The sequence below is a fragment of the Acanthochromis polyacanthus genome, chromosome 22 (genome assembly GCF_021347895.1).
Source record: "Acanthochromis polyacanthus isolate Apoly-LR-REF ecotype Palm Island chromosome 22, KAUST_Apoly_ChrSc, whole genome shotgun sequence".
In the NCBI taxonomy this organism is placed as follows: Eukaryota; Metazoa; Chordata; class Actinopteri; family Pomacentridae; genus Acanthochromis; species Acanthochromis polyacanthus.
Genome location: NC_067134.1, coordinates 18,821,037 through 18,962,552, shown reverse-complemented (window position 1 = coordinate 18,962,552; position 141,516 = coordinate 18,821,037). Strand labels below are relative to the sequence as shown.

Below are 141,516 nucleotides of genomic sequence, written 5' to 3'. Positions count from 1 at the left end.
CACACAGAAACCCACAAATTCAGAGTTTTGGCATTTAGTTCTTCCAACTTCTCAGACCATCACCTGCTCATCTGAACTCCATTCTGAGAAGCACAGGATCATCAATTCAGTGTTCGCCTCCATCTTTCTCTGCCTCCATCCAACCCTCTTCAGCACAGACCTACATTTTCTGTCTCCACAGCGTCCCATACCTCTTCCTCCTGCCCGCTGACCCTCCTGTCTTGGCCCCCAGCCCCCCTCTGAAGCTGCACCTGCCTCATTTATGGTGTTGGTGAGCTCTCCTCCACCACCCCACACCTCCATCTTCCTCACACCTAGCACCCCAGGCCCTCTGACCCCCTCTTTCTCGCTCTCCCTCCGGCCCCCCAGCCTCCCTCCAGTGGCCCCTGTCCCTCCATCTAGGGCCTCCAGCTGGCTGATGAGTTCATTAGGCCCAGAGCTCTGCCAAGGAGCATGGCGGTGTTTGGGCCAAAGCGGGAGGGCATCAGGGGGCCCCTGGTGGCCGTTGGGCACAGGCCATGGTCATTGGAGTTGGGACAGAAAAGTCCCACAATGTCCCACATGTCGATATGCAGACTCTGTCCATTCTTGGAAGCCGGAGACTGTTATTTTGTACATTAGCAATCTGGTTTGGGGCTTGTTTCTCCCTGAAACTTCAGCGGGAAGAGCGCGAGGCGTTGTGGTTTGAAGGGGTCCACATAAACAATGAGGCAAACAGATTTCTAATAATCCCCACAGGTCGCAGTGACATCTGGCCCCACACTTGAGCGTTGGCTCAATTAATTCGGAAAACACAAAACAAAAAGCGCCAGGGGCAAAGATCTGGGGGACTTAACAGAACGCTTTGTATGTGTGTATCAGTGTGTGTGTGTGTATTGATTGTGGCATTTGATCAAGTCAGCTGTGGGGTGTGTGTGTGCGTGTGTGTGTGTGTGTGTGAATTTGGCTCAAATTAGTGGAGGTATACAGCTGCTTTACAGACACGGATGTAATCTGGGTTTTGTCCTTATGAAAAAACAACAAAAAGGCTAGTTGCTAGTGTTTAAGTATGAACTTTTCCCTGCTTAATCTCTCAGATGCACGACTACAGCGCTTTACCTGCAACACTGTGTCGTTCTCTCCACTCTCACCTTTTTCCTCCTCCATCCTCTGCTTCCTTCCTATCGGCGGTGGGTCACCTGGGGTCGGGGCCTCCGTGGCTGGGCTCAGGTGTAGCCTCAGCTGGGCAGGAGGGGGGAGGATGGAGAGGAGAAGAGAGGAACTGGAGAGGAGTGCAGAGGAGAAGAGAGGCGAGGCGAGGACAAGGATTCTGTCCCACAGGCGAACCGAGAGGGAGACGGTCAAAAAATAGGAAACAAACACGTGTGTTCACGCAAGTTAAAAAAAAAAAAGACAACAGCTTTGTCCCTCACCCCTCTTTTCTACACCTCCCCCATCATCTTCTCTCTTCCCCTCTTTCTCTCTCACTCTTTCTCTCCTGGGAGAGGCCTGGCCGGGCTTGGCCTGAACGCCATCTGCTGCATAATGTAACGGGATGGAACTCCAAATCCTTCATTTCCACTCACTGCCTGTCATCTGTGTGTGTGTGTGTGTGTGTGTGTGTGTGTGTGTGTGTGTGTGTGTGTGTGTCCACTCATACAGTTGCACACGCACGCTGAAGGGGTGTGAATGTTTGGGTGCGTGTGAGATCTCATTTTACGGATGTTGTGACATTAGCTCGTCCAGCGATGATGTTGAGTGACGGGTTTGATGAAATAAAAGGTGATGCCAAATGTTTGTGTGTGTTATTTTTAAAAGGATTATTCCGCTATTTTGAATATTGCAAGCCTGGTAGGTTTCAGTGCACCCACGGAGGAAACGGAGACAACCAACTCCTCCTCACTGGCAGCATCACTGCGTCGCTCCCGATCCATTTTCAGACGGAACCGAACCTCTAAATGAAAAAGTCTTTAAACACGAACTCCTGGGAAATCGAGCTGAGAGTGGCACCTTGCCAGAGATGTCACAAATTTGCTTTTTGTTTACAAGTTAACACACAAAAGTGCACACACACAGAGTTGTGTTTAAGCACCCCACCCCTCTCTGCAGCGCTGGTAACCTGGAGGTGCAAAGAGTTGTCCCTCCAGGTCCCTGTGGGGCCACTATGAATTGGGGGGCCATCTGTTTTCTGGTAATAAGCTTTCTCTTCATTCTCTCTCGCCGCTCCTTCTTCCTCTCCGCGTTTGTTTGATTCTAGTTTTGTTTTGGAAGGTTTTCTCCTGCATCTCCCCCTCCGCGCTCGCACACAAAGACATAAAAAGACAGACAGGGAGAGACGGTACGAGAGGCTTCGTAGCTTCTGGACATAAACTCGAATGTTGTGAGTTTCGGGTAACGGAGACATGGTGAAATATCACAGTGTGAACCCTGAACCCTGACCAGCTATCCATGGCTGTTGACATAAAGTAAACGTGACACATCCCTCTTCACATAAACCCAAACAGCCACCGACCCCCCCCCTTCCAGCTGCTGGGCAGGCGCTAAAGTCTGCATTAGATTTTGTTTTCTTTGTTACATTGGTGTTGTATCGAAGAACTGAAGCAAAAATTTTAAAAAACCCAATGAATAAATCATCCGTGTATCTATCTGCAGAGCTCTAGCACATGATGATAATAATAATAATAACAATAATAATATGGGTTCACTGGACTGCATTATTTCCATGCTAACAGCCTCAGAAAGCTCTCCACACTCCCATCATCCTCCTCTGCTGGAGCCATCACCTTGCCGGCAAGCCGCCGACGTCCGCCTGATTGTTTAACTTTTTGGTTTGGAGAAACATTTGGTATTAGATGGCACTGGATCGATCAGAATAGTTGCCATGGCTACGGTGTGGTGTGATGGGGAGAGGCTGAAAGCAAAAGGGGAGCAGAGGAAAGTGGACTTGAGTTCACATCGGCGACACGCACAGGCAGCCATACATTAACACAGCAGAGAGCGGCCCTTGAGCATGAATGGAGAAACGTCCAAGGTCCTGCTTTAAAACATCCTCCGCTTTCAGAACTTCCTCTGCAAAAGTGCATGGAGCAGGACAAAAAAAAAATACATATTTGCAGCTGTGTGTGCGTGTGTGCTCCTGCATGCAATTCAAACCTAACGTCGCACAATACACATTTATGTTTCATTACAGGCCGTGCATGACAACATCGATATGTCATCTGATATTGTTCATTATCCCGGCTGTAGCATTATCCGATTTATGCCTTTCTATGGCAGGTTTCAATACAGGGGAGTGTTATATCATGATTATGAGCGGTCTGGGCGCTGGGATGCTGTCTGCATCTCATTGAGGCAGAATGAAGTGGATCAATATACCAGAGGGGCTGAATCTGGGGGCTCTGCATGTATGAGAGACTGTTTGTGTGTGTGTGTGTGTGTGTGAGAGTGTGTGTGAGAGTGTGTGTGTGCAGACAGCCTTGGGAGATCAGAGTGCACAACTGCTTGCGGCCTCAAACAGTGTCTCTCTTTCTGCCTCTCACGCACACAGCTGTTTTTTTTTCCCCTCCTTTCTTTTTTGTTTTGTTCTGCAGCAACAAACGCAGACTGTTTTAGCCGTAGCAACACTTAGACGTAGCGCCAATATAATCACACAGTATATCAGCCTTCAGACCGCTTTTGTTGCAAACTTCACGAGGCTATATCTCTTCAGTGACGCAGCAGGCAGGCAGGCAGGCAGACAGGCAGGAGTCGGGCTCTCGCTTGCTCTCATTTAAGTGCAGATTTACAAGCCGTTTGCGACAGGAGCTTAGGTGCCTTTTCAGGGATGCGTTGTGCCTAGTTGGGAGGAAGCCGCCATGTGAATACATCTGTTGTGTCATCCAAAGTGCAGCAAACAAGCTGTCAGGCATTCTGTGTTATGAAATTGAAAAATCTGAGCCCTCTAATAGCTCAGGTGCTTTGTTGGTTTGTTCTGAGGAAAGGATTTGTTCTTGTTGGAGGAATATTTTTACTACCTTGATGCACACAAACACACACACACACACGCAGCATTGTTGCCTCACAATTACACTAATTTAATGCCCCATTCCCCTCTATTAATCCAGAATTCTGCGCACATTTTTATTCTCGCTTTAAATGAAGGGGCTGCCACATGCTTCGCTCCAGACAAAAGGGAGGTTAGATTTATTCTTCATTTGGGGCAGTGTGGGTGGTGGTGGTGGTGGAGGGGGGCGCTGGGGTTCATGCATGGGCATAACCCGGCCCCTAAAGGAAGGCCCCCGCTGCCAGCTGCCAGCCATAATTAAGCAGCCCTGCCGTGTCTATCACTGATTATGTTTGACCTGGCTAATAAGGCGAGCGTGTGCCACCTACGTGTGGCAGGAGAGCACGGCGGCCTGCGTCACTGCGCCCATTGTCCTCTTTTAGATGAGGTTATTAGTTTGATGTATTACTCGTGACAAAAACGGGTGTGTTGCTCAAACATCAGTTGCTCTGATACCGCAGCGCTCAGTGTGATGTATGGCTCCACATTGGGAGTAGAAAACAGCTTCTCTCATTTCCAAAATGTCAAATTTTCAAGAGGAAAGCTGAGTTCTAACTATACACAACTACTGGATACAACCACAGCCAGCGTTAGCCTCACAACAAAATGCTAAACATACATGGGTTATTTCATCTCAAATGATCAGGGGTCTTCTGCTTCAAACTTTATCATGAAATACAGATATTTAAAATGAGATCTGTGAAATTTTATCTCGGTATATTAAACACTTTCTGACATATTACAATGTTTTTGTGGTTGTCCGTCAACTCACAGCATTTCATGAACTATTTAGAACACTTACTGTTATTTCTCACTATATTCTTGATTCTATACTAGTGATACCAGTGATTTTGTGTTTTTTATGTATTTGCATGTCACAGGAACACAAACCAATAACTTATATTGCAAAAGCTTTTTATGACGGCTTTGATTGTTTTCATATTTCAACATAATTACCAATTAGTTTTTACTTTTTAGTTGTCAAATATTGCAGATGCATTAAAAAATAAAGCGCTGAAAATGGATCGACAAGCTATTTTTTTTATATCTTTATCTTTAATCGGAAAGTATTTGATGCGTTAAGCTGAAAATTCCCAAATATCTTTAGAAATAATAATATATTATATTCCATAAATAATATGGAATGAGCCAATTATCTTCACAATAATGGTGAAATGCTGCACAGACATGCACAAATATGGAGGAGAAATTTGAGTTTGCAATCTGACTGCCATCATCCTAACGTTTTGAAATCAAATGTGAAAAGCAAGCACCAGATCTCAGACCTATTGGACGGTATGCATGCTGATGTGTTAGCAACCTGTCAATCATAAGGTAGCCCCACCCTTTAATAGACCCTCCTTTATTATTTATTTCACTCCAAACGGGACCATCATTTATAAAATGAGCATCACAGCGCATTAAAGGAGACTTGAAACTAGCGACTGACACCACAAACTTGTTCAAAAAATGTTGACCAAGGAAAGAGATCCAGTGAGAAGTTGTTTTTTTTCTTCATCAACTTCTATGCAGTTTGATTAGCTGTTGCAGCCAGCCCCCTGCTGGTTGTTAGAAAGAATGCAGGCATTTTATGTTCATTTTCATCTACAAAACAAGAGCTTTTGTTAGTGTTATTCACGGCTGTAATTGCAAGCTTCACTGTAGACCTAGCAACATTAACAGACACATAAAATTAGTCTGGATTATTTCAGCTTAGAAATAATCATGTTTTGTCCAAGATTTTAGCACAGCAGAACTATAATACCCATGAGCCTTGGGTGCCTTGGTTTAGAGGGCAGTTAGAGGTTGGAAATCTTTGGAATCATGGTGCTGTTTTTGCTTTCTCTCATGAACCTGAAGCTCTACTTGGAGTCACACCTTGACTTTTTGATTTGAGTTTTCAGTCTTCTGTACTGATCATGCAGCTCAAAGAATTTCACGCTGATCCAAGTTGAACAGTTCCTCCAGTTTAGACATATCTAACAATAAACCATTTTCATGAATTTCTAGAAGCACTCCAGAAGGCAGAAGAAAAGCAACACAGACTTTGATCTTATGCTCTTAATTTTAGAACAACAATAATGTTAATACCAATTTAAAACCATCATTCTCAGCCATGCTAACACTGACTCCCATAAGAAATAAAATCACACTGTCTCTTCACTAGTGTTTCATCCATTCGAGCAAACCTAAAACACACCAGGTTTAGTGCCACAAAATTTCCATCTGATGCAATAATTGCTCCACAACTGTTTTATTTCCAACGTGGAAACACCCACTCTCTCAGCGGAGGCCTCAGTCGGAGCTCAGCTCTGCTGCTGATCGGCTAATTAAGTAAGAGTCTTGCTGAATTACAGATAATATTCTGCCACAATACCATTTTTTTTTTGTGGACTCAAGCTAAGAATGTGCTTCATTTTTTTTTTAAATCACAAATTGCATTACTTTAAAGCTCCAAACTAAACAAGACATATCATGATTGTACCTTGGCTTTTTTAGAACACAGTTTTGTAGTCCAAACAGGAAATCCGTTGACCATCAAAACACTGGTTACACTTCATTCTTTAGAATTGTCTGTCATCAAATAAAAGATCTTGTATTCTACCGCTAATCTAGAAGTCGCCGTTGCAGTTTCAGAACAGTGCAAGTCATGTCAGTAGGAGATGTTTATTCCTACTTGTGCAAAGATCACTGTCTTCCCAAATGGCAACCCCAGGGAGGGGTATCCTTTAGTAACTGCCTCCGCCTGCATGTACGCCAACATTGCAGCAATCAGTATAAATTAATAATAAGTGAATCAAAGTGCTTAATTTAATGGAGGCTATGAAAGATTAATACCTGACATTATCCAAGCTGCTGTGCTGTAAGGGGAACCACCCATGCCTGAGGTAAACCAATCACATTTCTATGAATATGACATTAGACACGTTGATGTGATGTGTTACATCAATGTCAGCCAGTCTTCACTACAGCAAGTCTGGATAGAAAGTCCACTGACTGTGACTGGTCTATTTCTGTCTCTTCTCCTCCCTCCCTCCCTCTCTGGGTCTAGAGGCGAGAGATCAGTTCAGGGTGGAGGAGAGCTGGTGTTTGGCCTGAGGGGCCCTTGGACACAGATTCTGTCATTGTTCCACAGCTGCCACTCCGTCCCTCCTCCCCCCCCGCCTCCCACTTCACTCTGTGGCCGTCCTCACCTTTAGGGCGTCCCCTGCTACCCCGCCTCCCTAATGAAGAGTGACATGCGTCCGGAGGATCTGATCTAGTCTGAAACCGGGCCCTTGCCTCCTCTGTTTTGTCTCGTATTATTGACTGCCGTGGCTCACACTGAGTTGCGGTGATGAGAGCGCGATATACCCAAGAGGCATTGCTCCCAAATCAGAGGGGGAGCTCAAAGGGCAGATGCAACTGTATGAAATCGTGAGGACCTAATTGTCTTTATTCATGAGCTGTGTGATTGATATTAGGGGAAAATGAGACACTCTAATTGTCCTCTTATATGACGAATTTCTTATAGGCCCACACTCTGTGTTTGTGTGTGTGTGTGTGTGTGTGTGTGTGTGTGTGTGTGTGTGTGTGTGTGTGTGTGCACTACTGGGTGAGATATCAAAGTGACAACTCCTAAAGGGCATCTATGCAGTGGTCTCCCGACATATCACTTGAAATGATTCACGTTGCCTTGTTGTCCTTTCTGACAGTTTCTTGCCTTTATGACGTCCACTGGATCCAGAAACAACATTACAAGGGAGAAATGGATACACAACCTCTTAAAAGAAATGGCAGGCAACTTTTATGTGTTCCTGAAGGCCTGTGTGTTCACCGGGTAGTCAGGCATGCCATGGAAAAGGTCTTTATTACTGTGATTTCCCCTTTAGCTGCTTCAATGCAGCTTTCTGTTTTAGAAGAAACATTTTGTTCCCTGTTGTTTCAAAAGTCTATCAAATGGAAACATTCTAAATGGAAACTGTATTGTGTCTTTTCGATCACCAGACTCTTAAACGAGTTGGGTTTGTGTGAATTCTTTTAATTTTCCTGGTTATTATTATTTGACCTCGGTGACGAGAAGGTAGTATGATTGATTAGACTCCCTTGAAAACAACACAGGTGAGTAGCTGTTAAAACTATAACACTATTTCCTAGTCTGCTTGGAGTCTAAGTTCTCACATGTCCAGTAAATTGGTGTGTGTGTATTCTGCACATTGACATTACTGCCTTTGTAGCTAAGTGGCTGCATGGACACAAACTTTGGGCTCTGTGTGGACTCAGGAGGATGATTAAATTTAATATTACTTGGGCCCATGCAGACCCTCAACAACAGTTGTGCATCTGTGGCGTCTGCAGCCGCAGATCATGTCCTGGTGAGATTCTACACTTTTGCTCTCATCTACAAAGCCCATGAAAAAGACCAAACCAACAATGACAAATGTTTTGTTTGCAAACAATCCCACGTACAACTTCCTGACACTTCCAAAATGTGGATTCATTTGCTGCAGGAAATAGTCCTCAACAAAATGCAACACCACTTCCTGCTTGTGGAAGCTGTTTATTTCTGTGTCTATCAAATATAATGGAGCATTTCCTCAAAAAAATAACCCTTTAAAGCGGCACCACTCCCATTTTACGAGCGCTCTTTAACCCTGTCGTCCTGCAGGTCAAATTGTCCCGTTTTAAAGTTTGAATGTTCGGATACCAAAATTAATATCCGGATACTGCGTAGTAGGGCTGGGCGATATGGCCAAAAAATAAAATCTCAATTTTTTTTAGTCATCTTGGACGAATACGATTTTAATCGATTTTTGTTGTTTCTTTGTGGTCTGTTTGCTATAGCTAGTGCTAGCCATGCCGCACTCCCGTAGCTGCGGTCACTCTTCCCATTCTGTAGGATGCCTCTGCCGGACGTGCTGAAAGAGGTTCGTTGTGCTGCTACTCTTCGTTTTCACAGTACTTTTGCAAACCTTGCACATGACTGTAGTTTGCTCTGTGTCAGTCTTGTCAAAGCCGAACCACTTCCATATAATCGATGTAACATGAGGCCCTTTTCTCGCGACCAACTCTTCGTCTGCTGTTTTGTCCACCATGACGGGGGTGTGAGTGTTTTGGCGGAAGGAGATGAGAGGCGGAAGCAAACGCCCGTGCACAAGTTGTGAAAGGCAGAAGAAGAATTTGTATTGTTATAAATTTAAGCTCTACTCGATTTTACGATTTGGCAAATTTTCAAATCGTCAGGTTTTAAAAAGGCGAATTAATTGAATTAATTCGATTTATCGCCCAGCCCTACGCCGTAGCAAACGAATATTTGGGTCCAGCCCTATAGGCAACTACATGGAGCTGTATGAACCTTAAATAACAGTTTTCTTCTTTTCTGTGTCCATTCTCTCTATCTCTAATGATTGTCTGTTAGTAATCAAACGTTCTGTTGCTGTCTCAGCCCGTTCCCCGCTACATCTGAGCTTTCAGCAGAATTTAATTGGTGAAATAAACTTGACGTACATCAAGTATACTTGAATGCAGCTGCAGAAAGCTCTTCCTTCAGTGCTACAGTAATGGGTCCAGAGTGAGTCCATCCATCTACAAACCGACCGACCCTCTGCACACGAGGCATCCCACTGAACCATAATCTAAATCCACGTGGGAAAACACCTTGACTGGCTCAGGTAGGCATAAATTATTTTTGATTCTACGCGTTTGCGTGCGCGTTTATGTGGGCCAACATGCACGCATTCACACACTCAACATAAAAGCAGAGTGTGTATGCATGCATGCATTAGTACAAGTGTGTGTGTGTGAATGTGTGTGTGCACCCACCAGTGTAATGTGATAAGCTCCAGCAAAGCACATACCTGATGCCATTAAATGCAATTTCCCCTGTGTGTCAGCCGAGCCATTTGTCAGCTGCTAACACTGCACGCTTTATTAAAAACCTCATCCGCTTCAATTAACTGCGCCCGCAAAGCAGTTTAACTCCACTCTAATCCTGTCAAGATGTTTAAACAGGCCTTACGTACAGTAGGTACATCATTTCAAAACCTGTCACTGAGGTTTTTTTTACGTTTTCTTTTTTTGCCCCTTTACTTGTCGCTTAAAGTGAAAGTCCGCTTAGTGTCTTGTTTTTTCAAGGTGTCTATGATTTGGGCCCTGCAGTGACAGAAGTCTGCTGACCAACATGTTCACACTTCCACTCTCCTTTCGCTTCATCCTCTCTGCTTATATGCCAAATTTGACAACAGTTTTTGTGTGGCTACACAGTAAATTTAAGCCTGTAACTGTAAAATCAAGCTTTAATTCCTGTGCAGTAACCAGCAGCTGTGTCCCTGTATGGTTTGTCTCTTTGCTTAACTGTGTTGTGACTGACAGAAGGCACAGTCGTGACCAAAGTACTCCATTTTGGGAAAATTGGAATCAACTGAACAGAAAGCAGAGTGTTAGGATCTGTCTGAGCTGGTTAAAACCCTAAACATCTACAAGCACAACAAGGTGTTTTCCCTACACGTGGGATAGGATGAATCTGACAATCTGTGATCACTTTGCTGCTAATCTCAACTTCTGCTGGTTCTTCACATAGCCTCATCTGACACCAGTGACAGGAGACGTTTCTCTGATAGCGCTGTTAGCATCTACAATCTGTCACTCAGGTTTACTGGGTTGATATATAATTGTGGGACTTTTTGTAACATGGCTGATATTTTTGCTGTTTTCAGGCCTAAAATCAACATGGCCGCCTATAACCAAACATCACGTGGCATTTTGAGACAAAGATTCTTTTAAATATAATTTATACAACTGAGTAAAATTGAAATTCATTTATAAAGATATTGTAGTAAACCTGTTTACATGCAATAAATCCACACTTGACTCTCACCCTCCTTTATATTAAATAACTCAGAAAGCCTTGGGCTGTGTCCGAAATCGCATATTAACGTACTACTCATACTAAGTGTGACGTCAAAATAAGTATGTAGTGCGTTCACATTAGATAGTATGAAAAGACTGAGTACGCGAGAAATACCCGGATGTATACTATATCCAGAAAATTTTTAAGTATGCGCAGTGACCACACTAGTCATACTCAACCGCCCCATAATGCTTTGCGAGCTATCCACCGAAATGCAAGCCTCCGCGGGATATGTGGCCGGACCGGGGCGATTTTTATTTTATTTTATGTGGTTAAGTAGTCATCCTAATCACCCCACAGATTTGAGAAATAGGTATTTTCTGACCAACGTTTTAAATTTGTCAGACGCCTCACAACGTGCTACTGAATGCTAGCAGCTAGTTGCATACAGAACAAGTAGCAGCTACCTCCAGTAGCCTGCAGCTACAATTGAAACGATTCGCATAATCTGGCTAATAACTGCATCAGGAGTGCCGGCTTGAAATTGCCACATTAATTATGCGACTGTTTGTTAGCGTAAAATCAACCTGAAGCCGGCATTCAGCCGAGATATTTGATAGCCGTACTTCCGGTTTTTGTCGTCGAAGGTTTGAAATGCATTATGGGAAACGTAGTAGTATACTACAGTGTGAACGGACAGCATTCTAATCATACTAATAGTACATAGTATACAGTATATACTCATTGAGAATGTAGTATGTAGTACGTTAGTATGCGATTTCGGACACAGCCTTGGAGTCTTTTCTTCAGGAGGAAATGACATCATGTGGAGCAGGTCATGTGATCTGGAATTAAAACACTTCCTTCAGAGGTGTTTTTTTTTAATGGGGAACTTAGTTGAAAGCGATTTTTCGGACACATATACAATTTGTTAATTTCCACATAAAATTTGATTTGTTGCCTAAAAAGAAATATCTGTCATGATCATCTCAACTTAATAAAAAGAGCACAATCAAAACAATTACTGAAAAAGTTTGCTTTTGAGTTGCATCAGGAAATAAATTAAATTCTAAAAGCAGACAGTAAATTTAAATGCCTAATTTGGGAAAAAAATTAAAAAACAGAATCACCATAAAATTTCAACTTTTTAAGAAAAAAAATAAAGATTTTAACAGGAAAATACATTCATATTTGAGATATTTTAAAAGATGAAAATATGAAATTCAAATTCAATATCGCAACTTTATTTTGACAATTAGACATAATCAATGACAAATGACAAAAAAAAAAGTTGGTTCTCCAATTTCACATAAATTTAATTGCTAAATGAGAGATCTCTCACATATTTACAGATGTTTTCACAACTTTTCATGACGATTCTATATATTGTAAGTAATGTGCACATGTAAATATCATTCATTTAGTAGACAAAAAAATACAATTTGGATGTCATGTCAAATTAAAGCAAGAAAATGTATTTTAATGCGATTGTTAATTTCCATTATGTCTGACTAAACAGCTTTTATTTTAACCAGTTCGTAAAAACTACAAAATTCAATAAAATGGATTATTACCGCATGGGAGCTTGACCTATTTTGAGACATCGTGATATAAAGACACACAGAAAGTGGCAAGTTGAGCAAAACTGCGAGTTGAGAAGTGGAAAATCCCCTCAGAAGAGCATCATGGCCTCGCCTGATGTAAAATGTTATGTACAGAACATGGACAGTGGGAGCAGGAAAAAAATCTGTCCAAAGCGCAGAGCAAAGTCTGTTGCTGTGAAGTCAGGTCAACAGGAATGAGAGGCTGGTGTGTGGGCAGGTGAGGACAAGGTGACTTGTGATTGGCTGGAAACCGTGAGGGCCAAGACTGGAAGTAAAGGTTTAAAATGACAGAACGGGTTAGCGGCAGGCAAACAGGCATAATGAAACCGATTCCAAGGCCTCGTAGCAAACATTTCAACCTGCAGACCCTGCAAACCAAATGTTAACTTTCTTCATTTTAACCTTCAAGTCAACTCCTTTTTTTCTGCACTTGTGCTCTGAAGAAAAAATGAAAATCCCCTCACAAAAATGTACCCAGTCTGAAGGATTAAATCTGCTTCCCCCCCAAGGATACCACACATGCTCTTCTGCTTTCTGTACAGCACACACACACACACAAACAACCGTTTTCTCTAACACACACACACACACACATGGCCATGCCAGCAGGGAGGTGATGGTTAGCATGGTGCTGTCACCAGGGGATCCTGGGTGGGGTTTGCAGGAAAGGGAGAGGTGTAAATTGGGTGAGCGCTGGGTGCAAAGCCTTCTGAGTGAAGGCTTGGTGCTCTTCCTCTTGATGCTTTGTCACTCACACACACCCCAAGAGATACAGGTGGTGGGTGAGGTGAGGAGGAGGAGGAGGAGGGGAGGGAGAAGCAGTTTGGCTCAGCTGTCCGCTCCGTATTGTGTTTGGATTGTGTCTTTCACGGCTGCTCTTTCTTTAACCTCTTTGCCTACTTTTCTTGTCGTCCAACTACGAAACACTTGATTAGATTTCCAACACAGGAGCAGAAAAGCAGGGCAGGAGGAGGGAAAAAGATGCGATTGTGACGGTGTTGACCACGAGCAAACAGGTTTATCCCATAATTTCATATCTATCCACTTGACGTTGATGAAATTTGAAAGTGTAATCAGCGAAACGAAAGCTAAAGGCGAGCAGGTGTGACTTGCCTTTGATCATAACGGAGACCAATTGCAATTAGACCCAAAATGGCTTGACGGCGGTATCAGGGGGCCGCTTGCAGATTATGTATTTTTAATCAAAGTTGTTAGCATCTGTGATGGATGCCCATTTTACTCACACCAGCCTCTGAAGGCATACATCGCATTAGCCATAGCTGTGAAATATCACCGTGTGTTCACTGTCCATTAACTGCATGAAGAGGTGCACATTCCCCCGCCATGTGACCTACTGCCTCACACAACCGGTGCATGAGAACACGTTTGTGAGGATGCAAGCTGGAAAACACCAAGGACTTCAGCACACTGCTGGTTTGCAGCATTTGCCAGAAAATGTGCACGCCGTCAAATGGAAATACTGGGAACAGATTTCACATAGGACAAAGTACCATCAATAAAACAAACAAGAAAAGCACTGAGAGAGTCAGTACTCCACCAAGGCTGCTCTGTCTTTTTATCATTTCCGACAGATGAAAGATCTTTAAAAAAAAAAAACTTGAGCTGAGTACAGGTGTGTTATGCATGTGTAGGTTATGTACGGACACCGAATTGCGTGACCGAAATGTGCAGCGGGCAGTGGGAATTGATGGGACTCAGAAACACCCCCACAATTTAATCAATTCTTGAAACTTCACACATAAAGACTACTTTGATTGATGTGTTCTGCTAGTAGCCTTTATTAAATCACAATAAATTAACATTATGGTTGCAAAGCTGCTGTTTTTTTGTGCTGTCATGTTTGGATTGGCCTATAACTGCATGTGCGCTGCTGCATGTAACATTTGTGAGCTTCAACCACCTCCAGGGACTGTGGGGGTTGTGAGTCTCTGGCACTGTTAGTTTCAGGGTAAAGAGCTGAAAAGTTTTCGAACGGATTTTTCTTTGAAATCAGCTTCCTATCGGATCTGATGAGAACATTAAGAGTCAACTAAAACATTAAAGTTGCAGGATGTAAAATGATGACAAGGAGCTAAAAGGCTGTGAAAAGCAGAGCTGAGGGAAACTGAAGATTTGTTGATTTTTCTTGTACAATCGCTTATTTGATCCATTGTTGATCTAAAAATGTGTAACATAGCGGCTTTAAAAAGAGAAAATCACAATGGCGGCTGCATTGTTTGCTCAACAGCTTCTTACCTTTTAAATATCACCAGTACATTTTTCATTTTTCTTATCAGAGGGCAACTTTTTAGAGTTTACGGAGCATAAATATTCTATATTGACAAAGACTATTGCACCTGACAACCATGCAGATGAAAACGGTGAGAGGCAATGAAAATATTAAAGTTGCAGGATGTAAAACCATAACAACAATAAAGCTGAGAAGAGCTTTATAGAACCGAGAACATCATAGTTGCTGATATTTTTGTGATCAGAGGCTTGTGTTTAATAAACAAAGATGTCATTTTATCCATTTTAATATTAAAAATATGCATTATTGCAGCTTTAAAATTAAAAAGTCACAATGGCGGCTGTATTATCTGCTCAACTGCCTTTTGAAAATCCTCATTAATGAATGCTTAATTTCTCTTATTAAAGGACAACTTCTTAGAGTTTACGCGGCATAAATATTCCATATTTACAAAGACTGTATTTGTCAGCTTGTGTGTGTGTGTGTTTGTGTGTGTGGCCCCTAACTCGACCATGTGCTAACCCCACACAGCTGCAGAGCCCCCTTGAGGGTTTGTCGCACAGGCAACAGAGGAAGGGCGGCGGAGGGGGAGGCGGGAGGGGGGCAGAACTGAACACTCATTTTCATGCCGCACTGTTCTGGCAAAGACATTGTACACCGCTGTGGTTGTGCGTCTCCAGCGCTATAGCTCAATCTTTTTAGGCCTGTCAGTTAGGGTTTTCATCAGACAAGTCTCTGGGCGCTGAGGTTGGAAAGCTGATTGTGTACTTGAGTGTGGCAAACGTGCGCCGTGTGTGTGTTAATGCATGTATACAGGAGATAGAGAAGGAGACAAGGGGACTCCTCAGAGGGAATTAAGAGGAACAAAATCTGATTGTTTTCTCTGCGCTGCAAGTTAAATGTGGATGCGGAGAATACAAATTAATTCTTTTCATATGCCTCGGCTGAATGAAAAGGACGCTTAGGAGCAGATTTGTCGGTCTGTCGTTTCGTAAAACCGCACAAATCTGCTTTCTGCACACTTCTTGCAGACGGGAGACGGCTCAGAGTCCAGCCTCAAAACAGTAATGGAGAAACCAAGGAGTCTCAGGTTCCTCAAATATCCCTGTCAATCAAACGCCGTTTCCTCTGAGTGCGTTTTCTATCTGTCAAGGGTCATAGAGAGTGAGGATGAGACCCATCCCCTCCCCGCCTCCCCCGACTCCTCCATCTCCTCCACCTCCATCCCTCCCTCCTCTCCCGCTCCTTAGAGGTGTATCTCTACCTTGTGCATCACGTCTGGGCATGACCTGTTGCTAGGTAACCCTGGGTCACAGCTGCACACTATGGCAGACCCTTTTTTTATTTATCAGTGAGTTATGTGGGAGACGGGGGCTGTAATTTATTAGTTTGATATTGGGCAGGCAGCGCAAGTTTGGGATTGTAAAAGGAAGAGACGGCCTATAGCTCATCAAAATGCTCATTCTGATCCCGGGCCTCGGTTGGCTGAAGAGATTCACAACAGAAGGGATCACAACATTATAAATTCATCTGCTTTTTACTAAGAAAATCAAGCATCTCCAACAACAAAGCCAATGGTAATGCACTTTCCATGCTGGTAATTGAACAGATGTGGTCAGAGCTTAGAGGACCGAGGAAGAGGAATTCATCTCGGTACAGTATGTGACTGATTCATGTCCAAGGATGAAGTGGGCGCAGACAAATAGCGTTATTTGGCTTTGTAGTCAGGACAGAGTGTACGGCCCTGTATAAATTTATGCTAAAGTTGAATCAGACTGATTAAGTTAACACATATGCTGAAAGGAAAGATCTTCACAGGAATAAAAAATAAATAAATTAGCAGCAAAATATGCTAAAGGTTTGATGTGAGGATCACAGTTTATTCAGCTTTTAATGGAATTTGGTTTTGCATTTTAGAAAATGTTTCAGTCAGTGATTGTTTAGCGTTAGATGGGAAAGCTAGCAACAGTCAGGTACATAAAGGAGTCCAGCAGCTGGTTAGCTTTAGCTTAGCATAAAAACTGAGAGAAATGGCTAGCTTAGCTATCCCTAAAGTACCAAAAGGTCATTAACAAACATATTGCAGAAACACCAGGAGGTCTCTGCTCTTGGCTAAGACACAGTCAGACACATAAACAGTCATAAATCACGACTATAACTGGTTCTTTTTACAAACAGCGATGCTTGAGATGTACTGGTAGGGATGTTGTAGCTGTTTTCAGTCCCTGTACTAAGCTAAGCTAACCAGCTGCACAGCCTTCGTAAAATATATATGATAGATATCAATCAAAAGATGCATTTCTAGGTTTAAATGTGAATCTACAACTCTTTGGTATTCACTTAATAATAATGTACTGTGTGACCATTCAATGATGACCATCAGTCTGGTAGCAGCGGTACCGTGAGAACGCTAACATGGTGACTTTAACGTTTAGAACACGGCTATAGACTCTTGTTTCACGTTTTCTGCATGACTGACGTAGACGTTGAAAGTGGACAGCAGATGTATGTAAGGTTCTTTTCATACTATACTCTTGTAATCGATCATATCAAACACAAACAAACCCATGGAGCTACCATGAATGTGTCAGAAAAGCTATGATTTTGCCCTTTCATCAGAACATAACAGCTGATATAAGGGCTGATTACAGACTGGGTTGTAGGTCTGTGTCAGTGTGATTATTCCTGAGGTGTGTCCAGCTAAGCGGGTGGATAGAACACACGGTTTCTGGAGAAATTAGAGCTTCCTACTTGAGCTGTGTATGTACAAATCAAAGCACCTCCCAAGTCCTGCAGCAACTACTTCAAATGCAACCGTTTTACCGAGGAATTATAAAGATGTGTACAGTGCCTCCTCATATACATTTGTTTTCCTTACATTTTCCATGATCCTTGCAGACATGTAGATGCAGAAAGCATGATTTAGCCTTTAGGCTTGGTTGCAGCAACAAAAATAAATTCAAGACGAATTTTAATCCAAGGTTTAAAATGAGCAAATTCAGATTTAAATTAATCAGAGCTCCGCTGCGCATAAAAAACTCATCTTGGTAAACTAAAACCAAGTTTACTGAAGGAAACCTACATGTGACAGAGGTTCAGCAATGAGGCAATGCTGGCTTTCAAAAATAAAAAATGCATTTGTGTGCTCTCAAGACTTTACCGAGTAAATTAAAAAAAAAATGGGTAAACTGTTGGTTTGGAAAAGCCCAGGAGTGTAAAATGTGAGGGCCACCAGGAGTTGCAGTGTTGGTCACAAAGCTGTAATTCTTTCACTTAACTTCATTATTTTTCTCAATTCATGTCAAAGAGGCAGCCTTTTTAAAAGCAACACCTCCTTTAAGTATAAGTTTGAAGTTAATACTGGACTGGAGTTTAAAGTTCTAATGCAAGAGCATTAAATTGAATCTAGATTTAGGGGGGAAAAAAATAAATCTTGATTCATTTTGCACAAATTTTAAAGTTTGGTGCCACGTAATTTACAATTTAGCCATAATTTGGCAAAAATGTATTCTTTTTGGTGCAACCCAGCATTTGTTTTGTTCTGTTGAATATACGTCTTAGGTAAAAGGAACGTTAATTTTAAAAATACACAGCAGCTTCATTCCAAATTTTTCCAATTTTAGATGAATTCTTTATTATTTAAGAGGTTTTTCAGAAGCCTGGAGCAATAGTGTAAAAACGGTTGATTTTTAGTTTTTCAGAGGAATTTCCAGGAAACTGGAAAAAATGTTTTTGGAAAGATTATTGGAATATGTGCTATTCTAAAAACAGTATTTGTTTTTCTTTTTTCTGAGGAAGCATAACTACATATTCTAGTGTCATCACTTACCCTTTCAAATTATCAACATAGGAATTCATACATCTTAAATTAATCAGTGCTCACAATTAGTCAAAACTGAAAAAAAGCGCATCTAAAAATAATAATCAGTTTTGAGATTTATTTTAATATCTAGACTGGCAGTTGTTCCAAAGTTTTCTCACATTATCTACAGCGCTGCTTCATCACTAAAGCCTAAGTGTCCAGGACAGACTGCTACCATCTGAAAGTTTGACAGTTTTTGCAACACTTGGATGCGATATTAATTTGCGGTGCATCTGCTGCTGTTGACTCAGCCGCTCATCTCCCTCTTTGGCCTGATGAAAGCTCACCATTGCATCCCAGGTCTCACCCACAACGCTTTTGTTAAATTCCTCTCCCTAATGTGCGTGTGATGAATATTTTTCAGATGCTTCCTCCAGGCCATAGCTGATCAAAACAAATGCACCTGCACTTTTTTTTCCCTCCTCCTTGCAACTGCAACTCCCCCAGGACGGGTAAAAATTGACTCCCTGGCTTCCTCCACCAGGCAATTACGTGCCATCTGTTCCCATCTTGGTTGTTCCAGCTCGTTTTGTTTCTGCGATTGTTCGTCTAATATCATAGGCCTGAAAGTGTTAGAGAGGATGGGGGTGCTAGGGTAAGAACGGAGAGGAGGGGGACACAAAAATGAGGAGTGGCATGAAGAGGAATTAATCGAATCTAACAGCCGAACCAGATCTTCCCCTCTGAAAGGAGATAGTCCCACTAGAATGAGGACCATTACCATATTCATCACCTAATATTGCCTGCTGTATGCAAAGTGGAAGAGAAGAGCGCAATATGACTTTCTTGACCGCCTTTCTAATTCCATCTGTGAGAGCTCGCAGACTTCTTTTTTTAATTGTTTGCTTGCAACAAGTCCGTGCTGTAGCTGCTTTGCTGCGACGCTGGTAATAACAAGCCATTAACTTCTCTGTCATACATAAAAATATATACGTATGTGGTTGTTATGCTGCCATCCCGAATCACATTATTGATTTGTTAAAGTAACTATTGGCCCCATTACTCTCTGCCACACATGCAGGCGGCGAGCGGCGTGCAGATTTAATTGCGGCGACGTTGCAGGCGAGGCGAGCAGCTGGATTGGAGAGTTTTAACAGTGGTATCAATAACGGAGCGCCACCTTAGGCCCATATAATTTTCCGTCTCTCCTGACAGAGCGGAAGATAGAAATAATCAGTCACAACACCAGCCAGGCAGCCTGTAGGACCTCGTGTGACATCCAGTAACACTGATGGCTCAGGACCCATCTGTGACCAGGGGGCAACGCTGTGTGTGTGTGTGTGTGTGTGTGTGTGTGTGTGTGTGTGTGTGTGTGTGTGTGTGTGTGTGTGTGTGTGTGTGTGTGTGTGTGTGTGTTTGTGTGTGTGTGTGAAGATAATTGGTGAGAAGATGTTGGATCCTATAAGAAGAGGGAATCTGTTACACTGCTCAAAGGCTTATACAGTAGACACCCAATCGGGGCTATCAGGCCTTTATGTGGACCTGTGCCATCTGAAAAGTATGTTCTCAGGCTGCTTTAGCAAACCCGCATTTCTCCGATATTAAACAAACTCGACTAACCGGTTTTCTTAACATATAAACTTCTGCTGAGAGAAAACGACAAGATGATTTCTTTCACAGTGCCAGAAACAAAATGCACTTTGGTTTCTGGGGACAAATGGCAACAGGATAGATTTAAACTGTGCCTCTTGAACATTTTTTTTCTGATTAAATGATTGCTACCAAAGAGATGGTTTGGTTTTAATGCTGGCAATTAGACAAACTAAGTCCCATAGTGCAGCTGAAAATCTAACAGCAGATGCTGAACATGAAGGGCAGCAAAAGTGGAGCAACAGCAGCAACCAAATCCATAGATTTGCACTGATTTAAAAAGAAATCCTGCTTGAATTGAGTTTTTTTCTCCTCCAAATCTGCCACCCTGCGCAGAGTTTGCGGTTGGAACCGGAGCACAGGCAAACATAGTAAATAAGTGTGATTCTTTAATTGGCACCAAAGCTGTTAAAAATCTGTTCTGAGTATCCTGTGCAGACCTGCAGCAGACTTCTGCTCAACTACAGCGATAGATAACACCACCCACAGACAAGTTAGCCATCTGCAAAATGTTATGCAACGGGAAAATGACTAACTTCAGTACTCTGATGTCACATTACTTACATTTAAAAAGCCATCTCACTTGTTATTTGACGTTAAAACATGTCGATATAATGTTGACTCGACACTTATGAATGCACCTTCACATCCTGCATGAAACTGAAAAATCTACATAGAAGATAAACCGCTTGGAGACATGATTTTGCTTTTATTGCAGAATTCAGATCTCTACATAAAGGAGAGATCAACAAAATAAACTTGGCCTCTTAGCTCGTCTTAGTGCATATGACAGACCTGCATAAAGGCTTTTCTCTACAGACTGAATTATGTTGCATTATTAGATCTGTTTGACAGTATATGGCAATATGTGTCATGTTCTCTTATTTAAAACATCTCATCTAAAACATTAACTGTACAGATTGCCCACCCTCTGATGCTTTGTATTTGCTGACATCTAGTGGTTGAATTGTGAAATGTAAATTTGGAGAACGTGTCTACATTACAGGTGTAATCGGTAAATTACATTTGATTCAGCATACTGAAAGCAGTAATTTGGTGACAATATGCGTTTATTATATGTCTATATGTAAATTAGTGTTGGGGTCACACAGACAATTTCACACTTTTATTCATGTGCTAACATAACTGCACAAGGGTTTTCAAATCACCAATGAGCCTTCCAACACCATTAGCTAACACAATGTGTTGCTAGTGATGGTTGCTGGAAATGTTCCTCTGCACCCCTATGGAGGTATTCCATTAAAAATTTCCAGCTAAAATAATCATTTACCACATTAATAATATCAAGACTGTATTTCTGATCCATTTATCTAACCCTACAGAAAAAAATAATGAAGACCCTGGTAAAGAGGTCTGTAGGAAGCCTCCTTTATTGAACATTAACCTCTTCTGACTGAGATGGTTCTGTAATTCAGTTAAGAACTAAACCATTTTAGCACTGTATCCTATGTACTAACTTCACACTTCAGGTGATTTAGAATAATAAAATGGTCACGTATTAAACACAGCAGTGAGATCATACGGAACTAAAACGGCATGAGAAGCAGAAACCTTCAGCAGAGAAAACTGAACCATGAAGAGCTCAAAAAACACAATTAAATTTGTCAAGGACATCGAAAGTATTCAGCTAGGAGGAGGAAGATTTTTGGATGAAAAATCAAAGTCCCACAATAATCAGTCTCAGGGTGCTTTCAGATCTTCATCCTCGCCTGCATCAGATCAGCAGCTACTACTAAGACAAAATCTATGTATCATCGCAACCCTAGCAGCACGGACAAAACAAAAATGATCACACACACATTACAGTTGTTTAAGAACTGACTCTTCCTGCATCCTTTTACTCCTCTGAATGTGGCCTTTTAGTTTGGAGGATGCAGTTTCTGTCTCAGTCTGCTGACCAGAGAGTGTGAGGGAAATCAGAATGAGACAATATCCCAAATTAAGTCTCAGGGTATGAACTCTTAGCTCCTATTCACATATTTAATGCTATAATCTTTAGTTTTTGCAATATTTCTCACATTTATTTATTTATTTGGGGTTGCAATTTGCCACAGAGGGAGCAAAATGTGTGCAGTACTTGACTCCAAGACAAAAAAACCCAACGTCAATTGTCAATTTTTCAACTTTATGAGAGAATTGCAGCATAGTAAATATCACTCCCAAATCTGATTTACATGTGATGCTTTTAACATGAGACGACAACATCTACACATCACATCCCAAAGTATGTTTACACCGATAACTTTTTGGTGAAGCAAAATCTGCCTCTATATTCAGCCAATATGCACATTATGTACTGTAATCCAACAATGTGACCTGCGAAGAACACAAAGACAGAAAGAGGGAGGGATGAGGGGTGAGATGGGGGAGTGACGGTGACGGGAGGAGGGAAGAAGAACTGGAGGCTGCAGTACAGAGCACAGAGAGCAGCAGAGGAAGTAGGACACACCTGGAATTCAGGTAGGACGAACTTCCCTTTGCTACTACTTAAAAAGGAATAGATTATTCTGCTTATGTGCCTGTATAATCTCAGATTTGACTTCTGAATGCTGTGATCCAAACTCTCCTGCTGCACAAATATACTTCAGAGAAAACTTAAAAACACCAATAAAATCTTCTATGGGACAATTAGCGGCATGCAAAGCAGACAGATTCCTTTTTTTAAACTGATTTAAGTGCATTTGAGTGAACTTTTCAAAGAGGTTTGTACCTGTGCTGGGCTTTATGCTCTGTTACTTGCGGTGAATAGCTCCATTGTTTAGCTTTGATACGCTGGAATGCTCCTGAACATCTTGTATAATCTTCTCAATTATGAATGGTATCATTTATTCTATAGTCTCAGCACCTCAGCCACTGACGTCTGGTAACTTAGCAACTAGTGCCCCTCATTCAACATTAAAGTGGGGTAAGATGAGAAGCCCCACAGACCTCACTTCAGAAGACTGACAGGGATTTGCTGCCAATGCGTAACCTTTTTTCCCCTCATCCTGACCAACATACTGATCCTCTTTATATACACCTATCAACCCGTGTAGATTTGACTGACCTTCAGTTTGTGTTTTCTATCATCGCTTGCTCATAGTGTCACCTTTAAATTCCTTTCGAAGTGAGATTCTGACTGTCCTAAACGACATACAACAAATGTCTCCACTAGATAGCATCTTTGACATCTTTTTAAAACATGGAAAACAGATTTTATCCATTGACACTTAGATTTCCCGTGTTTCCAGGGGGACCTTATTGTGAACACGCACAAGTAAACTGACACCTGCCCCTTTTAACCTCGCAGAAGCCTTGTTTTTTTTCGCTCTGGGGGGTAAAAGCCTCTCTACCCTCACCTACACTGTAAACATATACACGCTCCTACCCACAATTGCCAAATCAGAATATGATCCATTTACACCTGGTCATAAAAAGCGTACACTTGCTGAAAGCGCTGACCTCTCTTCTGGCAGCGTCTCACATACCTTGTGTTGCTTATGAAAGACAGAGTTCGGTTTCAATGCCCTGAGCAGATAAGCGCTGCTGTTTCTACCCAAAGTGACAATGGGAGTCTGTGCTGCATTCGGAAGCAACTATTCGAGACTGCTGAGATTTGGTGATGAGTGACACTAGTGCCTTGGCAAGGTAAAACTAATGAACTCATCTGCCTAAACTTGGAGTAGAATGAGCATTCAACAGATATTTGAGGTCAGAAATAGCTACACATATGGAAAAAATAAACCATTCAAGATGTTTTTTTCAAAAATGCCTGCAAAGAGACCGACTCTGGTAATTACTAGCATTAGATATGCTAAACCACACAGCTCATTAGCATCCAATTGAGGACATGTATTGTTGTAGTGATCAGTGGCTGCCAGCAGAGTTGAAGCTTGAATGCAGTTCTGACCTCAGGGAAACAGAACATTGGTTACCTGAGAGCACTTGAGAGTCTCGTGAGAAACTGAATATTGTGTTCGATAGATAGTGTCGCAACGAAAGGGAACCAGTGTCCCAGTTTTAAAACAGCACCAGAGACGTACACAAGTACTCAAAGGGTTTATGTGATACACCTCAGTCAACAGGTAGGTCAGGTCGCTTTCCTGGAGGACGGCAGAGTTAATTTACAAAACAGCACAGGGTGACTATTCTGAGCCAAGACACCCTTATCACATAAAGCCTTTTTTGTACAAATTTTCTCAGTCTTGTACAAGTCATGCTTTCAAATGAGGCTCTTCAGTTATAGTCTTTAAAAAGCACCTCTTAAAATCTGCAATGCCTTTAAAAAGTTTGAGTCTATGGTTCTCTGATGTGTATGTCTAATCTTTGACTGTGTTTATAATGCACTGCTAACAAGGTTACGATGGCATCACATTTTTGTTTTGCGTCTCTCTTTGTTTCTACAGACAGAACAAAGGAGTGAAAAGTGAAACCCCATTTGACAAGAGGACTCTACCACTGACTATGTTAATGAGGTCTCATTCGGAAAGGAGAGCCCTCCCTGGGTTCTCAGCCCTGTTGACACACAGCATACCAAAACACACAGATGTGACCTCCTCACCTCCTCCGTCCTTCACCCCAAGAGAGTCCATCTTCACATCTCTTACTTCACCACCTCCATGGGTGACTCAGGCTCTTTCCAACCTGGAGCAAGGAGAACAAGAGTTGCAGATCCTCAGGGAGCGACAGCAGGCCGAAGTGGAGGAGGTGAACCGCGAACTGGACAATGCTGCGATTGAAGCTCAGCGAGAGGAGCGTCGCCTTCTTGAAAAGGTCGAGCAGGACCACAGAGAAGCCCAGCGACACCTCAGCCAAGTGAAGAGGGAGAATGCTGCAGCAGCGAGAGTTGTGCAGTCGCTTGTTGACCAGCAACTTCGAAAAATTGGACAACTGAAGGAACAGATACAAAGATGGGGCAGTACCGCTGGTGGAGCCAACAAAAATCAGCTACAAAGAGGGGTGGCAGAGGTGACCCAACCATGGGAAATCTCTTTAACAATGAAAAGGGTCAGTTTCTTACCAAGCCCACAGTCGAAGAGCTTTATCTTAGGGGAAGTTGATGTCCGTGAGCAAGGTATGACCTACCCCATTGGTGTCTGTGGTGTCCAGGGACAGAAGTGTGCCTTGCATTCAGGAGATACAGCATTTTCAAACATTACCCCTCTTGAAATTAGAAAGGAACCTCAACCAAACAAAGGCGGGAAAAGACACAGTCCAGAAGAGCTCAACAAAACAAATAGTGGGAACATGCGTGTTGTTCGGAAACTACGTCTGTCAAGCTCTACAGAGAATGAGGAAGAGCTCAATTCACCTAAGTCTCCCATATCAAGACGTCGTGGTGTATCGGAGTCCTCCCAAGATGAGGAAGCAGAGTCTGTGTGTTCAGAAACCCAGGGGCAAGACCTTTTCCTTGCCATCCCACCTGTCTCCAGTCAAGGAGAATCTGAAGGTGATGACTCTGACAGCAGACAAACTGGAACAAAGAGGCGCAGCTCAGTAAAAGGTAAAAGAAAGCAAAAGGCCCTTGTCTTGGTCTCATGTGAAGAACCTTCCTGCCCACCTGAAGAACTTGATGACAGAAGCAGTGAAGTGGGAACATCTCCAAAGACAAGATGTAAAGGTTCACTCCCCAGGCGCAGTGTTGTAGATCTTTCCACAAAACATCATGCGCTTTCTAAACAAAGCCTTTCCAAGAAAAAGACCTCAAACCAGTCATCAATGGACAGTGGAAGCCCTCCATCCCCAGTGGACAGTGAGGACTCCTGCTATACATACACTGTCAATACTCCTGTAAATGGATCTGTCAAGCAAGAGCACTGCCGCTCAATGTCCACAGCTGACCTCTCTAGTCTCAAGACTGACCGCAAAAGAATCAGAAAGGTCAACAGAATGCGTCTTGCTTCCGAACCTTCAACTTTTGAGCAAGGCCAAGGAAACGGCACAGAATCTGACAGGAACACCATAAGCTCTGATGAAAGACAGTCAAGGTCTCAGACTCGTGTTACACAGGAACTGAATTTAAACCGTGTGAGCAGATCCCTTTCCATGTCAGCCATCGAAGGTGATAAAATACATCAAGTCAATGAACCAGAACAATACAACAAGGACAAGAAAGTTGTGTCAGCTTTGGAGGAACTAGAGGAAGAGGGTGGTTCAACTGCGCTTGATTCAGCTTACCTGGTTAAACAGTTTGGAAAACAAGGAGCTGGCCGCACTGATTTCAACCTGCCAAGCGGCGTCTATGCAACTGTAAGGGGGCAGCTCTTTGTGGTGGATTGTGGTAACGCCCGAATTCAAGTGACAGATCTCCAAAAGAATGTAGTTCAGCAGGTGTCTCCTTCAGGATCAGAGAGGTCTTCCCGTATCTGCAACTACTTTGATGTGGCGGTGAACTCAAAGGGCCTCATTGCCCTGACCTGTGCTGCTGAACGAGCTGTGTTAGTGTTCAGTCGTCATGGACGTCTACTGCAGACATTTGGAGGCACATTGATAGGTTCCACTAATGAAGAGCTGGATGCTCCCAGAGGGGTCACTGTTACCCGTCAAGATGAGTTCCTGGTGGCTGACATCAAACGTGGAAGCTTAACTTCCCTAAAACTGGACCCGAAAACTGGGGTCAGGTTAGAGCGCACAGTGGTGACGGGGTACCACAGGCCCTACTTGGTGGCCGCTTGTCTCACCACTGGACTCATGGCAGTAACAGAAAGAGGCAATGAAACTGGGCGAGTCCCATGCATCCGTGTCCTGGAGCCTGGCTGGAACACAATCCGAATCCTGGGAGTGTGCTCCGGGTTGGGGCCCGTCCTGACCTGCCCTTGGGGCCTCTGTATCGACAGCGATGGGGACGTTCTGGTGGCAGACTGGGGGAAGCAGCGGCACCATGTTCTTATCTACCCATCCAAAGGCGTTGGCTGGCCTCTCGTGACCGACAACCTGAGTAGCCCGAGGGGTCTGGCCCTTCTGCCTGATGGCCACGTCGTGGTGTCAGACAGCATGAATCACTGCATCAAGATCTACCATTACAAGTGAACTCCAGAAGATGGTGAAGAAAGATATGGATAGAGTTCTGACTAATTGCTCCGATGATTTGAGAAGGTTCTATTTGTATTAGCAAGCACTATCCACGAAAAATTATATTGTGAGCTTTGTGAGTGTAATTTACAGCCTCTACCTCTTACACATAATTTGTTATGATCATGTTTAAATGAGATTAAACTTTATGGTAATCAGTAGTGAAGCTAATCAGTATTTTTTTCTTACGTTACTGCATTTAGTTCAAAAGATGTAATAATAAGTACAAGTACATGCTTAGAAAATGAAATGACCTTGAATGTTTCTCATTTTCTCCCTCTATGCAATCTACAGTGTAGCAGAGTGGTCCTTAATCCTGCATGCCTTAATAATATTTAGAATTTTTGTATAGTATGCCCGTATTGCAAAACATTTCAATAATTAATAGAAAAATTTATAAATCTAAAACTCTTTTAATTTTTCTGGGTAATGAGTAGCTCAAACTGTTCAGTTGGCTTAAGCTTTGGAGGGGTTTAATGACTTTTGTACTGTTAGTTTATCTGAGTAAATATCAATAAACTTTGATTCAAATCAAACTTTGCACAATGGTGCTGTTTCTGGGCCCGTTTCTAACCACATATTATCACCAAACTTCAAAGCAGGGCATTTCTATAGTATGCTATAGTATATATTTTTTCCAAAATGTCAGTATTCCTGAAACGTCTTTCAGCAAAGACATCAAATTAATAAACTATTTGATTCATTCACAATAATTAAACACAAAGTGAAATAAGCAAACAGATCAATAATGGGAAAGCTTCTGGGTTTTTTTGTTTTTTTTTTGGTAAATGATCACATCAAAGCCACATTTCGCAACAGCAAAATGTCCAACATAAGCTATGCAAACAAATTCATGCGCACACGGTTTCCTAACCTGTCCAACCATGCACATATTCCAGAATAAAAGTGCAGGTTCAGCTCCCGCATAGCTGCACTTCACAGCTTTGCTCCAGTGTCAGATTCTACATCAGAGGACTTTCATCTGGACTACAATGAAGCTGCTCACCAGAACTCTGACTCTGTGCTTGGCGCTCGCCCTCACTAATGCAGCACCTTCGTGAGTATAAATGAATTCCACTTATTTGAACGGATTTTGAAGGTTTAGCCCCACTATCTTGTTCCCAAAGACCTGAACTGGTGACATCCTGGGCATTGTCTTTTAGTTTTTGCTCTTAACAGTCCAAACTCTCTGTGTTCATATTGTTTAGTGAAGCTAAAAATGCAAAACATTAGACCTGTGCATAACATGGTCTCATTCTGTTTCAGCTCTTCTGTCAGATTTCAATTAAGCTGCCTGTTCTGCAATACAAAAATAAAAGAACATATTAGAGCTGCAGGAAAAACTCAGTCACTGATATAGTTTTAAAAAAAAGTCAATCTGCAATTATTTCTATATTTAAATAATGATTTTTAACACAACAGTGCCATTTGCAGAGTTCAAAACATGAAGATTTTAAACTTTTCTTTTTAATACGATATAGTGTTTTTTGCTAAACTATAACCTTTTTTTTTTGCCATTTATTGATATGATATAGACTTGACATTCTCTCACATTATTTTGTCCAGCCCTTGTAGCTACTTCTGGCCATTCCCACTTTTTAGAATTTTCTCTTATTAGGTAGCGCAGTGGAAAAGTTCAAGTACCTGTTGGCTCCTTTCGTAACTATATTTGCTAGTTGACAAAGTTCACAAGTTGGATCAATTGAGCAAATTCCAGACTGTTGAGTGCTTCTAACATATATATATATATTTTATCATCTACAGGCTGCTACCAGAGGTTGCAGCAGAGGGTGGGTCCTTCATAATTATAGTTGTACAATATTCATCTGCTACACAGCAGCTACACATCAGTGAAAGAGAAATGCTGTAATGCGTCGAGTGATACGTATTTTGATTTTACAATTCAGTCTCTATTGATGTTAACAAGTGTTTTTTCTTGGAAATAAAGTTGCTGCTTTGCCGGACCGATGTGCCGGCATTGAATTTGATGCCATCACTCTTGATGAGCAAGGAAAATTTCTCTTCTTCAAAGGTGTGCAGCATTTTATTCATTTATACATCTATTTTACAAACAGTCTCTGTTTACATTAAGCTTGCCAAGACCTTCACTGTAACAAATTCACTCAAGTCACTTTAATAAGGTCAGCCTCTGGGTAAAATGACCAAGATTCCTTAAGAATGGCTGTCTATATTTGCAGATTATTCAATGAGAATAATGCTTTCCTCATTTAAAATGGCTCATTTGTAACTCTACACAGTTGTCGTCTTGTTCTGATCTATGAAACCTGCACCCCTCTCCTCTCAATCATCCTTACTCTGACACATTAAGCTTTGACTTGAGGCGGTCTTCTTTCTTTGTATTTTTCCAAACTGACAGTAAATGCTCCTCTGCTGTTGCTCTTCAGATAACCACCTGTGGAAAGGTTTCCATGGTCCTGCTCAGCCTTCCAACGAATCATTCAAGGAACTACATGGGCTGGGCCATGTTGATGCTGCTTTTCGCATGCACAGTGCAGAGAACCCAGATGACCACGATCACATTTATTTCTTGGTGGTATGATCCACGAGTGGTGATCCGGGTCAGATAAGAAAATGCATAAATATAATTTACCGATGGTGATCTCAGTTTGTCTGTACTGTTGTTGATATAACCTCTAGGATGAGAAAGTGGTCCGCTTCTATAACCAATCTCTGGAGGACGGGTATCCGAAAGAAATGACGGAAGAGTTCCCAGGAGTCCCCACTCACCTGGATGCTGCGGTGGAGTGTCCCAAAGGAGAGTGCATGACCGACTCAGTGCTGTTTTTTAAAGGTATGTTGGCCTTCATGGCTAAAACCGTCTTGTCAACATTCAGCAACAAATGAGATAGTAAATTATGATAAGGATAATGCTGCCCCCTACTGGAGGAAATTGATGATGATGAATTGATGACTCCTTCCATCCATCCATCCATCCATTCTCTGTACACCGCTTTATCCTCACTAGGGTCGCGGGGGGTGCTGGAGTCTATCCCAGCTGACTCGGGCCAAGGCAGGGGACACCCTGGACAGGTCGCCAGTCTGTCACAGGGCTACATATACAGACAAACAATCACACTCACACTCACACCTACGGGCAATTTAGAGCAGTCAATTAACCTCAGCGTATTTTTGTACTGTGGGAGGAAGCCGGAGTACCCGGAGAAAACCCACGCATGCACAGGGAGAACATGCAAACTCAATGCAGAAAGATCCCGGGCCCACTCCGAGATTTGAACCGGGGATGTTCTTGCTGCAAGGCAAAAGTGGTAACCACTACACCACTGAGCATCCCATGACTCCTTCCTCTAAATCTATTCATTTCCCCCACAGGACACGATGTGCATGTTTATGATATCGCCACTAAGACGGTGAAAACCAAGACGTGGTCCCATCTGCCTCAGTGTACGTCTGTTCTCCACTGGGCAGAGCACTACTACTGCTTCCACGGACACAACTTCACCCGCTTCCACCCGGTGTCAGGAGAGGTGTCCGGCAACTACCCAAAGGACGCCCGCAACTACTTCATGAAGTGCCCCAACTTTGGTTCGTTCATCAACAAAAGAAATCGAACGACGTCATCGTTTGGTACAAGACGCAAAACCAGAGTGATTTTGAATTATTTTTGTTAAACGTGTGCAATTTTGTTCTAACTGCAGGTCATGGAAGCGATTACAAGGTCCCGAAATGCAGCGAGGTCAAACTTGATGCCATCACAACGGACGATACGGGCAAAACTTATTTCTTTGCAGGTAAAGTTAAGACACAGAACACAGCAAAGAAACCGTTTCTGTAAAATATGGTATGTGGTATCTTAATGTAAAGCCAGGAGATTTAGCTTGGCTTACAGCAGCCTGACTTTTACCACAGTTAGAAATGCAACTGCAGTACAAAGCATGAGGTAAACCAGGCAAAAAAAAAAAAGTGTCAATTTACAGATTAAATGCATAAAACAGGCCACAAACTGTACATGCTGTTCACATTAAAAATCGGTACTTTTACAAATAGATTTCACTTACATTGCAATAACATACAATTACATCACTTTTTCCTGTATTTAAATCAGGAAAAAATACAATTTTATGAAATAATTGCCATTTTTTGAAATAAAATTATGTATATTAAGGACTGAAAAATTGCATTCTTTTAACCCTCCTGTTGTCTTTATATATGGGCACCAAAAAATATTGTTTCCTTGTCTGAAAAAAATCTAAAAATTCAGCAAAAAAATTCCCCAAATTTCTGAAAATTTGCAAAACCTTCAGGAAGAAAATCCCAATAATTCCTTAAACGCTTCTCTTAAAACATGTATTTTATAAAAATCCCCGTAAATGTGGCAAGAAAATTCTTGTCAATATTTTAAAAATAAATGGGTAAAAAATCTTCCAAAAAACCCCTAAAATATCTACAGTGATTACATATATATCAGTAAAACTTTCAATATTTTAAGAACATTCACAAAAAAAAATCAACCAAACTTCTCTGGATTTTGGTTGATTTTTTTTTGAGAATGTTGTTAAAGAAACGTTTTTAAAGGGTTTTTCTTCCAACAAAAAATGTAAAATATTTCCTAAAAATGTTGAAAATGTGGACATCGGAAGTTTCACTGTGAAAATATATATTTTCCACATTTTCAAACTTTAAAATAAGTCAATTTTGACCCACAAGACGACACAAGGGTTACATGTCATTCTACAGATTTTCCCCGATTTATTAAACTACAGATAATAACTGGTGGAATCACTGATCAGAGGTGTTAACTTACATGTCAACTAAATGATTCAAACTGCTCAGGTTCCACCTACATGCGCCTGGACACCATTCGTGACGGCCTTCACGGCTTTCCAATCACCAGATCGTGGAAAGAATTGTCTAACGGAGTGGATGCTGTCTTCTCCTACAATGACAGAATCTACTTCATGAAGGTACACCTTGAAGCAGACGGACATTTTCTCTCAGTAGGCATGATGAAGTTGAAATTAACGTCACCACTGTTCTTGCAGGATGATAATGTTTTCATCTACAAAGGAGGCGCTCACTACACCCTCGTTGAAGGCTATCCTAAAAGCTTGAAGGACGAACTGGGCATTGACGGACATGTGGACGCTGCTTTTGTCTGTGCCAATGAACACACAGTTCATATCATCCAAGGTAAGAGCTTATTTGTCATTTTTAGCTCAGTATAAATTGGTTAGCTTGTGTAGAAAGATAACAAAGATGTCTAAACTGTATGATCAGGTCATGAATAAACAATTTTACATGTTTCTTCCAACAGGAGGCACGATGCGTGACGTCGACCTCACAGCTACTCCCAGAACCATCACCCGTGAGGCACCTTTACCTTCAGCCTTGTCTGATATTGATGCTGCTCTTTGTGGTCAAGATGGGGTTAAAGTGTTCAAGGGCTCCCAGTTTTACCTGTACGGGAGCCCCATGATACTGGCTACAGGAAGGATAATTGTTGCCCCTCAGAGCATCACGTCAGCAATGATGGGATGCCAGGATTGAGAGTGAGGAAAAAAATTATCCAGACACGCCAAGAGTACAGAATCAGAATGATCACACTTTAAATGGAGTGAAGAGAGCTACATTTATGTCAGCTTGTATCTTACATGTAAGATTTTGGAAATAAAATTCTTCCATGCGGTCAAGTTTGACTTTTGTTTGGTGAATAAAAGGTGGAAAAGAAAGCCCTCATGTGAGATGTGAGTCATTACATCTTTTTAAAAGGTTGTTAAGGAAAAAAATTCATTATTAAAAGAATAAACACTGTCTCTGTTTTCTCAATTTGCATCAAAAACTGATTAGGTTCATACAGTGATGTCATAGATTGGCCACTAGAGGACCTACTGTACAAAAGAAAGTGTCACACCAGGAATAATGCCAGGCTCACTGTTCAACTAAAGCAGCTGCAGGAGCAAAGTCTGAATGTTTAAATATTTAAACAACGAGTTTCGTGCCAGAACTTCTGAAATGACGCCAAACAGTGAGTAAAAGCGACAGTCTTTGTCGTGAATTTTCAGTATCTTAAGTTCTCAATCCTGCACACAGTTACCTACTGTTGTTGGAGCGCTTTACTCAAATCTTTTTCTAAAAGTCCTGGTATAATGGAGCTAAAAGGCAAGTTGTTTCTGAGTAGAATACAGATGTTTTCTATCAGTGCAAACAACAACCTGAAAACCATTTAATGGCCATTTTTTTATGCAGCCCTGAATGTTTAGGAGCCTGGTCTGCAGTTTATTCAGTAAGTCAGGTTTATTTCAATAAACCTGACTTACTGCCCATAAAACCTCATTGACATCATCATCATCACACACTGGTGTAATTTATACAAAAGAAACAAGTTTTCGTACATTGACTTACTAGTTTCCATTTAAGAAAGCATTTTATGTTATATTTTATTTTTAAGTTACTGCTGGCTTATTTCAGTAAGTCTGACTCACTGTCAGGTCAGACCCACAAACATTTTAAATTATATAGTATGTTACATTAAACACGACTCAATCCAACATACACCAACAGACTAATAGCTAAATAAATAGTCAACAGCTCATGTACACAAATGCAACATGTAAACCCTCCACCTATATGAAGTTAACTTCGGTTCACCTGTTATCACCTGGCAGGTTTATTTACACCTGCTAGCCCATCCAGCATCTCAATACTACTTCAGAAAGTAACTCATTTACTCACCATGGATCCTGAACTGCTCCAGACGGGACGATATGTTGGAGAACAATCCAACTCCACACACAACCACCACCAGCAGTCAGAAGTTTCTCTCCAAGGTCCTCATCCACCGACGTCCAAGTTCACCAAACGGGACAAAAGTAACTCTAAATCAGTCTCTGGCTTCTTCTCCTCGGACCAGCCGTCACCAGAAATACAGACCCGGCTCCATCACTCCCAGCAGCCCTCCACCACTCCACCGCACCGGACTTCTCCAAGAACCGAACCCGGACCGTGGCTCGTCTGCAGACCGTCCGGAGGAGGAGAAACCTTCCCATCAGCCGCTTCGACAACAAAACGAGGCTGTTCCGGTTTCATTCTTCCTCCATTTTGGTCACTTTACACTTCGGACCGGACGACCCGCGCTTCCGGTTTCTTCACCTGAGTCAGGGTCGTGACCTGTGACGCCAGCACCCTCTGGTGGACTCCAGGTTGTATTACACCTCTGTCTCTGACCTTTTAATCTCATCATATTTTTTTTCCATCTCTGTTTGCAGGCTTTATAAAGTCTACATGCTCAGGCATCCTTCAATCCCATCATCCTGCTCCTGCATCCTTCCTTCATGGCTCATGCTCCTTTTAATACTAATCCAGAAGTCCAAAAGTCCCATCCAACAACCAAGGGGCCCCACCTCAGTTTCACCAAGATGAATTTGCTCAGCTGTCTTCTACCTCTCCATTTTCCTCCTTGTCCTTGAGCAAGAGATTTGATCGTTTCTTCAGAGCGTCTCTTTTTCTGCTGTGACAAGTAAATAATGTAGCAAATTAAACTAATGTTAAACAACAACAACCAAAATCCAGCGAAATTTGCTGGATTTTGGTTGATTTTTTGTGAATATTCTTCAAGAAAATATTAGAAGTTTTACCGATATGTATGTATTAATTTGAGACATTTTTAGGATTTTTTTTTTTTGAAGATTTTTATTCATTTTTGAAAATATTTACAAGAATTTACTTGCCAATTTGGGAGATTTTTTTAAAATAAAACTTTTAAGGAGTTACTGGAATTTTCTTCCTGAAGGCTTTGCAAATTTTCAGAAATCTGGGGATTTTTTTGCTGATTTTTTTTTTTTTTTTTCAGACAAGGAAACAATATTTTTTGGTGCCTGTAAATGAAGATAACAGGAGGGTTAAAGCGTCAAACACTTCAGTGTTCTCATGTGATGAATGAAGTGTGACAAGCATATTTGAGATTTCTATTCAGTGTTTATTTAAAATGTAAGTCATAATTTATTTATACCTAGACTCTCTGCAACATTAGTGTCACACTTTAAATTAGCACACTTCAAAAGTCAAAACTGCAAAATGCTTCTTATTTTAGTTCTGATCTGTATCATTTTGACAATACGTCGTATTTTCACTGGCTGTCCGTGTTCATATTGAATCATATAGACACATACGCAGCAGCCTGCAGGAGTCCAGAGGTCGGACCAGCATTAGCAGGCATTCACAGCCTTTCACTCCCTGGAGAGGTTTTTGTTCAGCCAAAATCCCTGGGACTTTCAGCAAGCATAAAGGAAGCGCTGGCCTCAGCACAGCTTCATGGGCGACGGCATGAGGACACACAGCAGGACACATCGAGACATCAGCGCGCACACACACACGGCTCACAGTACAGGTTATGAATTCAGAACAAATGAATAGGTGAACCGGTCATCAGGATAAAATGATTAAAATTTACAGTAGGCCACATTTATCTGTTTATTTGACTCCATTCTTGTGAAGAAACAGGTATTATTAGATAGTTTGAGGTGTTTCCAGTTCAGGTCAGTCAAAAAAAAAAGAGAGCACATGATGAAATGTTTATTCCCACAACATTTTTTGTTGCGAAATCTTTCTAATGGACACCTGGGAATTTGGCCCGACAGTGAGAGTAATGGAAAGGTCACAGGGTAAAATGTTTCAGTATTAACTGTGGATGATAGAAGATAAGATTATCTAGAATGCATCTATGCATTTGGCAAACACATTAATTCATTAAAAGTCTGAATGATCTTTGAACTAATGAGTCCTTTCATACCAATGTAAACAAAAGCAGGCTGCTTATTTCAAGCCAGTGACCAGAGGAAATGACTGCTAGGTGTAATTAGCTAGCTAATTAACATAACTCTTAGCTAGCACTCAGAGTTAGGTGAAAATTCCATCTTCAGCTAAATTTACTTATTTATTTATAATGTAACAGGCTATACTCCTTAACAGAATTCTGTTTATGTGAAGCTAATAACATAGAAAATAATAGCATTGCCTATACCTATTGACAATAAGGTGGTTAGCATGCTATGCTATTGTTACACATCTTTACAACTTAAAGCGGACATCCGGTTGAACGGTTTTGGTTTTTGGATCCCAAAGTATGTCGGAACAACCACAGGTATGGTACAAAAAGTTTATTCAGTGACAGTTCTGTAAACATCTGAGGTAAATGAACATTTACATCAACATGTTCTTTAACAAAAGGTTCAGACACAAGGCACTTCTCTTCAAAGACAGTCAGTTTACAATGGGAGGAAGTTATTCTTCATTTTCCATAAGTGGGAGTGTGTTCCTGCTTTTTGGTGAAAATCCATCACGCTCTCCATCAGAGGAGCTTTGTTTCGAGGCACGTCCATGGTGTGAAAGCTGGAGCAGCCAATAGCCTCTTAATCCAGATTCAGGACAGAAAAATAAAATCATTTTAGGTTCATTTCTTATCCACACCAACTTTGTTTGCAGTATTTCCGTAAATAAACAAAAATATGTGAATATCCTTCTTCATAGGACAAGCTTTGTCATTTTTCTTCTTTATATCCTCATAAATAACTGTGCAAATCTTTACCAACATATTGAAGGTACTAAGAACAGCTTGGAACAACAAGGTTAGGAAAAAAACATTTCACCAATAGGAAGAAGTAAACCTTGTTTCAACAGCATTTTAGAGACAAAGTTCAACAAAATGTCTTCAATCGTCCATCAATGGGTTGTAAAACTGATCTTGTGGTTGGAGTCCATCATGTAGTGTGATTTCTTTGGCGTATATCTCTTTGGGTTTAAATCACACACATCATAGCGAGCAACATCTTCTCTAAGAATAGATTGGGTGTTTCAGCTGCCATGGTGTGCTGAAGTCGTTTATTGCTTCCTAAGCTTCATGAGACGTGTAAACAGTTGACGCAGTCCACAAACAACGCAATATGCAGTCTCTAGTTTATCCTTTTGTACACAGTGAGTTGTCATTAATGTAGCTGATGTGTTGAAATCAACATGCAGTGTTTCTCATTTGTCAACTCATGTTGTATGTTGGTTTGTGCAGCATAGCTGTTGTTGCATTCATTATTAGACGTCAATCACTGATTTTAAAACTCTAAAAGAACAGCTGGTGATGCCACTGATCTCAGCCTACAGACATAATGTTCCTCCTCAAATCACAGCGTAGCACCATGGGAAAGTCAACAGGACCTTTTTTTCCTGTCATAGTAGGAAAAGTACATAAGGAACAAATCATACTGGCTCCTATGGCTCAGTTTCATTTAGAGGTTAATATTCAGCAAGAATGGTGAGGGAGAGCTGAGGTTCATGCTGCTGGAACTAGTTTGTGGTCTGGAGATGCTAATAGCTTCCTTAATGTGAAAAAAATAAATCTGTAACTTGTGGTTGCACACATATTGTCACACTCTACAACAGCTGTTAACAGTAAAGATGACAATTGTTTGCATAGACTATATATAAAATATGAACATATTCTTCAGGTCTGATAAGAAGAAGCCAATACAAAAGTGCCTCAAATCTACATTTTTTTCTAGTAGCAATCAATGGTCGACTCTTCTGGTAGCAAAAAGAGGCTTGATTGTATTGAAGTCTGAGAGAAAATGACCATTTATTAGTCCAGTAAACATTTTCCAAGTGAGGTTAAGGTGTCACAATAGCAAGCTTTATGCTTGTTTTGTGATTTATGGTCCCAAATTGGAGTAAAATATATGAGCTGGTAAAGCAGATTAGCAATTTGCCCTGTGTTGAATCCTTGAGTTCTTAGTTAGATCCACATCTCAATAACTTTTAATAACATGGAGCACCAGTTCACATTTTGTTGCAGCTTACCAAACAGATATGGAGTGGCACATTTTGCAAAATATTCTTGTTGAAAGCTATAGAACCAGACTGGTCCTACTGTCACATTTAGCTTTGCTAAGCTTCAGGACTAGAAGCAGCTTGTACAGCTCTGTCCAAGTGAAACGTGAGAAGTAAACAGTGTCATTCTTCTGATCAAACTGATATATTATTTACCAAAGTGCCAAATATGCTGCAACATGCACATAATATTGGCATTTTAAAAGTTAGCCTTTGTGCTAATATTCAGCTGATTTATAATTTAGAATATTTTGGACCTAAAATATTTAATGTTTTTGACCAAATTTCAAATTGTCATGAATGCAGATGAGTGAAAATTCCTTTATCTGGATGTATTTATTATTATTATGAACATATAAGAGCATTATTTAAGGCACTTAAAGATTTGACAACTGCAATAAAAAAAATCTACTGCATCAAAGCTTTTTGAGCTGTAATTTGTCTGCTCTCTGCCAGAAACCAGTGACTCACAGCTGACTGACGCTGGACTGTGCTTTCAAAGTAAAAGCTCAAAGTTGTTAAACAGTGCTAATGAGGGTTTGTGGAACATACTGGCTTTTCAAAATAAAATGTACTCATATGAATGACACCTTATGTATAATACCTGGGTTTAATCCAGATTTAGACCATGATGACTGCTCTTATTTTGGTTACAGTGTTCAACTTCTAATCCAAACACATGATCTGTGGGACTATCTAGCAACTGGATTTTTCAAGCACCTTAATTACAATCAACTAATACTTTGCTCAGAGAGAAACACAAAGATACACAAACCCAATGCACAGTTTGCCCCAAACCACTCTCCCTTGTTGTCTTGTTGTTAAAGTATATTTTTCATTCCTGATGATTAAAATTAGTAAAAGTTACTGGGAAGCTGCTGTTCTTCAACGTAACCAAATTTATACGGTAGGAACTTGTTCCTGTATGTTATTTCCTTATTTTGGCAGGAATTAATGAGTGAAACAGGAAAAATTCACATGTGGGAAGTCTGTTAAGAACTAACAGAGAAATGAAACATTTTTAAGCTCATACTGCTTTCTTGTTTTTTCAAAAAAAATATCTAAAAGCTACAGTATATTCTACAGCTCATCTAGAAAAATTAACTTAAGAGTCCTCCTATACAGAACAGCTAGGAGGAACTCAACAGTTCTGTAACACACTGCAAGCACAATCATCAGAAAGAAGGTGTACTAGTTTTAATGCTCAGTTTAAGCTGCAAAGCGTCAAATTGTTCAGTAAAGAACACAAAATAATGGTTTTTTAGCCCTTGATCATGTATTCTTTTTTTATTTAACCCACCTCGTCGGGTCACTGTTAGAAAAGCTCTTTTGATTCGTGGTTTTCTCGATCAAAGTCGCTCTAAATTGCAGCTTAATCAGAGACAAACTTTTAAAAATGTAGGTAGTTCTGTATAACATCCTGTGGTGCATATCAATACTATCCATCACTATATATTTACATATTTATATACTTTATATAGTTTACCCTGATGTAACTGCAGAGATGTCATTTTATAAACACTGAAACAAGACTAAGGTACCTACACACACACACACACACACACACACACACACACACACAGCCTGTGAAGCCTAAGGACTATGTCTCAGGGTGGGACTGCTGTATTGCTTTCCTGTGTCCTAACGCTGCTGCGTCCCTCTCTTCATCGAAACTACAGGCCGGGTGCGAACGACACACGAAGACGGACGAGTTCCACAGACCCACAGACCGTTCAGCTCCATCATCACGTCACAGGGAAAATAAAAATAAAGAAACAAAAGTGCAAACCTCTCCTCTGATGTCTCCCAGCAAAGAAATAAAAGACAGGTAAAAATAAAAGAATATAGTATTGCTGTCTCTATGCTCCAAAACTTATTAGTCAGTCCAATCATCATCATCATCATCATCATCACCACTATAAGCCTTCCTTATTTGTGTCAGTGCTGGTTAGATGTATACTTTAGGTGTGTGTATGTGTGCGAGTGAGTAGGTTTGCAATTCTCCTATAGACCTTGCATGATCCTATAATGCTTTTCCTCATTCTTTAAAGAGAAGTGGCCAGGACAGTAAGAAGTTTCCATGTTGGCGCCTTCATTTCTCTCTTTGCACCAGACAGGTACTCATTAAAACACTGGGCTTTAGGTGCTGTAGCACACCCTCTGGCAGCCATGTTGGAGATCTGTAGTGTTTGACTGACAAAATGCTGATGGTACTGCTTGAAGAACTAATTTTAAAATACGCATTTTGGCAGAGTGTTAAACAATAAGATGAATAATGTATGCGTGGGTGTGTAAATGTGTGTGTGTGTGTGTGTGTGTGTGTGTGTGTGTGTGTGTGTGTGTGTGTTAGCTACACTGCCAGGTCATCAGGGCGAGCTCGGACACCACTGCTCTTGCTGACCCGACTTGGCTTCCGGATGTCTGTTCCTGCAGCTGCAGGAGGCTGATGCATCTCCGCCTTGGTTACCACGGTGAAGTCATCATGCTGGACCGTACAAGGCGCTGTGGAGACCTCGTCCACCGCTGGCTCCTCTGGTGTGAGGGCTGAAAGAGGAGTATTGCGAGGAAGCGTGGGACATGTGGAGCGTTGCTCCTCCTCTGGAGATGGAGGGGTCTCCTCCTGAGGAGAGGAGGATGCAGAGGTGGGGGGTGAGGGAAGAGGGGGAGGATAGGAGGAGGAGGAATTTTTTCCATCCAGACTCTGGAGCTCCAGCGTCATGTTGCTCCAGTTCTGCTCCATCGCTGACAGCTGCCCATGGCTTCCAATGCTCACTTTCTCACCATTGCTGTAACAGGAAGCAGGCAAAGCCTCTGGCAGGATCTCGTCTGAGCGGAGTGCATCCACCTTGAATCCAGCAGGCACAGGAGCGGTGGCCATGTTAGGGTTTAAGGAGATCACTGTAGGGGAGGATTCAGTTGGACTGTAGGCTCCTTCTCCTGCTCTGCCCCCAACGCTCACAGTAGCGTACGTTGGCAAACAGTCAAGCACTGATGGAGAGGTTTGCTCAGGAATGGTCTCAGCATCTCCAGGCCCATTTCCACTAAAGCGCAGCGACTCACTGTCAGGTGCAAACTCATTAGTGACGCCCTGCTTGACCTTTTTCCAGCCCAGGTGGTAGATCTCCAGCAGGTTGAGGACCAAAGAGACACAGGCAACCACAAGCATGAAGATGATGAAGATTGTCTTTTCAGTCGGCCTGGGACAACAAAAAAAATGTATTTTTATTATTAAATGAGAGAGAATGTTTAGTAGGAAATGTCACAGGAAGCAGTAAAACAAATTATAGCACAAAATAGGACAAACCTAACACTGTAGTTTAGTTAGTTTCTCGACATGTTGAAGTGGTGTGTGTGGCTACAGCAGGAAATATAGTCCAAAAAGAAAGCCATAAGAGTAAAAATTACATTTAAATTCTGTCTTTATGTGGCTTATCAACACTACTTCTGACAAATGAGCTTAATGTCAACTACGACCGAGCTTTCAGCTATGGGGCCTTTTAATTAACTAACCAATTCTACATTGTGTTCATGGGCTACCTATATATATACATATTATATAAATAACAACAAATCCAAAAGCATTTGAGCATCTGCTAAACATTCAAAACAGTTGTTTGAACAAAAGTGCCTCAGCTTATCTAGCTTAGCTAACAAGCTAATTAGCTTGACACTGCATTACAACAATAATGAATATGTATTTCAATTATTTCAATATTTAGATAATGACATGGGCCCTACATGGGGCAGTTAGCTTTAACATCAGTTATCTAGAACAATATCATGTAGCTTTAGACTCATTTTGTTAGCAACATATTTTGTAGCTTTAGCCTCACTCTTTTAGCATAATGATATGTAGCATCAGACTTAGTATGTTAGCATATATTATGTAGCTTTAGCCTCACCTTTTAGAACAGCATTAAGTAGCTTCGGCCATACTATGCTAACAGAATACTATATAGCTTTAGCTTCACTCTTCTGGCACAGTATTTTGTAGGTTTAGCCTCATTGTCGCTGCACAGTATCATGTATTCATGTAGCTTTAGCCTCACCATGTTATCACAATATTATTTAGTTTTAAATTTTAGTCTTTGAGTACAGTATCAAGTAGTTTTAGCCTCACACTTTTAGCACAATATCATCTAACTTTATAATCAGTCTTACAGCACAATAGTATGTAGTTTTACATCACTCTTTTACCTCAGTATTCTTTTAATCTCCCTCATTAAGCATAACATTTGTAGTGTTAGCCTCAATCATTCAGCACAATATATTGTAGCATGAACCTAATCTTTATAGCGCAATATTACAAGCTTTAGCCTCACTATCAGCAAGCTATCAAACAGCATTAACCTCAGCTGTTGACTGCAGTTTAACATGGCTTTAACCTCAGATGTTTAGCACAGCATTGTGTAGCATTAGTTTCCCAATTTCAGCACAATATCATGCATGTAGCTTTCATGTGTATATTTAACATCACTGGATTTTCATTAGCTGCACAGTAAAACCTCAGCCAGAGTAGCTAAATAGCATAAAGGATCAAATCAAACCTGCCAGTCTAGTAATTTCTGAAATCGTTGACTTATAAATATTTCAAGTGTTAAATCTGAAACTGTTATCACTGTATGCTGCCAACATATCACACAAGAAAGTAGCAGGAATATCGATGTAATCATGTTGGGTTCCAACAATGGTTTGTGGATGAAAATGTGTTAAAAACATGAACACAAACAAACATTGTAAAAAGACACAAAGAAACAAGTGTGATGCAGAAAAATAAACTCATAATCTCTAACCTGGAGATGAAGCAGTCCACAGTGTTAGGGCAGGGCCAGCGGCCACATTTATAGAGCGGCCTCAGGTGGAAGCCATAGAGGAAGTACTGTCCCAAGATGAAGCCCACCTCAAACAGAGTCTTGAAGATGATGTTGAAGATGTAGGTCCTCAGCAAGGCCCCACGGATGCGGATCTTTCCATGCTCATCCCGGATGGGGGGCTTCTCTTTTTTCCCGCCACCTCCTCCTCCGTCACCAACTCCATTGTGGTACAGAGGGTCGTGGTCCTCCTGGTGTCGCCCGGCCTTCCTGAGCTCCTCCTCCCTCTCCCTCCTCTTCTCCTCCATGCGGACAATGTGCAGCACATGGCCCAGGTAGATGAGGGTGGGCGTGGAGACGAAGATAATCTGCAGCACCCAGAAACGGATGTGGGAGATGGGGAAGGCTTCGTCGTAGCAGACGTTCTCGCAACCGGGCTGCTGCGTGTTACAGGTGAAGTCCGACTGCTCGTCACCCCAGACTTCTTCAGCTGCTGCTCCCAGCACTAAGATCCGAAAGATGAAGAGGACAGTCAGCCAAACCTGGAGAGAAGGAACAGAGAGATTAGAGAACAGAGCAGTTAGATGATGGAGGTTCTCTACAGGGTCACTGGTCTCATTTTCTGTCAAGTAAAAAACTGAAAATGCTTGAGCTCCTCTGATAACAACCAGATCATTTAACCCTCCTGTTGTCTTCTTTTACGGGCACCAAAAAATAATGTTTCCTTGTCTGAAAAAAATCCAAAAATTCAGCAAAAAGATCCCACAAATTTCAGAAAATTTGCAAAAAACTTCAGGAAGAAAATTTCAAGTTTCCCTTAAAACCTTTACAAATTTGGCAAGAAAACTCTTGTAAATATATGTTCTTCAGAAACATTTTTAATATTTCTTTTATCCACCAAAAAATGTTCATAGATTTCCCAAAAATGTTGATAATGTGGACATCAGAAGTTTCACTGTGAAAATATATGTATTTTTTCCACATTTTTAAACTTTAAAACAGGTCAATTTTGACCGGCAGGACAACATGGTTAACCGGTGTCTAAGCTAATATGATAATGTCAAACTCATCATTGGTTTGGAGGCAGAATATTGTCTGAGAAGAAGGAAATTAGCCTCATATATATTAATTCATGTCTATAAAATGAATCAATATTCAGTCACCTTTCCAATTACAGTGGAGTGTTCTTGAGCATTCTCCAACAGTCGCCCTAGAAAGCTCCAGTCACCCATGCTTCACTCGATTTTCTAGCCTGAAAGACAGAGACAGGTGACTGTGGTGAACAAGAAGTTCTGGAAATTAATGACTGACTGAAAAGAAAGAAAAAAAAAAAGCCAGAGAAAAATACATTCTGAAGCATGGAAAGTTAAAGGTAATTGGGTACGAAGACTTAGAGCTAGCAAACACGGTAGACGCATCACGGTAAAAATCTGTAAACTCTAAAGTAGTTTGATGCCATTTATATAGCACTAAAATCACCATAAATAGGTTAATCAGGGAAAAAGTTTGTTTTTTTAGATTTTTTTTCTATTGAAAGAATACATTTACCGACTCCTGCACAGTTTTTAATTAAAAAATGCCTTCATATGTATGACAATCCTTTAATTTTTCCATTCATTCTTGAAAAGAACACAGTTTTTCCCTGTTAAATGTACATATTGTTGTGCTGATAATGGAAATATGCTGCACTGTTTTTAACAAGCAACTTGGCAATTTCTACTTTTTTTACATGCAAAAAATAGTTTGTTTCCGGTCAAATTGATGTACTTTTGTGTTCATAACGGACATATGCTTTATTATTTATGACAGCTTTAACCGCAATTTTTGCTAAAAATATATATATTTAATGTTAAATACACTAACTGTTGTGCTGATAATGAAAAAATGCTGTAATATCTTTAATAAATTACAGAAACATTATTTTATATAGTATTTTCATGTATATTTTTAACTTTTTAAAGTTTAAAGCTTTTATTTTTACAGCAAAATGTGGAATGAAGCACACTTTTTAACCTTAAAATCAAGAATATCAATACATTTCTTTCCTCTATGACAGAAGAATAAACTATAACAGGACAGGCTCCACACACAGTATTGGTTGGTGGTGCTGGTGGTCACTTTTATTACTTTTGTTGATCAGAAGAATGAATGTTGAACATCACCAGCCTCATTTGTGAATAATACAATCACCCCAAACTGTGTAAATCTTAATATATAATTGACATAATTAGAAATTTGGAACCTTTATTATTCATCTAAGAGCCACAAAAGTTTTCACAGATATTACTACTATTGTCATAAATTCAGTTCCAGTTGGCGAGAACCACTGCTGTTAATGGTGACAACAGGGATCTCTGGAGCTTTATCCTCATTCTCTCCTCACTTATTCAGGAATAATAGCTCTTAGCCAAACTTTAACAAGCACCTGCTCCTTATTCAGCCTCGGCATAATTGGAAAATTACTGCCTTAAACTCTGGTCAACAGGCATTTTACCAATACAATTTCAGAAAACAAGGCAGCTGTCCAAAATATGAGATGAGCTCTGGTCATCTGAGAATAAGAAAATATTCACAGAGCCACGGCGCTAACTAAAAGTAAGAAGACGTTAAAGATTTTAGAGTTTAAAATCAGTGTGGAATGTGTCATAATAAAGGAGAGGAAAGCAGACTTACTAAAATATTGTTGTGTTGTCAGTGAGAAATCCATCGACCAGAGATCAGGAGAAATCTACGTCTGGAAGGGAAAGACAAAACCATCCTATCAAATCACCCAAAATGAAAGCTTTATTTTTAGAAACTGATACCAAAAATGATTTATTTTCCATACCTGAGCATTTTATAGTTATCTCTAATTACAAATTGGGCAGTGGAGAGGATGTTTCAGTACATAAAAAACCCTGTGCCGTTACAACTGCTCCAGTTCTCCAGGGTGCCATTTTTAAAAGGACTTGACAAAACTGTTCAAGATGCTTGATGTTTACTGCAGCTCTTCTATGGATTTAGCCTCTCAGTTTCCACTGATTGCGTGATGTTGTGACTTGTTTTTGCTGCTGAAAATGCATCTTGAGGACTTTATGTGTTTGGGCTTGTTGTCATGCTGCAGAATAAACGATAAGGCGACTCCCTGATGGTACTAAGTGATGAAACTAAACATCTAAAACTAAATGTGCTTCAAACATTTGCACAGTTCTGCATATTGATACCAGCCCTTATCCTCCAATGTCAGAATAGGATTAAAATCTCTGGAACCTGGAATGCACATTGGGAAAAATCTCCATGTGCATTCCAGGTTCTTACATTTATTGCACAATGTGTATTTGCTTACAGATGTGCACACATTTGTGTGTGTGTGTGTGTGTGTGTGTGTGTGTGTGTGTGTGTGTGTGTGTGTGTGTGTGTGTGTGTGTGTGTGTGTGTGTTGCAGGGCCGGCTGGTCGGTGGACAATGGCTGGCCATCTGTGGGAAGTGAATGAGTGGATAACAGGTTGTCCCTGTTGAATGCCGGACTCATCACATCCCAGGAATGCTGAGGGGGGCAAATATTTGCCTGGGATCCACTGATATGAACACACACAAACATGTACGCACACTCAAAGTTACAGTAGCGTTCCTGATTCTACTGTATATCTGAGCCATAAAGCTGTCCTCCAGGCAGGAGGCCACCCATAATGTGATCAGCTGCCAACAGGGAAAATAAAAAGCTCCCTCATGAGAAGCAGCAGACTGATAAAACCACCAATAAAGTCCATATTATAGCCATCACAACAGATACATCACCCTGAAATACTACCAAAGTTTAAAAGCATCTCTGCTAACCCTACGCACATTCATGGACTTCTGTGAAATCACACAGTTGGATCGTACTTTTAACTAATGACAAACCGTCTATAGATTCATGAATCCATCAGAGGCATGTGTACATGTACATGATGTGTTGACGTGATGAAATACCATCTGTCACCGCGGACAATGGAGAAGCTGCCAGATGGACATTGTCCCGGCCGCTGTGTGCTTTTGATGGATCAGAGGTCTTTGTGCTAAAACAGCCCAAACAGTTAACTCTTGGCCTGCCAATCGCACCATGGAACCCTTTGCAAGATATGCAGACAGTCGCGTAAAGGTCAGCTCTGTTCGTTAAGAAGCAGTTTCATAGTATTACCTGGCTTACATGTGGTCAGTAGCTGGCGTGCATACAGACATGAGCAGTGTTGATTGTGGAAGAAATGATTCCACCAACTGATCAGACCTCCCTAAGTCACATAAAGTGTGTAAAAGTGCAGAAAATGCTTCAAATCTTAACAAAATGTGCATAAAGCTATTATTGTAACAATGCAAAAAGGTGCATAAAGTTGAACAAGATGTGAATATCGGCAAATATGTGCAAAGACTTGAAAATGTACGTAAAAGTGCAGCAGGTGTGCAAAGAAAGGAGGAAAGCACACGGCAGAGAGTTAAGGTGTGTGCAAAACGACACAGCAGTGTAAAATAAAGCATTGACAGCTGCACAGATAAAAAGACAAATCCTGGTGGAGGAAATCAAGCATGGCCAAGATGTGGGCCCTAACAAAGCGACACGATGGATCAGACATCCCAACATAGAAATAATCAGTCTAACAAACACTTTAAATGGATTCACAGTTAAAACTTAATATGACGACTGAAACTTTCCCTCCGTTATCGGAAGCAAATCAACCAGTAGGAAACCTGTAAGAAGCTGTCTCATCTGAGGCAACAACCAATCACAACCTGCACTCGAATGAGCCAGAAGAACATTAAAATGGATTTGTAGAAGCATTTTGAACTTTGTTTTAATCTGCTAAACAATATTTGTCCCCCGCTGTGGTTTAAAGGAGGCTCCAGATAACCATTTGTCACTTGTGTGTTTAGTTTGTTGCTGCAGCTTCACCAGTTTAGCATTTTTAGCTCGTCTGAATAAAAAACAAAGCTGCTCAGGTGTGTTTAATGCCTCCTCTAAAAGTGATTCTGTCCTAATATTGGGCTTTAGTGGCCTCAGTGTTCGTCTCTCCCACAGGGGAGTGAACGCAGCATGAGAGGTGCTGATAATCCAGCAGGTGGAAGGATGATAATCCCTCCTCTTCCCTCCCCCTCAGCATCACTCAGCCTCCAGCTGCTTACCGCCTCCTCTGAAACACGTCTCCCGGCCGGCCGGCGCGCTTCTTGTCCCGCGTCTTCTTCTTCTTTCTTCGAGTCCCGCGGCTGGGCTCGAGGCCTCCAGGAGAGGTGAGGTCGGTGGGAGAGGAGGGGGGAGGGAGAGAGACACGGAGAGAGAATGACAGGAGTCCCAGAGAGAGAGGGAGAGAGTTTTCAAACAAGACGGAGCAGAGTCCGGTCTGACCCGGAGGCGAAGGGCGGCGGAGCGTCCCGCGTGCACAAGGCCCGCTGTCAGAGGCCGCGTGCAGGGGCGCACGAGGGGGGGTACGTGCTTGTGTGCGCGTGCGTGTGTATGTGTGTAGGAATAGACAGGGGGCAGAGTGGCTCAACTTCACATTCCTCTCCTCTGTAAATCTGTTGAAAACACTTTAATATGACTGTAATTAACATTCATATTCATGAAATATGCTATTAAAGGTCACGACTGGCCATTAGAAGATCCTCTGTAGCTGTATAGAGGTAGTAGAAATAGTTGGGTGAATATTTAGCAGTAACCTATGGAGTAGTGAGAGTGCCCAATTACAAAACTAAATCTATAAAAGAATAAGCAAATAAAAGTGGAAATGTAGACGGATAAATAAAATAAAAAACAAATAATGTTGCTATATAAAGAAAAAATAAATCCATAAAGCAAAAGCCTAGTAAAAACAGAAATATAAAGACAAGTAAATAAGAAATGTGCTTTGACTTTGCTTTGAAAGTGACATTTAAAGCGACATTTAATGTTACTTTAAAAGCTAAGGGAAAGCAAATTTCTTCTTCTCTTTCTACTTGTATTAGCCTTTTCTTTTATGGGTTATTTAAAAAAAATATTGCTTTATATTGCCACATTATAATTTTTTAAAATTGTATTCAGAAGCACATTTCTTCTTATTTTTAAAAATCTTTTATTTATTTGTCTTTATATTTCTACTTTTATTAGCCTTTTCTTTTGTGGATTAGTTTTTAAAATTAATATTGCTTTATATTGCCACATTATTTTTTTAATTTTATTTAGTAGTGCACTTCTTCCTATTTTTTTTAAATTACTTTCTTTGTCTTTATATTTCTACTTTTATTCGCCTTTTCTTTTACAGATTCATTTTTCTGTTTAGTATTGCTTTATCAACATAATATTTTAAATAATAATTATCATGCATGGAACGTGTTGACCTTTTTAGGTGGCAGAAGAAGAAGAAAATGGTGGAACTGGAATTAACATCATCAAGCAGTTTTCCAAATGAATGGGTAGAAAGCTATGTCCTTTTTTTCATATTTTCATACGATAAAGATTCACAAAGACACATTTTTTTGCTATGACTTCTGTCCCTTTTAACCATAATTCCGATAATACACAATATTTACTAAAATGGTCAAACAATAACATGCCAATGTAAGTGCAAAAAAATGACTGCATAGCATTAAAGTTAGTGTGTTTAAGTTTTCCTTTCTTCATTCAACCTTTATTGGAAGTATTTTGGAACTTTATCCATTTATCTGTAGTTATTGCATTCACTGCTGCTCACCAGCAGAGGGCAACAGTACATCACCACCTGCAGAAAACACAACTAATATCAATTGTCCTGTTTGTTTCTTTCCTTTATATCACGTTTTTAGAACTTGCAGTAGTAAGGGGCATCTCGAGTGTGATATATCCAGTTAATGTGAGGATGCTGTGAATATTACAGTGGAACATAACCCAGGTTCAGACACTAATGAGGACGACAAGATCAGAAACTTAGCAAAGAAAGTGTTTGTTTACCAAAGCTAATTGCATGGTGAAGTCAAAGTTCAGGTGGTGAGGGGAGATAAACCAGGGGAGGTGAGCTAAAGGCCAAATTAACAACACCAAAAACAAGACAAACTCACAGAAGGGATAACAGAAAACACATGAAGCAACATAAATTACCAGCTGGGCTCGGATACTGAGCTTAACTGACCAAAGCAAGGTTCAACAAGGCTAGGAAAGACTTAGCTGACAGATTGGGCTGGGAAGGGGCAAGCAGGAAAACTAGATGGTTGGTTCTGATTCTGGAGGTTGTAGCAGCAGAAACCGACAGAGGACGATCCAGACAGAAGGAAGGGATTGTTCTTGGCACAAATCAGAGTCCATGACCTGGCAGAGAGGTTTACAAAGTGGAGAGGTGATTGGCGGCAGGAGAGCTCAGGTGTCTACATTTGCTGCTGATTACAGAGCGGCTCAGAACTGCAGCTAACCAGTATTAGTATTATTGTTGTTCAGTCAAACGACCAGACAAACCAAAATGATGATACGATGAAACTTTATTTGTGAAGTGAGACATTGTGAGTGCATTTATATGCAATGAACTGTTACTCAATGAATCCATGAAAAATACAAACATGTGTACATGTGCATAGTTTATTTACAGTGTGTGTAGCTGCTAATGAATCCTCACATTTTCCTGACGCAGTTTTCTTGTTTCTCAGTAGATGGAGCGAAGACTCTGAAGTGTCTGTGCTTGTCTATTTTTGCATTAACATTAGCTGGAATCCTGATGTGAAAATAGACGACATTATCACATTATAGAAATACGCTATCAACAAGTTAATTTTTTTGTACAAATTATCAACATACAACCTAAAACAGTCCAAATAACAAGAAAAGCACTCAGAGTGCAGTACTCCTGCAAGGCTGCTCAGTCGTATAATTTCTAATAAAAAATGACCTTACGTTGAGCACAGGTGTGTGTTATGCATGTGTATGTTATGTAAGAATACCGAATCGTGTGATCTAAATATGTAGCGGGCGGCAGGAATTGATGGGACTCAAATTAATCTGTTGTTTCTTGTATCATGTCTCACAGATAAGTCCCAGTAAGTTAAGTAACATAACGGTCGATTTGTAGTAGGTTTGCAATCATGTGATCGTCAACAGGCAGCTGACGACTTGCTGTCATAGTTGGCCAGGTCACTATTGAAAATGAGAATAATTTCTCAACTAGCTTATCTAGACAAAAACGTGGTTAAATAAATAAAATAAAATAGTTACAGTGACGCCATGCTGCTATCTCGCAATGATAGAGACATCTTTAAAAAATCCATGGATCCAGACTATAAGAAATATCACTGCCAAAATCTAATCACTTGGTCCTTGTGCCATTTCTGACCTTCCCTGAAAATTTCATCCAAATCCATTTATCCCTTTTTGAGTAAAGTTGCTAACAGACAGACAGACAGACAGACGGACGGACAAATGTACACCGATCGTCACATAATTTCACCGCGTTCCTTGACGGAGTAAAAATGCAGTTTTGAGCTTCTGATATCATCTCCACCCCTTGTTACATTTGAACACATTTGGGTATCACAGAAAATTTCACTTTCTTATTTACACTGATGGGTCATTCATTATGCAGCTTTAAAGTGTGTTTAGTCTTTGGAATGGCTCCTGTCTGCATCCTCCATCCTGTTGCTCTTCAGGTTGAGATAAGTGACTTCTGGTTGTGCATTCTGTCCCTGCTGGTTTTCCTCTCCCTCTGACCACACAGAGCCCTGCAAAAACAAAGTTTGCATAATTCGCTAATACAGATGAAGGACCTTAAAGCTGTGACAGGCATTCTAACATTAATCGATCAAATAATTAAGAAATCAATCAGTCGATTAATCACCTGACTGTCTGACTGATTAATACTTCTACCTAGTGACAGCCTTGGCGACAAGATATGCAAGTTCGGCCATGTTTAGGACCATGCAGATGGACGAGGCCGTGGCCATGAAAACAGTGAAGACGGTTTTCTCAGTGGGCCGTGAGATGAAACAGTCCACCAGGTTGGGGCAGGGCCACTGGTCACACTGCACCAGCCGGGGCATCTGGAAACCATCGTACACCACGTACAGAGTGTACCTGCAGAGATACATACTGTGTGCTGAGATCACCACAGCTTTACGACAGACTCACAGAGAAGAAGAATCACAGATCTTACATGAATCCTCCTTCAAACAGCAGCCTGAACACCAGGCTGCAGGCGTACGTCCACCACAGAGCTCCAGCTATGGGGAGTCTGCGCTTCTTCAGGGTCTCCAGCTCCTCCTCTTGGCCCTTGTTGCCGAGGAAACCAGCTCGGCCAGAAGTCTGTCGCACAGGATGACGTGATTTTAAAACAAATCGAGATGCAGATATAGAAGAAAACAAGATGTCACATGACTGTCGTTGGGTTTTGATTTTAGCCGTCTCCCATGTTTGCCCCTTTGTTTGTTTTCCCTCCTTTTTTGATCCACTTTCAGTAGATTCACCTATTCTTGGTTCCTCATTACCTACTGTATTTATAATCCTGCTTCTTCCCCTGTTAGCTGCTAGCTCATCTCTTTGCTTATATTCTCTTGCCTAACATGTTTCCTGCATCCGATCTACTCTCCATATCTTTGGGACCTTAGCCTCAGTTCATCCCTGGATGTCTGGCTGCCAGCCTCTGTTCATGCTTCAGTCAGTTTTTGTTTGAAGTTGCTTTCGTTGCCTTGGGTATCTGCCATTGGCTCTTCTCCTGATTAGCCAGTGACACATGACAAACAACACAACAACACACACAATGCAAGACTGGACAAGACAGCAGGTGACAAGATGAAAGATACGACATGACAGAAGCCAAGACATCATGTCAGGTGATGAGAAAAGAGCAGACTCATTCTGTTATAACATGACATGTGATCAGAAGACGAGACATGACAACATAAAACATGGTGACAAGGCGGAAGATACAACATGACATCATGATGTGACAACACAGAAGATTACATGACAGGACAAGATAAGACACCAGCAGAGGCACGACACAATACAACATGACATGACACATTCAGGACATGAGAGTCATTCTATCACATGACATAGCGAGACACCGGAGGACATGGAAGGACGGGACATCACTTCATTTCGCATGAAGTACCACATATACATACGTCTCTGTCGTCAGGGTGACTTTGCATTAATAAACTGATATCACACTCACCTGCAGCAGCCTCTTCTTGTCTTTGTGGTTCCGATAGGACACATACATGGCGACCAGGAGCGTCGGCGTGGAGACGAAGACCAGCTGAAGACACCAGAGACGGATGTGGGAGACGGGAAAGAACTGATCATAGCAGACGTTCTCACAGCCGGGCTGGAAGGAAAAAATGCAGGTATGATAACTGATTAGTGAGGATTAGCTCATGTCTGCTCCAATGAGGTCGAAGGTCAGAGACTGAACAGGAAGTTGGTTGGTTTAGGGCAATGTTATTCATCTCCTTCTTTTCTGTCTTTTCTCTGTTATTTCTAATATTTATGAGGGTTACAGTGATGTTTCTATTGTTGAACTGCTATTAGAAACTCACTAATAACAACTTATGACTTTAAGCTATTTAACAATTTCTGCGCTAATTTTAGCTTTGTAATCATTTCCCCAGTACTCTCAGCTGAATGTTTCAATTTTAAAATAAATCAGTGACCATTTAAATGATTCATCCATTCCTTCACCTAACTAGTTTTTACGCATTCTCAATGGCAAAATGTAATACACATGTGTTAGAAGTGACTCTGTATGTTGTTTTTTACATATATATTTCAAATTTTATGCAACAGGCTATTCTAAGCTAAAAAAATATATAATCATTAACTATAAATATATGAAATTTGCTTTTAAATATCGAGGTCCTCCTGCTTTAAAACCAGACTGCAGAAGTGACCATCCATTAGATTCAAGCTCTTGTCAAACAGGTTCACACAATGCTCATTGGGTCTATCAGTTCCAGATAAAACTCTCTTCAGTGGAGTTTCAAATCAAAGGTCTGTGGCAACGTTGGTTATGGTTTTACATCACCCAGCAGAGCAGAGCTTAAAGTGGAGGAACTTTAGAGTGGAGGGCCCCAGAAAACGTGATGATGCTCTAGATTAATGTCTGAAGAAGAAAGCCACCAACATTAAGACATACATCATTAAGAAAAAGACTTTTGTCTCCCTCTTGTGGCAGTGAGAGTAAATACACAAACACTGTCATTACTGCCTGGGTTTTCTTTTGGCACCACCTGACATACTATCACAGCTGTTTCTCATGTCTTTACCTGCCACCCATAGGTTTAATGAGCACTGTGTGAACTTGCTATGTAGACATACACACCTCCAGTCAAAAGTTTGGGGTCACTCAGGCAATTTCATGTTTTCTATGAAAACTCCCACTTTATTCATGTGCTAAAATAACTGCACAAAGGTTTTCTAATCATCATTTCGCCTTTCAACACTATTAGTTAACACAATGTAGCATTAGGACACAGGAGTGATGGTTGCTGGAAATGTTCCTCTGTACCCCTATGGAGATATTCCATTAGAAATCATCTGTTTCCAGCTAGAATAGTCATTTACCACATTAACAATGTTTAGACTGCATTTCTGATTCATTTAATGTTATCTTCATTGAAAAAAAACTGCTTTTCTTTCAAAAATAAGGACATTTCTAAGTGATTCCGAATTTTTGAACAGTAGTGTATAGAACAGATACATAAACTACATAAAGTTTTATTACATATAAATGCGACTTTTTAAGCAAGATTGTGTCATTTCGTTTTTCCGACGTGACATAGTCACTTTAATGTAAGAACTGTGCATAGAAATTAACTAAAAATGTTAAAACTATGTGCTAATAATTTGTTGTTATTGATATTTAATGTATGCAATGTGGCACAATTATGTGAATACGTAACAACGGCAAAAGAACAGATTCTCTCACAGCACACACTCTGACTTGTCACAGCAGGAAAACTAACGGTGTAATTAATAACATCAGTGAAGCAGCACAGTGATAGTAAAAACAGAGCTGTCACACATCTTCCAGCAAAGTGCACTTGGATAAGATGCTTCTCAGCTTCAGGACAGTAAACACTCAGCACAACTTCATCAAAGTGGACAAAGAAATGACAGATAATTCACCCTGAACCATTGGCATAATTATCATCAATAACAGATGTGTTAATACGCTGCCTGTGAAAAGGTCCATAAATCTGTTAATGGCATACAGTGCACCTTTAATACGTCCTGTGACTTATTAGGTTCCTACCTGTAGCGTGTTACAGACGAAGTCCGACTGCTCGTCCCCCCAGACGCTCTCTGCAGCAACAACCAGCACCAGGACCCGGAAAATAAACAGCACCGAGAGCCAGATCTTACCCAGACTGGTGGAGTGACGGTTCGCCCCGACCAGCTGAGTATAGAGAGCCGGCCAAGACATCCTGGGGGACGGAGAGACACCAGGGAATGATGGGAATAATGATGAATGTCCTAGAAAGTTGATGCTTTAAATCCTGAAATGTTAGAAAGTCTGTGAGGAGTGAACAGATTCATCAGAGTTTCTCTTTTGGACTTCTTCTCATGACACCGTCTGACTGCAACACAGATTTGAGACATTTAGGAGGAAGTGAAAAGATGAAAGAAGAGACCGACGCTGAAACAAAAGGCAAGTCTGAAAGAGGAAGGGGATGAAAAGGAATGGAAGTTCAGGAGGAGGAGAGGAGGCTCAGAGCCAGCATTCATGTGAACTGATGAACCTCTCTGCCCACTGTGGACTGGACTGAGCTGAGCCCACTCAACTAAAAACACACTGAACACACTGTACAGACCCACACTGAGCCGCACCATTCACACTGACCGATTTATTCACTCACTAGTTATTAAAACGATGGAACTGCACATCAATATATGATCGATAGATTCATTAACAGACTTGTTTACAGGAGGAAAACGCTTCATTATGATTAAAAAAATAAAGTTCTTGTCCCACCTTGTGTCTGGACTGTCAGGTTGTTTGGCAGAAAATATTCCTCATCGTCCTTTCCAGCGTGAAAACAAACACACGAGTCACCGCCACATGAACAGGTTTAGCATGACAATGAAATGAATGTGAATCTACAGAAAGTCAAACCTGCAGCTCCTTCTTCTGCATCAAATCAAAAGACGTGAAGTGAGAAGCAGCTGAGAGGGCTTCCTGGGAGGAGTTTTAGAATAATGTCTCCGGAGGCGGAGAGAACAGTACAGAGAAGGACGGATGAGATTTAAGGAGCAGCGAAGCAACGAGGAAAAACTGTAAAGCTAATTTCAACTCAACTCACAGATGTAGAACGACAAAAAAATACAACTATTACACACACACTATCAGTCAAAAATGTCATGGTTTTTGTTATTTTAATGACTGTTTACCTTGTAGATTATCACTGAAGGTATCAAATCTATGAATGAACACATATGGAATCATGTAGGAAGCAAAAATAAGTCAAAACATGTTTTATATTTTAGATTCTTCAAAATAGCCACCTTTTGCTTTGATGACTGCTTGGCACACTCTTGGTATTCTCTCAGTGATCTTCATGAGGTAGGGAGATAGATGGATAGTCACCTGAAATGGTTTTCCAACAGTCTTGAAGGAGTTCCTGGAGATGCTGAGCACTTGTTGGCCGTTTTGCCTTCACTCTGCGCTCCATCTCGTCCCAAACCGTCTGAAATCTTTGAATGATAAGCATCTGTTTGGTAAAATGTGTTGCTTAAAACATTTGAGGCAAGAAATTAGCTATAAAGCTGCTGAATCAGTCCACATTTTACAGTTTACAACATTTAGTTCACGGGTTTTATGAGGTGTTGGACCCCTACTCATTCACTGTGTGTGTGATCTCTGTGTGACTGTAACTGGACACAGGTAGAGAGTCAAAGTGACTTTTCGGATCTGAACCGTCCCTTGGCAGCAGTCGTCCTGCCGGACAGGGCCGCTCTGTGCTGCTGATGACTGTGACCAATGAGCCGCTCCTCTGTTTGTTGAAGTGTGGGAGCAAAACCAACTTCCTCCGTTTGCACTGAAGACACTCAGAGCAAAGAAATAAAGATTTCTGAAGAAGCTGTACCATCTTCTGTATGTTCAGGGATGTAGAATAGGATGTAAAGCGTTACAGACAGCAGTGAAGCAGCCTGTTAATGGAAACCAATGAGATTCCACCTTTCTGTTCTTTCTGTACAGCAAAGCAAGAGTTTCCTGTGCTTTTTCTGCACAACTGAACATAACATGACCCAGCAAAATGAGAAGCAATGAGGGCTGAGACAGAGAGGGCGTCAGTGATTCTAATGGAGTCATTAGAGGAATAACAGCCACACTTATTACTGATGCATATCTGTCAATGGGTATCAGTGTCAGGACCGACTCAAAGAGCCACTGTTTGTGATCCCAGTCAGGACGGGGCTAAAACAGAAGGGGGGAGGCTGGTGGATTGTTGCATCCATTCTGCTGAGAGGTGGAAGGGAGGGGGAGGAGGGGGGAGGATTCAAAGTGAATGAGTGGGGAGGCAGAGAGAGAGAGAGGTAAAATAGAGCTGATTGTTAGAGTAGCTCCTGGTCCCTGATCAGCCAGCAGCAGGACAGAGGGGGGTACTGTCCTCACACACACACACACTGTACAAGCACACACACATACTGTACCAACACACACAGCTGCATACTGTACCAACACACACACACGTTACCCAGGAAACTACACACATTCTCCCACACACAGTGTAATGAGTGAGGGGGAGCAGCATGTGACTGGATAGCAGGTTTCACTTCTGTAGGAGGACTTGGCCGACTGATCCCGGATCAGCTTCTCTCTCTCTCTCAAAGTCAGCCCCGCAACACGTCTTGGCAATTCCAGGAACTTTTTAATGTAGAAAAAAAAATGGTTTCCCCTTCAATACCTCTGATTGTATTTGCTTCAAGGCCGCTTGAGCTGCCCTTTGCTGAGATGTTTGGAGGTCCAACATCATCTGTTACCGTGGTTACACTGCTGTAAGAAGGCTGAGCTCAAAAAAATCGATGAACATTTTATATAAGTACACAAAGCACATGCAACGATGAAGGAAATTAATTAAAATTGAAGTAATTCATTTTATTCTCCGGCATATGTTTCCATTGAATCTCTGCACAAACACTATTCTGTGGTTATAAATCAGTTTCGTTACTTACTAAGTCACAGTTAATAATAAACCTGAACAGGAGACTGTTCAGGTGAGAGGTTCACATTTATAACTAACAGTCATCCCCATCGTATTCCCTGGTTAATGACAATAAGGCAGTTACTGTTTGTATTAAAGGTTTTCTGATGTTTTTAGGTGTCAAAATATGATCTAATTTGCGTTAATTTCCAGAGGGGAAACCGGACACTTCATGAAGTCGGGCTCAAGATTGTTGTTTCACTCTGTTGATGTAATTAAGTCAGATATTTTCTCTTTTTACAGGAGGCTTGTGGATGACTCTTAAATCAGAAAATTTTCATCACATTATTACAAATAAAGTGTTCCCTAAATTGCGAATAATATATCAACAATCCCCTCAGACAGGAGTGAAAGTGGAAAGTATGACACGTGTAAATTCTGCTTTAACCATTAGACAACGTAAAGTTTGCAAAATCAACTATTTTAACAAATAAATATCATCATGAAATGTCCCCAGTTGATTACTTACATTAAGAAAATGTGTTTACAACTTTTCTGACCATAATCTAACTTCTAAAGCATCCATGTGTTTGCTAAATAGAATTGTATAACTGTAGATGTAAGTGGATGATGCAGGTTTTCCATAGGGCATTCACCAGTGTTCAGAACTAGTCAGTAGTCACAAAAGTTTGACTCACCAATTCAGTTATTAAGGAGAAACATCACCTTCATTTGGCTTCAGGCACATTCAGACATCTGTGGAAACAGAGAAAAGCATATGAAAAGGCTACTGGACAATACAATGACAAAGCATTCACTTTTAATGTAAAACATACTAAATCTAGTATAGATAATATACTAGCACTCTTGCAGTCAACAAGCAGCTGACACAATCTGGCATAATAATCTGATAATAATATCCAATAATATCTTCTACTTTTGACTGAGCCGACTACAGGGAACATACTGTAAAATTTAGCATAAAAATGCAAAAGAATAAAAAATTAATTAATAAATAGATAACTAATTAAAAAAATAGAATCCCCAAAAAGAAAGATAAGTTAAAAGAAGTTGAAAATGTAAACTGCAATATGCTTTCATAGCCAAAATATAATAATACAAAAATAATAACAATAATACAAAAAATACTAATAATAATACTACTATTGCAAGTTTGTTAAGTGTGGAGATCATGTTATAATTAAATTATTATTATTATCATTATTATTATAGCACCACAAGACTATTGTTGACAATGTTATTGTAGTTTGAGGGAAACGTCCAGCAGGCGGCAGTAATGACACCAACTGCTGAGAAACACCGAGGAAAGAAGAGGAAACCGGAAACGGAATCAGTCACGCTTTCTGTCCCGTTCGTTGTTGCGGCTCTGGAAAAATCTGCAGGCGAGGAGACAGCAGTCCCTTCAAAGCTGTATTACCCGTTTTGTGGAAAACAGCGATGGCTCTGGAGTCGCGGATCACACAGGAGGAGATAAAGAAGGAGCCGGAGAAGCCCATCGACAGAGAGAAGGTGCACACTTTGTTTATGTTAGCAGCTGTGAGCTAGCCTGGCTTTGCTAACTACACATGCTAAGGTGCACATTTGGAAGAGTCTAAATTGTAAAAAATAACTTTTCGTAATTGGTTATGCAGCATTTAGGCTTTATTTTTAAGTCCAGCTGTGATAATACTCCTGTAATCGGCAGGTAAATAGTAGTAAAAACAAATCGCCTGGTGAATGGTAGTCAATGAAAGGCGCTAATGCTAACGTGTTAGCTCGTCACCAGCCGATGCATCAAGACATTTTAGAGGTTGTACTTAATTTCCTTTATTTGTTTACGGAATTTCTTGGACACACATGTACAGTATTTTAACACAGCTGTTCATCTTCATATTTTTCTTGTTCTACTAACAGACAACAAACAATTATTAAACAGTTAAATACAGCTCACTAAGTTATACTCAGTATTATTACTAGTATAATTTCAGGACCAATAAAACATTAACACAGTCGGTTCCTTGCATTTGAAACTCTGGCTATATTATCCCTATATGTACATCATTACTATTGATTAGTGTCAACTTGAGAATTGCAGTTAAAAGGGCATTGTTGTATTCTGTACCTGAGTATTGGCAGGTAAAGCGTTGAGTTGTAGTTACTCGGTTTGACTACTAGAGAACAGTGAAGACTGCAACATTTTTGAGGCTGCAAGAATTAATAATGATAAATCTTCCTAATTTACTTAATTAATCTTGTTTCCAGAATGTAAATACATGCCCATTTTGAAATTAAAAAAAATAATTGAAAAGAAGAATGACCTTAAATCTGAAAAAAAATGTTAATGCTCTTCTTAGGAGATGCTAACACCTTTAAGTTTACTTCACAATTATATAGACACGTGGCTAATTTAGCTAAATATCTTTGTATCCAGATTTATTCTATATTATTTCAACATTAAACTGCACATCTAGAGATGTTACATACTTAGTTCTGATGTTTGCTGCAGACCTGCCCCCTCCTGTTGAGAGTTTTCACCACCAACAGCGGCCGACACCATCGGGTAGATGAGTTTGCTCGAGGCAACGTTCCATCCAGCGAGCTGCAAATATACACGTGGTAAGATAAAAATTATATTTGTGAGTCAGCGTGAATCAGTCAGTTTGTGTGAGATAGCAAATGTATATTGTTGAGTTAGTGTAGATGTAAAGGTAGAACTGGACGCAGGTTTTTGATTCTGTGTGTGTTTCAGGATGGATGCTACTCTGAAGGAGTTAACCAGCTTGGTGAAGGAAGTGTATCCAGAGGCCAGGAAAAAGGGGACGCACTTCAGCTTTGCTATCGTCTACCCCGATCCTAGAGGGAAAATGTACAAGTTAGTATCCTATTACAAACAGGACTAATCAGATTCATTGACGATGTAGTGACTTCATCTAACTTACATAATCTCCCCCCTCCCTCCAGGTTGAAGGACATCGGCAGTACTGTATCTGGCAGGAAGGGAGCAGATGACTCCATGACGTTGCAGTCTCAGCGTTTCCAAATCGGAGACTACCTGGATATAGCTATCACACCCCCCAACAGAGCCCCACCACTTAGTGCTCGAATGAGGCCCTTCTAAACACACTCATCTACAGATCTACTACAAACCTGTTTTTGTTTTTTTCCATTTTTCATCATCTTGAATGGTTTTGCCTCATTTTATAAACTGTGATGTGTAATAAAATTGTCATTTTTTCCAACGTCCCAGCCTTTTTCTGTGTAACACACCGATATGGTTATTGAACATTAGTTTTGCTTGTGTTCTATATTGTATTTTGGAAAACTCAGCATTTTATCAAAACAACACGTTTAAATAGTGAAGTCCAAACTATATGGAGTAAATTGCAACTCCTCCTGGACTTATAACTGTGAATTTGAAGTTGGTTTAAGTGCCATCAGCACTGCAATTTATGATTCTAATTAATATATTTTAAATCTGGGGTTTGAATACTTAAAGGAAATAAACAGAAATAGGACAAACAAGCTTTCTAAGAAAAACGCTGTTGCTGCAAATCTGGCCTAACACTTTGATCAGCGATGTGTAGTTTGAAAGGTCAGTGAGAGACTTTTATTTTGATAGTCACAGGCGGAGGTTTTATAATATATAGTGGCGCATGCGCAATGCCAGACAGTAACAGCTAGCAGATAGACGAGGCTTGCAGCTGTTAGCTAAAGAAGGAAACGGTTTGCGGATAAAACATTCGGTGAAATGTTTAGGAGGAAACTAACTGCTCTAGATTATCACAATCCAAACGGGTTTGACTGCACAGGTGAGAAAAACCTCCTCTTAAAGCTCTTTTACCGGTGGGTTAAGTGTAACGTGGAGCCGGCTAACGTGTACACACGTATCCTGTCACTATATGGAGACCACAGCTGCCACACTGCGTTGATAAAATGGTAGATTTAGGTTCTGTTTGGCTGAGAAACATTTCTGCTTCTCTGCGACATGAGATAACAACACTTACAACTTCTTAATGTGGCTCTCTTTCATTCGGCATAGCCAGCTTTAATCATTACACAGAGTATATGTTGAGGTTGAAAATTCATAAAGTCTTGTTCAGCTTAATTCATGTGACACTCTGTGACGAGAAATGTTTTTTTTTTTTATTTAGCAGGCGGTAAATAACTATGTGAAGATTAATGTGACTTGGGTTTCCTTACATGCCAGTTTACTGTGCCATCTGATCTGCTGCTACAGTAAACTATCAGTGCCCTTAAATAAATCACTACATGATTCAGCAGCTGCTGAGATGTCCACTGTGGCCATTCATCAGTAAATGTGAACCTATTTTCTGCACAGATGAGACTCAGTTCAGGAACTGCATCGTGTGGCTGGAAGACCAGAAGATTCGACATTATAAGATCGAGGACAGAGGAAACCTGAGGAACATCCCCAGCTCAGACTGGCCAAAAGCCTACCAGAAGGTGAGGCAGTCTGAGAGATCCTGGTTCCAGCTGCTATTAATGATATTTATCATAGGAGTGGCACTGCTTCTACCAGACAAGTGTATTGGCATTGTGTTTGAGCTTGTTTTCTCTCTGTTTAGTACCTACAGGATGTGAACTGTCCGTTTGGGGTTCAGGAGAGGCAGGAGGCAGTGGACTGGTTACTGGGCCTGGCTGTGCGCTATGAATATGGAGACAACGGTAAGAGGGCAGTTCATGTTGTGATAATTATTTAGGCTGATGACAGTGTAAATGGAATAGAACAGAAATACTTTACTGATCCCCAAACAGAAAGAGTAATGTGACCACCATAACATAAATATAATAGAAAATCTACTGAGATTTAAAAAAAAATCACAAACGTTTTAAAGGAGAACTGTGGCTAATAGAGATTAGATTTCAATATTTCTAATGGATACTAGGATTTGCAGTGTTTTTTACAGCTTCAGTTCAATATTTACTGTTTAAAGATTTAAAATGGAATGAATTATTCCCACTGAGACGAGATCAATGTTTACTGCTCTGTATTCTAATGCAAGGATGAAAACTTAAAGCTATAAATGGCTTCAAAGATGTATTTATTAAATGTTTGAGTCACATAGAAGACAAAAAATCTTGCAAAAGCTGTGACTGTGTTAAGTGAAAATGAATTGAGCAAGAATTAAAAAAAAAATACAACAGCAAATAACGGATCTTTCTGTAACAGGAGCCACATTTAATTATTAGATGAAAATAAATATTACATAGAAATGTGCTATTTAGTCTATTTACTTCATTTAGAATTTTAACGTGATAAATATGTTGGCTGATGTTGCTCTGGACTATATTTGCTTGTTTCAGTTGAAATACTGATGCCGACCAGTAGATGGAGACATTATCAAAGGAATAATGCTACATGTCCAGCTCACCAGCCCCCTTTTCTGAGCAGCAGTCACTGCTAATAATTCCCTTGAACGTCAGTACAGGTTAATTCAAGTAGATATTTAACCATTGCTGTGTTTTCTTATCTTGCTTCAGTGGAGAAATATAAGAACTGTCAGCCGTTGGCAGCCTCCAGCAACAGTGACAGAGCTGTGGATCCTCTGGTCAACCTGGACAGTCAGTAGAACAACTCTACCACCTCCACCTGAACTTATCTCGCTGTGATCTCTGTAGCAGAAAAAGCTGAAATCATCATATGTCTGTGTTTTGCAGGTAATTCTCCAGATTTCAAAGCTGGAGTTACAGCTCTGGCAAACATCCTGAAGATACAGCGACACGACGACTACCTGGTGATGCTCAAGGTGAGGTCATCTTATAAATCTGTTCTGTTTTCAAGCTGTCAGATTTCAGTAATGGCAACATGTGGGGTTACCGTGGTGACATCAAGGGCAGTTTAATTGTAGGTTTGGCACAGAGCAGTCAAGCTCAGTGTGTTAAATCAGGGGTGTCAAACATGCGGCCCGCGGGCCAATCTGGCCTGCAGGACGACTTTGTAAAGTGGAAAAATGACAGAAGACATTAACTGCAGATTGTAAATTTGTAAAACTATAAATTTAAAATAATTTCTAGACCCTGACAAGTTGCTTTGATCATAAAATACTAGATTGTTCTTTTGTCACTGTGTGCCTTATTTTTGTAATATTTTGTCTTGTTTTTGTTGTTTGTTTTTTTTGTCAGACTTTTGTCATTTTGATCATAAAGTAAAATACTATATCATTCAGATACTTGTGACTAAATGTTTTGTGTCTTTGTAGACACTCTGATCTGGAAGTTGTAATGTGTACATGATAAACTGAGGAATAATGTCGTTGAAAATGATTTTTTTTTTTCTGAAATTTCATATAATTCCTTAAATGTGAACATTTTTGCACTAAAACAAAGGAAAAAGTAGGAGTTGTGATTATTTACAGGTTATTATGCTCTGATTTTTCTGGTCTGGCCCACTTCAGATCAAATGTTCCACCAAAACAATTCTACCAGTACTATTTTGGAGGAATCCTTTGCCGAGATGATTGATTGGTTTAAAGAAATACAATCAAACTGCAGCCTTATAGCAGAATGATAGGGAGGTTTACATCATAACATTCTTTTAATGTAAACTAACAGCAGCAGAAAACATCAGAGTTTAAAGTTAACAGTTCAGCAGATATCAGTCAGAATAAATTACCTGTAAAAGTCCTGCACAGGAATGACTCCACTGAGGGAAACTACAAAGCCTGTAAACACAGTAAGTGTCATACTAATCGGTTTCTGTTCTCATGTGGACCTGCCAGGCCATTCGTATCCTCATCCAGGAGAGACTTTCTCCAGAAGCCATCACTAAAGCGAACCAGAACAAAGAGGTAAACACATCAACAGTGATACGCTCAGATGTCCTGATAACAGCAGAAAATAAACGTAACTCTGGGTTCGGTCGGGCTGATAACGTCTCCCTGTCAGGCTTTAATCTATCGTGTGTATTTTCCTTTTCTCTCCAGGGAGTTCCAGTAGCTTTAGACAAGCACATCCTGGGTTTCGACACTGGAGGTGAGTGACATTATGACGCCAGAAGAAAGTACCGGAAGCGCAGACTGACGCTCGTCAGTGTGCGGTCAGGAACATCCTCCGGTTCTGTGGCGTGCAGCGGCGTCAACATGTGTCTCCCATAAAACTTGATCATGTGCGGCAAAGTAAAATAAATCTCTCCTCAGATGCGACTCTGAACGAGGCGGCTCAGATCCTCCGGCTGCTGCACATCGAGGAGCTGAGGGAGCTGCAGACCAAGATCAACGAGGCCATCGTGGCCGTCCAGGCGATCATAGCCAACCCCAAGACAGACCACAGGCTGGGGAAGGTCGGCAGATGAGAGCGAGGCGGAGGGACTGAACCGCGGGGGTTTTAATGGGATTTTCAGAAGAGAAGCCTTTTTGTTGTTTCAGTGGACGTAATTAGAGTTTTTTTGTTGTTGCATGATGGGGCTGTTTGAATGGGGAAGCAAACGACAACTCTCGGGATGCTGATATTTTTTGTACAGCAGCATGGATTAGTCCTCATTTTTTGCCACCGTGTTAAATAATTATCTCTTCTGAAGTATTCAACCTGAAAGCTATATTTGTTTCTGGGGTAAAGAAGAAGAAAAGTTTATTTTGAAGTGAACGCTGACACTGTGTGGGGAAAATATAGAAATCCAGCTCAACAGTTTGACTCCCGTGTGTTTGTAGTTCATCGATAATCACCACAGAAAACCCCCCGAGTAACAAATCACATTTTATTGTTATAAATATCACATCTTATAAAAAGATAAAGATTTGAGAAGTAGTAGTAGTAGAAATATTTGGCAAAAAAAGGCTGTTTCATCATGTGTGAAATACAGATTAGGAGTGCAGAGAAATGTGGTCAGACTGGCTCACAGGGCTGTACTCGGATTACAGTAATCTGATTACAAAAATCAGTCACACAACAATGATTAATGTTTAGAAATGTCTGTTTTTCTCCAGATAATGAATAACCAGTCCTAAAGCTGCAGTTGTTTGGTTTTCACTTGACATTTTGGGAAAATTTTCACTCTTAACCCTCGTGTCGTCCTGCACGTCAAAATTGACCCGGTTTAAAGTTAGAAAATGTGGAAAAAAAGAAATTATTTTCCACATTTTTGGGAAATTTTTGAACACTTTTGGTGGGAAAAAAGAAATGTTAAAAATGGTTAAGAACATTCATATAAAATCAAACAAAATCCAGTGAATTTCGTTGGATTTTGGTTGATTTTTTTTTGGTGAATGTTCTTAAACACTTAACATTTTTTTACAACAAAAAATGTTCAAAAATGTGGACATCAGAAGTTTCACTGTGAATTTATTTTTTATTTTTTTTCACATTTCAAACTAAAATGCGTCAATTTTGTCGTGCAGGACGACAAGAGGGTTAAACAAAAAGTGTTAAATGTTCAGTTGAGGTGGTGTTTTAGTTGCTGGTTCTGGTTTTAAATTTAATGCACGGAATCAAAATTCACCCAAAAAGCAGAATGTTCCTTTACTGTGATTGTTTGGACTCGACTGGCTGTAGAAGCCGCTGTGGCCAACCGACCAGAAAGAAACCTGATGCTGAGTTTCACAACGTTTTAGAAGCTTCATGTCGTTCTCCTTTGGCTTTAAGAAGCACTCTGTTAAAAATCTGATTTCATTGTTCTGTAAATTTAATAGATAGAAAAGCAAAACGACAACTCACACAAAATACAAAAATACAGTAGAAAAAAAACCTAAAATGAGGTATAAAACAAATTTACAAAGCATTTACTTTGGGTTACATCTTTAAGGTGAGATAATGGGGACGGGTGGAGGTTGTAAATTTACTCTGATGGCTGGTCGGGCAGCAGGAAGCCGTCTCGCTCCCTTCAGAGTGTCCTTCTTTCTGAGGGACAGTGGAGAGGGTTTGTTTTTTTTTTCCCTCGTCCACAGATCCCCCAGAAGTTTAGCACCAAAGGACTCTGCGGCTGCCGCTCCGTCGTTAGTGGCTCCCTGTGACACGACACAAAACGCCACTTTATCACTTTGACACATTCAGTTTTCTAGTGGAAGTGCTTCTGTGTAAAGATCCAGGTGGAAATGAGAAGCTAAAGGGCCTGATTTTCCTTCCTGTGTGAATCCGAGCGTTAAAGGATGAAAGCTTTGGCGCTGCAGAGGAGCTAATGACAGAACAAACAGAAAAAGGCTGCACCTAACAGAGAATTATCTGTGTAAAGAGCACGTGTGTGTTCGTGTATTCAACAATAACAGCTTTTAAGCCTCTTACAAACCCTTAACAAGTGTGTTTTAGAGCTGTCATCATGCTCACAATTACACCAAACATCCACGACTTTGAAGCAAGTGGCTCTTTTCCAGTCTGAGTGTTTCAGGAAGTCACACACTACTGACTCAAATAAATGCACAAACTCAACTGTGTGCACAATCTCCTGTATCGTGAACAGATTCTACGCTGCGCTTTGACACAGCGTAGAATAGCTTTGACAATAACATCTGCCAAGGTGCTATTTTAGGGATTATCCCGTGTTTGAAGGCTCACTTTGTCCTTTGAAGACGTTTAACAGAAGGCTTTAAAGGACGTGAAGCCATCTGCAGACATCAACACATCAAACATGTAAAGTACAGGTAGAGGGACGCACACAGCTGTGTGATCATTGTTCTACTTCACGGGTGGATGTGAAGTCAGCGTACGCACACAGGTAAAGGTGTGGAGTAGCGTCTGTAAGCCAGCTGTGTGACGACTGTTTTAGGGTTGAAGGTGATGAAACGCAAGCTTTGGTTACTGCAGACGCACACAGAAGCTGCGTTTACATCATCCACACTAATCTGCTACGGTATTCATCACTCTGTCCTGAAGAACATGTTCTGACTCAAAAAAATTCTACTCTGGCTCATTTTTCCTTCCTGGACATTCAGTAAATATGATATAAATCTAAAAACGTAATTTCAACCTGCTAAACATGGTAAACCTACACTCTGTGCTGCACCTGAATGCAACATTAGGACGACTAACTTGCAGAAAAAGTTCACATAGCGGCCTGTGCTTCCATCAGATGAGAACGCAGCGTTCTCTTGTGCAGGGTTAACTGTGTTTTCTGTCTCAGTGTAAATGCAGCCTTCAGGGTTAAAGCAACATCTGGTGGGAGTCGACTGATGTGATGACATCACTGCATACGCACCAATGAGCTCACTGTCGGTGACACCTTAAAGTGTGTGTGCGTGTGTACATGTGTACATTTAACCCTCCTGTTGTCCTCATTTACAGGCACCAAAAAACATTGTTTTCTTGTCTGAAAAAAAATCCAAAAATTCAGCTAAAAAATTTTGAAAATTCACAAAATCTTCAGGAAGAAAATTACAATAATTTGTTAAAGAACTCTCTTAAGTTTTTTTTTTAAAATCCCCCAAATGTGGCAAAAAATTCTTGTAAATATTTTCAAAAAATGAGTAAAAATCTGCCAAAAAATCCAAAAATATCTAAAAGTGATTGCATATATATCAGTAAGCTTTTAATTATTCTTTAAGAACATTCAACAAAAAATGTTCAAAGTTTTCCCAAAAACGTTGAAATTGTGGACACCAAAATACCCCCCCCCCCCACACACACACACACACACACACACATTTTCAAACTTTAAAGCGGGTCAATTTGGACCTGCAGGACAACACGAGGGTTAATCAACAACACATGGGATCAGGTTCAAGAGACCTTCTGTTCACACATATCTCACCTGGTAGACAGTGGGTGGTTGCTATGGCGATGCCGTACAGGTGAGAGCGCTGCTCAGGTAGGTATTCGTCGGTGAACTGACTGCTGTCTTTGCTCACTGCGATCACACCGTCCCTGTGAGGAAGAGGAGGAATGAGAGATGTCACCAGGGCGGCATGCTGATCAGCTCATTGATTAGTGATCGGTAATGATTAGAAAAAGGCTGAATCTGGTGAACCAGTGGAATGGAGATGTCTACCTCCTCCAGTCAGTGTAATAGAAGTGGTTCCTGAAGTAGACCATGCTGAACGGGTAGTTGAGGGTCGGGTGGATCACTCTTCGACCAGAACCATCTGGTGATATACACTCCAAACGCTTCGTACCTGACACACAGAGGAGAACAACATGGATCAATGGGATCTAAAGTGAACTTCTGGGTTTCTTGTTGTGTTTTTTGGGCGAAGATAAGCTAACTGCTGTATCGTGTACAAGACCAGTTTTTGTCTCAAGGCCACCTTTTGAAGGTTTGAGCGGTAGAACCACATGTTTGGATTTTATTTTCGTGGCCCATGCTTGTGTCTTGATTCATTTGTTAACATCATTATTTTGACTGGATGCTAAACTTCCTGCTTCAAATATAACCAGCAAGTCGACTCGCTTCACCCTGCCCCACTTCAAGAAAGTAAATATATCAGATAGAAGACGCTCTGTCTGGGAGATGTCGGAACAAAAGAGGTCATTTGCAAAGCAGCATCCAAAAGAAAACACGGCAGCGGATAAATTCTGCAGTGTACTGCAATGTCAAACTTTTACCTGAACTTAAAAAGGAAGCATGAACAAAAATAGGCTAAGTGTTAGCGACGCTAGGAGAGTTAGCAATCTGACTTTGTATCAAACCTCTTTAGAAAACTCTGCTTGTCTCCCAAATACATTTAGTAAATATTTACTTTGTGTAAATATATATATATATATATATATATATATATATATATATATATATATAAGCAACCTATGTATAAAGTAGACAGTATGTTTCAGTGGACAATGCAATGGTTTACATGTTTTTAAATAACTGGCCAAAGACAGCGGGTGTAACTATAGTGAATGCAGTAGAGACACATGTATATAGAGCACAAGCCAGTTCATATCGACATGGAAGTCCTGTTTGCCGTAAAAATGGCCACTCGATAGGGGGCGCTGGGGTATTTCAGGCAGCAAGAATGGAAAGTTGGAAAGTGCCGTATCCGTAGGTCACAGGCTACGCGTACGGGTCCGTATCTGTAGACACTACGTATAACAAAAAATGTGACCACACAGCAGCTGAAATTGAGGTCAATTAATCACTTTACACCAGATTCACAGCACAGTGTCGTTTCTAACTCAAGTACACGGTGAGTTTGCAGATGACGTTGCAGTTATCACATTAACTGTACGGCAGTTTTGCTTGGACATGACTCTGAAGCGACTGTCAGTTAACATGTAGTGTAACGTTGGCTGTATTAAAATGCTGTATCTGGGAGCATAGGGAGCTGAGAAGAAGCAGACAGAAGTAAAGGTCCAACATCAGCTGAGTTAAAGTTAAACTGAAGCACACTGAAGGAGGCATGACAATCCAGAAACTCACCTAATCCTTGTTTATTGTTTTAAATGAGTGTCTTCACCTTCCATAAATGTGTGTCACACTGGGAACTACACTTAGACTAGGTGGTCTTCACTACAACACTATTCCTATCACTCCCAGTGCTTTTTTAGGAGAATATCCAGTACATTAAACATAGCTACATTTATTTTCCTCAAACATGCAGAGGTTCGAGCCAAAACCCCAGCAGGCAACAACCTAAGAAACTCCATCCCTGTCTGTGAGTCTCACTGCTGAATCAACTTGTCATATTTACATTTGGCAGCTGGACAGTCAGAGACTCTCCTTAGAGACGTTTTAAATCGGACTGTAGAAGCTCGGGGCATAAACACGGATCACATGACCGGTCATCAAATTTAGCGTGGTCGTAGTAGCAGCCATGTTTACCTGCGTCGGCCCAGCAGACCTGTCCAGAAGAAGAGTCGTACGTTAGAGCGTTCGGCAAACCGATCCCGTCAGACACGACCACTTTGCGGTTTTGCCCGTCCACCGACGAAGACTCGATCTTTGGAGCCTCTCTGTTCCAGTCGGTCCAGTACAGAGTCCTGCAGGCAGAAACAGTGAGAGACGGTTGGCTCTTTTTAAATTCAGGAAAAACGATCAGCTTCTCGACTGGATTTGCATTTTGTTGACGGCCACAGTGAGGCGAAAATGCTTCTTTTTGCGGTTGAGTTTCAGCATAGACTTGTTTTGGTGCCGAGTGCTGGGATCTGGCAAATATAATGAGACAAGAGGAAAACCAAACACAAGCATGCATACAGCCACAACCACACGCACGCAGTACATGAGGGTATAAGAGCACAGGACTCAAGGGAGCAGCTGTCTCATGCTGATGAGGTCATGGTCACGGTACTCTGAGCAACGTGCGACCTCTGACCTCTGCTCTCAAAGTGCATTTTTTGGTTATGTGTGTACATTTGACAAAAACACAGAAATAAACCAACCAGTGTCGTCATATTCCTCATGGATGTGTTCTAGTGAAGAATCAAATTATATCTTCATTTCAAAAACGCCGCAAATTTGCTCGGATGACAGCACAGCGTGTGTGTGGGCTGCCCATGACGCCACGCTGCTTTTCATCTGCAGATGATGGTGCACATGTGGGCAGTCCACTGGGGGCTATAGGTAACACACACCACATGAGCAATCAACCTCCACACACACAACACATGTGCATGAATGCCATGAAGGCAGATGTTTGCGTACGAGACGCTAATACGTGCTTCTATAATGTGCGCGCGTGTAATTTTGGTGCGTCTGCATCGATGTGTGCGACTGTGTGTCTGTGTACGGGAACATGTGAAGGCTCTGAAATCACAGAGCACATGCTTGATCATAAGTGCACCCCTGTGAAGCAGTAATTACCTTTAGGACTTGGCTTTAAGTCAGAACGCACACACATATTTGGCCTCCAGTCAGAAAATAAATTTGAAGCTGTCAAATCAACAATGCGAAACAAACATTCAAGCTTTAATGATTTCGGTTATCGCTGCTGTGTTTAATCATGCTATCAACCACATTAACACACGCACACAGACACACAAGCACATAACTGTTGATTATGTGATTAGCTGCAGTGATGGAAAGCAGATGTTGTTCCTGGAGTGCTGACCAATGAAGGCCTCATGCTTTCACTCTGTGTGTGTGTGTGTGTGTGTGTGTGTGTGTGTGTGTGTGTGTGTGTGTGTGTGTGTGTGTGTGTGTCAAGGATTAATAGCATCAGTGCAGCTTTCTTGGCTCATTTTGGTGCAACACCCACAGAGAACACACTAAAAATCACTTATACGACAGAATTATCAAACATGCGTTACTAAAGGGACACTCCACCCTAAAATCCAGATCCCATCAATTTTCCTACGACCGCCCGTCTCATACTGATGAAGTCATGTTTAGATCACAGCCTCGAGCCCATAACCAGACTCAACAAAACTCCTTGCTCTTTAACATAATTTATACTGTACTAATGAATTAGGTACAGGCCTTGTTGACTCATAGTGAACTTGTGCTTAGCTTCACGGTTGTGGTTGCGGACTAAAAACCATGTGTGCCCTCTCCTCATAGAGAATCACTGGATAGGGAGGGTCTCGTTCTGTCTCAGTGCATCACCTCCAGGATGCTACACTTGATAGCGAAGAGAGTGTGTGGGCGCCTGTTTGTTTCTTCCTCGGGGAAAAGATTTGCGCATGTTTGCAAATCCAGACTAAAGCGTCTCAACGCTTTACAAGACGCAAGTAAAACAACTTCAGATGTTTCCCCGTGAACCTTTAAATAAGCCAAAACAAATAGTTTTACCCAGTGGAAGAAACCACTATGATGGCCCGGGGGTTGACCAAGTCGGTGTCAAACAAGGTCCGTCTCCCGCTGCCGTCCAGGTTGGCGCTTTCAATCACGTCAGGTGTTGAGTCGACCCAGAACATCAACCTGCGTTTGACATCCACAGCCAAGCCCTCTGGACTGACAAGATCTACAGGGAGAACGTACAGGAAGCATTGAGCTCAATCATTTATTTATTCATTCTAAAAATGAAGGAGTGAAAGTGTGTCGTCTTACTCGTGTTGATGAGGATCTCAGGCTCAGCTCCAGCTGCCATCAAAGCTCTGTTGATTGTTCTGGCAGACAAGTCCGTCCAATAGACTTGATTGTCTTTGCAGTCAAAGGCGATACCAACAACTATGGAACCCTGAACACACACAGCAGCATTGGAAAACATGGAATAATTACTGGCTGTGACCCCAAATTTAGTGCATAACAACACCACAAACATCGTCACAGACACTAAATTATAGACGGTCTTTGACTTTTGATAATTACATTTTTGAATTTGCACATAAAGTAATTCAACTAGCCAGCTAGTGTTGTAAAGTAACAGTCAAGACGCACTTATTTTTAGTTTATTTGGCCTTGGAGGTGATTTATCAGCATGAATAATAACTTTTTACCTATATCTATATCTATATCTATATATATATATATATACACATATTTTTCTGGTCATATATTCGCAAAAATGTAGGTGTAAGCAGCAGATGTCAGTCGACACAAGGCATCATGTTCCCAAACCAGGCCAGACCGGCTCCTTGTTGCTAAAATGAATTAGATCAGTATTACCGTTGTTCTATACTACTGTAGAACCAACTGACTTCCAACACAGAAGACAATGTTAAATTACATTTTTGTACCATACTTTCTTTTGTTTACATTTATTGCATTTTTACAGTACATCTTTTGGAATCAAAGTAAAAACAGAACAAGAAAAGCACTGAGAGAGTGAAGAACTCCACCAAGGCTGCTCAGTCACTGTATCATTTCAGACGCCTAAAATCTTGAAAAAATGTGTGTCAGAAATCACAGCAGTATAGAATGTGGTCATTTAATATAGATGTACCCACAAATAAAATTACCTTGCGGTGAACACAGGCGTGTGTTATGCATGTGTACGTTATGTTCACATACCGAGTCACATGACCTAAATATGTAGCTGGTGCCAGGAATTGATGGGACTTGGAAACACCCCCACAATTTAATCAATTGTTCCTTGTATCATTTCTGACAATTTAGTCCCAATAAGTCCGCAGCGTTCGATTTGTAGTAGGGCCACAATCGTTTGATCATCAGCAGGCAGCTGATGTAGTGTTCACTTGTTGTCATGGTTACAGTGATGCCATGTCGCTATCTCACTATGATACAGAAATCCCTGGATCCAGACTATAAGCAGCATCACTGCCAAAATCTAATCACTTGACCTTGTGTCATTTCTGACCTTCCCTGAAAATTTCATCCAAATCCATTAGTCCATTTTTGACGGCCAGACACCCAGACAAACGCCAGTCGTCGCATAACACCATCGTTCCTTGGCGGAGTAATAACATCTATGTGAGTAGGAATCAGCCAGACGTGACAGAATGTGAAATAAAGAATCTGTCCATTTGTGACTTACATGTAGCGTCAACAGTGTTTTGGAGCGGCTTGCATCCAATCTGGTCCCGTTGAGCGGCAGCGCTCCTATTTTCTGCCCCTGAGCGTACAGCAGCGTGACATCAGTGTTTGTGGGAGGGGTCACATTTGGGCGGGGCAATGGAAGTACAGTGGGTGGGGCCACTGAGGAGATACCTGGGGGCAAGAAGTGATGGTTTAAAAAAAATCATGAGTGTTGATTACTGATGATACAATAAAATCCCATGACAACAGATACTTACATGCAGGTTTAACAGCATCATGTGATCTGGTTCCAGGAACCTCCCGCCCGTCCTGGTCCACACACCAACAGTACGTGGTCTCCCCGTAACACTGGACTGGACTAAGAGGGTATGGGAATTAATTTTCTGGAGAAATTTGTAGTCTAAAAGCTATTGAGTGTGTCTGAGTGGTGAGTACCTGAACTGTCCATCCGGCTCACACTGAGGCACATACTGCTGTGGCGCTGGCTGTCCACCGTAGTGTTCAATCAAACTGGCCCTCCATCGCTCACACACACTCTCAGGGCGAAAAGTCGGACCCACAGAGACTAAAGGAGACACAAATCCTTCTTAAAGCTAAATATAATCCTACACAGTCGTAGAATTACAATCCTGATGCGAGCCATTATTATTCAGTTATATTGTCAGAATGTTTTCCCAGCTTGCTGAGTTTATACTGCAGTGATAGTGGGAGCGCTTGATTCACGGTGAGGAGACGCCCAGTGTTTAAAGAGGCGCACACATACACACTCCCTACTTTTGTCAAAACTGTTTACCATTTTATAATCCCTTTAATAACTCACTTTATGGAAGAGCTTTAAAACTAAACCCGAAACCACTTTAGGCTTCTACAAATGTTTATACTGGCCTCGCTCTCTCTGAGTGTAAATTTCTACTGTGAGACTCAACAGTTTCTAGACTGAGAAGGAGATCAGGATAATATCTGAACGGAGGAGAGAACAACTCCGGTGAGAGATCAGAAGAGGCTAACTAAACAATTAAACGGATTTCTTTTTTTCCAGCAGTATTTATTGCAGTGGCAGCTACAATTTAGTTTGATGAATCACATGGTTTTACTTCTATTTACTGTTCTGCCACATGACCTACCGAGTTTAGCGGTTTAGAAAAAAGCAGCAAATTGATGAGTTTTCAATCCTCAGACTAACTTAGTGTGTTGGCAATGAGCTGCATCACTTCTGTGGGTACACATAAATACAGACTGACTTTAAATAGCACACTAATATGAGGCTTTAATGTTTCTGTTTGATTCCTGCATCACATTATCTACTAAATTTGTTTTAAATTTAAGTTGTGAATACAAATAAAACTGACAAATGATGGGGTATAGCCACTCAAATAATGCTCCATGTTAAAGAGGACATGAATCCCAAAGCCAATACAAGCAGGAAAGGATTTTTCCTCAATTCCTGCATAAGATTTTAGTGCATTTCTCACCAGAACACAGATGTAAAACAGACTGAGCAGGTGTGAAAGGAGGCATAAGCAAGGTGGGCAATGAAATAACGTTTTAAGATCGTTGAATTCAGGTTTGTAAACACAACAAAGTGTGCATACGTCTGTGTTTGTGTCAGTCTGTGCAGCATCTGTAGGGTGTAACACTGTGTTGTCACACCGCTGCTCTGGCCTTGTTTTGGTCCGGTTGCATGGCAACAGCTGGCAGCTCATCGCACCACAAAATGACCACTTCAGATGTTGGGATGGTCATAAATGGAATTTATAGCGAGGACTGAGTTTACGGAGCAGTCTCTGTGTATATTCAAAAGTGAGTGAGAATCACATTGTCGCAGAGAGAAAGAAAGGGGCAAAGAATCAGGTCAAATTTTTGGTCTGAAATGTCAAAACAGACAGTAGTGCAGTCAGTCAATTTTACACATTTGCTATTTTGCAGATTAAATTATTTGTTGTATATGTAAACTTCATGATATAGACTCCAGTTGTGAATTTCTGTAAATATGTTAGTTTGCTTTACATCCATGAGAGGATTAAGAGTATACCAACATGACAGCTGGCTCTGCAGTTTGTTTGGATGCACAAATCCTTGGCTCTATCGATATCCGCGAACCTCAAAGTGTCTCAAACAATCTCACAGCCTCACCTGGTCTATCACAGTCCACACGAGCTGCACCAGGTGGAGTCCTGCTTCCTGCTCTCTCCTGTCCCCTACTGTCCACACACCAGCAATGTCCAGTGGAGCCATGACACTGCAATATGTAACGATAGAAACAATATTATTAAAGATCAAAAATAAAAAAAATGGTAGTCAAGCATCACCAGACAATTGGACTGATGTGAACTTGTCTGGAAATGTTCAGTTCATCTTTGACTTCCAAGGGCTGTTATCAGCAGCCTGAGGACTCAACTGGGTAGCTCAACAACCAAATCTGCTGCATATTAGATAAATGGTTGGGATCACCTGGTAAATGACGACTGAAACGTCACATCTCAGATTTGTCTGGTTACCAGGCTTCAGAAATTCACAAAAAAAACCGTATCTCTGTCTGCAAAGAAGACATAAATATATCACCTGTCGAGAAATGTACTGTCCTTCTGCGTCACACTGAGGTACATAGGCTCCAACTGCAGGATACCCCTCTGGACCGGCGGACTGAACACTGGCTCTGTGGTGCTCACAGTGAGTCTTGGGACGTTGTGGCTCCGCTGGAGAAAATGATCAAAAAGTTAATAGGCTACACATGAGTTTTTATGTCATAAATGATGTACTATAGATTGAAATGAGGTTGATTTTGCTCAGCTAAGGATGTTGATTGCAAACCTCTTTGCAGATGACACCCAGCTTTCTCTACTTTGATCTGACACACAGGCTGCAGTGGGAGTGAGAGAAAGCTCTTTTTCTTAAAATTTCTAGTGTTTAAAGTCTCCCTCTTTAATGGAAAACAGTCACTCCCACATGAACTACTCTCTTGGTACATAATTTGTAACTACACAACTCTTAACATTCTGTATCAGTTACAATAAATAGCTGCTGGCTGGGGTCCTAAACATTCCCGTCAACCTCTGCAACTCTCCCACGGCGTTCTTATTGTACTGCCAAACATTACGTATAATCAACCTGTACTTTTATTCTGTCCTGCACCTTCTTAGAGACGCTGAAATGCCCTTGTTATATTCAGTGCAAAAACACCAGCGTAAAACAGCAAACTTCACCTGGTTTGTTGCAGTCTTTAGGGGTTGTTCCAGGTGGAGTCCTGGTTCCGGCTCTCTCCTGTCCATTACTGTCCACACACCAACAATGACCAGTGGAGCCATGGCACTAACACAACAATCAAAGATGAATTATCTGTAATTCCTTTAAGTTAGTCAAAGAAATAGCAAACTGAGGCAAAAACAGTAGAAGGCCCCCTCCAACAAAAGAAATGGACTCTAAACATGTGACTTTGAGGCACAGACATGAGTTTTTTGGAGTTAAATCAACGACCCCAGAGGGACTTTAAATTGTTGTGTAATTTGGTGCAAACCTGCAGGGATATGTACTGCCCATCAGCATCACATTGTGGCACAAAAGCTCCAACAGCAGGATATCCCTCTGCAGTGGTAGCCTGAGCTCTTTCTCTGTGGTGCTCACAGTGAGTTTTTGGGCGCTCTCGTTCATCTGGAAAACATTTAGAAGTTTACACAAGTTATTAAGATAAACACAATCAATGTTTCACCTAAAATTAACAGCACTCTGGTGAGCTATTATTCTTTATTGACTCAACATGTCAGTGAATTTGCACAGACTGGACCTAAGCTACACTTCTCTTGTTCCTCTATGCTGATGAAATTTAAATACCTTGGCAAGAAGGCCTGTGAAAGACCTCTCCATCCTCTTTGTTAGTAAAATGATGACTCCTGCACAGTCTACAGTTTTCATTATGATCCCTGGCAGACCCTGAAAACCTGGTAATCATTACTGACATTGTTGTAGGTCTACACTGACTCTGCTCATGTATAAACTATCCTAAAACCTCCTGGCTGATGACCATCATCAACCCTACGTCTCATCCTGAATGGTTGAGAACATTTGTGTCCGTCTCCTTTAACCCTCCTGTCATCCTGCGGGTCAAAATTGACCCATTTTAAAGATTGAAAATGTGAGGAAAAAATTTTTTACTCATTTTTTGAAAACATTTCCTTGAATTTTCTTGCCAAATTTGAGGGATTTTCTAAAAATAAAACTTTAAAGGAATTATTGGAATTTTCTTCCTGAAGATTGTGCAAATCTTTATAAATTTAGGGAATTTTTTTGCTGAATTTTTGGATTTTTTCCAGACAAGGAACAAAACTTTTGGTGCCTGTAAATGAGGCTTACAGGAGGGTTAAATTACTCATCATCATGCTGCATATTCCCTCCTTTCTGTTTCTTAGTTGAGACACTACAAACTGGTGCGTACTGTATTACCACAATGTGAGTAAGAATACAGCAGATATGATTACCAGAGCAAAGACAGAGCAATAATCTCACCTGGTTTGTCACAGTCTTTGGGTTGTGTTCCAGGTGGAGTCCTGGTTCCTGCTCTCTCCTGTCCATTACTGTCTACACACCAACAATGTCCACTAGAGCCATGGCACTGAAATACAGAGCAGTATTAGGAAGAAGAAGAACACAAAAACAAAAACATGACAAACAAAAAAGGGGCAAGAATAACCACAGAAGAAGTTGAATCAAACTCGGGTACATTTATTCAAAGTAATCTTAAAGCACACAGTGTCTGTCTCAGTAAGTCTTTGAACAAACGCTGACCTGTAAAGGAATGTACTGTCCTTCTGCGTCACACTGAGGCACATAGGCTCCAACTGCAGAATACCCCTCTGGACCGGTGGTCTCAGCTCTGTCTCTGTGGTGCTCACAGTGAGTCTTGGGACGTTGCGGCTCATCTGGGTGAGAATGAGAAACACATTTACACGATTTATTAAGAAACGTAGGCGTCGCTCGCAAAACAGACGTGAGTCACGAAGCAGTCACGCAGACTTTCTGCAGCTCCTGAGTCATAATGTTTAGGAATTTTAGATTCAGCTCCACATAAACAATTTAAGGTCAAGAGAACGTATTTAGTGCTCTCGCTGATGGATTTCACAGCGCTGGATCTCTCTCTCTTATATCTTTACAAGCATTCCACTTTTAAAGGCTTTTAAGCAGCTTAGATAATTCTGTCTTGATCCTCTCTGGATGCACTTATTAGGGTTCTGTAGAGACATCTGTTTCCCCCACACATCTTGAGCACTGGTGTTCCACCTGGTTGACTGCTAAGAACACTAATATTTCTCTCAACACCCGATATGTCAGCTCCGTTGGCACAACCCAAAGCCCTCCTGCTACTGCTGCTACTGGCCTTATCAAGCTGGACTCATTGATCATCCCCTCTGGCTGAGCTCCTCCAGCTCATCAGAAATCTGCACAATGTTTGAGGCTGTTGTCATCCATTCACTTCATCCTCTACCTTTTAATTTAGCTGAGATCCAGTACTTAAAAGTAACTATATGTCCTGACAAGTGTGGAATCTGTCAGCTAGAATCAGCAGCCTCACCTGGTCTGCTGCAGTCTACAGATGGTGTACCAGGTGGAGTTCTGGTTCCTGGTCTCTCCTGTCCTCTACTGTCCACACACCAACAATGTCCTGAGGAACCATGGCACTGAAAAATACAAAGAATTGCAATCACAATTACAAACAAAAGATATAGGTGTCTTCCCTTAAAGCTATAGATTTATAAATATTGTACCTGCTGAGGTGTGTATTGTCCTTCAGCATCACACTGAGGGACAAACACTCCTGGGATGGGAAGTCCCTCTGGAGTGGTGGTCTGAACACTGTCTCTGTGCTGCTGACAGAATGTTTTCGGACGCTCTGGTTCATCTGAGGACAGATTATAAAGGTAAGAGGATGCAAACATTATAGATTATAAGCACATAAAAACCACAAATGCAAAAGTGTGTCTGGTGTGATACAAGATAGAACTTTCAATGGAGTTCCTTTTGTGCACAGATGGAGCACGGCTCTGTCATGTACGTGGAACAGGCATGAGCACTGACTTGTGTGAATCAGAATATCATGTGGCGGCACCCAATCAGCATCACGACCTGGATTATAGGCATTTTTGAGACCATTTGGGTCTGTAGAAGATGCACGGTACCAAAGTCTAAGAGGATTTCAGCCAAAAGGTGTTTGACGGGCACTGAAGATTCATTCCCCACATTCATCCTGAAGCATTGAAGACACAACATCCAGCACAAACAGCCTGAACTGTGGTGTGACGGCAGCTGACGGATACATTGTGCCAAACGTGTTTTCAATCAGTTTTTGTCAGCACCACACGGTGATTGACATGCCTTCCCTGTGACGTTTTATTCTCCTTCAAAATAAAATTGAAGTGGAGCTGTTTTGACAGTGGAAGAGATCTATTCCGCTACAGATGGTGCTTAACAAGATTTTTCTTTATTATAGGCACATTTTGATAACATACGATTTTTTTCTTTTGACTGAAATCTAAAATTGTTCATTACACATAACATCAAATCATGTGGAAAACAACAACACATTATGAGTATTCTCACCTGGTCTGTCACAGTCTTTAGGTGTTGTACCGGGTGGAGTCCTGGTTCCTGCCCTTTCCTGTCCTCTGCTGTCCACACACCAACAATGCCCAGTGGAGCCATGACACTGAAGCAAAAATAATTTATACAATTAGGCCTACAGTTCTTCATGTAAGCTCATAAATGTAATGCTTGGTAATTGAGCTGCCACCAAATGCTGACCTGTAGAGGAATATACTGTCCTTCTGCGTCACATTGAGGTACATAGGCTGCAACTACAGGATACCCGTCTGGACCGGTGGACTGAACACTGTCTCTGTGGTGCTCACAGTGAGTCTTAACACGCTCCGGTTCATCTAGATGAGACAGATTGACAGGATCACAACACATTATTTAAAGCATGTATAATCATAAATAGAACTGACACCATCCTTTGATTCTAAATCGACTGAACATAAAAAAAATATCCAAAATTTTCAGAGTTCTTGCTGATATAAAACGATATTTTAAACATGCAACATTTTTAAAAATAAAAATTGAATTATGTCTAAGCGTGACTGATTGTGTTCAGGTTTAGTCTGTGGGATACATGGTCAGAATTTTTCATTACTGTGGCCTCAAGAACTAAAAATCATCTCACTTTTAATACCACTACATGAAATGATCTCTGCTGGACACACAGTTATAAAAATACTGTGCAGCAGATCGTATCACTCGCAGTCGGTGAGAGCAATCGGCTATAAATTAGGCAGGATTATAAAACTCCACTCCAAGCCTGTAAATCTTTTCATGTTTAGCTGGATATTACTTAGCAAAACTAACAGAGTCTCCGCAACAGTTTTTATGATGATAAAAAATTGCTCGATGAGTAACATGTGGTTTTCAGTTGGGTAGTTGCCATGGTATGCCCCCAGGTCAACATTTACAATCAAGAAACCACAACTTGGCAGGTATTACCCCATAAAAAATTGATTCAGCCGACATGGAACTGCGACCACTTATAGTTTATGTAACAAAAACACACGTGCAGCAATTTTTCTCATGTTTTTCTAGCTTCATCGTACTCTTTCACTCTGCCAGCCCCACACTCACTCACACTGATATCACCTGTTTTTCCAGGCATTCCAAGGCTATGACCCAATGACCCCAATAGAGCACCACTTACAAGGTTAGACACACACTCACGTAAACGTGCTGCTTGACTTGTCACTGAGTTGAGGAATTAGGGGGTTCACAGGTCAATGTTTAACAAGAAAACCTTGGAGAGTCATGACATAATACACTGATGCTGGGTCTGCTCAGAACAAAACAGTTTGAAGCTCTCATGGAAAGCTGAATAGTGCTGGAGGTCTGTCAGTCGTTGTCTGTTATTGTTACTCACCTGGTTTGTCGCAGTCTTTGGGTGGTTCACCAGGCGATGTCCTGCTCCCTGCTCTTTCTTGTCCCCGACTGTCCACACACCAACAATGTCCAGAGGAGCCATGGCACTAAAACATATTTCAATTGTTTATGTCAGGAGTGTCAAACTCATTCCAGTTCAATTTCATCCCAAGTGGGACAGACCAGGAACATGATAACATAATTACCTATTAATAATGACATTTTTCCCCTTTGTTTTAGTGCAAAAAAGTACATTCTGATAATGTTCACATTTAATGAAGTATATTTTTACAAACATCATGAAGAAACTGAAATTTCTGAAGACATGAAATTTCAACAATATTAAGCCTCAGTTTATCATTTGTGTATCACAGTGCAGAGGCATGCCATATTCAGCCTGGAACGGAACAATATTATATTTTACAGCTTGTCAAGACCTAGAAACTATTTTAAATTCCCATTCATTTCCACGTCTGTGTGGTAATCCTGACACGCCACACGAACTAAAGTGGGAACTATTAAGGAAGAAGGTTCAGTTGTCCGCCTGCCTTGCAAAGGTGGTAAATGCATACATAAAAAATACATAAAAGTTGTGGCAGTGCATCAACAATAGGGTTTAACCAAACCAGACTCAATCACACTGAAGCTGCTGACTCACATTACAATGCACAATGTTCAAGGTATTTAAATATTTGAACTGTTTGGCAGCCCTGGTTCACGTTATCTTGCATCCCATGCTGACCTGCAGTGGTGTGTACTGTCCTTCTGTGTCACACTGGGGTACATAGACACCAATGACAGGAAGTCCCTCTGGTGAGGTGGTCTGAACACTGTTTCTGTGGTGCTCACAGTGAGTCTTGGGACGCTCTGGTTCATCTGGGGAGATGTAAGTGAACATTTTGATGTCTTTACACTATCAAATCATTTTATTAAAGACTATCTTCTAGGAAAAAGGGTAATACCTGGTCTGTCACAGTCTCTGGGTCCTGTACCAGGTGGAGTCCTGGTTCCTGCTCGCTCCTGTCCTCTGCTGTCCACACACCAACAATGTCCAGTGGAGCCATGACACTGTGAGGCATCATTTAACGTTAAAATCAGCATCTCATACGACTCATCAGTTAGAGAGTTTGCTGCTGTGTCAGTCACCTGCAGCGGCCGGTATCGTCCCTCAGAGTCACACTGAGGGATGAAGGCTCCGATACTCGGGCGTCCACCGAGTTCCACTCCACTCTGCAGACTGTCTCTGTGCTGCTCACACGGGCTCCTGGGGCGAACTGATGGTCCTGCGAAATAATTAGATTGAAATTATATAAACATATTACATTATGCCAGTTTTTGTTAATCTGTCAGGTATTTTTATGTAGCATACATACTCCTACGTACTTAAATACTTTCTGATGTGTTAAACAATGAAAAAGATGAAACAAAATAGAAAAGTGAACTGAAAAATGATCTCTATATGTATTTCATTATACATTTAGAGTCACACATCGTGCATCACTATAGTAACAGTTCTGCTGACCTTCCTGCTGGGAGCAGTAGAAACCATCACCGTGAAACCCAGTTTGGCACTGACACCGGAAGGATCCCAGTTCATTGATGCATCTGGCATTGACGTGACACGGAGACGAGCTGCACTCGTCTACATCTGAGCAAGCAGAGGCATAAACCAAGATATGCTTACATTGTAGCTTTGAAACTCTGCTGACTACACAAATGTATGCTGGTAGACTACACAGAAAATACAGGATCATTTAAATTTAATGTAAAGTATTACATTAAAGCTCTATTTGTCAACGTGGGAAGGAGAGAGTTCATCCAAAGTTCACACTGATGGGTGAAAGGAGGACACACAAACACACACAAACACACACAGCAGCAGGACTTTGCTCCTCCACACATTCCAAAGCAACAAACACATTGTGCCATCGCTCCATTTGTCTTTGCCTTCACTCCCCGTCCTGCCTAATCTCACCTTCTCCTTCTCACATTAGTCCTGTTCTCACATTTGTCATCTATCCTCCCCTCTCCCTGCGTTTCTAGCCTTTGCAGCTGTGCATTACTGTTGCGGAAGAAATGTTATGCCTGCACTCAGACAAGTCAGTGAGTCCCCTCCAAATATTCAGTTCGTTTTGGAACGTGGCGCATTACGTGACTGTGAAATAGTTCTTAGGGGACCAGCCACTGCAGTCAACAAAGGACAAGATAAATGGGAGAATGATGAGTGTTCTAAAGCATGTGTTTACAGGCAGTTTCACTATTACAGTGCATGCAAGCCGACGGGATGAAACTGCTTGATTCAGCAGAAAGCTGCATGTTTAGGAGCTTTAGCTGATACTTTTATGTTCAGTGGTTTTCAGTGGCTTTCTTTGTTGACGCAGATTTTCAAAGAAATGATGGAGTGTCATGGAGTTCAGCTCCCAGACAAACCACTACACCGGGCTTGTTATTAATTTTCAGGGATAATTAACAGGTATTGAAGTCATTTCTACAGACTCATGCACACATGGAGGCTATAAGGAATTCTGGAGCAGCAAACAGTTGCTTTAGTGGGAATTATTCTAACAACTGTGATTACATTAAAATATTTGGCCAGTACTTTTAGAATTAGAACTAGAATGGCTTTATTGTCATCATACATAACATGAAGAAAACATAAAAAGCTTCCGCTGGATGGTGCACAACAATAAGCAATAAGAAATAAAATATCAACATTAATAAAATCAAATGTACATATATAACAGAGCAATATTAAAAATGACAACATCTGCAAAGGAGGCCAGATGTTTTCAATATGGGAGGTAAATGAAATGGAATAATGGAATAAAATAGAATAAGAAGCAGTAAAATTGAATAAATATGTCAGGAAATTGCACGAAAGCAGCGAAAAGTGACATTGCGCATTCAGGTAGACAGGTGTTTGGAGTTCAGGGGTCTGATGGACCATGGGTAGAAACTGATACTTTATTGTTGGAATGAAATGTGTAACAGTAACTGGATGGAGTGTCATAGTCTAGACATTCATGCTCCCTCAGGACAACTCCAGTGATCTACTGACTTTCATATTAATGTCACTCCATAAAACACACACACACACACACAAAAAAAAATCACTTATTCAATGGAAAAATCTCAACATTTTGTACCAAATGTTCATTGTGCTTCAGACTTTCCTCTTATTCTTATGTCCTGAAGGAGCTTAGAGCTGAATAAAAACGCAACTCACCAACACAGGTACGCCCATCAAAGCCAAAGTCATAGCCAGTCTGGCACTGGCAGCGGTGACTGCCCGGCAGGTTCACACACTGAGCGTGAGCACCACATGTAGTCACACCTTCAGCACACTCATCGATGTCTGCAGGGAGAGACAGGCAGAGAAAGTGAGACAGTGTTCTAGAAATTTAAATTCCATCTAACAACATGTAGCAGCCACATGTGTGTGCAGAGAATAAAAGCTGTAATTAGGGGTCATTACTGCTGATTTTAGTGCATATACATTGTGTGCATGCTTGTGTTTCTAAAACATGTACCCTCCACACCTGCGTTCTTAAATGCATGAGCAACACACAGCACAAAACCCCACAGAGAGATTCTGACCAGAGAGGCACTGAGGCCCATCTATGGGAAACGAGGCCGAGCCTGGGGCTTTCTTAGTGCTGTCAGCAGGAGAGACAGGCCTGCTGCTGGGCTAATGACAGGCCACGCATGGGCTTAAAGTCCTGGAAGTCCCTTTTAAGTAAAGAAGGAACATAGAGGTAGAAATGGGAGAGGCAGGATGGGGAGAGGAGAGGAGAGGAGAGGAGAGGAGAGGAGAGGAGAGGAGAGGAGAGGAGAGGAGAGGAGAGGAGAGGAGAGGAGAGGAGAGGAGAGGAGAGGAGAGGAGAGGAGAGGAGAGAAGAGAAGAGAAGAGAAGAGAAGAGAAGAGACAGATAATAGCATCCATCCAGCCTAAACTTGACCCCTTGACACCAGATGGACAAATGTTGATGAAGCGCAGACACACTTCCTTGAGCTGTCTTTAACTCGGTGTGTATATTTGTATGAGAAAAAGGCACCATTAGACTAAGCAAAGACAGGGAAGCACCATAAAGCTCTACAGTGTACATAAACTGTCACGACGCTGCACAGTATATCTAAAAGGAATGTTTAACAGTATGTGGTGTACACACATGTCCAAATAAAGCACTGAGAGATGTGATGGATTGATACCGTAACAGTTGCGTCCATCCCCTCTATAGCCAGTAGCACACTGGCACTGGAAGGCCTGGCCCTCCAGTGGGATGCACTGGGCCGTGGTGTCGCAGTCATGGCTCCCAGCATAGCAGGGGTTCACCAGCTCCGGCCCTGAAGGCTCAACTACAAACGACGAGGGATGACAAAAAAAAATCATGTGATTTTTCTGTGAATGTTCTTAGAGAAAACATTAGAAGTTTTACTGATATATATGTAATCACTGTAGATATTTTTAGGATTTTTTTGAGATATTTACTCAATTGTTGAAAATATTTTCTAGCCAAATTTGGGGGATTTTTAAAAAAATAAAACTTTTAAAGGAAAGTTTTAATTTTCTATTTTATTGCGGAATTTTGGGATTTTTTTTCAGACAAGGAAACAATATTTTTTGGTGCTCGTAAATAAATACAACAGCAGGGTTAAGTACATTTTCTTTCCTATTCCTTTTTGTGCTAATTGTCTTGGACCAGCTTAAAAACAGATATTTTAAAAGAGCAAATACGAATAGATTTAATCTTACAGTAAATGTAATGAGACAGAAAAAGTCTGCGCTACTTGCTCAGCTCCAGCCAGCGTCCTGAATAGAGATGAATTGGATTATTCACCAGTAAAAGTCCAATGAATAGAGCAATGATTACAGGACAGCTTAACTAAACACACATGGAACACCGCTCCAGACAAATTCCCATATGACGGTTTCCTCTTAGGAAGCGATTCCCTTCATGTTCTCAATATTCGACATATGGACGGGGTTAGACACACATGTACATGAGAGGGAGAGGGGGCGACGCACAGACACAGAGATGAGTGAGCGGATGGGAGTTCAGGGTTTCCTCAAACCGCACAGCTCAGACAGACAATTCCAAAAACAAAACCTCAGACTAATTTCTAGAAAATCAGAAATTAAAACAGCAGAGGAGAGAAAACCATGGGAAATCATTAGAGAGGAATGCGAAAGATGTAGAAATGTGCACAAACACTGCATGCTAAACCGCTGAAAAGATGCTGATTAGTGTTAGCTTTAAGCCTTATTTAAGGACTATTCTGATGTTGCGTTTGTGGTCAGGCCAAAAAAACGACTGTCTAAGCATTTCTCCCAAACACTCTGCATCATTATAGGTTTTGCAGAAGAGTCTAGACTCCAAACCACTGGAGTCCAGTTGGTCATAATGTCGACATCATAACAGTAATATCCGTTTTTAATGATGGTTGGACTTTTTCTTTACCGTGGGCATCATCCACCATAAACGACAACAACAACACACTTCACACAGCCAAACACACACACACAGCTTGCTTTCATCTCCCGAGGCCAGAGAGCAATTTTGGCTCATTATCAGAGAGAGAGAGAGAGAAACTCTTCAAAGTCTGAATGTGGCCGGGAAGAAGGAGAGATGAGAGGGTGAGATACACATGGAGTGGAGAGAAGACGGAGGGATAATTAGAGAGAGAGAGAGAGAGAAAGAGAGAGAGAGAACACACACATCTCCCCACACATGCGCTACACACACCATCAAAGTGATGACTGCAGCTTCCCACCTGTTGCTTTTTACAAAATTCATCCACACACACACTCAGTAGCTGGAGGTGCATCGGCTACTTCTAAAATCCAGCGACCCGCCCCCAGAGCGACGTAAAATTATCCGTCATCACCGACTTTTACTGACATATTGAAAAAGAGCCTGAAATTTAAAAGTTTCAAGTAATGAAAGCAGCATTTAAGGGGGCGAAAAACACCACTTTGTTAAAAAAAATGCAAGGGATCCAGAACGTTCAGTCGGAGTAACATATCCATTAGTTTAAAAGCAGATGTTTGAAGGAGATTTTCACAGTTTCTGTAAAGTTTTCTGGAGTTCAAGAGGTAAAGTTCTAAATAAAATATTGAACTGGTCGAAATTCAACTTTTTTTTGATGAATTATGGCATTCCATCTTTGGTAGATTGCACTAAAAACTTCTCTTTACTTCTAGCCACGGTTGTTTTAGCCCTCGTGTGACCGTGCGGGTCAAAATTGAGCATTTTAAAGTTTAAAAATGTGGGAAAAAATATTTTCTGACGTCCACATTTTCAACATTTTTTTGGTGGAAAAAAAGAAATGCTAAAAATGTTTCTTAAGAACATTCACAAAAAAATCTACCAAAAATATTAGAGGTCTTATTGATATATATGGAATCACTTTAGATATTTTTAAGATTTTTTTTGGAAGATTTTTTATTCATTTTCTGAAAATATTTACAAGAATTTTCTTGCCAAATTTGGGTTGTTTTTTTTAAAATAAACTTTTAAGGGAAACTTTTAAGAAATCATTTAAATGTTCTTCCAGAAGCTTTTGTAAATTTTCTGAAATTTTGGGAATTTTTTTTTGCTGAATTTCTGGATGTTATTTAGACAAGAAAACAGCATTTTTGGTGCCTGTAAATGAAGACAACAGGAGGGTTAAAGCATTAATTCATCTATTCATTCATTCATTGACATAATACAGCATTGTCCAAGAGGCTGGAAAGAGTTGAGGCAGCGACAATGTTTACCGAACCCTGTCTGGGCCAACAGAAATGAATAAGACCACTGGGGTGATTTGGGTGCTTTGCCATCAGCAGCATTCACATAGACTTGAGCTTTTCCTGGAAAAAAAGAAAAAGCATTTCTCTCATCCAGAGGTGCCTGTGCATGGAGCTGCAGCAATAAAACAGAGGACCATTCAGTAAAAAAAACGCAGAACTAAACTTAACTCTTTGTTAAACTGCGGCACAAGAGGATTTGATTGTTGTGGGGAACTGGTTGAATCTGAGGTGACTTTCTGATTGTAAACTTTTAGTCCTTCTTCAGCTGGACTTCTGGGCTGTCTTTCATTGATACCAACACAGCCCTCTGTCCTGCTTCAGCTCTGAATCCTTACATAAAAACAAAATCGAGTTCACAGTAACTGGTGCTTAGATTAGGGTCATGGTTGTTCAGATATTTAGCTTTATTTCTCAGAGCCACTGCAGACATAGTTTGCTTCTCTTTCATTTCTGTTTTCTGGAACTTAAGGACTACTCTATTCAGCATGCTGACACCCGATTATTACACATTATATAGAGTACAAGTGCGTCTGTCTCCCTTGTTTCAACTGAAAACATGCACAGAAAATACTAATTTGAGGCGAGTATCCTAAATTACACAACGCAACAACTGCACTCAGGTAAACTTGCTCTCTCTCAATGCGATTCTCATGACATCACTGGGCAGCTATTCTGACCAGCAACCCCCCTCCACCCCCCTGGAAAATCTGTCATTGGCTGGGATATTATTTCCCAGAAAGCATAAGACCCTCAAACACACACACCCTCTGTTTGAGACGCACACATCACTTAACCTGTGTTTACAAAACCCCTGATCCCCGAAAGCTCTTCCAGCTGTGCTCTGGGTGTATTGCTGTGTGTGAGTGTGTACATGTGTGACATATGTCATCATAACCTTTTTAATCAGCGTGTTGACATTTAAATGACAGAAACTTGGTCTGGATCCAAAAACCGGGGGAAGAACTGTCTCTCTCTCGCTCGCTTTTCCGTCTTAAATTCTTGCTTTTCCTCTTCATCTTTCGAGGTCTCTTGTCTCTTTCCGTCACTATCTGGTTTTCATCAGATGGACCGGGTAAAGAAAGCTTGATGATGTGTGTTGACAGAAACAGAGCATGACGCATGTAAACCCCGTCGCTCTGATACCTAGATGAGTGCAGAGACTGTACAAGGGCGAAGGAGATCACGCAAAAGTGAGACAAAACCCTTAAATTTAACACAAAAGCTGTGCATTATTTCCTGTGTTGAACCAGCCATTAATTGGGGCCTAAGTGAAACCTCAGATTATTGATGCTAGATTCACTTTTCACTGGTGTGTAATAAGAGATTTAATTGCTATTTATGCACACTACAAAACACAGATCCATTCAAACTGAATTGCCTAATTGTTTCCTATGTAAACTAGTTCACTGGCTCCACTGCTGACACACTGCATCACTACTAAGAATCTTTTGGTACGTTAGGTTTGCAGATATCAGACATTTTTTTGTAAGATTTTCGCTGGGTGCAGTTCTCTCCCTAAATTCTCTCACAGCTGAAATTATATTGCAGAAACAGAAGTAAAGCATCTGTGAACAGACCACAAACATACCAATGTCACTATAACCAAATATTTCTACATCTGGGGCAGAATATCAGCTAGTCATAACGACACAAGACCGAGCACATCGAGTCAAAACACAAAGATTTCTGGTTTTGATTTTATGTTCCAGAAACACAAAATACTGACAAACACCAAACCCAACAGGGAAGTGAACATTTTCTCTGAACACCAAGATTGATTTGTTTTCCCTCATGTTAAAATCTTATTCAATACTGATGGCTTCTATTCTGTTTTACCGGCTAACTTTACAAAACAACGTTAAAATGTGTCCACATTCAAGTCAGAACCGTCAGTCATCTGCAGGAACAACCGAAAGCAGTCGAGCACTTAGTCAGCCGTGACGCAGACTGTGGTTATGATCATCCCTAAAGTGGTCTAAGTGTGTCTACAGCATTTGGTAGACAATAAATCCAGAACAAGCAGCGGTAATACAGACATGTTAACATTGTTTTCTATGGTTTCAAAGTATAATTACCTCCATCCTCTGCTTGCAGCATGTGTGCTTAAACCTGAGCTTTATCCAAGTCTGCGCCGTGGTTTGGCTGAGGTTTCTGTGGCAGCGCTACAACAATTACTAGGTGGTCTGGTTTCTAGCTGGGTTTCTGGAGGAGAAAATGTCACGTTTTCAACGCCTCCAGTGTGTTTGCCCACTAAAGGAGTGACAGAGACGGTCTGGAATGGATTTAGGGAGTCAGTTTCAATACACTGGTCACAATAAAATGGGCAAATGTTGGTCTTTAGTTGAAGGTATTTAATGTCATCACATGACTGATATTACTTCAAATTATTCTCACTGGTTTGACCCTTTTACAAATATGATTTGTTTTTAATTTTTCAAGCTGCTTGCTGTCAGTTTTTGAACGCACTTCATACATCTTAAATCAGTTCCAAAATGTGGTTGCTTTGAATCTCTGTGTTCTTTCTGTGCACTGTGTTCTGTATTAATTTATTTTATGTTGTTGTTTTTAGTTTCCATGAATTAGAGCCGCTTCTGTTTCTTGTACATGTTTTTAATGACCTCTGGCTGAACAACAAACTGGCACTCAGAGGCAAAGCTACTCTCCTGGGAGTCTAAAACCTCTGAAACAACATTTAGATTATTGCAGAAGATTAAACTCTACAATCACAACCCCAGATACCACTCCATTTAATGTCATCATCGTTAGTAATGTGACGGTGGCGTACATTTATCCATCTGTTTGTTTGTCTTTTTGTGTGCAACATTACTCAGAAACGGACTAACAGATTTGGATGAAATTTTCAGGGAAGGTCAGAAATGACACAAGAATCAAGTGATTAGAATTTGCCAGTGATGCAGCTCATAGTCTGAAGCCACAGATTTGTTGAAGATTTCTTTACCATTGCAAGATAGCGGCACGGCGTCACTGTAACTATGACAACAAGTGAACACTACATCAGCTGCCTGCTGATGATCACATGACTGTGGTCCTACTACAAATCCATCACTGCGGACTTATCGAGACTTATCCGTTGGAAATGATACAATGACTGAGCAGCCTTGGCGGAGTACTGAGCTCTCTAAAAGCTTTTCTTGTTATCTGTGTGGTGCTGTTTAAATTTGAAGGAAGACAAAGAGGAGGATATATGACAATAAACACGGTCTTTTAAGGTCATTCAGACAAGAAGATTAAGAAGACAGCATTTAACTGACTGGACCACATCTGAATCCTAACAGCGATTTAACTTTGGTTTGACTCACCTCCAACTGGGCTGATCTTGTTGGTGATGGCGTATCTCAGGATCCGCTCTTCCTTGACGTACATCACAAACACCCTCTCCATGGTGATCTGCAGCGTCTCCGGGATGGCGGCGCGGTTGTCATGCTGACAGTCGCGGTAGGTGATGTTCTGTTTCACCTGGAAAGTGAAAGACTCAGAGCCTCGTTCTGCTGAAACGACTGAAAACTCTCTCACAGAGGTGGAGGTGGCAACTGCAGGACACAGAGAGACAATTTCAGGAAAAATGAACCACCAGGTGTTAAGCACTGTTTGTCTTAGATTGTGTGGTTGTTATGGTTACCGGAGGGGTAGTACTGGTATGTCTCCTTGAAGGGATCCAAGGTAACTTCCGCTCCAGGTGGCAGGAAGGGCACGCTGCCGCTGAGTACAGTATCCACAGTGAGGTGGTTGTGGTCGTCAAGGCCTCGGCCAGTCTGAGTGATTGACAGGCGCTGGCTGCCGGGGTAAAACAGCAACTCTGCGTGGCGGGTGAACTCAGCACCTGGCAACACAATTAGTCAGCAAATCAGTCAATCTCTTGTTGGTCTTTTTGTATATTACACAATGGTGCAGCCGTTGCATATCAGAAAAAAAGTGGAATTTCTGCAGCGGTCGCACACACACACACACACACACACACACACACACACACACACACACACACACACACACACACACACACACACACACACACACACACACACACACACACACACACACACACACACACACACACACACAGCTGTTTCCCATTAGAGAGGGGAGGTGGAAGCCTGATATCACATCACATCCCTGGAGACAATACAGCTGGCTGGAAGATCGAAAACACACACACACACACACACACACACACACACACACACACACACACACACACACACACACACACACACACACACACACACACACACACACACACACAGAGAGAGAAAGAAACAGACACAGAATGTCCTCGCTGTAGAGGAGTTCCCTCTTCTCTCAGGAGACGTGCTCAAGAGTCAAAAACGTAGACGACATAGTGAACAATGCCGACAACAACACAAGTTCACCTGTGATTTTGAATCCTCCTTGACTATTGGGCAGCTCCAGTGCAAACAGCCAACCGAACAGCTCTCCTATTGGTGCCACTGGCATCAGAGCCCAGCCCGCTGGTTCAGGTACCTGAGCAACAGGAGCGACGTTCACAGAGGTCAGGTAAAAGAGGAAAACGGGCTCAATAACTGGGTATATTTTCAGGCTTCTACCTCGCTGATGGCGGTGTATGCTCTCCCGTCTCCCACCACGATGTAGGCATGTAGATCGATGTTGTTCAGCTGCACTGGAGTCTGTCCCACCGTCACAGTACCGCTCACCTTACCGCTAACACGCTGGGGAGCACCTGGAGGAGCAAAAAAGCAACTTTAACATTAAAAAAACACACACACGCACACACTTTAATGTTCAGTAAATAAAAGTGTAATGTAATGAATGTCTGCGTTGGTTACAGTTGAGTCTAACCGTCAGGTAAACAGTGGCGGCCGTTTCCATAGAAACCAGGACGGCAGTGACAGCAGAAGCCGGTGGCATAGTCAGAGCAAAATGCATTCTGGGAGCACTGCTGCTGGAATCTACAAGAGACAAAAAAATACATGTGTCCTGCTGCAGATGTAAATGTAGTCGATATCCGACAACTTTTAGCAACTACAAGATTTAGTTTCTTGAGATTTAGATAGCTGATCAGGAGCAAAACTGTTGATCATTATTAGGAGTTTTGGTGAGGAACAGTTTTAAAAGACTTTAAAAAAACAACAATAAAACCTGAATTGAAATCGATGCAGCACAACCACAGACCCTGGATACATTCCAAACACATACTTTTTATGTTCAGTGCGTTCAACAGCTCCACTTCCACAGAATACATAGAGCTGAAAATACAACCGAAATCACCCACAACAACAAGCATGTGCATTTTTACATACCTGGCACATGTTTCCTTATTCTCTGTCGTGTACTGGATCACTAAGAAAGAGAGAAATTACAGGACATTTTATTATTACATATCACAAATATAGTACAATAAATACAAAGTTAACATCCTAATGGCTTCTCTTTAAGGCAACAAGATAAAACAGAGAAAGATCTTTATTGTCATCTTCAACATTCATATCAAAGGTTTTACATTGAGCTTTGTCATATATAGTTATTATGGCCTCTGTTTTTACTTTCCTCAATTTCAAGTTCAGTTTATTTGGATTGGTGGAGTGTTTTTCTGTCAGCTCGTTAGATTTGCTTGAACTTTTACGTTTCTTTTGTTTCCAGCATTTGTATAAAAACACAAGAATAAACAGGAACAAACCATATCGTGCTGTTTCCATAAAGATAGGGATGAACAGAAGAAGTAAATAAATGGAGAAGATACACACTCTATGACACACATGCCAAGACACTACTTGGAAAGACACCAGCTGCTGCAGTCCTGCCTGCCACACACACATACATTTATACATCTTTTTGTCTGTGTGAGGACACTCCAGTCCTTTAACCACCATAACTAAACAGCTAAACTAAACCAAATGCTAAATTTAACCTAAAAACTAATATTTAACAGCCTCACAAAGCAGAAATGTCCTCACTACTACTCTTCACTGCGAGGGAAGATTGTTTATTCCTTGAAAATCCTCTGACACACAGGAAGTGATGCGCTCTGTTCCTGATTTATTTGGAATAAACAAAATAAGAACTGTGCAGTCAGCATAAAAACTGAGCCACTGACATTTCTTTCTCAGCCCCCAGAAATCGTGTCAACACAAACGTGATGAAAGATTCAAACTGCATCGAAAACTAATCGGTTTGTGACTACAGTGAATGTGACACTAAAGAGTGCTGCAGCTCTTATCAGAACTTCCCAAGTTTTACCAAAACTTTGCATGTTTTAGTAACTTTGCTGAACTCAAAACATCACATGGACCTTGAAAGACTTAAAGTGTTCTTTGCTCTCTCTAACTTTCTGTTTGTGCCTCATTCTCTTGCTAAATGTCGGAGCATTCTGTCATCCTCCACTCACACAGTATACAGCTGAACACAGGATGTCAGAATATTTTCACTGTAAATGCTGTGGAGGAAACCCGCAAACAAACATCACCATGTTTTTCTGTTTAAGGTTTCTGAAGTATTAAAGCATGACAGCGCTGAAAATGTTTTTAAAAATGATCCTTTTTGTCAGTGTTTGGTATTGTAGCTTTTTGAATATATAAATATGAAAGTCATTTGGCGAGCATATTAAGTCTGAAAAACCTTGTGTGTGTACATCACGTGAGCTAAAATGGCCTCAGCAGCCAATCGCTGGCTTAACGGCTGGTCTGCGGGCCACTCTCCTGCTCTTTTTCCCCATTTTTTCTACGCACGCTTCAAAAAAAAAAAAAAGGCAAACTGTCTACAAGTAATAACTTCTTGTTCTTCTAAAAACAAGGGAGGGAAACTCATTGATGGAACACAAACCAACTTGTTGACAGAGCTCTCTGTCTTTCTGAAAAAAAATATTTCATTCTGCAAACTGAGTTTAAATGACTTAATAAGAAAAACATTTTTACACATCCAGACTTCTTGACCCTTATGTAACCAGGGAAACTGACTGAGACCACATTCTTATTTACGGCAAAATCCTGTGGGAGTAGTTGCAGAGGGAGGGAGCACTGAACACACACACACACACACACACACACCTGGGAACTGCACAGCACAACGGCAGTATTGTACCACCAGCTGCTGAGCAGTTCTGCTGCAGAGGGTAAGGTAGCGTTACCTTCCTATTTTCAGAGACCCCCCTTTTATCCTTTCATACATTTCTATATAGTTTTTAGCCACTTCAGGCATTTAGCTTCTTGTCCGTCACATAAAACCATCAGGAGGCCATCTGATTGTTCAGAATTCATTCTGCAGCTTGACAATGAGCACTAACAGAATCCTCAGCTATCTTTAGCCGTAGCAAAAGCAAGAAGTGCTGCAACAGCTGGTGTAACCCCACAGAACCCTGATGTCAACATGATGAGTCAGTCTGGGATTACATGGAGACACAGAGGACCCTGGGACAGTGTGAATCCACAGAAGAACTGTGGCAAGTTGTCCAAGATGCTTGGAAACTGCCAAGTACTGTGAACAACTGTGTTTTGAGGAGAACAACAGTTGTTTTAAAGGCAAAGTATGCTCACATCAGATACTGATTTGGTTATTTCTTTGTGTTTAGACAAAAATGTAAAACAAAAGCACACACGTACTGCTCGTCTCTTACCTCCTGTGTCAAAATCGACATCATCTTCATCCACGTTGACCACATGACCTCCTGGGGAAAGAGGTTGTTCGTTTCTCTGAGGGGGGTAAACGTCCACCACCTCCAGAGGAAGCTGCAGAGGGCGATGCAAGGGAAATATGCAACGCTCAATTTCAAGTATGTTTTCCTGTTGTCATTGAAAGCCAAGCCAGAACTTTTTAACTCTCTCCAGATGCTATAAACCAGACAGCTATGATCTGCGCATACTTTACATGGTGTATACACTGTGTAGGGGATCATGAGTGCACTTTTTGCCAGCATTTTGTTGACAGCACCATACTGACTCCAAACCAGCATTCCCTCACAACCACAGAATTTACAAAAAGTGACTTCAATTTCAAATCACTATTTCAAAACCCTGGCAGTGCTGACAGCAGTGCCAGTTTAAATTCCGCGTTCTTCCAATCCGCAGTAATAAGTGACGCTTTCAGGGAATTTGAGCACGTTGCCACAGAGTGCAGATGTTCACATTTGCATGAACCCTGACACACCACTGACTTGCGCAACATTTGCAGCTTAGCTTTATTAATTCGATTAAAAAAAAAAAAAAAACCCTGAAGTGATCTTAAATGGCACAGAAGAGTCCTTTTTACAAACGGGCTTTTGCCTGAACTGTGATGTTTCGGTGTTACCTGTGGTTGTGGTTCCTGTGGCAGCTGAGCCCCTCTTTCATGTACTGTCTGTGGAGGATTAGGTGGAGCGTACTGCCTCTCTGCTGGCTCTGAACCAGGCCTCGGTTCAGAGGTCAGTGGTACATTGTCACTTCCGTACACCTGACGATCAGCATCCTCTGACGGAGAAGCGGGAGGGTCAGGACTTCCAGGCTGAAGAGGATCTGTGTGGTCACCACCAGCAGCAGAGGCTGGCTGGAACTCAGGGTCTCTGCCCGTCAGAGGGTAATCATCCTCTTCCTCCTGGTTGTCGGGGTCAAAGGTATTGTCTGGATATTCTTCAAACTCAGCATACTCAGGGGTGGTGGTGTCCTGGGAACATGAATCACGGAGGAGTCAAAGGAATTAAATGACATTTGTACAAATATATCTTCAAATAAAAGCTAAATTACACAAAAAACTAAATTACCAAGGAGAGGCCGTGTCCTCTAGTGGGTGGAGTAGCGAGGAGACCACCAACGGATGCAGGAACGATGTTGTCAAAAGAGAAACGGTTTCCAGTGTGGAAAAGCCAAACACCTGGAATTCCAGTATTGCCAACCCTAGAGAGAAAGCAAAGAGTCAGATATACACAGAAGTATGCATTAATGTGTGTATGTGCATGTCCAACACCGGTGCTTTTGGGTCACTGAGGAAGATGCAAGAACTGTAACATAATAGATCTAATATGTTAGATAACACATTAAAATGATTTTTTTGATTGCTTATAAAACAGCCTGATTCTTGCCAGTTAGATTTGAATTGGTGGACCAGGTACAAATCACAATTAGAGACAATATAACTTTATTTTCATTGACATTTTAATTACTGAAATTAAAATAATGTCACTGGGGATGCTGAGTCAACACTAGTGAGAATTAAAGCTAGCTAGGTAGTGAACAGGCCAACACCTCTCACCCCCGACTTCTTACCCCAGGGGGAGACTTTTTTCACATTTATTTACCAAAGTGCTGTATTTAGTTGAAGCTGGCACTGCAGGTATACCACAGCAATTAACAGCTACTAAATTACAATAGCTACATTAATCAACGAGCATCAATTTGTCCGTTAGCTAGTTACTAAGAACTAAGCTGTAGCTTTCTTCTTTGTAAGCTATAACGTTAGCTTCGCTTTCTGGCTAAAGTTACCACATTTTTACAGGAAAGTCTGCAGAGCTCAAGACAGCTTCAGTTATGAAATAAATACATAACTTCAATTTAGAAACAAGTCTACAAGATCAAAAACTTAACTTTTGCTTATGCAGTAACGTTTTTTTTTTTTTGTCTATCTTGTTAGCTATTGTTTGCAAACAGCTAAAACTAAAATGAATTACGCTGTTGGACATGACTTCACCTCAAGTTGTCATTTTTTTGTACTTACTGGTAGAGGTTTTTAACTGTCTGTTCATTGCTGGTAACACTGTAATAAGGCCCCTCAGTTCGGGAAATTAAAAAATACGTCACTTCTCCCCTGCTGAAGCCAACTCGAGCAGGAAGCTCAATCTCCACATTATACGACTCCTGAAGAAAGATATAAAATGCAAAAACATGAACCATTTGGCTTTCACTATTAGCTGTGACAGATACAATCAGTAGAATTTCCGTGCATCTACAAAAAAACCTCCAGCAGATGTAATCAGATTACCTTGGGCCGTGTTCCAAAGAAGTTCAGACCTCCTTCAGGGTAGAGGAAGAGAACGTATGAGTCAGTCTCATCGTAACCGATGACAGCCTGGAAAGTGTTGAGCTGCAGAGACAGAAGAGGAACAGTGTCTGTCACAATTCAACAAGGAAAAGAAGAAACTCTTTGAAAGCTGCTTTAAGAACATTTTTGATAAGAAACAGTGAGAGCAGAGAAAAATGTAATGTATGTTTATCATCAGCAGTAGTTTTATCGCAAATTTTATTCATAAAAATGCTCCACAAAGCAAGACAATGACATTATTGTCAGCTCCGTCGGTGTCAGCGGGGTGAGGTCACCTCCTGTGGACAGAGTCAGCACAGATCAGCCACCCTCAAATTATTCTAACACTCACTCCTCATGTTTAAACTTCACACCTCTCCTCTCCTAGTCCTCCCCGGGTCTCCTCCCCTTCCTCTCTCATCTCCCGCTCTGCTGGGTTTCATGTTTAGACTTCTCACCCTTCCCGCCCCCAACCACCATTTCTTGATTTCCAAGCATGTATTTGACACAAATTAGGCTCAATTGAAAGAACTGAATCCGTATGCGCTGATGAATGAGGGGACTTTTTCTACTCTTTCGTAAACTCTGACTTATCTCCTACATGTATGTGGAGGCGCTGCGGCCCACTCTGCCTCCCAAAACCGCAGTTAAAAAAACACAGATTTACTGAATGAAGGGAATGACTGTGAGGGATCCCATGTTTCCTTTGGGACTGAATCTGATTATCTACACACACACACACACACAGAAACCAAGACGTATACACACACCTCGTACTCTCAGCCCCCAGCCCAGATGTTGATCTCCCTCCACAGCTGTCTTCCTGTGTGTCTGAACATCTTTCATGATGATGTTACAGCATGTGAGCCAGACATCGTTACACTGTGAGCCACGCATACGCAAGCTGGCACACCAACACAGATGTCCCTCCACCTATATCCACCTCATCCCAACGTATGTGTGTGTGTGTGTTCCTAATTGTTTACATCAACATCTTTAAACTATCTTGTTGTTTGTGGGCGGGGAGGACTTTGTAGCCTCCAGCCGCTTTGTAATTAGTGAGGAGAGGGCCTGTTTTTTTGTTTTTTTTTGTCTTCCTGTCTTTAGGCAAGAAGGGGCAAAGACGGAGCTACAAGAGGAGATCTGCTTTTTCTTTGCACTAATACCCCTGTAAAATGTCTGTATGTTCCTCTAATTCCCTGGGAGGAGGAAGAGGAGAACAGAGAGAGAAGATAAGAAACAAAAGGAGGAGGAGATGTAGTTACAGAGGTATAGAGATAGAGATGAAAGGATGAAGGGGGAGGGAGCCATAGGTCTGAGTTGACATGTTTCTGTCCAGACAGTTGCGAAAAAGTTGAGTGAACAAAATAAAATGTGAGCATGAAAGCTGCCTTAGGGAGTCATCTTTCTCTGTCCACACACAATATGTCGGCGTTCTGTTTTAGCAGTGCAGTGTTGGCCAATCAGGTTGACTTAGATTGAAATATCTCCACAAATACCGCAAGGAGTCCAATGAAATTAATACAGACATTTTGGTTCCCCTGGGTATGAATCAGACTGGTGTTGTAAAATCCATAACTCTTCTTGAAGCACCATCATGAACTTCACATTTCAGGCTTTGAGTGGAATTTTTCAGCAAATGCAAAGATGTATTTGTGCAGTCATTCATGATTTCTGGCTGAATACTTTCAAAACTAAAGATATTCCTGTTACGGGTGTTGCAATGCACCAATATTGATGACAACGGTGATGAATTAAAATAAGAATATTAATATGATGTTTATGACACACATAACAATATCATAAGTAGTGCTTTTAACTGTCCTGGTACCTTAACATGGTCTTGGCCATGTTGCATGATGTCTGGAGACAAAGACAGCAAAAATGCAGAAACAGCTGATTAGTAAAGTGAGCTGAACTTTCACTACGTCAGAACTTGTTTAGAAAGGTGTTTCCATCTCCATGAAGCTCCTTTTGAAAAAGGCAAGGACCATTTCAAACAAGCTTAAAAAATTTTCCGCAAACCTGAGCACACTTTTTTGAAATTTGACGTTTCCATTAACTTTATCGAATAAAATTTTTCAAAATCCACATGAAATGCTTTATGGAAATACAATACAGTACAGTTATGGTTATAGAATATCTCCATCTCTCGATATTTGTATCTTAATGTAATCCATTTGCCAAAAAAAAAAAACCAGACAGTGCACACAATTAACAAAGGGAAAGACGAAGTGGACTGTTAGTATCATTACATTATATATCATTTTAATAGTGTTATCTGCAGTTATGTTGCAGCCATATTACTCTGGCCCAGAACGCAGCAGAGTTATGTGATGATGGCCATGCGTTTGTCTGTCTGTCAGTCTGTCTGTCTGTTAGCAACATTACTCAAAAATGGACTAACAGATTTGGATGAAATTTTCAGAGAAGGTCAGAAATGACTCAAGGACCAAGTGATTAGATATTCGTAGTGATGCGGCTTATAGTCTGGATCCATGGATTTGTTAAAGATTTCTGTATCACTGTGAGACAGCGGCACAACATCACTGTAACTATGACAACAAGCGAGCACACTGTTTTTCTTGTTTGACGAATGTAAGCGTTTTTAGTTTAGGATGGATGGCGGCAACTTTTACATTGCCGTAAATCGTTTTATCAAGGAAGCAACTTTTTTCCTCCTCTGTAAAAGCAAAAACAAAAAAAATCTACTGCAACATTTAGCTTTCACAGGCTGATATTTCAAAATTGCTGACAGCAGGAGGATGGAAGAGCTGCAACAGGAGACTAACAAAAACTTTTCAACTTTTTCATCCTTCCTATATGCTGCTGCGGTTAAACTCGACATACCAGAGATAGTGTACAGAGAATAAAGAGCCTCCTGGATTAACTGTACAGATATGGATGCTGCCTTCATGTTCTTGCACATTAAAGGAATAGTTGGACTTTCTGGGAATTGCACACATTTGTTTTCTCAATGAGAATTAGATGGGAAGATTGAGCACTGAAGTATAAATACAACAACATTCCAGCAGTAAACTCCCCATAAATCCACAATCTGTCTGTTTTACATTTAGTGTTTTGTACTGAGTAAACAAACAAGACATAATGTGTTAATTAGGGATCTTCAGAGAGCCTGGGAGGCAGATTTTAATTCAAAGCCAGGCACGCTTCATCCAACTGCTTCCAGTCTTTAAGATAAGCTGATCCACTCCTGGCGTTGGCTTCATATTTAACACACAAAAATGGCATTGATCATCTTTTCTAACTTTTGCCAAATGTATTTCCTCAGATGTTGAGGTTGTGTGTTCTCCTCCACATCCCTCCTCCGTGTGTGTGGTCAGTGTGTGTTTGTCTGTCTCGCTGTGTGTAAAGCAGTCCTGGTGTTCTTTACAGACTCACAGCTGGAAGACAACAAATTGCAGCCAACAGATCAAAGACTTTCAGACAGTGCAGCTCAGTATGATGTGAGAGAAACCCAATGCACACCAGCCACCCTCCCTACAGGCACTCTGACACACCTTTTTAAGAGTGTCCTCACACTCCAGACACAGGCACAGATGTTACGCGTCTCTGGGACCAACAAATGTTTGTTTTCAGGGTCATCCCGACTGTTTGAGGGTTTAGATGGTAATATCACTCGTCTGATAGCTCCGTCTGCAGCACAGCGAGGGGTTAAAGAGTCTGGAAATACCAAACAGCTTTAAAGAAAAGACTGGAAAGTCATTTAGATAACTTGGGAGCAACTAAGGGCTTATCCACACAAATAAGGATATTTAGCAAAGTGAGCATTTTCCTCATCTTGTCACACGTGTTCTAAAGTGAACATTTTAAAGAACAGTTTATGTGTCTTCATGGATTACATATGGGTAAGGATCTCAACTGGAAAACGATATCACAGCTTAATGTGCATGAAAAGCAAACATTCTCAAAATGTTGCATTTTTCCTTAAGACTGATCAAGTAGAGTGTCTTGGTCCATAGGCTGATGAGCAACAATTCATCTCTGCAAGTCTTCTAGCCAGTCTTTATAAAGCAGCAAACATGTACACCACCGTTCAAAAGTTTGGGGTCACCCGGGCAATTTCATGTTTCCATGAAAACTCACACTTTCATTCATGTGCTAACATAAGTGCACAAGGGTTTTCTAATCATCAATGAGCCTTTCAACACCATTAGCTAACACAATGTAGCATTAGAACACAGGAGTGATGGTTGCTGGAAATGTTCCTCTGTACCCCTATGGAGATGTTCCATTAAAAAAATTCCAGCTACAATAGTCATTTACCGCATTAAAAATGTCTACACTGGATTTCTCATTCATTTAATGTTATCTTCATTGAAAAAAAACTGCTTTTCTTTCCAAAAAAAGGACATTTCTAAGTGACCCCAAACTTTTAAACGGTAGTGTATGTGTAACATAGCATGGCTCCATTATGTGGACTAAATGTTGTGTCTTGATCAGTTTACACTCATTTAGGTTCACATAAGTTTATTTATTAGCAGTCTGGTTTACTCTCTTGATTTAGTTTAGTCTGCTTTGCCTCACATGAAGCTGGAGACAGTTTAGCTGACTGTTCGCCTCATCTGGGGTTTAGATAAATGACTCAACACACTGTAACTGACCGTCTGAATCATGCTACAGTTATCCAGAGCTGGAGCCCGCTCTGTTAGCCGGGAACATCCTGAGGAGAAGCACATGGACCACGCTCGTTTGTTGGTGCTTCAGGTTTAGCTTCAGCACAGCTGCAAACGGGCAGAGTGAGACAGACAGCAGCTGCAGTCCAGTTGCCAGTCTCACCAGAGCGCTGCAAACGGAACCGCCTGCAGCGTGGGAACCGGCACACACACACACACTTACACACTCACACACACTTACACTCTACAGTCCAGTCAGTACTCCACTGTTATCATATTGAAATCCCTTCTCGTGTTTTGTGGTGACTCTCCTGTTGTAAGTTCAGCTGGACTCCAAAGGATCCTCTAAAGCTGGAGGAAATTGTACAACTTCGGGGCTTATGAAAGCTTTCAAAACCTTTTTGATCAGGTCATGAGCACATGGTGGGTAAAACCAGAGCTGCTTTTCTTAGATCCTGGAAGGTCTGCGAACATGAACATCTTTCCCGCAACTACAAACCAGAGGGCTATGACTGCTTGCTAGTAATTAGTAAAGCCGTCAAGATCCCCGGCCTTGTTGAGTCATTTCTCTGGATATGATACTGGAGCAGCACAGCCAGAAGAAGCCCTTTGTTTCTTTTTGTCCGCTGATGAGCAGAATCTGTCCCGTGGCATGAGGACACAATAACATGTTATGAAAGTTGAAGTTCAGTCAGAGTCTGCTTTGAACCGGGATGAACATATTTGAGGGGATGCCCCCTGTGTCACTGCTAGGGGGCCCCAGAAACAACAAATAACACGAATGCTAACAACACTTCCTATTGTGCTAGAGAAAGAAAAAAGGCCTATACTCTTCGGCCCACAACATTTTCCAGAATCCAGCGTGTGATCCAGTTGGGATCTTGTAGTGTCAACAGAAGAGAACAGGTCTGTGTATACGGACGAGGAAAGTATAACGCGGCTCTTGCAGATGTAGCCTAACTTACAGCAAGATAGTGATTGGGTGTATTTCTAAAAATGATGACCTCTTCCTTCAGTGTCACAACAAATTTATTACTTGTTCTTTGCTCAAGAATTAGCCAAGCCAGAGGTACGTTTCCACTACTGTTTGTCTGTCTGTTATTAACTTTATGCAGAAATTTCCATCCTGAATTTCATGAAATTTGGTGCAGAGATGGCGCTCGTGTAAAGGAAGAAACCATAAAATTTGCAGGCAGATCTGGATAACTTTCTTTGAAATTGCAAGATAGAACACAGTCTTTAGTGCTGGTGATTAGAAGTTCGCTGATGTATCACTTTAGACGTTTTTAGGATTTTTTGGAAAATTTTTACTAATTTTTTGAAAAAGATGTAAAAGAATTTCCTTCCAAATTAGGGGGATTTTCTTTAAATAAAACTTTTAAGAAATTATTGGAATTTTCTTCCTGAAGGTTTTCAGAAATTTTGGGAAATTTTTTGCTGAATTTTTGGATTTTTTTCAGAACAATATTTTTGGTGCCTGTGAATGAGGACAACAGGAGGGTCAAAGTAAAGCCTGGTCAACACCACCGAGAGCCCGTCTCTTCCTAAATGACTGGTCATTAGCAGATTGAGCTACATGGTAGCTCATACAACACTTTGAGTGTTTTCGGTCTAAACTGAAGTAATTACTTTCCAATTATGATAATAGCATCTTTAAGCGTAATTTCACAGAAAACACAACCTTATTTATAAGGAATGTGAACCTTCACTCTCTGGTCTGATTCTCTCTCTTCTATTTTCCTGTTATTTCTTCCCTTTTGCTCTTCTCATCTCCACATCCGACCCCGAACACCACACAGCCTGCCCCCTCCCCCAAAACGCCACCTCATCAGCCCTAACACACACCCTGACAAACAGTCACCTCAGGTTAATCAGTTCACACACACACACATACCAGTCTACCCCTAATGCACCCCACCCAGCACCTCTGGCTAATCACTTCAAAGGAAGATGCTATCAGTCCAAAGCAAATCCCAGCCAAGATCCGGACCACTCCGTTCTGACAAGCCAGACGCACCGTTTAAATAACAAAATGGGTCACCTCCTGGCGCATAGAGAAACGTTTTGCACCCTAAGACGTGGACACAGCATTTCATCAGTAGCGACATTTGAAGACATAGTTCTGATTGTGAAGATCAGTTGATGATTTCAAGACGTAGTTTCAATTTCGGAGCTCGGAGACGCTGGATTTGATGATTTGTCCGTTTGGCAGCGGTGCAATCAAAATGAGCCCAGAGTACAGAGAGATGTCATATCAGGTTTAATGCTGCATATTAGACTTTTTTTGAATGTTTAGCTTTTGATCAATCAGGAAGAAAGAGGCTAAAAGAAACCAGATTATGAGTAAAGAAAGCACAGATGAGCGGGAGGGATCGCCACAGAGATCCCCTGGGGTTTTTCCTTAAATCTACCACTCCCTTCATCCCTCCATCCCACATGCTACAAACCAGCAACAACAAAGCTCTGTTTGTTTGATCGATAAGTTCAGCAGGTCTGGCTTTACTTGGATTCTTTCCCAAAGTTTGACTTAAACAAAGCCTCTCATGCTCCTCGAGGTGACTCTTTAGACTGGCCTGTAGTTTATGTAGTATTTCTTCAGGGCTTCTACAAAGTATTGTCATGAATAATTACAAAGAAAACAGATGAAATGTTTTAAAGGGACATTCCACCACTTTGCTGACCTGATAAAACAGTTGTTTAATGTCTTGTTTGGCTCAAGAGGGCCTTTCTAAAGTTAAAGCAATAACCCTCCTGATGTCACGTTGACATATCAGGGTTATCTCAGTTTTGCATCGTTATCTTGAGACTTAAAGTTTCTTTTTAGGTCCTAAAAATATCCTATACAAATCACCCCTTTCTACTTTAAAATGGCTAAGCTGTAACTCTACACTGCTGCCCTCATTCACACCAGCTCATCTTCAGCTCTGCTCAAACACCATAAAACCACTCTAAGTTCCACCTTGTCAAGTTCTAACATTGGAACAATTCAGTCAAATGTTTCAACTAGAAACCAATCAGAAAGCTCCACTTTGTAAAATAACAGGACTGGTCCCTCAGGTTTGGTACTGTCATCAGTACACTGTAGGTTCAGAGAGGTAATGCTCAGCCATGACCGACCATTTAAGCTCATAATATGTCTTTTAGCAGCTACAAATATCATATGAACATGTTAACAGGGTAAAAACCTTCATTTTCAACACAGTAGGTCCAACATTTTAAGTGAAAGTCAGTGTTATAAACTGGAGAGACACACTGAAAGACATCAGGGGTTTAGTAGCAGGAAGGGTCTAATGCAAGCAATGAAGGTTCCAGCATTTCTGTTGCCAAACAAGAGGCTAAAAATCAAGACGTTTCAGCCTCATCTACTTTGATACTGGACAGTCTTTCACAGCTCTGTCTCTTGTCCCTCAGCCTCAGGGAGGGGACAGGCTAAACTGTTAGAGTAACCCTTTAATAAGACGACTCTTTCTGTCATGGTCATGAAAGGTAAAGTTTCCAACAATAAATTCATAATAAATGGATATTAACATGGTTTTAAAGAATTCCTGTGCTCACTACAGTAGGTCCAAATGACATGCTTCTTTCCAGGAAAGTTCAGAGGAAATGATGGAAGTGTAAACTAAAGTGTTATGCTGCTCTAGAGGTTTTCGACCTGCAAGGTGTGGCTCAACAGCACGGTAAGGGAGCGCTGAAATGCAAGGAGAAACTTGAAGAAAACTTCTTTGTCATTACAGCAACAGTTTTAGCTGCAACAGTGTCTGACAAACAAGTAATGGAAGCAACTCTGCTACTGATTGGTACAATTTCAGTTAAAATTTGTGCAGGCACACAGATATAAAACACATATTCTTGGATACACTTTCTGAGGGTGTCTTCAGGTAGAAAATATTACAAAAATCTGAAACTTAATACTCCCAAACTTGCCCAAAAATCATCGTAATCTGAACTCTTCCTCAGTATGGAAGTAACCCAGAAGCTGCTAATAGTTCATAAGTCTTCAGCTATCAAAACAGACTAAAAAAAAAATCAGGTCCAGTTGTGGCTCACAGCTAAATGATCAGCTCCATATAAGCCTTATACTTCTTGTTTACATCCTCTAAATGCTCCAGAATAATGACAGCTGTAGTTTCAAATGTTACAGTCTGGTTAATGCAGAAAGGCAAAAAACAACAACATGAAGGAAGCTTTGAATGATCACTGGCATGTTTGTGTCTACCTGTGTGAGAACTGAAGGAGGGGATAAGGAGTCAGGAGGGCGGGGGGCACTTTGATGACCCTTAAAGATGACCTCTGACCTCTTAAAAACGTTAAGAGGCAGATTAGGAGGGGAAGGGAGATTACAAATAGACCCCCTCACCCCAGGCTGATTACAAGTGATGCACAACCTCCAGGAATTTGGGACTGAGTGTCTCCCAAGACCCAAAACCTGCTGAAGAGGGATGTGTGACCTGAACTAGGAGGTCTGGAGTCATCAGTGTTCATTCCTGAAGTCATCTCACCTTGTTTGAAGGCCCAGCGGTTCGAGTTTGTTCCTCATACGCTGCCACGTTCTCCCATGTTGCCACGACAGCGTGTGTGGGTGTGAACTTTGCATCAGGGAATCCCCGATGGGCTTCCTGGATGAGCAGATGAATGAATGAATGAATGAATGTAGGAGGGGAAGAAGGAGAAACAAAAAAAGGAAGGATAGAACTAATGGATGGAGGACTGACAAAAGGAAGAACCCAAATCTGCAGTTAAGAATGGCTTGTGAAGTGTTTTTTACTGCATTACGCTCTAATCGTACAGCTGTAACTGGAACAGACCTGGGCGACTCTGTTGAGCACGCTGGGTGTTTCGGTCACCCGATAATAAATCTGCCCTCGCCCTCCACTGGTGTCAATGTCAGCCAGGAACGGGGCAACCACGGGGAAATCTGTCGGGAAGCCATCGTCGACGTATTGCTTTTCCATTGGTAGGTCCTGAGCTGATATGATCCCATTGGTGGCCACCTAAAGCGAGACAGAGGCAGACTTGTTAAGAAACACCCGGAACACAATCATGAACCCAGGGAACCTCCTAATGAACCCCCATAAACCACTGGAACCCCACCATGGACCCCAGGAACCGCATAATGAACCTCTACATTCCCCTCATAAACCACTGGAACCTCTCTCAGAGCCCCCAGTCTGGTCCCTGATTATACTTTAGAGACATTCAAACCACATATAACCGACTTCCCTTTGGATGTATTCTGCTGTGATGTCTGGGTATAATGGTGTCATACAAAGCAGCATTGAGCAGCTTATAGGTGCAGTTTAAATGGAGGAAATCAGTGGTGTTGGGTGACAAAACACATTTAATAATGACTGAGTATCTGCATATCACAGTACTACTTTCTACTCCACCTCAATAAAAGGTACTTTTCAGATGAAAACATCACATATAAAATACTCTGTACGATGAGTTTATCATTACAGATTAATCAGCCAAACCCTACATAATACTAATGTGATTTTACTTCCTCTGTTAAAGTGTTTAGCGCTGCTGAAACTCTTCTAATGACGCAACATCTCTCGATTTAACAACCAGTTTTGAATTGTAGCGTACACTTGCTCTACTCAAGCACCTGCTTTGCAAAGTTCTCTGCTAATTTTAGACTTAAAGTAGACTTTAAACGCTATTTAAGGATTGCTGACATTTTTTTGTTTAACAGCCTCATGAGCAGGTCATGTTTTACCTTTAAAATACAGTGCTGATGGTAATCCCATTACACTGGGGCATCATGCAGTAATGCAAGGCACTGTTGTTCTTAAATTCACTAATCACATTAGAGTTACTAATTAGTAACAGCTACTAAAGCTACTGAGTCTGGTTCTCAATATGACAGTTATCTGTGACATGCTCTTTGGGCTGGTTTTCATCAGATTTGCTGCTGGCTTTGTGGTATAATTTAATTAAGAGGATAAAAAAGCGAAGATCTTGTGTATGAACTTGTGCTGATATGTGACTGGCAACTACATGATCATCATTATTTTGAATGCATCACTTTTACTTCGTAGATCTGCTACTTTGACATACTTTTAACCCTAGTGTTGTCCTGCGGGTCAAAATCGACCTGTTTTAAAGTTTGAGAATGTGGAATAAAATATATATTTTCACATTTTCAACATTTTTGGGAGGTCTCCGAACATTTTTTGGTGGAAAAAAGACACATTAAAAATGTTTAAGAACATTCACCCAAAAAAATCAACCAAAATCCAGAAAAATTCACTGGGTTTTGGTAGATTTTTTGTGAATGTTCTTAAAGAAAATATTAAAGGTTTTACTGATATATATGTAATCACTTTAGATATTTTTAAGATTTTTTTTGGAGGATTTTTACTCATTTTTTGAAAATATTTAAAAGAATTTTCTTGTCAAATACGGTGAATTTTTTTAGAAATAAAACGTTTAAGGAATTATTGGAATTTTCTTTCTGAAGGTTTTGCAAATTTTCTGAAATTTGGGGAATTGTTTTGCTTTCCCGTAAATGAAGACACCAGGAGGATTAATGCATTTTACTGGCCAAAATGTTGCACTTCTACCTAAGCAAATTCCAAATACACAACTTTTACTTGTATGGAGTTGCAGTATTTCTCCATTAATTAGGTTAAAAGTAATTTCCAATGGATCGTGTTGATGTCGACGCACAGTGGAAGGATTTACATTAGCGCATTTGGAGGGCAGAATGTTGAAATCTTATGCAAACACAGCGCAAATAATCTGCGGACCCTTCACAGGAGAAAGAAACAGATGGCAATGAACCGAGTGCCCTCTCTTGTCCTGGATTCCCCCATTCATGCATAAATCTCTGCGCTCTGCTAACAGCTGCACGGATCACCTGTCGACTGCAGCAGCGAACTTCGGGATACTCACGTAGAGCTGGGAGAAAAGCGAGTCGTAGAAGTAGAGAGGTTTGGGCAGAGACAGAACTTTGGAGGTTTCATCGTCGCCCTCAGCCAGGATTGAGTCTCCACTCAGGACGCCGTAGGGGAATATCTCGGCCCTCTGGATGGCGGTGACCACACACACGGTGCAGCTCCAGCAGAGCACACACACCGCCAGCATCGGCCCTGAGCGCATCGTGGAGCTGAAGGACGGACAGAGGAGCAGCTGGACGGAGGCAGCAGAAAGAAGGAGAGCGCAGCGGCTCTGCTCAGCCTCATAGTCTGCAGGAGGGAGGGAGGGAGGAGAGCAGCCGCGCTCTGATTGGTGGAGTCCGGACTGAGTGACAGCAGCCCGGTGCTGGAGGTAACATCTGGCTCCGATTAGACTGAAGACAAATACAGCATTTTTAATCCGGATGTAACCGTATCTGTTTCACAACACTGACAAAGACGCAGGGTGTCATTTTTTAAAAAACAGTCTCCCTCTTTCTCTCTCTCTGTCTGTCTTTCTCTCACACACACGTGGGGAAGAAAACGTCTAAATTCATTCAAAGTTTGAATGAGAAATCCCTTATGAACACAGAACACTATAATATTACTTAAAGGGGTCCAGACTTAGTTTAGAGAATAAATATCTGCAGCAAACTAACTAAAAGTGCAAGACAAAGTGAAGGAATTTTTTGCCATTGTCTCTTTTAAATAAGCTATCACCATATTCATTTGTAAGGCTTTTTAAATACTTATTTTTATTTTAAATAAATCACCCATTCATTGAAAATCATGAATGAAAGCTGAAAACCTAACCTTTTGCGCCCCCTGGTGTCCGCAGCGACATACTGCAGCATGAACAAAACAGAAGTTAAAGCTGGAAACAATTAGTCAGTTAATGGAGTCATTTTTAAAAAGTAGAAGAAATTATTTTTTAATTAACCCTCCTGTTGCCCTCATTTAGAGGTGCCAAAATATTGAAGCTTAATACAATTGTTTCCTTGTCTGAAAAAATCAAAAAATTCAGCAAAAAAATTCCCCAAATTTCTGAAAATTTGCAAAACCTTCAGGAACAAAATTCCAGTAATTCCTTAAAGGTTTTACTTCAAAAAAAAAATCCCCCAAATTTGGCAAGAAAATTCTTGCAAATATTTTCAAACAATCAGTAAAAATCTTCAAAAAAGTCCTAAAAATATCTCAAGTGATATAACTTCTATAACTTCTATTTCCTTTAAGAACATTCACATATAAATCAACCACAATACAGTGAATTCACTGTATTTTGGTTGATTTATATGTGAATGTTCTTAAAGGAAATAGAAGTTTATATATATATAAACTTCTATTTCCTTTAACCCTCCTGTCGTGTTCGGGTCAAATCAGACCGATTTACAACTTAAAACCTTCATAAAAATTGTGTTTTACATCTGATTGCCTCAAGGCCTCATGATATCCTCCATACTATGCAATTAAACACATAAAAAAGATTTTCACCACTTTCATTGAATTTTGAGTGTTTTAATCAACCTTGTTACACCTGTTGTGTTCCCGGTCAAAAGTGACCGCCATAAGAAATGAATGGGTAACCAGAATATATTAATCCATCAGACAGAAAATATTTCCATAAACAACTCACTCACTCACTCACTCACTCACTCACTCACTCACTCACTCACTCACTCACTCACTCACTCACTCACTCACTCACTCACTCACTCACTCTTCAGACCAAACAATGTCTTTTGTGGGTACACATCTCTTTCCCGTGCTCATGTGCCGTTCCTCCCACGTGAACCGAAGCAATGAATCAAATCTTCGCACAGACTAGACAGGTGTCTGTTATGTGAACCCATCTCTTTCCCGCGCCTTTGTGCCTAACCCCCACGTGAACCACACCTTCCAGACTAATCAATGTATCAATCAGTGTATCAAAGCATTGGCATCAATGTATCATCTTCAAACAGACCCCATATATATAGCTTGATGTCTGCCTTGCACTCCTTTTACTCTGAGCACAATGAGTAGGCGGCTGACCAAGAGGTTCTCTGTAGAAGAGGTTCTGGTCCAGATTTTTGGACAGGATGAAGATGGCACTGAAATTGAGCCAGAGATAGAGGAGGATGTCTCAGAAGAGGAAGACAACATGTACTTTGATCCAGACTTTGAGGAGACAGACCAGTCAACCGATGGAGAGGGAGAGGCATCTGAAGATCAGACACCTGAGGAGACTTTCCGGTTCAAGAGTGGACACTTGCTCTGGTCTTCAGTCCACCAGGACAGAGGAAGTGGAGCGAGAGTGGAAAATATCATAAAGATGATGCCAGGGCCAACTTGCTATGCAACATCTTGTGTGGATGACATCAAGTCCAGCTTCTAACTCTTTTTACCAGAGTCCACTGAGGGAATTATAAACAAGCCTGAGATGCTGCAAATGTGATGCCTACCATTTACAAGGCCCACTCTAACCTGAGTGTCACATGCCGCTCATGTGCATGAATTCATGTACCCCCCCCCCCACACACACACACACACACACACACACACACACACACAAGCACACAAACACAACTTCATGTTGAGTTTCATCTTTGGTTTTAAATTTTTTTTACAGTACACGTTCATAATTGTAATTTTTAATGCAGTTGTTTTATGTCTATTTCCATAAATTCATATTAAATGTCACTTGTTCACAGTTAAAGAATGTTGAATAAAAGTTTTCTGGTGAAAAATGATTTTTGTGCTAGTTTAAAAGCTGTTAAAACAGACTGGTCAATTTTGACCGGGAACACTAAAGTAAGGGGCAGGAGGTGAACACGACAGGAGGGTTAAGAACATTCACATATAAATCAACCAAAATACAGTGAATTCACTGGATTTTGGTTGATTAATTTTTTTTTAAATGACAGAAGAGACGGTCAGAAATCACTAACAGGGAAAAAAAAGACACAAGAAAGTCTAATACCAGCCTCAGCTGTTTTAGGGGAGAAAATGATTATTTTATGAAAAAAACACTTAACATATACATTTAATATACAGAAATTAGTTTTAAAGGCTTATTGAACAACCAGAGGGGAACTTTAAAAGACATAATGTGTCTATTTAGATAAATGATTCATCTTTTCAGCCATTTTTAATCACAGAGCCTCTCAAATAGAATTATTTGCCATTTTTCTGTGTTTGAAGAGTTTTGTCAAATGAATATCTTTAAGCCTAGTGTCTGAAAAGATGACATTTCATTTCATTACAAGCCCATGTTAATACAGACAGTCATAGGTGATGATAGGAAGTCAGAAAACGACATGTAGACCAAAGTTGATGCTTGCACTTACCCAAAGGAACCTACAGGTGGAGACAAAGGCCGGGTTGAAAATATAAACCACAGCGCATGATAACAATAAGGATTTACGTTGATCATTTGATGTATGGAAACACAAATATATGTCTAACAAGTACATGTTGCAGAGATAAATTAAAACCTGTTGTAATAATAATAATAACCTGTATGTAATAGTGACACTTTTGTTCAATCTGATCACATGTGTACATTTGGATGTTTATGCTCAACAAACTATGAAACATAAATATTAATAACGAGCACACAACAGATTATTTATCACACTGTAATTTGCAATGTTTGATCACTATCATGTAATCGGATCATTTTAATCTCCAGTGATATTTTCCAGTTTTTCAGTGTGTAATTACAGGATGCTGGCTGCAGCTGTGACATCTGATATTCCCCAAAATCAATGGATTCATCAATGATTCAGACCAGGACCATTAGTAGGCTGGAACACACACACACACACACACACACACACACACACACACACACACACACACACACACACACACACACACACACACACACACACAGCTGACAGCGGAGGGACTCGGTATGTGTTTGTGTGTGAAAGAGACAGACACTAACAATACATCCAGCACTTGTCAGCACTTTAACAGAGCCCATCTCTCAACAAAGACTGTTCACCAGCACAGCATAACAGAATCTGTGGACCGGGGCCTCGATCAATAATTGATTTGCTTCTAAATAAGGAATACAGATAGGCAATGAGGATCCATACTTAATAATCCATAAAGTGGATCAATATCAAGTCAAGGGTGAATTTGTAATGGAGATTTTTGTTCCGCTTTTCGTTTTTGACAATCTGACAGCTTGTCTGATTTGGTTTAGAAAAACTTGCGGGAACATTTATCAATAAAGGTGTAAACTGGAACTCTTTATCATATAATGTTCAGTAATAAGTGGTTTAATCCACAATAAACAGATTCTCAGAGGAGGTACCCTCTGCCGACACAAATGATCTGTCACAGTTTTAACAAAAGCAGCCCTGATCTGCTGCAAAATTTAAAGGGTTCTTCCTGTGACCATGCCACACCCCTCCAATAGTTGGATGAGTGGTTGCTGTACAAAGGAAAGGAAAGGAAAAAAATTGAAAGAAAATGCAAGCAATGAAAAGGGAAGCAAAGGAGAGGTAAGATAAAAGCAGAAATGACAGCAAACAGAAAAAAAATGAAAAAGAGAAGGGAAGGAAATGAAAGTAGAGGAAAAAAACAAACAAGTGGAAAGGTATTTAGGTGTCAGAGGACAAAGTCACAGAGGAAACAAATATAGAACAAAAGGAAAAGGAGACCGAGACACTGACATACAAAAGGAAAGAGAGGAGGGGAAAGAGAAGAGACAATGAAAGACAAAGTTAAAAACAGGTAGAGAGGGATTAAGGAGGGGTGTGTAGAATTCCTGTGTCTGATCACGGCTGTCCGTCTATAAATAACCTTGAAAGCCCGGACGTTTAGGTCGTAACACTGTGTGGTTGTACAGGTGCTGCTTCTAAGCAGAAGTTCAGGATGGAAATGGGCAGAAAGAGCACTAAGTGTGGCATAAACAGGAGATGGGGGACAAAGTGATGGCATAATGGCAATACGTCTTGATTAGGGACACAGTAATGGGCCTGAATAAAAGCTCTGAAGTGCTCTCATCATTTAAGGGCTTTCAGTATACATCGCAGTCCATTTTAGGATCCTGTTTGACATTCGTCCTATTCTTAAAATCGGCAAACTGATGTAATTAGAATCACATTTTAATGCTTTATGGAGCTTTTAAAATCAGTTCCTATAAATACAGTTCCTATAAATGCGGATGTTGCATTATCACATCATCTGTGCTGCAAAAAAAAACCTGTTACCAACGCAGAAAATAAATAAAGGCTGGTACAATCCTGTAAAGAAAATGACATAATTGCAAAACTGCCCATTTATAAATCACTTGATTCTGGTTGTTTCTTTCGTCGGGCCACAGGAGGACGGAGACAGTGGGTGGAAGACGTGGAGACAGGCTCCTGGTTATATCACTGGTTCCTACGGGGCAAAAGCAAAACAAAGTAAAACAAATACTCATATTTATCCCGCAGGGAAATTACAGCCTCAAATCCATGAGATTATGGGAGGAAACCCAAGAGAACGACATGCAATCTCCACATATATGACACATACAGGAAACCAAACACATCTGTCACGCTGCATTTTCTACACTGCTTTCATCGTACATGCTGTGAATGTTTCGGTGCCACATATATGACAGATGAAAGCAAGCACATATGTAGGATTGTTTATTTAGAGAAAAACGACTTTGGGGACTTTAATATGATTGTTTTCTTTCAACATAAGGAAATCACCTCATATTCTCAGCGTATTCTAGGTGTTACATGGGTGAAGTCAAGGCGTGCATTTAAATCGTGTTATTATCCAAAACACACGTACAAAGTACCAAAAACTGTGGTATCTGTACATGGTACATGTATGTCTTTTTTGTTTAATCCGGATTACTGTGTAAAATAATTGCTTTACATTCACACTAGAAAGACTTTTTGTTCACATAGCATAAAAATAATAAACTGATAATTTAAGTCACTCATTAAGCTTAAAAAAATGCTGGTTAGGGTTCGGGTCAAAACCAGAGTCTAAAACTGTAAAAACAGGGAGAATACACCCTGTGCATGATAGCATGTGCTAGTTCCGGTTGAAAAACTCCGGGTGCTACAGTTACTTCCGGTCCCGCTTACAGCGCTGTCAAAATGGAAGAAGCCAGCAGTACACTTTACTTTTCCAGATGCCTGAGCAACTTGCCTAAAATTTCTGTTGACGATATTTATCGTCTCGTTGATGATTTTTCGTCAGCTCCTCAAAGCAAACGGGAAAAGGGATTCAAATTTTATATATCCCAGTAACTTTGAAGGTAAGTGGCATCGCATCCTACATAACTAGCGCTAGCTTAACTTGCCAAACATGTACCTTATTTTATTTTCTAGTATTTATCCCTTTAAGCTGCAGTCAATTCCAGCCATTTTCAGTACAAAAAATCGCTAATATTCTATTTGTAAATAAAAAATATGATGAGAAGTACAGGGAATATTGGACGTGCATCGCGAGGTGCATTTCCTTGAAAACAACCGATTCGTGGATTTTATACCGACTTCAGGACATGTTTTGGACAAAATAGTTTACTGGCTTGTGTCGTCTGGATGTCTAAGGTTGGATTATGGCCGTTTTTTGTGGAATATTTTCATCTGTGTGTAATAATGAACCCGGAAATGTGAGTCACGCTGTGTACGTTGAAGCCGTGTACGTTGAAGCCGTGTACGTTGAAGCCGTGTACAGAGAACGGATGGATGGTTTATACCGGCGGATTCATGAGGATCTAAGCTTTCCATCGGTGTATAGTGTTTGTATAATCGCGTTTGCAGCCTTCAGACATTCTTTAAATTCCTATGCAAATTAGTAAGTGTACCGCCAGCGGGACACTGAAGCTTAACGGGATTATACATTACTATTTCTTGCTTAGTTAGCTACTAGAATCCACTTTACACTTTAGTCTTTGGTACTTAGTCGAGTTCAGCAAGACATTTTATATCTGTAGTTTTGTTTGAACAAAATGACAAATAAATGCTTGGATTTCCTCTATATTTGATTAGGTGTCAAAACGGAATAACAAATGATTGAAGAGTGCACGGATTGTTGTTATAGTTTATCAGATATTTGCTGTTTGATCAGTGACTATGCACTAATATTCCTGATCCTCAGCTCAGTGTGAAACATTTTTTTTCGTCTAATTTTGGCAATCCACTGAGCCCGCAAATGCCGGTCTTTTGGAAAACGGTGAAGGCTTATAGAACCGTTATAAACACCAGAAGCCGAACATAATGGTACACTACAGTACCTCCCATATCGACCTTGAACACGCTGAAATCTGATTTTTTGTTTTGCCGAGAAAACAGTGTTTTTCTTTTTTGATTCCATTTTATCCATGCCGCGAAATAGCCTCCGGAAGGACCTGTAAGCCCTCCCGGTCAGAACCCGGAAGTTAGCATTTTGACATGCACAGGGTCTATCTCTGACCAACAGTCATTAAACTAATCGCAGACATGAAGCTCCTTCAGGGAACATAACTAAAAATAAGCTTAAAATTAAAATATTTTGTCAAAATCACATTATTACATTAAGTGTAACTACTGACCAACGGTCACGTGACAAAAATTCTCTTGGGCTGAACTGCAGGATGTGATTACACAGAGCAGACTGGGAAAAAGAATAGATGCAAATTAAAAATGCAAGGACTAAAATATAGATAGTATGCAGAGGCACCATATTTCAGTACCCACAACAGATGTGGGCACATGTTGATATTTATTGCAATTTAAGCAGAAGACATTTTATTTTTTAGAATGTTTTATGTTATTATAACTGTATCATATTTCTGAGCTTCCTTTACTTCTAGCCATGGCAGTGGTAATTCCACAGGTAGAACTTTATATTGCAGTGAAAAATGAGTGCATGTTGAGCAAAAACAGCCAGAAAATAGCTCGGGTTCAGAGGCTTAATGCAGGGCATTTCAAAATTGTTACTTGTTTCCTTCTGGTACACAATGGAAAGATTTCAGGGAGTGTTTACGTGACATATAATGGCAGAATATTTTTCTTCACTTTAGCTGAATCTTAAATTTTATGTCATTTTTTAACGCAAGTACCTGCAGATTTTGCTCCTCACAACCTAAATGACTTGGTAGCATGTTTTTCATTAAAAGTAAAGTTAAACATGTATTAAATGCTATTGATGCTCTTACCGTCCAGGCTGCAGTGGGATCCTCAGCCACTAGTGGGTGTGGCCGTGTGACGTCAGAGCATCAGTGCGCACCCGCTCCATTCATGTCTGTCTCTCAGAGCGTCGCGCGCCTCGCCCCGTCAACAGCGCACCTTTAAGACGGAGCAGCTCAGACACTGAAACTAGACTAACTGGGATTATTTCTGTCCAAATTCACTCCAGCCGGACACCGGACCGGACTGTACCGGAGCAGCTCGCTGAACAGGTGAGAACTTCTTTATCTGGATGCGTTTGAGCGCTCTGAGCACCACGCGGATGTCACTGGAGTTGACTCGCCGTTTTCTCACTCGGAGCGACTTTTGGGCAAAACTCCGGTTAGTTTTTGACATTGTGAGATTTCCTTTCTAACTGAAAGACAGTCGAGCTGTCGGACCTTAGCTGAAGTCATTCTGTGAGTCTGTAGTTCTCAGTTTCATTCGGCATGAATTCTATGCGTCTGTTTTTCTAATTAAAGTCCAACTTTTTAATTTGTTACTCGGTTTGTTTATATCAATGAGCACGTTGCGAGAACTGCACACAACCGGGAGAGCACGCTGTTACACACGCGCTATTTTAACGTAGGTCTGCTTTTAATAGAGTTCAATTATCTCATAATAAGTGAGAAAACTGTAATTGCTCCCATTTTTAACAGTCGCACGATTTTTATGTCCCTGTATGTCTACTCTTGCTGAATTAACACCTGGACACATCTGGCAGAGCTCTCATTTGTGTTTTGCGGCAGACAGCTTATATATTAGAGCTACAATGAAGAATTAAATAACTGATCCGCTGTCAGCTATTAAATATTTTGAGAATCGATTAGTTTCAGTGTTATTATTTGTATTTTTTAAAGAAATACGCTCTCGGATTCCAGCCTCCTCCACGTGTTTTTCCTCTGTGAGTTTAGGAAACACTGATCCACATTTTGTGACATTTTATAGACCAATCAACTGACTGATTAATCGATAAAATAATCACCAGATTAATTGATATCATCATCAGTTACAACCTTATTACATATTGGCTATTTTTGTGTCTTTTTTGGCCGATTCAGGGACGTCCAAAGTCCAAAACTCCAGCAGATGCCACCAGAGTGGACAGAGTGAGTAAGTCAGTTCTTTGGTCATTACACACCAGTGAAAGTGGAGCCACACATGTGCACACACAGTCATACCGGTGGAACAGATGTGTAACATTATGGAGGCTTAGATTTGAACAGTTTGAAAATATTTACAGCCCAAGTGGGACTTCCATATTTCTCTGAGTGAGGCAACAGCTGCACAGACGGACTGACGGTGTCAAACAAAATGATCGTCATGCAGCATTTCTTCCTTATTCAGCACAGCTAAGAATTTGAGGAATAAATCGTGTTTCCTTGCGATATGTGTGAGAACTTAGACAGCAGTTCTTGAGCCTTCCGCCTGTCAGCTGATAAGTGTTAACTGGAAGGACAGAAGAGGAACAACTTCGGGTTTCACAACTCCAAAACTTACATGAGAGCAAGAGTTCAAGCCCTGGGATTTTACAGAATATGCAGAATGTTCCTTTTTACAAGCAAAGCAGAAAGTTCTCCCCTTACAGTATGCATAGGAGCAGCAGACAAAGGCTTGCAAACATCAAATTAGAGCGGTGTGTCTGGTCAATCCTGTTGACGTTGTGTCAAAACAGTCTGAAGGGAAAGGGAGACGGGTAAACGTCCCTCACAAATGACAGAGCGTCTCCTCAGCTCAATGAGTGGAAGGTGAACAGAATAAAGCCATGCTGAAAATGCAGGAACGTAGCGCTCATATGCAGCATTCCTTCAAGTTTAGTCAGAATAAAATTTGCATCACAGCCAAGGTCTTGTTTTTGATGAACAGATGGAATGCAGTGAATCCATAGACCTCCTCTGGTGTCAAAGTGAGCCTTAAAGACAACAGAGCAGCTCAGGAGAGGCTCAGCTCTACAAAAACACTGAATTATTGTGCCTTTTGCGTCCTTTTACTTGTGATGTATTCGGACACTTTATTGCATTGCATTTGGAAGAATTCTAACTGAATTTTATCCACTTGCATAGTAATAACTACTGTCCACATTTTAAATTGAAAATAAAATGAGGCTGTTGCTGCCAGGTTTGTGGTCACGTTTGGTTCTTAAATTGGCTCTAGTCAGTATTAAAAAGTCCAAACAAATCTGAAAAGTATCATTATGTGATCAATGAAGTTACAGAACGCAGTCGAGGTGTGTTTCTGCAGTTTTTTTCTTAAAACACTGCTTTCATTATTAATGTTAAGTGATAATTTCATCTATGAAATGTTGAATAGTGAAACATGTTTTAGTTCCTTCTGCTTCTTACAGTTTGATCTGTTTTATCTTACACATCCCATGACAAGATACAGACAGGTGACGGCATAAAGGAAAGAACTGAACTCTTGTCCCCTGCAGTTCGGGGATACGGTGCCTCTGGGGTATTTTCCTGACATTGATTAGATCCACTAACGACACTACAAATCAATATGAAGTTGATCTAAGTGATCATTTTTATCCTATGATGAAACACATCTATCCTGAAGGGAGTGGTCTTTCCAGGATGATAATGCCCTGATCCATGTACGCTGTAGCCTTCAGTCACCAGATCTGAACAGTTAGATTATGACCCAACGTGTTACACAGTGCTCTCCACCACCATCATCTAAACACCAAGTGAGGGAGTATGTTTTGGAGGAAATGGGGTTTTGGACTTGGAGAATCAATGCCAAAGAGTGATGAAATTGTTCTGGCAGAACATACTGGCCCAACACCTCACTGAGACACTTTTTTTTTTTCCTTTATTCTGTCATCTGTCTATAAATGCTGATGAATTTTCTGTAAATTGACTGAGCAATAACCGACTAACTGCCGCAGCTCGAAATCTCAAACATCTCTCCTCCTTTTGCTTTAACAGAACGGCTGCAAATGACTACTTACGGACACATTGTTGACGCCGTTTTCGGAACCAGAGACTCATTTTCCAATTGAAATCGAACCACGTTTCAGCCGTGATGGATTCAGGCAATGACACATGCCACCACATGCACAGCATCGAAGGCGACACGAGCCCACTGCTCAGTGCCAGCATGTTCGCTGCAGGCATCTTTGGCAACGTAGCTGCCCTCGTGATCCTGGAGATCCGGCGTCGCAGGGACATGAAGACTGGGGGAACGAGGCGGCGTGCGTTGTTTCATGTCCTCATCACATCGCTGGTGCTCACAGACTTGGCGGGGACCTGCCTGGTCAGCCCACTCGTGCAGCTGTCCTATGCACGTAACAAAACTTTAGTTGGGATGTCTTCTGAAGATCCTTACAGCGTGTGTCAGTATTTTGGGGTCAGCATGACTTTCTTCAGCCTGGCCACTCTGTCACTCCTCTTCATTACAGCGTCAGAGAGATGCTTTGCTATTGGCTACCCTTATTTATACAGTCGGCGTGTCACCATGAAATGTGCTTATATCACCATCCCGGTGGTGTTTGTGTTATGTACATTATTCTGTCTGCTCCCTTTTGCCGGATTTGGTAAATATGTACAATACTGCCCCGGCACTTGGTGCTTCATTGACATGAACCCAATGGCGCCAGAGGATCGAGCCTATGCCAACCTGTATGCCACGATCATGCTGGTGCTGGTGCTGCTCATTGTGGCCTGCAATGGTTTTGTGGTTTACCAGCTGTTCAGGATGTACCAACGTCGAAAGAGGAACGGCTCAGTGATGGCGTCCACAAGGCCCAACAGCGACCGCAGGACGATGTCTATGGCTGAGGAGGTGGAGCACCTGATCCTGCTGGTCGTCATGACCATCATCTTCATCATCTGCACTCTGCCCCTGGTGGTAAGAAGACAACAGATAACACACACGTATGCTTTAGCATTGTTCTGCAGTTGACCTTGTAGCATTAGTTTGGTGGGGGTAAGCGGACTGGATGTGGCAGCCGTTAACTAGCTTTGTAGCAGTTTGTTCACTCTACAGGTCAGCTGGTCAATAATTACAGCAGGGATTGATCAAGTCATAAGATTCTGTGAGTGAGCAGATACCTTAAATGATGCACAGATTCAGCTACTATTCTCAGATCAACTCCACCGCTGCCAGCAAAAACAAATCAGCTCATGTAAATCTGGTCGGGAAATTTGGTTTGTAAAGTAAATCATATACAAATCAGGGGCACACGATGCTTCAGTCACTGTACAGAATTTGCATTTTGCTACCATTTTTGCTTTTTGTTTTGGTGGTTGCTAGAGGTACTGACCCGTACCCGTAGCCTGTGGACTACGGATACGGCACTTGCCATTTGCCAATCAGATACGCGAGATCTGGTCACGTGACACCCGGTAGATGCTAGCGGTACGGACCCGTAGCATTGGTACTACAGGTACGGACCCTAAACCTAACCCTAACACTAACCCTAACCTTAACCTTTGCTTACCTTTCAACAGTTTGCAGTGGTTAGCAGCTTCTTGACTCGCCAGACTCGCGTACGGGTCCGTATCTGTCTGGCAAATGGAAAGTGCCGTATCCGTAGCCCACAGGCTACGGGTACGGGTCCGTATCTGTAGACACTACCTTTTGTTTTTATCTACATCTGAAATCAGTAAAGAACAATGAGTTTTTAAGAGGTGGGAGAGGGTTCCAAAATCAGTGTATGAGTTGCTCTGGATGACTGTAAGTGTTTTTGTTCACAACATCAGATACATTTAAAATGGAATCTTTAAGATCTGATGTGATCTCTTTGGCAGCAGCTCTGGTAATAAGCAGTAATTGCAGGTGTGTTTATGAACTAGTGAAGTTAAACCATGATTTAACCCGGTGCTGCCCAACATTACTCACTGCATGGTAATGTTACCGCAGAAACCTTGGTCGTAATGCCAGGACTTTGAAATCGTTTTAATCAGTAGATCGTGGACGCAGTCATCATTGTTTGACCTCATTTGGAGATAATCACTGAACAAGCATGTATTTAAAAGGAAATATTTGAGACTGCAACTTCAGTGCATTGCTGAGGGCATAAAAAAACAGCATGAGCTACATCACAAATAACAGTACAATATTGATTAGAGCTGTCACTAATGGTTACTTTCATTGATTGTAAATCATTTACAGATCATTTTCTTAATTAAATACTATTTTTAAGCATCTTTGCATACCTTGAAAAGCGATAATATAATTACTATAAAATGTTCATAAATTGTGAAAAAGATTGCTTGACTTCAATTAGGCCTCTTCAGAATTTGCCATGTTCCTTCCAAATGGCGCGAGTGTAACATCTTCATAGAACAAGTGAATATAAAGGATAGTGAAGAATATGCGTATACAGAATCTGATCAAGAGACAGAAGCATCTATATACACAGAATAAAAACTGGCTATGTGATATAAGTCGTGGTACATCATAACTTGTTTTCAGCAGTTGATTCAGAATCGCTTCGTAAAAGCTGATGTGAAAGATGAAACGTCTGCGGTTTTTAGTCTGAAAAACAACAATCATATCAGAAGTGTCACCCAGCATAGATAATATTTATTGTACGTAATCAGATGGATATCTTTGTGCAGCTGTGTCTCTGCGAGCCTGTGGCATTTAGTGGAAATGCAGCTATTCATAAATAATACAATAGACTATGGGGTAGTGTGATGAAGAACTGGAGGCAGGAAGCAGTGCGTAAGTGCCATTCTGACTCCGCTGCCGATGCCCTATATAGGCTATAAACACACAATGATTAAATATAGATTTAATGACTCTGGTAGTAAATTAAGTAAGATCTCTTGGCCTTTTTAGCATTTAGTTATGTTAAGCTTTTTCTAAATGCATATATTTTTTTCAGTTTTTGAGTTTGAAGGAAAATTTCAAGAATTACTCCGGTTAATGATTAAAAAAAAGGTGCTTTTTCATTGGGGTTTTCCAGTCCTGCGTTACTGCTGGAGCACAAAATATTGTTTTTTTTCTAGAAAAGGACTTAAATGTCTTTAATCAACACATCCTGTACGGTTCTTCTCCAGATAGATGGAGTCATTTCACTCCTTTATTTGAGTTAGGAGAGCTACAGTAAGTTAGTTTTATCAGCTAGGAGAGAGTTAAGCCCAAAATTATTCATGTCCATGCCAAATTTAGATTTATAGTGATTTTTTATTTGACCAATGGGTTTATTCTGACTGGGAATGAAAAACAAGTAACAACCAGCAGCAAGATATTGTTTTAGAGAGGTTAGTGATGCATTTAATTATTTCGATGTTGTTGTCTTTTACATTTTCATGAAACATGCCCTGTCCAAAATTATTCAGTAATCAGCAGCTAAGCCTTTATTTGCCAATCAAGTTGTTCTTATATTTGCTAATAATCTTTCTTCATGTTTCACTGGGATCTTGTTTCATTCCTCTCTGTGATGATCTGTGGGTCTTTGAGGTTGGAAGGCTTCTTGCCATCACTCTAGTCTTCAGTTCCTCCACAGATTCTGGTCTGGACTCTGCAACATGTTCATACTGATTTTCCTGAAATACTTTGGGGTACGTTTCAGATCATTGTCTTGTTCGAAGGTCCAGTGCTGACCAAGACCAAGTTGCTCTTCAGCATTTTAATGTCATCTTCTTTTCCCATGATACAAGGCTTCCTGCTCCATTAGCTGGATATCACCACCAAAACATTACCACCACCATGTTTGACTTTGAGGATGGTGTTCTTGAATTCTTGAATGGTTGAACGCTTCTTTCTTTCCTCCCATTGTCCAAACAACTCCATTTTCATTTCATTGGACCACAGAACTGATGACCAACAGTTTTTCTGTTTGTCCAGATGAACTTTGTGGATCTGTCTTTATGAAGTCAAGTCCTTAATCAGCGTCGGCTGGGGTGTCTGTCTTGACATTTTGCTGCTTGAATCGCTCATATTCGTCAGGATGGTTTTGTATTGATCCTTGGATTCTTCTTTGCCTCTCACAACACCATTCTCATCAGTGCAGGTTTCCCTTTTGTCTTCCTACCAGCCCTTGGAGACTTTTCACAGTGGAGAACTCTTTGTACTTTCTGATGATGCTTTACCGGCACCTGAAAACACTCCCATATGACTTCATAGCCTTTAAACGTCTTGTGAGCAGCCACAATGTCCAAGCTCTCTCTTAGTGATGAACCCTAATAGCAGTCGATTGAGCTTCTTGGTTTCAGCCGACACTTTCAGACAAATGAATAGAGAACTACGGCATCAGCTGTTCTCAAATTATAGCATGTTAGAACGCTATAAAACATGGTAGAAATTACCAGAAGCATTTGGAGTGGTATCAAAGCTGCATTTTTAAAAAATATGTGACAATTTCAATGGATAGGAAGAATTTTAGACATTATATTTTAATAAAAATATTAAAAGAAGAACATAGACAAAGTTAGACAGCTCTAACTGAATGTCTAGTGACTCGTTTGTGTCATTTCCAGTTAAAAGGAAAATAATGGTCAAATAAAACTGCTATAAATCAACATTTGGAATGGCTATGAATAATTTAGGGCTTAGCTGAATGAGTGCAAAACCACCATCAAACACAAACAGGTTTCTAGAGAGGATCCTTCTTCCAAATATCAGGCTTCACACACAGTATACTGTGTAACTGTAACTGACCTTTGGAAAACCCAAGGTTTGATCAGTAATGTCATAAGGAAGCAATTTGGAAAGAGTCTGTAATGAGAAAATGAGAGTATCTGGCTCTGACGGTGCAATTATAAATTTCACAACACCAATATAACATCTGTGAATGATGACTATTTGGAGGATGGAGCCAAAAATCATTTACCATGCCTGTTAGATGCACAAATAATGGACTGCAAGGGCATTCTGACAACAGTGCCAACTTTTGACAAGCGTTGCAGTGAGAGGTGACAACACATGCTTGCAGCAACCACAACCACAACCAGCAACTGACACGCTGGCCTTTGTTTGTCAGAAAGCTTGCATGACATGTACCGACTGCCAAACAAAACATGAAAACACCAAAAACAAGCTTCTGGTTAGCTGGTGTTCCCATGAACTTTGACATGTTTATAATTAGTTCGGCAAGAAAAACAAACCTGTTTTGATATAGGACAAAGAAGGTTGATTTTGGAGATCTGTGACACTGATTGCAAACATAAATTCAAACTACACGACTCATTATGTCGAGCCATTATGTCGCCTCAGTAAGTCTCCTGGACAGTCTGTTCGAAACCACATCAGTCCTGTACATGTCACTTTGGATTTCAAATGGAGAATCAATAACTTTCCCAGCAGTGTATGATGTTGTGCACTTTCCTGCACACAGCAGTAATGGGCCAAAGTGCCATCTTCTGCGTTGCTGCGTCTCAGCTGTGGGTTGAAATGCACCTTCTTAACCTTCATCTCGGCACTGATGGCCAAATCCTGCATCACAGTTAATTCAATAACATCCACAACATCACAAACCGAGACCACACAATGACAATTTTATGAGCTGTTCTCACAAACGGAGCCTTTTAGAGCCTCAGCTGGTGCAGTCACTTACCATTCAAGAATATTTTGGATGTAAAAAACCTTCACACACAGACCTTTATATTACTTTATCCCCAGTAAATGTTGCATTAAAGCAGCATTAATAACACTTTATAGTTGCTGGACATGGCTATTATCACAGATTCCTGCATCTGATAGGGGTTGTAAGTGACCAAAAGCTGCAATACACCTTGGAATTCTTGAAATCAAGAGGAAGAATCAGCTTGTGTTTGATGATACAACAGGATAAGACGTGCTTAGTAATAATAATTTAGCCAGAATGCTTTAGTGTGATGGTTTATTAAACTGTCCTCCACTGTACGCTGTGTACCAGGTGTGTGCTGTACGACTGTAGGCAGGTAAAGGACACTGGGATCAGCTTTCTTCACTCCCTCATTAGGAGGCTGAATAAAACTGATGAGTCTGGTACAGTGAGGTCAAACAAGGACAGACAGAACGGAGGCAGCAGCAGAGATGAAGGAAAACTAATGGAGCTACAGCGGATAATATCTCCACTACTGTGACGTCAACGGCTCTCAAACGTCCAGTCAGGGTCTCTTATCGATGTCTGAGGTTGGGAATGACTGGAATAGATGAAGAAGACTGGTAGTGGACGTTTATAGGATCCACTCACTAGGCTCAGTTCAGACATCATTATGAAGGTCTTAAAGCTCAGACATCCCCAGTTTGTTTCCTTTAAACCCACTCATGACGACAGTTGTAGTTTTTTTTTATAGGTTGTCTGTTTGCATCTTCTTTTCTCTCGTGGCTTTTATCCTGTTACATCTCCTTCCATCAGATAACCACTGACAGTCAGCAGACATTTGACCAGTGCAGGCAGAAGCCCTCTGAACATTACTCTCAGCCAGATGTCATAAATTCTTCGTATTATGGCAGTCCTATACATTCTGGTAAATCACTTTCTTGTGGCTGTCACAGTCATGTCTCCACTCCTGTCCTCATATTTCCACAGAATGGCCACATTAACCTATTTGGCAGCCATTTCCATTTGCCCCGCAGGAAGACGCAGAAAGCCTTTACAGTACTTCAGTCCAGGCGCACAATAAGTCATTGTGCTGAGCAGGATTTAGTCCCTCATTTTTAAATGTACATCCAGCCTCAAGAAGAATTTCCTTTCCCATTCCTTTCTTTATGATCTACATGAAAACAAAGTGATCGTTTCTACTGATAATGGACATTTGACATCAGTGTAATGTAACATCACTGTAAAGCGGCCAGTTCAATTACACCTGACTTCCTCTATTTCCATGTCCTCTACACTATTAGCAGAAAACTCATTCATAGAGTTCTTGTCTCATCATCTTGCTAGCTCAACCCGCAAAATTTACAGTTGCTACATTTCAAGCAATGACGCTACTGCTGCTATCGCTGCAGAATAGGGATCAACCTATTTTGGTATCTGAGCACATTTAGCATTTTTCCAATTCGATCTTGATTGCTGATGACAAATCAATTCAAATTGGTGCTACTTTGGGTCTGATGCAGCCGCCACAACGCTATCTGGTTACACATCTAATAACTTATCACCACTGTAGGATAAACACAGAAAAGTCGGTTGAAAAAAAAAATAAGCCAAAGCAGTGTTGTGCTGAAGCTTCTAATACTCAAAGACCTATATTTATACTGCAAATGGATATCAGTCCAAATAGATACTGGTCCACTCCTACTGCAGACTGCAGGAGTAGGGCTGGAGTGGTAAACTTGGCAGATGGCACCACGAGCCACTAGGGTGGGGCTTGAATAAAGATATTAAAGGTGTTTCATATTTGCCCTACGGCTGCAGTACACATTCAGATGTACTACTACAAATGCATAATTTATTTGGAGCTTTGTATAAACACTCATGGGTGTCCAGCTAGCAATGTGATACCACAGTCCTCTGAGGGGATATCACACACTCAGACACACACAGGGCACGATCAGATTACATTTTTCTCCCAATATGAAACAGTGTGTCTGATGTGCCTCTGGTTGTCTGTGATTGCATTAAAAATTTAAAAAGGCAGGTAGATTGGTAGAGATAGGAAGACTGGGAAAGAACAGTAATGGAATTTGTAATGTCAGTCTTCTTTTAAATCAATGAAGGTCCCTGGATGTGAACGCAGGACAACAGACCAACACAAGAGACAGATTAAAGCACCCTCACCTCTGACTAGTTCAGCAAGTTTAAATTTTGTTCTTGAAAATGAAACTCAAACAGAGGAGTGTTTCCTGAGCATCGAGCCCTCACAGACTCTTCGCATTAACACTTTTATTGCGCTTCCTGCTGGTGCTGAGAGAAGAGAAGAAAGTGGGTTCACAGCGCGAGTCGGGTTTCACAGCTCGGCCTGGCATAACAAACAAAAAAAAATCTCTCTCCACACGCATACACACACAGTCCTTCATCTGTCCTGTTTTTGTCTCTTACACATGGCGAGGGCTGCCACTAATCACAGTAATGATCTCATGTGGTTCTGTTTAAAGTCAGGTCAGGATAGTACGGAGCTATTCTGCAACATATAACTGCATTATGCTCATCTTTAAGTCCAGATCTGTTTGATAAGTTGGAGCTTTTCTAGCCTATATACATGCATATTTTGTTGTTAGAACTCCTCCTGAAATTTTACCATTTTCTTACAGCAGTGAATGTGAGGATTTAACAGCTTTCTCTCACGCTTCACTATAACAGATGCTGATGTGGCCTTAAGCACGACTCCTAGCTGCAATTTGCGTCTACGGAGAGAGCATGTGTTAAGGAAATAACCCGTCCTCATGGCAACTAATCAGCTACTGGACTGTGTGACTGAGCAACAGGAAATTCACTTAATGACGCGACAATGTTGGTGCAACCACTGCAATGTCAGCAAATTGGGTAGCAGAGGGGCTGTTTAGAAGAAAAACCGTTACATCAAAAGGTAGAAGAGAGTGAAGATGGAGACAGATAATGAGAAGTTCAGAGGAAAGAAAGAGAAATGTGGGTGGAAGGAATAAAGTGAATAAGTAAGGCAGTATCAGGAAATACACTGACTCTACAACCAATGGGAGGTCACTTTCCTCTAACATTTTACTGTTTTAGCTGTATATTGTTTCTCTCGGAGCCCCAGAGAACAGCAGCAGCAGCGATTTCTAAACCTGTGAACAAGTCATAGCTTCCATGGATTGTATTAATAAGCTGGTTCTCAACCTTGTGACCATCAGCCGAGGGAATTCACTGCTTGTCATTCCCCCGTAATAACTGCTGCTGCTGATTTCACTGACGGTTTTCAACCACAGAGGAGGAACCAATCAGTGTAATCTGCTGCTCATTCCTGGTCTCAGCAGTGCTAATACAAACAGCTGTATTCACACACGGTTTCATCTTTAAAAGGTCAAAGATTTTATTACTGAGCAATTATTGATAAAAGAACACTCTGTATGCACAGGTTAGTGAGGTCTAAGGTGATCTATATTTTCTTGTCACTTCATTATATTTAATTGGAACAAGGCTAAAGGTTGCAGACAAGGTCAAAACAAATTTAATAAGCTGACAAAGGCAGAATATTCACTGGTCTGTCTGGGTTTTTGACTCTACTGTGTGGATACTTTACGAGCAGAATTACAGCAGCCAAGTATCCCCAAGTGCCTCAGTACAAAGACAATGGGTTACAGTTATGTTACTTTATTAACCGTTTATGGTACGAGGAGAGAAGGCAACAATTTCTAATACATTTATCCAAACAACAAATATTTAGAAAATGAGGTTTTCAATGTTACCCTTCGTGTCATCCTGCAGGTCAAAATTGACTCGTTTTAAAGTTTAAAAATGTGTGGGGGGGAGGGAAAAAACATTTTCACAGTGAAACTCGTCCACAATTTCAACATTTTTGGGAAATCTTAGAACATTTTTGGTGGAAAAAAAGAAATGTTAAAAGTGTTTCTTAAGAACATTCACCAAAAAAAAAACAATCAACCAAAATCCAGCAAAATTCGCAGGATTTGGGTTGATTTTTTTTTTTTTGTGAATGTTCATAAAGAAAATATTAGATGTTTTACTGATATATATGCAATCATTTTAGATATTTTTAGGATTTTTGGGAATATTTTTATTCATTTTTAAAAAATATTTACAAGAATTTTCTTTCAAAATTTGTTTGTTTTTTAATAAAACTTAAGGGAAACCTTTAAGGAATTATTGGAATTTTCTTCCTGAAGGTTTTGCAAAATTTCAGAAATTCTGGGGAACTTTTTTGTTAAATTTTTGGATTTTTTTTTTCAAACCAGAAAACAATATTTTTGGTGCCTATAAATGAAGACAACAGAAGGGTTAATCATGGGGAGAAATAATTATTAGCTGTCTTATTTTTTCCTGAGCAGAATAACTTCACTTTAAATATGTCTTCTTTCAGTAAAACCAGCATATAAAAGATGGGATCATTACAAAAACTAGCTAAAAAATACAGCAGTAACACTCTGGCTGAGGGACAAGAACTATATTAAAATCCTAAAAAACAACTGGACTTTCAATCATTCTTAACTATTCAGCATAAATCCTGACTAAATGTGACACGTTTAGACGAGAAATGAGTTATAATCAGCTCTCTAAAAAGACTTTTCAGATTACCTGATAAACATTTCCATACGTGCAAAAACCACTGTGCAGATAGAAATGAATGTTGTGTAATGAATACAGTCCTTATTTATAATCAAAATTAAATCAATCAAGTATCTTTGTGTTTAGACCAACTCGGCTGGATATCTGCATGGGAATTTGGAGTTGGTTCTGCCTCAGCATTCAACGTCTGCCTCTCAGCCTCTCCTAAAACCACTAAATACACACAAAGAGTGATGTGTTTGCCTCAGCAGTCCATCTGAAAAGCAAACAAAGTGATGCTGAGACTAATTCCAATATCCTTTCTGATTCAGAACATTATGCTCTGTAAACATCCTGTGTGTGTGAACTATGAGGGATGAGGGGTGCTGCTATCTGCATTGAAGAGCATACAACTGGGGAGTGGGCTTTAGTTTGTTGAGCATGCAAAAGGGAATTTCTACCTTACATTATTTTGAATTCTGAAACAGCAACCTGTCTCAGAGCTATGCAAATGGGATTAAGTTCCCTCCGCCGTCTTTTGGTTGCGCTGCTGGAGATGGACATGCACGAGTTCCCATCGTGACAATAAAAACCGCAGCTGTGGCCAGTTTTGAGACACCAGCCAGAGTTTCAGCACGTTGATCATACTCTGTGAGGACACACTGCGATTCTAGTTACATAACTTTAGACTATCAGTGGCTATTTTTGCAGTAATTACTTTGAGCATCACATAGTTTGGTTGCAGCGTGCAGTTTGAGGAGTTCCACAGTTTGATTTTCCCACGTGTTTTAATATTACTGGAAGATCCGTGTGCATGCTGTGACTGAAACTGTGGTCTAAAAACTTAACTTCACTGCACAACAAACCTTATTGTCTACATTTACCACTTATCTGCAGCTCCATGTTTTCCCTTGGTCCAACTGATTTGCATAAACTAATGGTTCCTTTCTGTCATTTTTTCAACATTAGGGACACTGCTGTACTCAGTAATTGACACTGAGCATAGAGTGTGAGCAGAAAACTTGTATTTTCCAGCTGTGCTAAAGGGCTTGTTAGGAAAAAAACACAGATTTAGTTAAGATAAGTAGCTCCTTGTTGCCTTTGAAGCAGATTAGAAAATGTTAGTACAGATTTGCTGTGGTGTCTGCAGTGATGCAGTCACTGTATCATACCTTGATGGTGAAGAGGGAAATAAGCTTTAAGGGAAACTCTTAATTCACTGTTAAATCTGCATCACAACCCTTACTTATGGCCATGAACGTTAGGTAAAGAATAACAACAACAGAACATATAACAGCAGTTGGTAAGAGTAACTACACTGCTCCTACACATGTAAAGGAACAAGCTAAGATGTTCTGGGTACCTGATAAAGATGACCCCTGGGTGCCTCCCTTTAGAGGTCTAACAGGCAGGATCAGCTGGGCGTAGTCCTTGGGCCAAACCAGGACTCACTGGAGGGATTATATCTCTGAGCTTTTCCCACTAGCAGCTGGGCATCCTTCATGACAAACTGGAAGAAGTTTCTGGGAGGCCTGGCATCTCTGCTCCCTCTGCTGCTACCACAAGCCTGAAGGAAATAAGAGGTTTTGATAATGAATGAATGAATGAAAACCAGATCAAACTAAATGAAGTTAGATCTTTCCAAACACAGACAAGTGCTAAATCCGAAAGTCTACCTTCATCTTCTAATGTACGTACTGGTAAAGAATGGGGAACAGTTATTTTTTATTCACAGCACTTACACTTCACTGCTAGCATTCACTGTAACAGGTAGATTACTATTTTACTGAACTGGCAGAATCAAATGGTGACTGGTTTATTCCATTTTCTCATTCATGTTTTTGAACATCTGTACATACCCAATAATAGGTTTGTATATAAAATAACATCTGCCCTTGAAATTTAGAAATCTAAAGCAACATGATGAGCATCGGTTTGGTATTTCAGCAGACGTGGGTTCAGCTTCCATTGTTGAGCTCCGATATCAGACTGCTGCACAAACAGGTCCAGCTGCTGTAGAGGGTTAAATGTAGGATGTATAACCAGACTGTCAGCTACGGTGTAGCTGTCTGTGTCAGGGCTCACACCTTGGAAACCATGTTTAATCACACTGTGTCTTCTCTCACTCCCTCATCTCTCAGAGCCGAGTGTACATCAACTCCATCGGGATTCGCAAAGAGTCTCACCGCCTGGACCTGATTGCCCTCCGCTTCATCTCCGTCAACTCCATCATCGACCCCTGGGTCTTCATCCTCCTCTCCCCAAGTGTGCTGCACTTCTTTTGGTCTTCACTATGCCAGGGTCCCATGGGACCCTCCAGGGGGTCTTTGTTCAAGTCTTCGCCGGCTAAAGACAATTCTCATGCTGACGTAGAGCTGTGTCAGCCGACGCTGCAGACACACATTTGTCACTCTGTGAACAGTGTATGACCGCAGCAGTGCTTTGTTGTTGTTTGATATTTCTATTTATTGGACACAGGATTGGAAAATGTTCTGCTGTGTGATCATAGATCAGCAGAGGTTTGGCCGGCCACAATATCTCTCCCATGTGGGTGGTGTGTTTTTTACCCACTGATCCATTATCCATTAGATAATGGCCCTTCCATCTAACCGATGAGCACCTCAGAGCAGCTGGTGGCCACTTCTTACCAATTACTGGACAGTTCCATCCATTTCCAGCATTTCAGCTAAGTTTGTGCAGTTGGACGCACACAAACTTTGTTTGGAGCTTTTTATTTTTCATATTAAGGCTCAACATTTTGCCTCTTTTGCAGTTTATAATTTATGTAAGCAAATCAATTCAAAGAAAATGACTGCTGTTCAACAAAAAAGACCAGATCTGGCAGTGATCTGGAACAGACAAACTGCAAGTGTTTTTCTCTGCATTGTAAAAAAAAGTCAGTGGTGTTTGGTTGGAGAATCTTGTGCAATGAAGTATGAAACTGAATGAGTCATTTTTAAGTGGCAGTAGGTAACTGTAGCAAAGCATGGTGACCATAGAAAGCGGAGTACATAGAAACAGAGATCATCAGATCAACTTGTCTAATGATGCTCATACAGAAAGATACGTGGGCTGGTTCCATGTTAATTGGTAGATTTCGGTGCACAGGTGACTTTAAAAACTGTAAATGAACACCTCAGTGATCACTGGTATCATCTTGACATTTTTATCTGATCACCTGTGAGCTTCTCAACCTTGTGACTTTAACCTCTGGTCTGTTTTGGTAACATTTTCTGCTGCAACCCGACCAGATTCCAGTTGAAGAGGTCAAAGGGCAAAAAACCCTCGAGGCTTTTTTTGCAAACAAGACAGTTAAAATTTCCTCCCTTGGGAGAGAGTGATAAACACAGAAAAAGATTATACTGACGGTCAGCAAAATTTCATTTATATGTACATGTAAAGCATGTAGCATACTGGATATAATATTTTATAAAACCTGTTTATGAAACTGCATTTCAATTTTGCCTTGAAAACTACTTTAAGTAACAGCAGATTGATATTCTCACATAATCTGGATATAACCGTAATGCTTTTGATGTACTAAATGAATAATAATGAATCATTTCAGCAACTGAAAAAGAAAAAATACTTTAAAAAGTCCTGCATCTCTATGGAAGCAGCACAAAAATGGCAAGAGGGAGACAGAACTAAAAGACATGTTTAATCCAGTGTAACAGTTACAGTATCATAAATTAGATGAAATCAAAAGTCATATGAAACATGACTGGGCAAGAACTGTCAGAATGTTGAAAACCAAGCAATTTTTCCAGTTTCTTCCTCTGATAAATGGTGGCATTTTGGCTGCTTTTAAAATACTTGGGATTATTTTGTCCGATACTTTCGCTGACCAGATTGTCATTTTGTTAATTACTGGAGCATAAAAGTGAGGTTAGCCAAATGAACGTATGCTTTTACTGAAATTAAAGCTGCCCTGTGGATTAATTTTGTAAACAAAGAGACGTTTACATTCAGCGACACTGAAATCACACGAAGTTACAGTAATGTGCACAATACTGACAAAACCTGGGGCTAAAAAATAATCCCACAGGATGCCTTTAACATCAAGTATTTGGCAATGCCTCTTATAATAAAAGGCATAGTTATTTCATAAGCTAACAATTTTGACAGCATAGAGTCTAAAGCTGCAGGTAAATATGTCACTGACAGAAACTGACTAATTCTCTAAAACATACCACGGTTGGACTTACAAATCACTTGTCATTTTATTACACAACTCTTTCACTGATTTCACTTGGCAGATATCTTGCTCTGCCACACTGCTTGGAAGAAACCATGAAAAGATTGACTCAAGATTCAAGTGCCGCTTCAACTGCATTAGTTTTACAAGGGGTCATCCTGAAACGTTTCTTCCATTAAATACACCATGTTTATACGAGACTAATGCCGCTCAAAGCCCAGATGGAAAACCTTGTGATTGCAGTACCTGATTACATCCTCAAACTTCTCTTTAGAGCTCCGTTACCAACTCAAGTAAACTCTGAAAATGCAGGGTTGCTTTCAGGTCCTCCAATGAAAGTTCTTGTCTAAAAATCTCCTCTGCCATTAGTCAGTTTGGAGCTAGCCTACGCAGTCCTGGTGACCGGCCGCCCACCAACGTAGCGCATCGTTGCATAACACTGATGTCAGCTCAAACGGAGCTGCTCACATCAGACGACTACTGAGTTTCTTGGAAAAAGCAGGTTGTTTTCTCCACTTTGTTCCTGCATATTGGTTGAACTTACATGTGGTGGATTTCTACTGGTTTAAAATTACACAACACTATGGTGAACTGTTGGGATTGCAGCGTTCTCTCTTTAAAAACAATCCAGTTTCACAGGGTCCAAGTGTCTGGCGAGAAAATGAGCGAATAAAAAGTATTTGCTGGCTCTCGGGCCGCAAATCTGTCAAAAGAAAAAAAAAACAACAGCGGCCAAGTTTAAATGTGTAGATTTAAATTCAGGTGTGTAAAAAGTGAGAAAAAGTTCTCAACGTGTCATTTTAAAGGACGGCAGAAAAGTCTGCCGGCATCAGGTTAGTGTTATTTCTAAGTGTCTGATGTGTGTGAGAAAGGAAAAGCACTGATGATATTATTTGGCTGTTGTGTTGTGAGAACAGCAGTTTATTGCCTCGGCTGCTCTATTGTTGGTTCTGAGCTCAGCATCAAAATGTTCAGTGTTTACGATGGTGACTTACTGCTTCCTGTCCATGTTATGTGTGAGTTCTGCCTCTGTGTGTGCCAGTGCTTTTCCCTGTTGTGCTTTAGAGACTGTGTGTGTGTGTGTGCATTGCCTATGTGTGTGTCTGTGTGTACATATTGTGTATATGTGTGCGTGCGTGTGACAGACAGCAGATGTAATGTAAACGAGTAAAAGAACTGCAATGATGTCAAACCAGAATGCTACCTACCTGGATGTCTCTGTAATTGTAACGTACTGTACATGGAACTGAATGCACTGAGCAGACGAGTGTGTGAGTGAGTGTTTTATGGCTTGTGTAAATAAACATCTCATCCACCAAATATTCTGTCCGACCTGCTTTGTTACTCTTTTCCTCCACACACAGTCAGTGGATGGGCTCCAGATGTGGAGTATAGAGGCAGTCCTTCAGTTAAACGTGTGAGTTCGAGTTGCTGCATGTCGGCCTTCATAAAGACATCAGCGTGTGAAGCCCTTTGACAGCCAATCGCAGCGCACAAAAAGTCAAAAACTGATTCCAAAGTTTTGCAAAACTCATTGTTTTGTTTGAGGCTCCAGTTCTATGGTGATAAATGTGAGTCACGTTTAAAAAAACAGAGGTTTGGTTTTGTTGTTTTCCTTCATTTCGGACATGGACTTCAAAATTAATTGAACAGTAATTACGCGTCCCAATTCAGCGAACATGACTGAAACTCATTAAGTGCTCTTAAGAACAGCTAAACTTCATCTTTATGAGGGTAAACATGTATAAATTGGTCTAAAAAAATCTAAAAATGTGCTCCTTATAACTCATAATCATCATATTATCACCATGTTTTTCAGTGTAACTCCATGTTGTTCAGCTACGTAGCAGAAAGTAGTGCTACATGATTTATCAGCTCAGCATTATTACTGTGATGTTGCAATAGTCACGTCTCTAGAAGACTGAAGGAAATCAACTTTTTTTTTAAACTCGTACTTCTCATTGTCCATGACGAATCCACAAGCGAAGTCTGGAGATAGAACATAATTTACTCTGATTTAAGAGTCCCTTGACACAACTTCAATTAAAAGACATTCTGTTGACGTGCAGGCTCCACATGTGCACAACAGAGTCAGCAAAGGAGAGAACCACAGAAAAGATGATGAATACAATGCCAGATATCAATGCCTTTTCCTAGGTTACTCCACATGAGAACAGTTGCAAATGGCAGAGAAATCACTCGTGAGACCAAAATAAGGTCTTAAAACATGATCCATTCGATTACAAGCGATATGCAAGATCATCACGCACCTATTCTTCCTCAAGTTGCCCTTCTAGAGCTGTATGAATAAAAGGCATAAGTAGAAACAGAGCTGTCACACTGAAATAACCTGCAGCCAAAAGACTTGTCATCCAGCCAGACAGAAAGTCCTACATAAATCTCAACGTCCCCTTTATAAACGAGGACAAACAACTGAAAAGACGCAGCTTGCAAACAACATTTTTCCTGATGATCATGAAGTGAGAACATCACTGTTGGATGACACAAGCGTTGTGATGGAAAACGTCATGTAAGAGCCAACGTGGTGAACATGATCAGAACTAACGCCCTGAACAAACGCTACAGCCTGCAGCACTCTGGACACAGACTTCATCTTCAAGTTGCCAAGCTATGCCCTCGGTACATTAGGAAAGAAAAATATTACAGCTTCAGTTATTCCTGATATTGGGCAATAATCTCTACTTTTTAACCACTAAACCTTCATCCATTGCATGTCCAGCCTCTACTTTTAAAGGATTCAAAATGTAAAAAATGAAGCACATCTGTCAATAGGTTCATTATTTTCTAATTACAGACAAATAAATTTCACATTTATCTGGACTTCCTCCTATTAAACACACAGCCTGTAGTTTAAAGGAAAAAACAACATGATTCACTGCAATGTCTACTTGTATTTTCCCACTTTTACGATTCTCAGTATTGATTGAGACCCTCAACAGTTGCACAGCTTTTGTTTTGCTTCATTTTTAATTGTTAGCAGGGATTCGGTCTCGGCGGTTTCTTCTGTTGTAGTACCTGTCCACTTGTGATATCAATCTGAGCATAATTACTATTATGAATTGCTATTTGGAAGATATCTTGTTTTGCTTTTCAACTGTTCTGTGGGAAGACTGGCGACCACACCAAACACTAACAGTTAATTTAAGTGATTAGAATCAAGCTCCCATGTTGCAGCTTCTCCTTTTCCTCTCTTCATCCCTCCTTTCCTTTCCTTTGCTCCTCCATTAGAAAGTCAATGTGAGATAACTCAATTTCTCAAGAGTTATGATCCATAGTTGCAAACAGTAAATGCCACTACCCATTCACATGCCCATCTCTCCTCTCTTTCAAGCCATTCTGCAAATTAATCTCCCGCTGCCTCCCAGTTTCTTTTCATCTCTCTCTCCAGGAGTAATAAGCTAAGGGCCTCTTGGCATCAGGAACTGGTGTTAACGCTGCTGAAGAGTGTGTGTAGAAGTGCAAACGTCTCTATGTGTGTCCATTGGTGCTCCATTATACATATTACCGGGTACATGTGGGTCATAGAAAAACACACAGGGTTCTGGTGGAGGTTTCTGATAGACTGGGACAGGATAAAGCAGCCAGTTAAAGATTGTGCTGAAGCACCTGTCAGTGATTATTTTTGAATTGTGCAGAGGAACAGTCTGCTGCCAGAGGTTATTGCCTTCCTGTCCTGAGCTCAGTGGGCAGATAAAACGCAGGATTTAGGAAGAAGTTGGAACTTCACATTGTATTTAGGCACCGCCAGAGGAAACATTTACAAATTAAAACACCACCAAAGCCCAACAGCGACGAGTTTAATTCAAATTTTTGCCACAATGAAATTAAAAAGCATACATTGATAATAATTTGGCTTTTTGCCTCAGCTCCAGACTTATCACCGTTCTCAACCATATTTCTACTTTTGCTACTTCCAAATGTGGAATTTTGTACAGCTGTGTATCCCTGAAGTTTCAATCAAGGCACATTTTTTATGATGTTCTTCTCTTGCAGCCACATTTGATCCCCAGATTTGTCACCGCTTTCATGGTATGCATAGACCGGTCACCTCAAGGAGGTCAAACAATCCAAAGAACTCGATGTTCCAGTGTGAGAGGAACTATAGGAGGAAGATTTGGCCTCTACACAGAGCTATTCTACCAATTCTAGTATTATGTAACATATATAGCTAGACCAGTTCAATGTAGAGTGCCACACAGACTGCATTGTTTCAAAACTAAACTTTCTAAGATATCCGACTCATTTTTCCCATGTGTAATGGGTGTATTACTGCTGAAGGTCGTTAACACACTTACTCTGACACTCTTGAATACAAAGTAATTTCCTGGTGTGACATATTTAATTGGTTTTCCAAACAAAATGGACCAAACATTCAGTCAGAGTGTAATCTGGCCCTGACAGAACAAGGGCCCTTCCCTGCCATCAGAGGCACGCTTTCCAAGCATTAATCATGTTTTTGTTTCAGTAGATGCTTTCTGTTGCCAAGATGGAACAGATTTTTACAGCAAAGGGACTCACAAGTATTTCCAGAAGGTGTGGCATCACATTTTAGTCTTGCTTGGTGAGACTTAACTATATGACTCTGCTGTCAGGCTGTACCTTTATGGAAACTGGCTGATATTCTGGTCGCCCACTCATGTTTTCCTTTTCTTTTGTTGCATCTGTAAGGGGCGGTTTTCCACTTTGACTGGTCATTTTGTTGGTAAATTTGGACTGTACGTGGTTTTGAGCACCATTTGTCTTCCTGGCACATGTGCAGTTAGTGCATTTGCAATGTGGACACCACAGACTTAGGCAGAAAGTTACATCACACAGACTGGTCGCTGTGTTATAGTAACAGTTAAGATGCTCTGGAAAGTCTTTTCTTTCAAGTCATCCTAAGGGATAAATGTGGCTGTAGATGTGATCAAGAGTGCAAATATATGTGGGATTAAAAGGCATCTGTCTTCTTGTCTGACTGAAGTTATGTAACAGAGACTTCCTGTGTGTTTTGTGTGCTTTTTGGATGAGTCACGTGTGTTTCCCATGACAGAAACATAAACAGCAAAAACCACAATAAAGTAGAAGACTCACCTCAGCCTGCCAGCTCATTTATTTAGCAAGAGGCCAATTCTTGTATTGTTCCTATCCTGCTCTTACTGTCATAATTGTGCATATTCTCACTATGGGTCACATGTTTTGCTGCAGTTGTGTTTCTCTGTCTCTAAAATAAAAGTTATCATGACTCATAGTGAGAAAAGACACAATTGCGAGAATAAGCCCACACTGAAAACATTAAAATTTTACTTGAAATGTAAACATTCAAACCATAATTCCAAAAAGTCTGTGTCAGAAGCAGGCCTTCATTCCGAATTCCCTCTGTTAGTTCGTCATGTTGCAATACTTGTTTTGATTTCCCCTTCAAAGTTACTGCATGAAGCTGTTAATCCAACATTTCCGTTTCAAACTTTCAGCCCTCTAGCGCTTCACTGGACAGAAAATGTTCCTTTCACTGCAACACATTTGCAGGCAAACCATATGCGAAACCAGCTGGATGGAATTAAAGAGGAAAAAAACAAAGTGGATGAGAACACACGAATCACACCACCATGTAGAACATCA

The 141,516-nt window shown here is 40.9% G+C and overlaps 8 protein-coding genes across 14 annotated transcripts; 5 read left to right on the top strand and 3 right to left on the bottom strand.

Annotated features, from left to right (window-relative positions):
- The first annotated feature begins 22,589 nt into the window (after positions 1-22,589).
- On the top strand, positions 22,590-27,825 carry LOC127532123 (uncharacterized). Its single transcript, XM_051943087.1, has 2 exons — positions 22,590-22,638; positions 24,564-27,825. The coding sequence occupies exon 2, from the start codon at positions 24,622-24,624 to the stop codon at positions 27,184-27,186; it is 2,565 nt and encodes an 854-aa protein (XP_051799047.1). The 5' UTR covers positions 22,590-22,638; positions 24,564-24,621; the 3' UTR covers positions 27,187-27,825.
- A 307-nt stretch (positions 27,826-28,132) lies between these two features.
- hpxb (hemopexin b) lies at positions 28,133-32,936 on the top strand. 3 transcript variants are annotated; one of them, XM_022195688.2, is made up of 10 exons: positions 28,133-28,285; positions 28,993-29,018; positions 29,177-29,260; positions 29,634-29,782; positions 29,887-30,040; positions 30,580-30,792; positions 30,906-30,998; positions 32,041-32,171; positions 32,250-32,397; positions 32,522-32,936. In XM_022195688.2, the coding sequence occupies exons 1-10, from the start codon at positions 28,221-28,223 to the stop codon at positions 32,752-32,754; spliced, it is 1,296 nt and encodes a 431-aa protein (XP_022051380.2). In that variant the 5' UTR covers positions 28,133-28,220; the 3' UTR covers positions 32,755-32,936. The 3 variants fall into 3 exon arrangements, with proteins under 3 accessions (XP_022051380.2, XP_022051382.2, XP_022051381.2); XM_022195689.2 differs by lacking the exon at positions 28,993-29,018 and having other exon boundaries at positions 28,154-28,285; XM_022195690.2 differs by lacking the exons at positions 28,993-29,018; positions 29,177-29,260 and having other exon boundaries at positions 28,145-28,285.
- Positions 32,674-48,687, bottom strand: LOC110952235 (gap junction alpha-3 protein-like). Of its 2 annotated transcripts, XM_051943459.1 has the most exons (5): positions 48,027-48,687; positions 45,564-45,624; positions 44,054-44,142; positions 42,873-43,432; positions 32,674-41,276 (listed from the first exon to the last, which is right to left on the bottom strand). In XM_051943459.1, exons 3-5 carry the CDS (start codon positions 44,120-44,122, stop codon positions 40,430-40,432), a joined length of 1,476 nt encoding a protein of 491 aa, XP_051799419.1. In that variant the 5' UTR covers positions 44,123-44,142; positions 45,564-45,624; positions 48,027-48,687; the 3' UTR covers positions 32,674-40,429. The 2 variants fall into 2 exon arrangements, with proteins under 2 accessions (XP_051799419.1, XP_022051383.2); XM_022195691.2 differs by lacking the exons at positions 45,564-45,624; positions 48,027-48,687 and having other exon boundaries at positions 44,054-44,693.
- Positions 48,688-50,306: 1,619 nt separating this feature from the next.
- Positions 50,307-56,066, bottom strand: LOC110952224 (gap junction beta-6 protein-like). 2 transcript variants are annotated; one of them, XM_022195678.2, is made up of 7 exons: positions 55,949-56,066; positions 55,808-55,856; positions 55,088-55,259; positions 53,009-53,161; positions 51,986-52,134; positions 51,700-51,906; positions 50,307-51,554 (listed from the first exon to the last, which is right to left on the bottom strand). In XM_022195678.2, exons 3-7 carry the CDS (start codon positions 55,256-55,258, stop codon positions 51,479-51,481), a joined length of 756 nt encoding a protein of 251 aa, XP_022051370.1. In that variant the 5' UTR covers position 55,259; positions 55,808-55,856; positions 55,949-56,066; the 3' UTR covers positions 50,307-51,478. The 2 variants fall into 2 exon arrangements, with proteins under 2 accessions (XP_022051370.1, XP_022051371.1); XM_022195679.2 differs by having other exon boundaries at positions 51,671-51,906; positions 55,808-55,999.
- A 3,241-nt stretch (positions 56,067-59,307) lies between these two features.
- On the top strand, positions 59,308-61,216 carry sap18 (Sin3A-associated protein). Its single transcript, XM_022195694.2, has 4 exons — positions 59,308-59,507; positions 60,484-60,593; positions 60,727-60,849; positions 60,939-61,216. Exons 1-4 carry the CDS (start codon positions 59,436-59,438, stop codon positions 61,093-61,095), a joined length of 462 nt encoding a protein of 153 aa, XP_022051386.1. The 5' UTR covers positions 59,308-59,435; the 3' UTR covers positions 61,096-61,216.
- A 405-nt stretch (positions 61,217-61,621) lies between these two features.
- rtraf (RNA transcription, translation and transport factor) lies at positions 61,622-65,619 on the top strand. The gene is made up of 8 exons (XM_022195692.2): positions 61,622-61,786; positions 62,317-62,441; positions 62,564-62,663; positions 63,480-63,560; positions 63,657-63,745; positions 64,718-64,786; positions 64,922-64,970; positions 65,135-65,619. Exons 1-8 carry the CDS (start codon positions 61,726-61,728, stop codon positions 65,287-65,289), a joined length of 729 nt encoding a protein of 242 aa, XP_022051384.1. The 5' UTR covers positions 61,622-61,725; the 3' UTR covers positions 65,290-65,619.
- Positions 65,620-65,677: 58 nt separating this feature from the next.
- Positions 65,678-111,710, bottom strand: nid2a (nidogen 2a (osteonidogen)). Its single transcript, XM_051943083.1, has 41 exons — positions 111,297-111,710; positions 110,482-110,878; positions 108,390-108,575; positions 108,084-108,200; positions 98,909-99,010; positions 98,645-98,784; positions 97,695-97,827; positions 97,247-97,597; positions 96,576-96,687; positions 94,267-94,306; positions 93,806-93,915; positions 93,553-93,686; positions 93,358-93,469; positions 92,610-92,810; positions 92,290-92,520; positions 86,386-86,532; positions 85,403-85,531; positions 83,699-83,824; positions 83,323-83,459; positions 83,139-83,244; positions 82,919-83,052; positions 82,178-82,283; positions 81,019-81,152; positions 80,818-80,923; positions 79,986-80,119; positions 79,793-79,898; positions 79,009-79,142; positions 78,730-78,835; positions 77,744-77,877; positions 77,433-77,538; positions 76,792-76,925; positions 76,363-76,468; positions 74,665-74,794; positions 74,487-74,587; positions 74,228-74,400; positions 72,841-72,970; positions 72,583-72,754; positions 70,678-70,835; positions 68,911-69,034; positions 68,674-68,786; positions 65,678-66,937 (listed from the first exon to the last, which is right to left on the bottom strand). Exons 1-41 carry the CDS (start codon positions 111,335-111,337, stop codon positions 66,927-66,929), a joined length of 5,604 nt encoding a protein of 1,867 aa, XP_051799043.1. The 5' UTR covers positions 111,338-111,710; the 3' UTR covers positions 65,678-66,926.
- Positions 111,711-118,737: 7,027 nt separating this feature from the next.
- Positions 118,738-136,645, top strand: ptger2a (prostaglandin E receptor 2a (subtype EP2)). 3 transcript variants are annotated; one of them, XM_051942399.1, is made up of 4 exons: positions 118,738-118,863; positions 119,692-119,739; positions 121,561-122,482; positions 133,838-136,645. In XM_051942399.1, exons 3-4 carry the CDS (start codon positions 121,658-121,660, stop codon positions 134,123-134,125), a joined length of 1,113 nt encoding a protein of 370 aa, XP_051798359.1. In that variant the 5' UTR covers positions 118,738-118,863; positions 119,692-119,739; positions 121,561-121,657; the 3' UTR covers positions 134,126-136,645. The 3 variants fall into 3 exon arrangements, with proteins under 3 accessions (XP_051798359.1, XP_022051388.1, XP_051798360.1); XM_022195696.2 differs by having other exon boundaries at positions 119,692-119,743; XM_051942400.1 differs by lacking the exon at positions 119,692-119,739 and having other exon boundaries at positions 118,743-118,863.
- The last annotated feature ends 4,871 nt before the right edge of the window (positions 136,646-141,516 follow it).

What these genes read in the sequence shown, in the direction of transcription:
- ptger2a (XM_051942399.1), top strand. Translation starts at nt 121,658, where the DNA reads ATGGATTCAGGCAATGACACATGCCACCACATGCACAGCATCGAAGGC. An exon ending in TCTGCACTCTGCCCCTGGTG is followed by an intron (nt 122,483 to 133,837) that starts GTAAGAAGACAA and finishes CTCATCTCTCAG; the next exon opens with AGCCGAGTGTACATCAACTC.
- nid2a (XM_051943083.1), bottom strand. Translation starts at nt 111,337, where the DNA reads ATGCTGCAGTATGTCGCTGCGGACACCAGGGGGCGCAAAAG. An exon ending in GAGCCGGATGGACAGTTCAG is followed by an intron (nt 74,588 to 74,664) that starts GTACTCACCACT and finishes ATACCCTCTTAG; the next exon opens with TCCAGTCCAGTGTTACGGGG. An exon ending in GGTCTGCTGGGCCGACGCAG is followed by an intron (nt 69,035 to 70,677) that starts GTAAACATGGCT and finishes TCTGTGTGTCAG; the next exon opens with GTACGAAGCGTTTGGAGTGT.
- LOC127532123 (XM_051943087.1), top strand. Translation starts at nt 24,622, where the DNA reads ATGTTAATGAGGTCTCATTCGGAAAGGAGAGCCCTCCCTGGGTTCTCA.
- LOC110952235 (XM_051943459.1), bottom strand. Translation starts at nt 44,122, where the DNA reads ATGGGTGACTGGAGCTTTCTAGGGCGACTGTTGGAGAATGCTCAAGAA. An exon ending in ACTCCACTGTAATTGGAAAG is followed by an intron (nt 43,433 to 44,053) that starts GTGACTGAATAT and finishes CCTTCTCTCCAG; the next exon opens with GTTTGGCTGACTGTCCTCTT. An exon ending in GTGGACTGCTTCATCTCCAG is followed by an intron (nt 41,277 to 42,872) that starts GTTAGAGATTAT and finishes TTGTTGTCCCAG; the next exon opens with GCCGACTGAAAAGACAATCT.
- LOC110952224 (XM_022195678.2), bottom strand. Translation starts at nt 55,258, where the DNA reads ATGTCTTGGCCGGCTCTCTATACTCAGCTGGTCGGGGCGAACCGTCAC. An exon ending in ACAAGAAGAGGCTGCTGCAG is followed by an intron (nt 52,135 to 53,008) that starts GTGAGTGTGATA and finishes CCTGTGCGACAG; the next exon opens with ACTTCTGGCCGAGCTGGTTT. An exon ending in GTCGCCAAGGCTGTCACTAG is followed by an intron (nt 51,555 to 51,699) that starts GTAGAAGTATTA and finishes TTGTTTTTGCAG; the next exon opens with GGCTCTGTGTGGTCAGAGGG.
- rtraf (XM_022195692.2), top strand. Translation starts at nt 61,726, where the DNA reads ATGTTTAGGAGGAAACTAACTGCTCTAGATTATCACAATCCAAACGGG. An exon ending in AAACGGGTTTGACTGCACAG is followed by an intron (nt 61,787 to 62,316) that starts GTGAGAAAAACC and finishes TTTTCTGCACAG; the next exon opens with ATGAGACTCAGTTCAGGAAC. An exon ending in CCTGGGTTTCGACACTGGAG is followed by an intron (nt 64,971 to 65,134) that starts GTGAGTGACATT and finishes ATCTCTCCTCAG; the next exon opens with ATGCGACTCTGAACGAGGCG.
- hpxb (XM_022195688.2), top strand. Translation starts at nt 28,221, where the DNA reads ATGAAGCTGCTCACCAGAACTCTGACTCTGTGCTTGGCGCTCGCCCTC. An exon ending in CTCACTAATGCAGCACCTTC is followed by an intron (nt 28,286 to 28,992) that starts GTGAGTATAAAT and finishes TATCATCTACAG; the next exon opens with GCTGCTACCAGAGGTTGCAG. An exon ending in CTCAGTGCTGTTTTTTAAAG is followed by an intron (nt 30,041 to 30,579) that starts GTATGTTGGCCT and finishes TTTCCCCCACAG; the next exon opens with GACACGATGTGCATGTTTAT.
- sap18 (XM_022195694.2), top strand. Translation starts at nt 59,436, where the DNA reads ATGGCTCTGGAGTCGCGGATCACACAGGAGGAGATAAAGAAGGAGCCG. An exon ending in GAGCTGCAAATATACACGTG is followed by an intron (nt 60,594 to 60,726) that starts GTAAGATAAAAA and finishes TGTGTGTTTCAG; the next exon opens with GATGGATGCTACTCTGAAGG. An exon ending in CCTAGAGGGAAAATGTACAA is followed by an intron (nt 60,850 to 60,938) that starts GTTAGTATCCTA and finishes CCCTCCCTCCAG; the next exon opens with GTTGAAGGACATCGGCAGTA.